The sequence below is a fragment of the Mobula birostris genome, chromosome 5 (genome assembly GCF_030028105.1).
Source record: "Mobula birostris isolate sMobBir1 chromosome 5, sMobBir1.hap1, whole genome shotgun sequence".
Lineage (NCBI taxonomy): Eukaryota > Metazoa > Chordata > Chondrichthyes > Myliobatiformes > Myliobatidae > Mobula > Mobula birostris.
Genome location: NC_092374.1, coordinates 153,785,534 through 153,929,712, shown reverse-complemented (window position 1 = coordinate 153,929,712; position 144,179 = coordinate 153,785,534). Strand labels below are relative to the sequence as shown.

The following is a 144,179-nucleotide window of genomic DNA, read 5'->3' as shown; positions in this document are numbered from 1 at the left end:
TTTCTAAATGTTTTTCAATTCTTGTGATCAATAGTAAATGACGTCACGTTCTACTCCACTTGAGTTTGAGGCTATATGGAAATCTGTGACCTATGTCCTAACCTATGTCATTCTATTCACTACTAATTTTGATTCCGAGATACATCCTGCGAATGTGCTGGGACACATATCAGTGATGTAACCTGGGGTCGTCGGGTGTTTCGGGTCTTTCAACATCAGACACCCTCGCCCAGGTGACCCAGCCGGGGATGATCAGACCCCAGCTTGTGTCCCAGCAGCACTGGCCCACGGATCTCCTCTCCTGATCCATAGCCATGTGGAGTCTCTCTCAGCAGCCTCTGTGATGGTCCTGATAGCTCTCCTCTTGCCAGCCCCCGTGATGCCAAGTAGGGTGTAGACTCTGCAGAGTGAGTGACCAGCAAAACCCCTGCACCTGAATTCGATGGGCTTGCAGCGAGCCCTCCAGCCTTGCCTCCAGCATTGCTCCACCAGCTCCTGGTACTTGGCCCGCTTCCACTCATTTGCCTCCTCAATGCGGTCCTCCCAGGGAACTGTCAACTCGACGAGGACAACCTGCTTCGAGGACACTGAAGAAAGGACCACATCCGGCCTCAGTGAAGTTGTTGCTATTTGATCGGGAAACTTCTGCTGCCTCCCCAGGTCAACTTGAAGCAGCCAATCTGCTGCGGTGCTAAGCAGGCCCGATGATGATGCTGGTCTGGGCTGACGTAGGGGCTGTGCTCCGGCTCTGACAAAGGAGATGTTCTTCCTCTGACCACTCTGTTTGCTGGTGGTCATGGCCATCGCAGTGCTCTCTGCCACTGCCTTCAGCACCTGGTCATGACGCCACTGGTAGTGAACTTCCCCCAAGGCTTTAGGGCAACTGCTAAGGATGTGCTCCAGTGATCCTCTTCCTGGACAGAGAGGACATGCTGGTGTATCGCTCTTGCTCCAGACATGAAGGTTTACAGGGCTTGGCAAGACATCATAGACAGCCTGGATCATAAACTTTTTGCAATGGGGTTCAGACCAGGAGATTTTCTGCTCCAGCGCACCTTCCCACCTTGTCCATGCTCTCTGCTGCCGCATGCCCACCATCCTGCTATTCCTCTCCTCTTCATCGCCAGACCGCACTTCCTCCAGGACTAGTTGGCATCTGTCCTTGCCTTTGGCCTTGTCACAGCGAGGTTGTGAAACAGAGCCCAGCCCCGCTTGCCCAGTTGACACTGTCCCCACCAGAGCCCTGTGACTCATCCAGGACTCTGCTATCACCAACCCTTCCTGTGCCTTCCACTTCCTGCCCATATGGCCTGCTGACATGGGATACAAACTCCAGTCCCTGAATGTAATTGCCCTGAGCCTGAGAAGCGTGTGTTCAACTACATCAATGCTGAGCTCTGAGCCCAACGTTGTTTGTCATTTACTGTATATAAACAATTTTGACAAGAACATACAAGGCATAGTTAGTAAATTACACACACAAAATGCTGGGGGATCTCAGCAGGCCAGGCAGCATCGATGGAAAAGAGTAAACAGTTGACGAATCAGTCCATTTAAACACCTAGTTCTATTGACCTGCACTGGGACCATAGTCCTCCATGCCCCTACATCTATGTACCTATCCAAACTTCTCTTAAACTGTGAAATCGAGCTCACCTGCGCTGGCAGCTCCTTCCACAATCTGGTGATCCTCTGAGCGAAGAAGTTTCTCCTCATGTTTCCCTTAAACTTTTCACTTTTCAACCAAAACCCATGACCTCCAGTTGCAGTCCCACCCAACCTCAGTGGAAAAGATTGCTTGTATTTATCCTTTCTATGCCCCTCAATATTATAGGGACAGTGCCTTCTCCTCTGCCATCAGATTTCTGAACGGTCCATGAGCACGACCTCAGTATTTTGTTCGCTTTTTGCACTGTCTATTTATTTGTTTTTCTTTATTTATTTTATATTTCTTATTGTAACTTATAGTAATTTTATATGCATTGCACTGCACTGCTGCCATAAAATATCAAATTTCATATCATATGTCAGTGATTCTGATTCTGCTCTTGGTTTGACTTCCCAAAATGGAACTCTTTGCATTTATCTTAATTGAAAGCCATTTGCCATTCCTCAGCCTGCTTACATTACTGATCAAAGTTCCCCTGTAATTTTTGATAAGTTTCTTCACTGTCAACAAAACCATCTACTTTAGGAAGATCTACAAAATTACTAACCATTCACAAACAAGAGAAAATCTGCAGATTCTGGAAATCCAAGCAACACGCACAAAATGCTGGAGGAACTCAGCAGACAAAGCAGCATCCATGAAAAAGAGTAAACAATCGATGTTTTGGGCCGAGACCCTTCTTCAGGACCTTGGCATTCATCATTCAAGGCATTAAATGTAGGAGTTGGACATCATATTGCAATTATACAAGATATTGGTAAGACTGCACCTTGAGTACTGTGCAGTTTTTGTTACCGTGTTTGAGGAAATATGTCATTAGGCCGGGAAGAGTGCAATGAAGACCTACAAGCATGTTGTCAGGATTTGAGGGCCTGTATTACAGGCAGAGGTTGGACAACCTCGGACTTTATTCCTTAGAACATAGGAAACTGAGGGGTGACCTTATAGAAGTGTATAAAATCACGTCAAGGTCAAAGATAGAGTGAGAGAACAGAGTCTTTTTCATAGTGTTGTGTAATCGAAAACTACCAGGTGTAGGGTTAAGATGAAAGGGAAAATATTTAAAAGGGACCTGAGTGGCAATGCTTTCATGCAGAGGATGGAATAAACTACCAGAGAAGGTGGTTACAGCAAGTATAATAACATAATTTAAAAGACATTTGGACAAGCACATGGATAAGAACTGTTTAGAAGGACATGGGCCAAATGCAGCCGTACAATATTAGCTTAGATGGATATCTTTGTCGTCATGAACAGGTAAGGCTTCATGACTCTAAGATATTCTTCCTGTTGTGGGTTAATTAGAATAGTGCACAATATCTGCTGGAGTTTCGAAGAGTGAGAAGGGATTTGATTGTACGATCTTCTCAGGATGAGTGTGATGAAGATGTCTGTGGTCAGTGCAGACACGTTGGTCCAAAAGGGCTATTTCAGTCTTGTTCAGTTTGACATTCTACTTATTTATTTATTGAGATACGGCACTGAGTGGGCCCTTCTGGCCTTTTGAGCCATGTGCCCAGCAATCCCCCGATTTAATCCTCGCCTAATCGTGGAGCAATTTACAATGACCAATTAACTTATCAACCGGTACGTCTTTGGACTGTGGGAGGAAACTGAAGCACCCGGAGGAAATCCACGCAGTCACAGGGAGTATGTCCAAACTCTTTACAGGCAATGACAGGAATTGAGCCTGGTCCGCCTGTACTGTAAAGTGAAGTGCTGACCATTACACTACCTATGTTTCTATGTTTCCTAGAATTCTCTATCTTACCCTTTATGTCTTACTATCTTAATTTCCTTCTTTATGATGTTCCTTAAAAGTCTCTCTTAGACCATAGTTTTATTCCACTCTCATAATATCCCCTGTTGTGGATTGGTGTAAGTTATCTTCGGTGATGTTCCTGTAAAAATACAAATGGATAATATAGTTGACAACGACAAAACAACTTGATGTTAGGTGACACCAACAATCCTGTCAAAGCACAGGATATTATCAGGAAAATGGAAATATGTGTTTGCAAATTTGTTTCATGTGTGTTTTAGATGAAATAATGGAAGAACAAATTTCACAATTATTGACCTGTATATTAAATATTATTAATTTTCAACCCTAGAATTTCAGCAGCAAATAACAGTTGTACATTTTCTTACTGATGTACAGAAGATTACAACCCTGTGTTTAGCAATCAGGGACTGCTACAGTGTTTAATTTTACCATTATTTCTGAAATTTATTGCCTGGCTCTATTAAGAAGCAGTCAGGTTAAATGGTCATGGAAGGGAGACTAGCCTGTGTGTAAACTCTGTCCATACAGTAGTTCATATGGAATTTTATTTATGCATTTGTTTGTATATCAAAAATGCAGAACAATCTTGTGCAGTTTGTAAGAACTTAGATTAATACATTTAGGCAATTATCTCCTATGAAGTCCTGTTCAGCCATGACCCTTGCTATTCACTGATATATGCTTATAACCAGTTGAGAACGGTTTGACTATTAAGTTGTCATGATTTTTACATCTTGTTGTTTTGCCTGTCCCTATCTCTGTAATCTCCTCCTGCCCTTCAACTCTCCAGGACATCTGTTCTTTTCCTCCTCTGGTATTTTGATGTCCCTAAATGTAAACGCTTCAAAACTGGGTATATGACATAAAATGTGGATATCTTACTGAAGAGCAAGATGCTACTGGAACACACAGACAATAAGGAAATTTACAATTCAAAGTTCAAAGTACATTTATTATCAAATTATATACACATTATACTACCTTGAGATTCATCTCTTGCACAGGCAGCCATAAAACAGAGAAATCACAAAAGAACCCATTTAAGAAACAAACATCAAGCCCCCAGTGTACAGAGAGAGAAAAAAAGATGCAAATAAAAAGTAAGCAAATAGCATTCAAAAAGGAGATTTTACAAAAGGCATAAAGACAGGCATCACTGCAGCTGGAGTAGGGCACAACCTCAGTTCATCAGTTGTATATAGAAACTAGCCAAAACAAACTAGCAATTTTTGATTCTTGAGACCCAGCATGGACGTTGCATCTGAATATTTAGACATGCTAATCTAGGACCCACGTAACAACTATATTCCTGATTAACTTCTTTGTTTTAACAATGACTATGGTTTACTCGTTCTTACTTTTCATTACGTCAAGGGGTATGAGTTGGTTCACCAGAACATCTCTCATGGAGCCTGATCTGTTTCATACCAACACACATAAAAGTTGCTGGTGACCCAGCAGGCCAGGCAGCACCTCTAGGAAGAGGTACAGTCGACGTTTCGGGCCGAGACCCTTCGTCAGTCCTTCGTTGACTGTACCTCTTCCTAGAGATGCTGCCTGGCCTGCTGCGTTCACCAGCAACTTTTATGTGTGTTGCTTGAAATTCCGGCATCTACAGATTTCCTCGTGTTTCTGTTTCATACCCCTTAGTTGGTGAAACATTATGGTCAGGATTGAAACCTATTGGTTATCAGTAACTGTGCTGGGAGCTTAAAAAAATTAAACAATTGACACAAAACTCATGGCAATCTGGGCACGTGAAAATGGTTAGGGAATTGTAGTCTAAAAAAAAGGTTAGAAATGGTTGTTCTTTAACTGGCTCTTCAAACTTTCCTTTATTCACATTCATATGTGCTAATGTGTTGGTTGGAGGGCAGTAACAGCAGTAAGTTCAATGCCAGTGTATGTTTTCACCATTTTCAAATGTTTTAATGATTCTCTTGCTGCTTTCTTCATTTTTTGACGTAAATTTGATTTTGGTCGTATGAAGCAATGAAATTACAATGCTGACATCCAATATAACAATGTTTTTTTTGATGAATCAGAATCAGATTTATTACCACTGACATATGATGCGAACTTTACTGTTTTGTGGCAGCAGTGCTTTCCAAAGTCCACATCAATTCCTTGATCTTGTTTACATTGAGTGTAAGGCGTTGTTATGATACAATTCAACCAGCCAATCTTTCTCACTCCTAAAATCATCCTCATTGCCAACTGAGGTTCTGTCAACAACAGTGGTATGATTGGCAAATTTATAGACACTGTTTGAGTTGTGCCTCGTCATGAGTGTTGGGAGAGTAGAGCAGTGAGCTAAGCATATATGCTTAAAGTGAACTTGTGTGGATTACCAGCGAGGAGGAGATGTTATTACCCATCAACATTGGCTGTGGTCTCCCATTAAGGAAGTCGACAATTCAGTTGCAGAAGGATGTAGAGAAACCCAGGTTTTGAAGCGCGTTGTTTAGTACTGGGAGGACCATGCTGTGAATGCTGAGCTGTTATTGTGCATTGGAGGTCTGATGATTTTCTTTCAATGGGTTCCATGGAGTTTCTTTGTTTCATGGGTGTCTACGGTAAGACAAATCTCGGTGCTGTATACTGCATACATGCCTTGATAATAAATATACTTTGAAAAAAAATGCAAGGGGATTAACTAGGCTATATTTAGTTTTGCTACAAATATACTGGAAATATGATGATGATCCTGCTTGTACAGAATCTAACACTTTGCGTTTGTCATAGTAACATTGCTCCTCCTTTCCTTCTACCTACATAGGGTATCATGTCCTTTTACAGAGGAGTCGATGGTCTGTGGGTTACAGTGTCATAGTGGTTAAGGTTATGGACTATTAGCAGCAGATTTAGACTATTGATTCAGAAATGTAAGTTAAGTGTAAATCGGGTGACAATGGGTAATATGTGTCAATAATATGTTGTAGCTAGTTCCATACATCTCTACTGCTTTTTCCTATGTACTCAAATGCAATGTTTCTTTAAACATTCCTATAAATGCAAATTTCCTTTGTTCACTTATTGATTCTCACAAAGATCAACAAGAATTTATGGTTTGGTCATAATAGAAGTGCTGATTATGAAGCAATGCTAAATAATAATCAATTTATTTTCATTCATCAATAAAATGTGTTCTCACGGGGCACCCTTAACTTCAGACACACCTCTTTTTAAAATGTTCTTATGTGTGCACAAAAGAAACAGGCGATATAATTTTTATTATGCAGTACTACATTACAGAGTGAACTCGGCCAATAAATGTAAGGTATGCCAAACGTCTTTGTCTGGTGACAATAGCCTTCTAATGCTTGAAGTATTTTTCTTTAATAATTACAGTTGTGGAAAGGACACATCGAATTAAAGACGAATGGCAAAAATGTTGTGCGTCATGCTGTTTATGTGTTGACGTTTTATCATCTGAGAACAGTAATTTACTGTCAAAATACAAGTTTGCTGAGATTTTTTAGAACCTGTGATATGATAAAATTGTGAAATAATTTTGAGCATTGAGGTATAGATGTTACTTTTACAAGTTTTCATCACAATGAAAAATATTGTATATGTTCAAAGGGTGGAGACCTCTTGAGGCTATTTTACCTCTTCACTCCATTTTAGAGTCACCTTGACTGCCTTCCCATTAAACATCTTAAAGATCAAAGTTCAAAGTAAATTTATTATCAAAGTACATAAATATTACATTATCGTATACTAACTTGGGAGTCATTTTCTTGCAGGCATTTACGGGAAAAAGGAAATACAATAGAATTTTTTGAAAAACTATGCATTAGCAAAGACTGATAAACAGCCAATGTGCAATAGAAGACAAACTGTGCAGACAAAAAGAATACTGAGAACTTGAATTGTGAAGAGTCCTTGAAAGTGACTCTGTAGGTGATACTCAATGCCCTACCTAAAATGGACTTTCATTCTCTCAGGAGAAGTAACTCCTAGCATCTGTCATAAATTTGTTTAGATTCCTGGAGCCTATTAATGGATTTTTCTCTACCACTTTAGCATATCCAAAAGTATTTTCACATATTTGTTTCTTTTCAAATGAATTATTCTTTAACTCCTCTTGATACATTGAAAGAGGGCACAACTGGCAAGCCCAACCCTCTCTTGTTAGCCTTGGGGAAGTGGTGGTGAGCTGTCTGTGAGATGCTCTACTGTTGTGCACTAAATGGCTACTTGGTAGAATTCCAGGATTTAAACTCAGTGACATTGAAGATACCTTGATGCGCTTCCACTTCAGGGTGACATCACTTGGATGGAAACTTGAAGCAGGTGATCTTGGTTTATTATTGTCACATGTACCAAGATGCAGTGAAAAGCTTTTCTTGCCTACTGTTTATACAGGTAAAAGCATTACATGGTGCACCGAGCTAGAATGAGAGAAAACAATAACGATGTAGAATAAAGTTATCAAAAAAGTGTCATGCAGGTAAGCGTTAAAGTGCAAGATCATAACAAGGTAGATAAGGAGGTCAAGATCCGTCCCATTGTACAAGAGGTCCATTCAAGGGTCTGACAACGATCAGTTAGAAGTTGTCTTTGAGCCCCCTGGTATGTGCTTTCAGGCTTTTATATCTTCTGCCTGATAGTAGTGGGCAGATGTGAGAATGTCTGGCATGGGTGGGATCTTTAATTATGCTAGCTGCTTTACTGAGGTAGCGGGAAGTATATACAGAGTCCATTCAGGGAAGGCTGGCTTCTGTAATGTGCTGAGCTGTGTCAACAACTCTCTGCCGTTTCTTGTGGTCCGAAGCGTTTGCTCTTTTAAATGATTCGGTCTGTATAGTGTAATAGGTTTTAGCAAGTTTTCTGCAATGCATTACATAGCTGTCACACGTTCTGTTTTATACCTACTATGGTATTTCCACTTGATATACAAAGTCTTAATTTGTATTTCATAGATTATTCCTGTTGCCAGATTGTCACATTTCCAATATCACCTCTGGGAACTGCATCAATTGTATGATATGGCTACCTGAGCCGTTTGGATTAACCCAATCCATATTTGGATTGAGATCTCTAAGCATCAGAGTAGCATTTACATTTTACAACAGCACACATCCACGTAACACCTTTAATATTGCAATATGTTCTAGGATTATAACCAAATAAAATGGTACCAGGTAAAGAGATACAAAGACAGATAGCAAAGGACTCTCCAAAGAGGTAGATTTCAGTAGGAATCCTAACAGTTTCCAGTCAAGATGGCATCAAGTTGTGGTCTCACTAAAGGTCACGGATTAGATTGTTTTTATACTTTTTTAATACTTTTTTTTTAGGTTTGTAGGGATGATTTTAGGGTAAGAGATGGGAGTTGGGGTCAGGTTAGAGTTTAGAGATGGGTGTGGAGGCATTAGAGAACAGATCGAATTCTAGTCTCCGCTTCATGTTGAAAGGCCAATGATGAGGATGTGGTCAGATGTTGAGACAAACAAGTGAGGACATGGACAGGTGCCCCCTCAGGTCAACGTGTCATTGGCCATTTCCAAGATCGGGTTCCATGCAGCAGGAGACATGAGTGATGGTGACCCCCTAGGCATGTAAATTGGCAAGAATAGAGTTTGAGGTCCAGTGTTCAGATCTCATCATTAGAGAGACTTCTGTTCAAACCCTAGAGTTCAGGTCCTCATTCATTGTCATCAGTGAGACGTGGGTCGATATTGATGATCAAAACCTGAAGGGTAATCAGAAGTCCAGCTCAAAGCCCAAGCGTTAATTGGAAGTTCAGAGGTGGAGACCAGTGTCTGGAGCCTCGTGACAGGGAATCTCTGTGAGTCTACTGGGAAAGTCAAAGGCTCAATCTCAAAGCCACAAGTCTGCTGGAGGCTGGAGGCCAAAGACAGCCTGTCCTGGAGTTAGAGGACAGTGCATGTGCATGGGAGAGAGGGCTTTTGGGATTGAAGAATGGGGTCTGCTTTTTGCTTGGTATGCTCTGTTCTGTTGTTTTTAGGCTGTCCTGCAGAGTATTGTGGGCATGCTATGTTACTGCTGAAATGTGTGGCAACACCTGCAGGCTGTGCCCAGAGCATCCTTGGCTGTGTTGGTGTTAAGGCAAATGACGCATTTCACTGTAAGTTTCAATATACATGTGATAATTAAATCTGAATCTGAATCTGAAAGACAAAGGTAGGGTGGACTAAAGATCTAGGGAGAGAATTGTTTTAATAGTTTAATATGTTTACTGGTATACTTCTGTATGAACATGATTGTACAACGTCAAGAATGCTTTTAGAACTCCTTCACTTTCCTCCTTGATAAATCAACGCCTTTCCTCCTGGACTTCTAAAACACAATACATGAAACTTAATGTGCACTTGGCAGCCTGACTGTGAATACACTGAGATTGAATATCGTATGATCTTCTTTGCTTCTTCTGTATTTACAGCGGTACCCAGTTAAGTCAGCCAGGTGTTATATTTTACTGTGGTATTTCCCTCCAGTTCCATGAATGCTGCCTACCATCATGAGTGCAATGAATAGATATTCTTCTGTGCTTTGCTGCTTTAACCTAGAGTTGCTGTCACACTGATGAATGATAATGTTTTGATTTATGGTCAGAAAAGTTTTCTTGATTTGATATTCAAAAATGTGTCGGCAAACAAGCCATTGACATTTCTTGACAAAAAAACCTGACAATTGTCTGCTTCAAATCTCAGTGATTTGTTATCACTAGTTATTCAAAACAGGTGGTTTTATATTCATAGAGAGATTTTAACATTGTGAATTCCAGAATTAGTAAATACTTCAAAGACTATCAAATACAATTTTCAGCTAATAAGCTTATTGATTTTAAATTTAGCATTAGTTAATAAATATAATTTGAAAATCAATGTAAAAAAAGCTGTGGAAGCTTGAAACCTGAAATGTAAACAGGAAAATGTTAATAGCATCCAGCACATATGGCAACATCTATGAAAAGAATAAAACAGTCAGCACTCCTGGTTGAAAAAGCTTCAGCCAAACTAAATTCAATTCAATTTAGTTTGTAAAGTTCTGACACAATCTAGGATCTGGCAAAAGTGATATCAATGAGCCTCAATGGGAAGACACTACAATGGCTGGAGTTATAACTTGTGTAGAGAAGATGGTTGTGGTTCTTGGAAGTCAATCATCCCAGCCCTATGAAATCATTGTGGTGGTTCATCAGGAACGTGTCCTTGTCGCAATCATCTTCAGCTGCTTCATCAATGCGCTTTCTTCCACCATAAGGTCCACAGTGTGGACATTCATTGATGGTTGCATAATGTTCAATTCCGCTCGCTATTCCTCAACCAACAAAGTAGTCTTGGCCTGCATAAAATAAGACCTAGACAAGCAGAAGTTGATAGGCAGCAAGTAATATTTTTGCCACAGAAGTGCTAAGCAGTAACTATCACCAATGAGAGTGAGTCATTCTTCTAACCCATGATATTTAATAGCATTCTCATTACTGAGACTCCACCATCAATCTATTCTGTATCAGCATTCACCAGTAACTTAACCGAAACTTTCATTAAAAGAGCATGACTACAAATGCAGGTCAGAGACTGGGTATTTGGCTGTGAGAAACCGATGTCCTGACACCCTAAAGGCTTTTCACTATTTTCACGGCCCAAGTCAGGAATGTGATGAACACTCACAAGTGCATGGCATTTACCGGTCAAAGCTCCTACAAACCTGTCACCTCTACAAGACAGCAGATGTGAAGGGACACCCACTTGTTGCTCCCCCCTCGAACTCACACATCACCACAGTCTGGAACCATGATGGAGATCGGCAGCATCTAAATTCCGGAAGGCCTTACATAGCCACAATGAAACAGATCTTCTTCTGATGGACTTTGAAGTTTAAAAATATGGCTCTCCGTGACCTACACAAGAGCAATGTGGGATGGGTGATAACTGATGGCCTTGCCAGCAACACCCCAACTCTGAAAGGTGAATAAGTAAAATGAATAAAACTTAGGAAATAGAAGGTATGGGCTAAACGCTGGCAAATGGAAATAGCTTAGATGGGCATTTGGTCAGTATGCAACACACACAAAATTCCGGAGGAACTCAGCAGGTCAGTCACCTATGGAAATGAATGGATAGTCAACGTTTCCAGCTGAGACCCTTCTTCAGGACTGAAAAGGAAGGAGACAGATGCCAGAATAAAAAAGTGGGGGAGGGGAAGGAGGCTAGCTAGAAGGTGATAGATGAAGCCAGGTGGGTGGCAAAAGTCATGACCTGGAGAAGGTGGAATCTGATAGGAGAAGAAAGTGGGCCATAGGAGAAAGGGAAAGAGGAGGAGACCCAGGGGGAAGCAGTAGACAGGTGAGACGACGTAAAAGGTCAATGTACGGAATGGGGTGAGGAATTTGTTTACTAGAAGGAGAAATCAATATTCATGCCATCAGGTTGGAGGCTATCCAGATGTAATATAAGATGTTGGTCATCCACCCTGAGGCTAGCCTCCTCTTGGCACAAGAGGAAGCCATGGACTGACACATTGTAATGGGAATGGGAATCAGAATTAAAATGTTTGGCCACTGGGACGTCCCACTTGTGGCAGATGGTGCGGAGGTGCTCGATGAAGCCATCCCCCAACTTATGATGGGTTTCACTATTGAAGTGGAGGCTGCACAGGGAGCACTGGACACAATAGTCAAAACCAGCAGATTCACAGGCGAAGTGTTGCCTCACCTGGGAGGACCACTTAGGGCCCTGAATGGAGGCAAAGGAGAAGGTGTATTGGTAGGTGTAGTACATACTGGTCAGTATGTTCCAGTTGAGCCAAAGGACCTGCTTCTTTGCAGTAGGTTTCTCTACAAACTCTAAAAGCTAATCTGTGACTTGATTCTCAATTCACTTTATACTTCGCTGTTATTTAAATCATCGGTTTTCCGATACATTGGTTGAACTGTTCCTTCTATAGCTGCCAGCTCGTCTACATTCACAAAAAGAGTGTATACACTTGTGCTCTTAAATCCATACATCGACTCTTAAAATCAAATTATGAACACCATCAAAGGGTTCCAATCAGCAGCTCTCTCAGATGACTACTGGCTTTGAAGCTTTTAATTTTTGGAGTGCTTTGTTCTGTTACCAGTTACAAAATAAACAGAACATATGGCATGGCTTGCCCTGTTCAAAATAAGGAAATGACAGGCAGAAGGATGAATCTTCTGCTTATATTTATTCATTTCTAAATGCTCTGCACAAATACACTTGGCTATAATGAACATTCAACCAAATTCTCTGTGGCAATAGGGAAGCAAAGAGTGGTTAAAGTACTCTGCTGGAATTCATGTTTAAATTGGCCCTTTCTCCACAGTTCCTGCATAAAACATGCTGAGATGTTCATTATTTGTAGATAGGACAAAAGCAAACAGAAGCGGTTTAAGAACTGCAGCCAGACTGTTTTTGCTCCACTAGAGTGTGGACTCCCTTGGCACAACTTCAATCACACTTACACCTTCAGATGTGCTTGTTTGATAACTGAAACAATAATTAAGGTTGAAATTTCTGACTAGGTTACACCCAATTGTTTGGCCTTCAGTAGAGGTAGCCAATCAAGAACTTTGGTGACGGACTTGCCTTTTTAATTTTTTGGTCCCCCTTTTGGTGCCCCGTTATTTTTATAATTATATGTTGTGCTGGTAGCTTCCAGTCAGTTTCTGTGTTCTGTAGTAACTATATTCAAGTGTGCAGTGGTGAGGTCAATAAGCCTGGAACAGCTTAGGTACCAAAAGCTCTGCTGGCATTCCACCCGTGATCTACCCCTCTTGTGATCAGGTGAGAGGGGCAGTCAACAATGGAACCAGAAGAGGCATCAAAATTTGCAAAGGCACCTTACAACCTAGGTGGAGCTGAAAAGGAATATGAATCTTATTGCAGTAATACTCTTGAAATTAGAAGGTAATTTTCCACAGATCAGCTGAACACCCTTGGTTGTCTATTCAAAAGCACTATCTTTCCCATCTCATACCGTACAGTCAGAAGTTTAGATTAGATTATTAGATTATGAGGACACGCAGTCCTCTTTTATTGTCATTTAGTAATGCATGCATTACGAAATGATACAATGTTTCTCCAGAATGATATCACAGAAACACAAGACAAACCGACTAAAAAACTGACAAAAACCACATAATTATAACATATAGTTACAACAGTGCAAAGCAATACCGTAATTTGATGAAGAACAGACCATGGGCATGGTAAAAAGTCTCAAAGTCTCTCGAAAGTCCCATCATTTCATGCAGACGGTGAAACTCCAGCGCCGCAAACTTGCCGATGCAGCATCCTGGAAGCATTCGACCACAGTCCGACTCCGAGTCCGTCCAAAGACTCAGAGCCTCCGACCAGTTCTCCAACGCCGAGTACCGAGCACCATCTCTGCTGAGCACTTCAACCCCGATCCCGGCAACAGGCAATAAGCAAAGCTAAGGATTTGGGGCCTTCTCCTCCGGAGATTCTCGATCGCACAATAGCAGTGGCAGCGAAGCGGGCATTTCAGAAGTTTCTCCAGCTGTTCCTCTGTGCTTCTCACAGCTGTCTCCATCAAATCAGGATTGATGAAACACTATCAGAAAGAATTTCCTTGTTGCTCAATGATGTACTGTAACTTTAGCCAAAGAACAATGGAAACTCTGGCATTGACACAATAAATATATGTGGCTCCTCTAGTGTTTCTATTGCTATTTCAGCAACAAAGCAATCCCTCTCCCCAACCTCCTCATAGTGGAAGCCCACCATTATGACAATACCCCATTTCAGCTAAATATTGTCAAGCATTTAAATACATTGGGTGGAGGCCCAAGTAGAAACTGAAGCAAACAGTCTGATCCATTTGTCTATTTTAAGCATCTGGGATAAAAAGCAGTCAATGGTTGCATATGTTACAGGCACAGTTAACTAGTTCCGACTTGTTGTATCCCACTTTCAAAATCTGGATCTGTCGAATTCAGTGGAACTGAATTTCAGAAACATTCAGCTCCCACTGTATTGCACATAGAGTATAACATGTGTAAGTGAATATGAGTCTCACCTGTCTATCTTTCCACTTACTTGAGGCATCACTGCAATATATCTTCATCTATAATTCACCCTTTCGTTCCCTCGTCTCTCGCACCGATGTGCTTTCTATCGCCAAAATCTTCTACCTTCTTTCTTTCTTTTTCATCAGTATGTCCCAGACTCAGCTCCCCCAGGCTTCTCTTCATCATGCCAACAGGACTACTTCATGCCACAACACCTCTACGTCCAATGCACCCTGAGTATCAACGTTAAATATTTCTACCAAACAATCTAGTATTCCAGACTCATTGTACAGGATAAATAGAGCTCACAACTGCTTTTTGCCATTGTTAGCCATTTTGAATTCTTCCCTACCCTCATTCCTTGCAAGGGAAGTGAGCAGTTCGTGGGTTTCATTGTTGCCAAGACTGAGATATTTTGTTTCTGTTCTTCTACTCCTAACCTATCCCATTGCCTTCCCTGCAAACCTTCTCCTTGAATTCAAATAAATCTGCAGTTGCTGGAAATCTGAAATAAAATCAGAACGTACTGGAAAAACTCAGCAGATAGAACAACATCTATAGAAAGAGCAAAATGTCTTTCACGAGTAAGATTAAGGAGAATCCTTACGGAACACATACTGGAGAAAGTTTAGGTAGAATGGTTTATTTCTTAGATTTATCCATGTGGCTACATTGTTGTGGCACTGGGTGCAGTGCAGGAAATTATAATTAGGCTGGGAGGTCATGATATGGGATACACTTGAGAAAAGTTTTAGTGGATACCAAAATGTCAAAGCAATTATCCAAAATAGGTTTTGGGCGGCAAAAACCTGGCTTGGAAATGAGCAATATTCCAAAGGGAAACCCAGTGAGAAATAGTGATGGCTGATCTCTTGACACAGCACTCGATGTAATGGAAAGCAAAGATGGGTAGAGGAGGAAGGAGGTCCCACTGGCTGGATTGGCCACTGGGGGGGAGGGAGGGAGAGGAAGAGGAAGAGGATTGCCCCACCCCTCAACACTATTCACTGAACTACCCCTATCTGAATGTACTTTTAAATCTCTCAGTAATTTAATCTTCCAACAGTACAGTTCAATAATGAACAGGTATGACTCAAAGGATGGATCTTTATTCAAAACACATAAAATTGAGTATCATTACATAATATGAATGTAAACAAATTTAAATGTTTCATATCCCAAATTTCAATGACTTGGGTGACATGAAATGTGTTGTTTTGCAGTAGCAGTACAGTGCAAATACAAATAAGCACTACAAATTACAAAATATATAAATAGTATGAAAGAAAAGAATAATGAGGTAGTGTTCATGGATTATTCAGAAATCTGATGGAAAAGGAGAAGACGCTGTTCTTAAATCATTAAGTGTGAATCTTCAGTCTTCTGTTTCTCCTCGCTGATGATAGTAATGAGAAGAGTGTATGTCCTGGATGGTGAGGTTCCTTAGTGATGGATGCCACCTTCTTAAAGCACTACCTCTTGATGATGTCATCAGTGCAGAGGATGATTGAGCTTGTAATGGAGCTGGCCGTCTGCAGCCTTCCAAAGCCTCCTGTCATCCTGTGCTTTGAAGCCTCTATGCCAGGTTGTAATGCAATCAGCCAGAATGCTGTCCAACATATAGCTACAGAAACTTCGAAGAGTATTTGGTGACATACCTAATCTCCTCAACCTCCCAACAAAGTAGAACCATTTGTAATACATACAAAATGCCGGAGGAACTCAGCAGGCCTGGCAGCATCTAGGGAAAAGAATAAACAGTCACTGTTTAGGATCAAACCCCTTCATCAGGACAGGAAAGAGAGATGAGAAGTCAGTGTTAGAGGGTGGGAAGAAGTACAAGGTGGTAGATGATAGATGAAACTGGGGGGGGGGGTGAAGTAGAGAGCTGGGAAGTCAATTGGTGAAAGAGGTAAAGGGCTGGAAAAGGTGGAATCTGACAGAAGAGGACAGAAGGCCATGGAAGAAAGGGAAGGGGGAGGAGCACCAGAGCGAAGTGATGAGCAGGTATGGAGATAGTGTGAGAGAGGGAAATGGGAATGGGGAATGGTGAAGGAGAGGGTGGGAAGGGCAATTACCGGATGTTCGAGAAATTGATGTTCATGTCATCAGGTTGGAGGTGACCCAGATGGAATACAAGGTTTTGCTCCTCCAACCTGAGTGTGGCCTCATTGTGGCAGTAGAAGAGGTCATGGACTAACATGTCGGAATGGCAGTGGGAAGCAGCATTGAAATGAGTGGCCTCCAGTAGATCACAACTTTCCTAGGTGCTCGGCAAAGCGGTTTCCCAATCTGCGTCAGGTCACATTGATATGCAGAAGGTCACACTGGGATACAGTAGATGGGCCCAATTGACTCACAGGTGAAATATCATCTCACCTGGAAGGACTGTTTAGGGCCCTGAACGGTAGGGAGATTGAAGATGTAAGGGTAGGTGTGGCAGTTGTTCCGTTTGCAAGGATAAGTGCCAGGAGGGAGATATGTGGGGAGGGATGAATCGACATTGGAGTCGCGTAGGGAGTGATCTCTGCGGAAAGCAGAAAGTGAGGGGAGGGAAAGATGTGCTAGGTGGTGGGATCCCATTGGAAATGGTGGAAGTTTTGGTGAATTATGTGCTGGACGTGGAGGCTGGTGGGGTGGGAGGTGAGGGCAAGATGAACTCTATCCATAGTGGTGTGACGGGTGGATGGAGTGAGGGCAGACGTGCATGAAATGGAAGAGATGCGGGTGAGGCAGCATTGCTGGTGGCGCAAGTAAAGCCCCTTTCTTTGAAGAAGGAGGACATCTCATTAGATCTGCAATGAAAGGTCTCATCCTGAGCAGATGCGGTGGAGACAGAGGAAATGAGAGAAGAGGATGGATTTTTTTACAAGGGACAGGGTGGGAAGAGGTACAGTCCAGGTAGCTGTGAGAGTCAGTGGGTTATAAAAAATATCTAGTCTAGTCAAGTCAAGTCAGGTCAAATATATTGTCATTTAACTATATACAAGTATATTGTATATAACCATATAATGTATATAGAAACGAGATGTTTCTCTGAACCAAGGTGTTAGGCACAGTAGTACACCTCCATTCCCCATCAGAGCCATTAGTGTGCCTTTATTGTGACTGTATCAATGTGTTGGCCCAGGATAGATCCTTCAACATTTTGAAGTACAAGAACTTGGGGCTGCTCACCCTTTCTACTGCTAAGTTTCAATGAAGATATGTATACTCCCGACTTATCCCTCCTGAATTTCACAATCAATTTTCTGGTCTTGATAATGTTGAAGGTGACATTGTTGTTGGGACACCACTTAACCAGCTGATCTTTCTCACTCCTGTAACCTCCTAGTCACCATCTGAAATTCTGCGAACAACAGTGATGTCTCTGGCAAATCTATGGACAGTGTTTGAGCAATGCTTAGCCAGACAGTCATGAATGTAGGGAGAGTAGAGCAGTGGGTGAAGCAGACGTCCTTAAATGACAAAAGTGGCAATGGTGCAATGTGAACAAAAATATTAAATGTAAAAATAACTAACATAGTTCTACAGAACCTGTAAGTAGCAGCAGACAAATAATTGCAAGCCATTAATAGGAAGAACATAAAATAAAATTATGAAAACTGGTAATGTTGAGAACTGCAGATTACCTAAAACTTCTGGACTCAGGGTTGAGTGCACAATACTTCAATTTGCTTGGTTGGAATACAAGTTAATGTTCTTTGAGCTTGCATAAGGTTTTTTTTCAGGAATTGTAGAGGCATGAAGACTAAACAGTCAGAGTGGGATTGTGTTGAAGAATTGAAATGTCCTTTTTTTTATTGTGTTCTCCCCACTTCTTCTGCACCTCAGGTTGTTTGACCTTTTACTTATCCCAGCTGTGATGAAATTTCACTGACCTGCAACATTTTCCCTGCCGAACACTTCCAGCATTTTGTCTGTTTATTTCAGATTTCCAGCATCTACGGAGTTTTGCTTCAGTTTGCATTGGCCAAGTATTTGAACCATGGAACCAAATGTTAGAAATGGAAAACAGAGCTTAGGTAATTCTTCATCTTTTTGAGTGCCTACCTCTTTGATTCTTAGCTTTGTTATAACTCTGCAGGCTGATAAATGCTTCTTAAATCCTTACCTGAATGGCATTTATTAGACGCTTAACTCGACAGAATTAACAGGCTTTTTCAACACTGGAGCTTCTGAAGTCAAAATGTGATCCTGCACTGAAGAGTAGCTCATAATTATTTGGATGGCAAATGAAATACAAACATAATAGCATCTTCAAAGCACATTATGACATGGTAAAATAATATCTGTTGATTCAGCTTCTAAAAGAAGAGTAATTAATTATTCCCGACTTCTGGTTAATTACCATTTAATGACATTTAATTTTATAAATACTGGTACATCATGATCAGACTTGAAAATATATCAAAAATACTTCCTTCCTTTAGCAATTATTCTTTTATATATTCTTTGCAAATTACTCTCATAAAATAAAACCAGGAGTCTATAAAATAATAGTGTTACTGTATTTCCAACAAGTATTATTACACCCAGCTGAAGTCCTTTAAAATATGAGGAAAGGAATGTTTTTATGTGTGCAGCGATTAGAGGCAGCTTGTGATATGCATCATGTTGGCAGCCATTTTCAGACCCCCTGGACATCTGAGGAAGTACAAGCTCAGATCCAAATCCTTTCGGAAATTGCAAGTCTGATAAAATAGCTGCACAGGAAATCACTCTGATTTTATATTTTGTTGTTTAATGTTTGGCCAGTTAGTTGACAGAACAGTAAGGGGATGCTGATGTAGGTTGGCCTGCCAGACATTCCTTCCAACAAATTGTTTTTACGCTACTTAAAGAACTAGAAAAAGCATTTGAGTTGCATTTTGTTCAGAGGGGGCAGGAAACATTAACTCCCATCTGAAACCACTCATTCATCCAGACTGACTTAAAAAGCTGGGTTTACTACTCTTAGAAGATACATAAGCTGTGGAGAGACAAAAAAGGAGCTTAAAATAATTAAAATTGATTTTAATCGAATAAGTGACTGTTCAACATGCAAATGCCTGTATTAACTTCAATGCAATAGGATTATATTCACAGTAAGTTTTGCAAGAATTCTGCTTGCATACTTCATCCAGAGAAGTCTCTAGAGTTTTCTTTGATATTACATCTTATGGCAGTAGAATATGTTTCTTGCTTCCTATTCCCTCTACTGAAGCCTCCAGGGGTTTATTGCAGGATCTGTGTACTCTCAATAACTGGTATTTCTTTGTTTTCCACTGCAACAGCAGATTAACAATGAACACCACCTCTCACCTACAAAAGCTACAGGGCCACCTCACAAAGCTGGATGGAATCAAAGTTCAAATTTCAAAGTAAATTTATTATCGAAGCATAAATATGTCACCATTTACAACCCTCAGATTTCTTTTCTTGCTGATGATCATGGTAAATACAGGAATCTATAAAATCAATGAAAGATTGCACCCGATAGGGAGCACGAAAACTAATGTGCAAGAAAGTCAAACTCTACAAATACAAAAGGAAAGAAAAAAAATAAATAATAATAAATGAACAAGCAATAAATATTAAGAACATGAGGTGAAGAGTCCTTGAAAGTGAGTCGAGTTCAGTGGGAACAGTTTAGTGATGGGGCAAGTAAAGTTGAGTGAAGTTATCTCCTCTGGTTCAAGAGCCTGATGGTTGAGGGGTAATAACTGTTCCTGGACCTGGGAGTGCAGATTCTGAGGCTCCTGTACCTCCTTCCTGATGGCAGCAGTGAGAAGGGAGCATGGCCTTGATGATGGCTGCTGCTTTCCTTTGACAGTGCTCCATGTAGACATATTCAGTGGTGGGAGGACTTCACCCATGAAAGACTGGGCCGTATCCACTAATTTTTGTAGGCTTTTCAGACAAGGGCATTGGTGTTTTCATACCAGCCCATGATGCAAGATAGGCCTGTAATCATTGTTCCCTGTGGGAAAGGCATCCCCAGCTTACACATCAAACCTGAATAGGAATACATGCATCACTTCAACATATGACCAAGTGATGGGACAATTTCCCCCACTTCTACTCTGCTGCAGGCATTTCTCCCCAAAACACTCCCCATTATAATGATAAAGGAAGAATGACAGGGGGCCATGTTGAGTCAGAAATGGGTTAGATAAGCAAAGTACATTTTGTGATACAAGATAACATCAGAATCAGATTTATTATTACTAACATATGTTGTGACATCTGTTGTTTTATGGCAGCAGTTCAGCACAAGACATAAACAACTTATAAGCTACAATAATTAAATAGATAGTTAGTTAGATATATAGGTGGATAAATAGATAGTGTTAGGGAGTATTGTGGAGTTATGTGAAAATAGCCGATATTAATTCAAGCAAGAACTAGTCTTCAGTTTTTACTGTAAATTGCAAGTAGCAAATTGAAGTTAAACTGGCCCACAGTCAAAAATGTGCTCTTTCTTCAAAGAAAATGGTTTCCATCCTCCACCATTGATACTACCCTTTGTGCATCTCCTCCATTTTCTAGACATCCGCTCTCACAACATCTTCCTGCTGCCTAAACAAGGATGAGACTCCTTTTGTCCTCACTTACCATCCCGTAAGCCCATTTTCTGCAGCTTCTGCCATCTTCACCAGTACCTTACCAACAAGAACATCTTTACCTCCCCCTACATTCCTCATTTGCCACAGGGTCGCTCCTTCCAGGGTCTGTTCATCCCTCCCCACTAATCTCCCTCCTGGGACGTATTCCTGCGAGTGGTAGAAGTGCTGCACATACTCAATCTCCTCCTCCCTTACCTCCGTTCAGGGCCTCCAACAGTCCTTCCAAGTGAGGCAGCACTTTACTGTGAATCTGTTGAGGTCATCCACTGTATCCGGTGCTCCTGATGTGGTCTCCTCTACATTTGTGAGGCCCAACATAGATTGGGGGACCATTTTGTCGAGCAACTCCGCTCCATCCACAAGAGGCAGAATTTCCTAGTGGCCAAATATTTCAATTCCTATCCCCATTCCCATTTTGACGTGTGGCCTCCTGTTCTGCTATGTTGAGGTGACTCTATCTAGGTAGCTGCCACGTTAATGGTATGAATTTCGATTTCTTCAACTTGTGGTAATTTTTCCCCTCTTCCCTTCCCTCTTCATTTCCCTACTCTGGCCTCTTCTCCTGAACTGCCTATCACTTCCCACTGGTGCTTCTCTTCCTTTCCTTTCTCCCATAATCCACTCTTTTCCATTTTCTGCAGCCCTTTGCCTTTTCCGCTTATCATCTCCCACATTCTTACTTTATTCCCCCCAGCCCCATTCCCACCTATCAACTTCTAGCTTGTCCTCCTTCCCTTCCCCTGCCCGCCTTCTTTTTACGAACTCTTCCCCTGTCCTTCCCTGTCCTGATGAAGACCTAGCCAAAACATGAGTGTTTATTCATTTCCATAGATGTTGCCCGACCTGCTGAGTTTCTCCAGCATTTTGTGTGTGTTACCACAGACTAAGAGACGTGGTTGGCAAAATGGTAACCTTGACATACTTGCATAAGCAGCAGCCAAATGTTAAGAAAATGGTGTCATGTTAATTGGCCTGCAACAATCCAGGAAAAAATGGGTTTAAGTAATTTGCACCATTGTACATAAATTCAGTGAAATGTGCAATTAGCAAAGGTATTTGAACCTTCAGAAGTGTCTTATCAATCACCATGTGCTTCCACTGTAAATATGTACCTCAAAGGAATCATTTGTCAACCCAATGTATTGGAGAATCACCTACTGTTGCCTTTGATTTTAAGGATACAAACATGTGAAGTACCTTTGGGTTTGTAAGCCTCCCTACCAAGAGTGTTCCCATGAGAACACCTGCTGTTGTGCTGAATAAAGACTTCAATATCACCGGCTTCAGTGTCTCTCAATGACTTTGAGCAGAGTTACAACATTTGGGGGCTCTTTCAGGATACATTTGAAACCAACTGTGTGGCCAGTGATTTCTGCATTTTAAGGAGTGAATATTCTTTTTAAGAAAAGCACTCCTACTTAGATCTGTTTAGGTCAAAGACCATAGGATCGTGGAATACCAAAGGACATGGCGGAGAACTGGTAGATATAAAAGTGTGGTGTGTGCGTGTGTGTGTGTGTGTGTGTGTGTGTGTGTGTGTGTGTGTGTGTGTGTGTGTGTGTATATGTGAGAGAGAGAGAGAGAGAGAGAGAGATCAGCCAGACAGCACTGGGTAATTTGTTGAGACAGGGCCTTCAGATGTCAAGGTGGTTGCTGACTATTCAGGATGCCAGAAGAAGCATGTATACTGATTTGGTGGGCAACAGGTTAAGTGTTACGTGGCTACTGAGAACACTTGGATGGGAGATACCATTTTGGGTGCCAGAGGGTGTATGTCTATACCCATTTGGGGAATTGATTGTATGTGTCTGACTGGGTGTGGGAAACCAGAGAATGAAATCCTAAGATGGACGAAAGTGAAGAAATTTAACTTTCTACATAAAAGAGGTACAGCAAAATTGTGGGCTTAATGATGAAGAGGGCAGAACTCACAGAGTATATCTATATAATACTAAAACTCTCATGCTCTGTCTGTCTGTTTGTGACCTCCAGTTAGCGCAAATGGTGCATTACAGCGGCACTTTTTTTGGCTAAATCAAATTAAAATGTGCTAACTTACAGAATGCAGGCAAAGTTCAGGGTTATATATTCATATAAAATTGCTCATTCCCCAAAAATCAACAGGCTAGCTTTCACCCGAGACCCAATCCACCATCATGGAAATCGGGACGCGACAGCAGGACCCAAGCGCACGGCCAGCCTCAGCAGCGGCACCTACCAGAGCAAAAGGGCAGGGCAGCTCTATTTCCAAGGGCCACATTCTGCTAATCACCATCAGCATGTGCAGGATTGGGACAGATCTAACTGCCACCCATCAATAAGAGATAATTAAATCTTATTGTAATGATGTACTTCGAGACACCCATAAAACCCTTTGCCGCAGTCAAAGGACAGCGGTGGCTATATCACATCCAATTAGGAGAGCGTCAACCACACCATCAAGAATAATCAGCATCCTTTGGTGTTAGTGCTTCATATCTTCTATCCAGCATTAGGGTAAAAAAAAATGGTCAACCTAATTATGCCGCGTGGAAAGGGAAGGGGGACATTATGGTCAAGAGATGACGTCAAACGTCGTCGGGAAGCAGCAAGGAGAGGAAGAGAATAAGAATCGGATGAGGCCAGGGCCGCACGACTCCAGGATCAAAGAGTTAGGACAAAAAAAGATGAGAGAAGAAGAGACAGAGGAGGAGGGGCATGCATGTCTCCAGGATCAGAGACAAACAACAAACAGCAGAAGAGATGAAGTGATGGGGGATGAAAGGGCTGCACGTCTCCAGAATGACAACGAGAGGCACAAGGGAGGCAGATAAACCAGAAATGATGCCATCAGAAGTGTCCTTCGTTAAATGAGGAGCAGCTATATTTGCTTTGCAACACGTCATTCTTCTTTAATAAACTGAGGTTTTCTACTTCAGTTTCCAAAGCGAAGCGATACCAATAACATTCAGGAAAATTTAATGTTCAGTCTGGTCACATCAGACTGTACTACCCTTCTCTCACAGGGTGCCCAACTTGACAAGACTGAATAGGGAATGGACAAAGCTGAGTGGGTTAAAACCTGGAGTCTGGGGGAACATTGGCAGTGGTGGAAAGCCAGTCAAAGAGGAAGGGAGATAAAGCAGCAGGTATTCTGTATCATGTATACTTGCAAGAGAGAACGAAGTGTCTGGAATCACATATTGTATAAATAGTAGAGCTACAGAAGGGATGGATTCAGGGAACAGTGATGTCATGTACAAGTAAAGCTGGACAGATTGAAAGAACAGATAGAACATTCACAGAGAGGGACATGCAAGTGACAAACAGGCAGAACAATTACAACAATACAAGAATGAATTAGTCGGGGATCAGGGCAGCCTGAGAAGTAGGTGAGATGAGACCCAGTAGGTGGGTGCTCACTGGGCAGCAGCCATGAGAATAACTGCTGAGGAAGGAGATGAGGTAAATTGGGAAGTGCTGGACTAGGGATTTGACAAGTGGGAAAGTACTCACACGCAGGAGAGATTATACCCAGTGCTGCCTGTTGGAAATGGCACCCATAGGGACCAGGCAACAACAGGCCCAGAACCTTGATGATCCCAGCCCGCCACTCACACTCAACACCACCATTCACAAGCCCTTCACCCCATGGGAAAAGCAGAGCACCTCATTCAAACTGCCCTTGCTTAGAGTTGCATGGGGCAATGCAGAATTTTAGCATAAGTTAGAAGAAATCATCAAATCCATCAGATGCATCTAAAGAGATATGCATTTTGATTAAAGCCAAATGCCTAAGAAATACATAGGACAGTATGAACCCAGGGGTGCAGGATGGAACAGGGGTAATGCCGGCATGAAGAAAGATATTAGAACATTAAGGAAGAAATGAAGCAGTGACTTGCAGGAGAAGAGATTAACTGGGATTGATAACATCAGATGTTCAGTTGGCCAATGCACCTGTGATGAGAATGAAAATACAGGGCCTATGAGGAATATTCAGGGTTGGACAATCCAGTGAGGGATGATCCAGTGTTCTGGAAAATGCTCAAGAAAGGGCTGAGCTCAGCCCACCAGGAAGTTTTAGACTTGGGGATAGCGGTGGGATCCACCTACTCCGCAATAGTTTCAGGGTCCGGGGAAATAGATCAGAAGAGGGGTCTTAAGATGGTGCTAGGAGATGTAGCTGTTATGAAGATGCAGGGATCTTGCGTTGTTTGCCACCGTCCAGGACACTTAGTGAAGGACTGCCACGCCGGACATAAAGGGACAAAGATGTATTTAAACTGAAATGGGCCGGCAGGGAAGGAGGCCACAAATATGCGAAGGACTGTTAAAATAGAGAAGACGAAACTATCCAAGAAGAGAATGTGATCAAATTTCTGGAATGTTTTATTGCCATCTCTGCTTAGTCTTACAGATAGCCAATCGGGATGATAGTGTAGATGTAGCTACCTAATGGCAAGATAGGTTAGGTATTGGGGAAGGCATCTGAAGTACTGCCCTAGTTAGTTAGATCCTCCTTTAAGATTGACCTCTCTGGGACAGACTTCTGTCCAGGGGACAATAGGAGGGTCACGTTAGGGAGCATCCTGGAGTTACAGTATGTGAGTATAGCCAATGTTAATTCAAGTAAGAGACAGGCTTCAGTTGTTATTGTAAATTACAAGCATTATATTGAAATTAAACAGGCAAGTCTTATGAGAATAGGCTGAGGGAACTAGTGCAACTAGGAAAGGAAAATCCTGCCGGACTAACCTACTGTAATTTTTTGAGGAAATTACAAGCAGGGTAGACAAAGGAGATGCAGGAGATGTGGTGTACTTGAATTTTCAGAAGGCCTTTGACACACAGGAGGCTGCTTAGCAAGTTAAGAGCCTATAGAATTACAGGGAAGTTACTAGCATGGGTGGAGCATTGGCTGATCAGCAGAAAGCAGAGAGTGGGAATAAAGGGATCATATTCTGGCTGGCTGCGGTTACCAGTGGAGTTCCACAGGGGTCAGTGTCAGGACCACTGCTTTTTACGATGTATGTCAATGATTTAGACTATGGGATTAATGGATTGGTGGCTAAATTTGTCGATGATACAAGGATAGGTGGGGGAGCGGGTACTGTTGAGGAAACAGAGAGCCTGCAGAGAGACTTAGATAGTTTAGAGGAATGGGCAAAGAAGTGGCAAATGAAATACAATGTTGGAAAGAGTATGGTCATGCACTTTGGTGGAAGAAATGAATGGGCAGATTATTATTTAGATGGAGAGAGAATTCAAAACGCAGAGATGCAAAGGGACTTGGGAGTCCTTGTGCAGGACACCCTAAGGTTAACCTCCAGGTTGAGTCAGTGGTGAAGAAGGCGAATGCAATGTTGGCATTCCTTTCTAGAGGTATAGAATATAAGAGCAGGGATGTGATGTTGAGGCTCTATAAGACACTCATGAAATCACACCTGGGAGTATTGAGTGCAGTTTTGGGCTCATTATTTTAGAAAGGATATACTGACATTGGAGAGGGTTCAGAGAAGATTCAGGAGAATGATTCCAGGAATGAAAGGGATCGATATGGATAAGAAGGGTTAGATTGATTTTAGTGTAGGTTTCAAAAGGTCAACACAATATAGTAGTCCAAACTGTACTGTTCTATGTTCTATAGACCTTTCAGAAATCTGATCTGATGGCAGATCGGAAGAAACTATTCCTAAAGCATTGAATATGGGCCTTTAGGTTCCTGTACCTCATCCTCGATGGTAGTAATGAGAAGAGGGCATGCCCTGGGTCTCAAGGATCTTTAATGAGTTAATTCTGAAGGATGAAATTTCCCAGCTAATGCGATTAGTGCTGATTTACTTCATACATGTGGTCCTTGCTTGAGATACCAGTTATATTACTTGATACTGCAAAGTGAAGTGAGTCATTGATAAACAGATCTTTTCCTCGGACCATGTCCAGGTGGAGGAGATGGATAAGAGACTGGATAGGGGTATGGCAGAGACCTGAACATCAAACGGCAGTGAAGGGCGCTAAGCACGATCAAAGGTAAGTCAGAGCTCAAAGCAATGATTGAGCTGCTGAGTGCTGTCACCTAGTAACACTGCACGAGGTAAGTAATGATGTAACAGGATTTAGTCAAAGGTAAGTGAATATTGGATGACTAATCCTTTGCAGCATAATAATGAAATTCTAATGAATGGTACATTGATAAGTGAGAAAATTGTATATGGTTGAGTTCCTGGATTTATTTTGAGTAAAAATTGACACGTTTTTCATAACAATGTGCTCAAGAATCTTACTAATAATAAACTTTGTCCATTACACTTCCTTCACCTACTAGCAGTGGGTATTTCACTAAAATCTTAGTCCCTTCAATAAAACTGATTCTAATCATTTTTTTTACACTCACTGTTAGTTTGGATAGAAAGGTATTCTTTCCAAACATTACCTCTCGGAAGGTGATCCTGTTAGAGAGACAAATATTGATTAATGAAGTCTTGCTGGACTTCGCTCATAAGTTACTGACTGGAGATATACAGCTGAATTTTTGAAAGATAGACAAATCAAGGCTTCTGAAGTACAAGCACAGAAGTGGAGTTGTGGCCAGCATAGACCAGCCATGTTCCTATTGAAAAGTGAAGCAGGCTAGAGGGATCCATAGTCTACTCCTGACTCTTTTTATTTCTGTTATGTCTCTCAATTTCACCAGCTATATTAGGTACTATTCCACAATGAAATGTAAAATTTTATTTCTTCCTGTTCTGTCACCTCCATTTCAGTCTTCCCCTAATTATTTCTATATATCAACTGGATTCATTTACTTCTCGTTGTTCATTCTATGTGCTATATTGGACTATTATCTAGAGTAAATTTCACATAACGTAGTCTTTCTTACAGATAAGTTTGTCTAGGTTCCCTAAATGATTAATTATGATCTACAGACCTCTTTATAGGTATTATTGTTAAGGCTGTCCAAGTTCCATTGTGCTTTGTGGGAAAAGATTCAGTGTTATCTGTTATCCTATCTCTTCATTCTCATGTTACTGCATGGACTAGCTTTGACTTCTTATCATTTCAGCTAATGCATTTCTAGAGTCTATCAGCAATACTCTCATATTTTTAATATACTTTTATGAGTATCCTCATGATAAGATTTTCCTAAATCAATTATAGTAATCCATTGTATAATAAGAATTATCTACTGCTCACTTCTATACAGCACTTGTAATTCATTTGTATATTTGTACTGTAATATGAACAAAGTCACTGGAGAGGCGCAGCTGGTAAATATAAAATCATTTTTATTTCGACAAAATGAGACATTCTCTGAAGAACGAGGTCTGTTCAACCCAATATTACATGACATTTTATATGCTAAAGATCAAAGTACAATTCCACAGTTACAGTGTATCTACAATGCTTCCTTTGAATTACATATAATTTTCACACCTCTGTCACACCCATACTCCATACTCCAGATACTCAAAATGAATGCAAATCAACATTGTCTGATTTTTCAATTAACTGACGTCCATAGCTCTAGAAACTATTGTCCAGGTCTGCTTTTAAAGTTCAATCTACAATCCGCGTTCAGGTTTAAAGATTAGTTGCTGAAGTTAGTTGCTGAAATTAATATTTTGCTAAATAACCTAAATTAAGAACAGTCAGTAGCAGCTTGGTCTATAGCAAACACTCCACCATGCTTTGGATTACACAGACAACTGTAAAACATACATTAAGCTTCTGTTTATTGACTACAGCTCAGAATTCAATACTATCATCTCCTTATTACTTATCACTAAGCTTCAACATCTGTTCCTCTGTACTTTCTTCTGCAACTGGATCCTTAGCTCCCTTACACAGAGACCCTAGTCAGTTGGATGTTGATAACATTTCCTCCTCACTAAACTATCAACATAGGCCCACCCTCAAGGATGTGTGCTTGGTCCACTGCTCTACACTCTCTAACACCATGACCATGTCACTAGACACAGCTCAAATACCATCTATAAATTTGCTTGTAACATGGCTAGTGTTGGCACAATTTCAGATGACAATGAGGAGATGTACAAGAGTGAGATAAATTGATTGGTTGAGTGGAGTCACAACAGCCTTGCACCAAAGAACTGACTTGAGCTTCAGTAATGGTAAATTGGAAGAACACACATCAGTCCTCACTGAGGGGTCAGCATTAGAAAAGTTGAGCAGCTTCAAGTTCCTGGCAGTCATCTCAGAAGATCTACCCTGGACAAAAATCACTGATGCAATCATAAAGAAGGCATGTCAGTAGCTCCACTTCATTATGAGTTGGAGGATATTTGACATGTTATCAATGACTGTTACATATTTTTATAGATACAGTATGCGGTAGAAAGCATTTTGACTGGTTGCATCATAGCCTGATATGGAGGCTCTTATGCACAGGACTATTAAAGGCTGCAAGATGTTGTAGTCTCAGTCAGCTCCATCACAGGCACAACCCTCCCCATCATTGAGTATGTCTTCAAAAGGCAGTGCTGCAAGAAGTTGGCATCCATCACTGAGGACCCCTTTCTGTTTACTATCATTGGGTAGGAGGTACAGGAGCCCGAAAACCAAATGCTCAATGATTTAGAAACAGAATTTTCCCCTCCATCATTAGATTTTTGAAGTGTCAATGCACCCATAATCACTACATTGTTAGTTCTTTTTAGCACAATTTATTTACATTTGTAATTTACTGTAATTTTTCTGTCTTTGCATTGTGCTGCTACTGCAAAACAAAATTTCACATTATATAAGTCAGTGATAATAAATCTTCTGATATCATACCCTTAATAAACTGTCAGAAATTAGTTTATACCTTTGAATATAAGTGTTGACAGTGTTTTACCAGTTTATTTTTACAGAGGAAGCCTCCAGACTCTTCCTGATGCCTGTCCATTATTTTGCTATTAACATTACCCTCAGGTGCTAGAGGGCAGCATGGCATAATTTTAATTTTCTCTGCCTATATTAGAACACCAGTACTATAAAAATAAATCAATAAACTCCTACATCTTCTGGCTCAGTTATACCTCCAAAAAGTAAATAAAGCAATATTTTTCATTTCCAAATCTCTAAAAATTTCTGTTGAACCAATTCCTTTGCAATTTCTAAGCTCATGATTTAACTTCTGTGATTATATTCAATGAAGGCGCCTGCCTGCCGTATCAACCTCTCATATGCCTTCCCAAAAATGGAGAGGTGTGGTACATCTCTCAACCAAAGAAAACTTGATTCAGAACTCTATGGCCATAATCCAGTTACTGCAGGGTCCCAGCATAAAGATTAAAAACTGATTAAATAATGATGCAATATGCTTAATCATATTTGGATCATGTTAGGCTAACTTGTTACAAATTAACATATTATAATGATTTATTTTAAAGTTCATTTTGATTGAATTCAGGGTTCCATATCATGCCATTTTTCCTGCACAATTTTTCTGGGGCAGGTACTGTTGAGGGGCAGGTAGTGTTGAGGAAACAGGTAGGATGCGAAAGGACTTAGACAAATTAGGAGAATAGGCAAGAATGTGGTAAATGAATTATATGTTGGAAAATGCATGGTCATGCACTTTGGTAGTAGAAATAAATGTGCAGACTGTATTCTAAATTGGGAGAAAATCCAAAAATCTGTGATGCAATGGGGCTTGGGAGTCCTTGTGCAGAACAACCTAAAGGTTTATTTGCAGGTAGAGTCAGTGGTGAGGAAGGCAAATGCAACGTTAGCATTCATTTCAAGAGGTTTAAAATACAAGAGCAGGGACGTGATACTGAGGCTTTATAAGACACTTGTGAGGCCTCACCTTGAGTATTGTAAACAGTTTTGGGCTTCTCATTTAAGAAAAGACGTGCTGGCATTGGAGAGGGTTCAGAGGAGATACACAAGAATGATTCCGGGAATGTAATGCTTATCATACAAGGAATATTTGTGAGTTGTGGGTCTGTACTCACTGGAATTCCGAAGGATGAAGGGGGATCTCATTGAAACCTTTCCAATGTTGAAAGGCTTAGACATAGTAGATGTGGAAAGGTTGTTTCCCATGATGGGGGAGTCTAGGATAAGGGAGCACAGCCTCAGGATAGAGAGGCATCCACTTAAAACAGAAATGCAGAGAAATTCCTTTCGCTAGAGGGTGGTGAATTTGTAGAATTGATTACCACATGCGGCTGTGGAGGGCAGTTCATTGGGTATACTTAAGGCAGAGCTTGATAGGTTCTTGATTGGACCTGGCATCAAAGGTTATGGGAAGAAGGTCGGGGTGTGGGGCTGAGGAGGAGAGAAAAAGGATCAGCCATGATGAAATGGTGGAGCAGACTTGATGGGCCAAATGGCTTAATTCTGCAATTGTAATTGGACAAGTAGAAGGAGATATAATTTGAGCTAGAATTATGAATTTTCAGTTTGGTTTGAAGAGTCCAATGGCAGCTGGGAAGAAGCTGTTGTTGAACCTTAAGGTGTGGGTCATCATACTCCAATACGTCCTGCCAGATGGCAGCAATGAGAAGAGGGCATGGCCTGGAAGGTGAGGCTCCTTAATGATGGATGTCACTTGTCTGAAACATTGCCTCTTGTAGATGTCCTCAGTGGTGTGGAGAGGTGTAACCATGTTGGACCTGGCTGACTTCACCACTCTCTGTCGTCTCTTGAATTATTATGCATTAGAATTCCAGTACTAGGCTATGATTCAACCTATCATTATGCTTTCCATTGAACATTGACAGAAGTTTGTTAGAGTCTTTGAAGAAGTACTAAATCTTCTTAAACTTCTAAGAAAGTAGAAATGCTTGCATGCCTACTTCATTTAGCAAAGCAAGTCTCACTGAAAACTATTACGAGTTCTTAATTCCATCATTAAGAATGTGTTGGCACGTGGCCAAGTGGTTAAGGCGTTCATCTAGTGATCTGAAGGTCCTTAGTTCTAGCCTTGGCTGAGGCAGCGTGTGTGTCCTTGAACAAGGCACTTAACCACCCATTGCTCTGTGATGACACTGGCGCCAAGCTGTATGAGTCCTAATGCCCTTCCCTTGAATAACATCGGTGGCGGGGAGAGGGGAGACTTGCAGCATGGGCAACTGCTGGTCTTCCATACAACCTTGTCCAGGCCTGCGCCCTGGAAACCTTCCAAGGCGCAAATCCATGGTCTCATGAGACTAACGGATGCCTATAATTCCATCATAACGAAGACACTTGCAATTTCCAAACATTTACAGTAACCCCAGTTTTAAAGCATTCTGTTCATTTTAGAATGAGTTAAAATCCACCAAAAACACAAGCACTTAGTATTTGACCATAATAAAGTTTCTAAAGGACGGATAAGAAAGCAAGAACACCAGAGGACCACTATCAGCGTATCTTATCTCTGCCAGTCCACGAAGAGCTACCAGGCCTTAATTCTTCCTTACAGCAGTAGTTCTATAACCATGTGGGGAAAAGCTCAAGTACACATCTAAGTATTTCCTGAATGTGACAAGGATTTCTTCCACTTTCACCCTTTCAGGCATATTCTGAATGAGAAACATCTATCGTTTAATCCAACCTGAGGTTCACAGACTCCTTGCTTAATGGTATTGGTCCACAGCATAAAAAGGTTGGAAACACCTGTTTTAATTGTTTAACCAATTACTTTAAATCTTTGTCCCTGGTATTTCACCCCTCTGCTATAAAAGAATGGAGTCCTTTCTATTTACTCCATCTAATCAGCTTATACATCTTGATTAAATCCCCATCAACCACTACTGTTCCTGGCAATAAAAAACTCCAGTGTATCCAATCATTCCTCACAGCTACAATTTTCCAGTCCTGGCGATATCCTCATAAATCTCCTCTGTACCCTCTCCAGAGCAAATAATAAATTTGCCAAAAATAGTGAATTATTAGTAGGCAGCAGAGTCTGGTTGAGAGAAACTTGAAGTGGATCACTTGTGCTTTTGGTGGCCTTGTGATAATCCCCAGACCTTAAATGTCAGTTTTACACTTATAGCAAGCATTAAGTCAAAGAACTTTCCCAGACCTGGGAGCTGCATTGCAAAGGACACAATTATTTTTAACTTCAGCCATTATCTTAAGTGAAAGTTTCCTTCAAATCACAAAACAGATCATTGAAGCAAATTTATTTTTCAACTAGTAAAGGTTATATTCCCATTTTGGATTTTTTTTTCCAGGATAACCAGTATTAAATTGTCCAGCACGGTCAGAAATAAATGAAACTGAATGGGAAAAGAGGAATAAAGGAAAACAGATGCTTGGAGTGTATGATTAATGATAAAACAAGTGGAAACTAATAGAAACTAGTTATAAGATTAATCTTCAGTAAAGGCCTGCTGATAACAAGATATTAAGTAATGAAACATCATGTTTCTATCTTTGCACTTTGATACGTCAAGTCAACATGGACTGTGCATAAACTATATATTAGTTTATTCAAAATCCCCTGCAGAGTAAGGACAAATTAGTCATTTTTGCCCTTAACTCTTTTTTCACTCCATGTCAAATTTAAGTGAAATAATTGTGTGCAAGTTCTCTGACCAAGAACATAAAGAGATCTTTTGTTTATTTCTCTGTCCCTGAATAAAATGCGATTGATTTTCTTTTTCTCAGTAATTTTGGTCTCTTTAGAAATGCTGAAACATTAGGTCAGTGAAAACTGGGTGGACGGGAGGTTAGAGAGATTAGGGAAGTGTTTTAAAACAGTTGCTAGACTGGATGTCATAAATGCTTCATAGTTTATCCACTGCAGTTACCCTGAAATAATGCAAGAGGAAGCCATCAACAATTCCTATCAATTCTTGCTGGCTCTGGTCTTTCAGTTATGACTGACTAACTTTGTTACCGTTACAGACGCTACTGGAGGGACAATGTATCTTTGAATGTTCGTTGGCACTTGTATGATTTGCTATAATTCTAAGGTGACAGGAATATTTATGTTTACTGAATAATATATTAGGAAATTATTTGAATTCTCAGACACGGATCTTTCCAAACCTGACTGAGTTCCGATTGTTCAATTTGAAGTGAAATATTTACAGGTATTTGATGTGGCTGACTACCTTTCATCATTAGTTTACTCCAGTGTGGGTTAACCCATCCCTTAATTACCCGCATTATCAATGTTTTGGGAAGTTGTAGAATGGAATTATCTTTCTCTAGCAGATAGATTTTAAAAGGAACTTTTAGGAATGATTGTTACGAGGCAATAGATTTTCCTTTGTGAGTTCCTCAACACATTAAGTACTTCGGCACTGCCTGCAGGCAGGAGACTAGGTCTTGTAAATTTTCAAAGTCGAAGACTGAACTCATTATGCTCTCTTTGCTTCATATTGCAGAGAATCCTGTCTGAGCAGGGTGCAATTAGAAAGCCAAATTGCCCCTCTATTTCCTCACCATGTGAACAGCAGTAGTTTAGTCCTGTGTCAGTTTATTCTTTAACAGGGTCTGATGTATTTATAACTGCACTTAGCTGAGACCTCCTCCGGTGACAGCGCCGGAATGCCAGACGCTGGCGGAGAGCCCATGTGTGTTGATGGCAATTGTTATCACATCTCAAGGCCCCCAACTTTGATGGCTGTTGATTTCCTGATAAACCCGGAGCTTTTCAGAGGCAGACACTGAAGAAAGAGAGGAAGTAGGAAACTGATTGTGCAGGGCATTGGGAAAAATTGGATTTTATGACTGCTTTTAGCCTTAATGGACAGTGATTTTAATCAGGAGTTAAATTAACTATTTAACAACTGCTGCATTTTACAAACTAGAAATAGAAAATATTTGTGTCTCAGGAAAATTACAAAAAGCAAACCCTCTTGTAAAACTTCTGATGCTTGTCTTTCCTCTAAGGCCTATATATATGTTACATGTGGAGTTCGTCGGGTCCTGATGAAGGGTCTCGGCCCAAAACATCTGCTCTTTATTCCTCTGCATAGAAGCTTCCTTTGCGTCTGCTGAGTTCCTCCAGCATGTTGTGTTTGTTTCTCTGGAATTCCAGCTTCTGCAGAATCTTTGGTGTGTAGAATATGCCTTTTATTTAGTTTTTCTCCGATATTGTGATAGCTTTCTATTACTTCCTTTTAGCTCACTAAGCCTTTTTTCAAACTGATAGCAATTAAGACAATTTAAGTGTCAATTAGAATAATTTCTTACAATTGACAAAGGGAATAGCATAACTTTGAGGAGGATGACTCTCTGTGTTGGATACATTTCAGACTATCTATCCCACGGAAAGCTGGCTTGATCCACATTCATCAAGATGTTTCAAATGGAATATGTTAAATTGAGGTGGCTGTAGATGTGTCGCCACAAGTAGTAAAGTGGCCACTCTTTGAGAAACAAGTCAACCTTGTTTCTCACAGATACAATGAGGTGAACCTTGTGGAAAGCATAGCATTTGAGGATATTTAAGTATCCCACTAAGTTCCTCATGGCTTTTTCAGAGGTCATTGTGTTCATTAGAAATAACTGTAGCTTTGATTTTTATATTGAAAGATGGTCCTGAAAGCATATTGAGTGCATGGTGCTGTGGCTGTTATCTGATTAAATTCCAGCAGCTTAGACTAGCAATCCAGAGAACTGAGCTCAGATCCCATTATAACAAGGCAGACTTAGTATTTAAACTCATTTAATGATTTGGGATTTGGAACAACAAATAGTCTTTGCAAAATGACCACAAAAACTACTGGATTGCTGTTGATAGTGAACTGGGTTCACCATTGCCCCCTTCAAGCCTGCCAATCTGTATTAAATGTGACTCTATATCAACTCTATGTGACTGACTGTTAAGATGGTCGAGTGCTTATCCTCACTACCTTTTCAAATAAATAATGATTGTCAATATACACTCACCTTAACCAGAGTTTTTTTAAAATGATTAATGTCAGGTAGTTAGAGCTTCCTCTGTGTGATGTCCAACGTGTTTCTCATTCACTCCAGTGGCCTAATTGTTTCTGCTCAAAGGAACTGCTGCAGGCAGCTGAAGAATCAGCATCAGAATCAAGTTTATTATAGCTGACATGTCATGCAATCTGTTGTTTTGTGGCAGCACAGTGTAATATGTAAAAAAAGTTACTAAAGGTAATAAGAAATAAAAAAACATGGTGCAAAAAGAGAGTGAAATACTGAGGTAGTGTTTCATGGGTAAATTAACCTTTCAGAAATCTTACGGAAGAGGGGAAGATCTGTTCCTGAAATGTTTAGTGTGTCTCTTCACACTCCTGTGCCTCCTCCCTGATGGAAGTAATGAGAAGAGGTGGTGAGGGTCCTTAATGCCGGGTGTCACCTTCATGAGGCACCGTCTTTTGAAGATGTCCTCGGTGGTGGGGTGGGTAGCGCCCATGATGGCGCTACAACCCCTTGCAGATTTTTTGAAAATGTGCTTTGGAGCCTCCATGCCAGGTGGTCGTGCAACCAGTCAGAACCCTGTCCATGGGACATCGGTAGAAATTTGCTCGAGGACTTAAGTGACCACCAGAATCTCCTCAAACTCCTAATGAAGTATAGTTTCTTCATGATTGCATCAGTAGGTTCGGCCCAGGTTAGATCCTCTAAGACATTGTCACCCTGGAACTTTATGACACCCTTTCCACTGCAATTGGCAAGAAAGTTTACCAAATGTAATGTGGGACATGATTTCACAGCAATGCCTCCACATCACTGATTCTTGCACCATCCCCCCCAGTTTAGTTCCTCCAGCCACGGACTTACGTCACAGCCAAATGAGGGTTTAATCTGAAAAGCTGATTAGTACATTTGTTTGGCAACCTCAGCTCAGCAAGATTTATTCCAGTGAGGACAAGGGATTTGCAGCAGGTCACACAGCACACTAAAGGAACAGTGTTCTGTGCACTGGAAGGGGAGCATCTCCACGAAAAGCAGAATGAATCAGTCACCTTGCTCGTCATGTAGCCACTTCTCATGCCTTCAGTGGCATTGGTTCGTGTCCTCACCCCTGCACGTTTCCTTAAGTACAAATTATCCTGTCAAGCATCTCCGCTCCATCTGCTGAAAGCAGGACTTCCCGGCAGCCAAGCATTTTAATTCCAATTCCCATTCCTGTTCCGACATGTTGGTCCATGTTCCAAGACCAGCCCACCGTCAGGGTGGAGGAGCAACACCTTATATTCCATCTGGGTAGATTCCAACCTGATGACATGAACATCGATTTCTCTAACTTCAGTAATGTCTCCCCTTCTCCATTCCCTATTCTCATTTCCTTCTCTCACCTTACTCTTTACTTCCTCTGGTGTTTCTCCCCCTTTTCTTTCTTCCATAGTCTTCTGTCCTCTCCTAGCAATGACCCCCTTTCCCAGCCCTGTACCACTTTCACCAACCAACTTCCCAGCTCTTTACTTCACCCTGCCCCCGCCTTCTGGTTTCACCTATCACCTTGTGGTTCACCTATCGCCCTCTGGTTTCACCTAGCACCTCCCAGTTTCACCTGTCACCTTGTGGTTCACCTATCACCTCCCGGTTTCACCTATCACCTTGTGGTTCTTCCTCCCCTCCCCCCACCTTCTTATCCTGACTCCTTATCTTTTTTTCCAGTGCTGATGAAGGGTCTCGGCCCGAAACATCAGCTCTACTCTTTTCCATAGGTGCTGCCTGGCCTGCTGAGTTCCTCCAGCATGTTGTGTGTGTTGCTTAACCACTCACCTATTGCCCTTGTCTGTGTACATATTAGGGATCATGGGCTGGAGAGGTCCAGTCAGTGGAGCTTCGTTGCTTTGCTGCAGTGAGTTATATACAATGCATAAGGCTCATTGGAGGTCTAGGAAGGTGGTTGCAATGGTGTTTTAAATTTCATTTTTATTTGGAGATACAGCATGGTAACAGACCACTCTGACCAAGTACACCCATGTGATCAATTAGCCTGCTAACCCATATGGCTTTGGAGTGTGGGAGGAAACCAGAGGACCAGGAGGAAACATTTGCAGTCACAGATAGAAAGTACAAACTCCTTACAGATATCCTGTTTTCCCATCACTTTAATTTCATGTCTCAGTCCCATTCAAACCTTTACAACCCTAGAGTTTCACAACAGCTTTCCTTAAACATGAGAACAGTGTTTCACATTTCAACTAGGTCCATTACAAAGTTCAGAAATTTTGAAGATGATTCTGCATTTCTTTTTTTTTCCACATTTCTTCAGTACTTACTTTTTGTTTGCTACTTGTACCAATATATCCGCTTTGGTTCGGTACTATAAGCTTCTTTGTTATTTAACCTCCACAGTCTGAGCTGTCTTGGGGCCATACCCAGTCAAATACTGCCAAATCAAGAGTTGAACCAAGAGCTCAACCCAGTTTTGGTCATTGATACACTGTGTACAGATGGCAATTTTTCATAAGTTTATGTTTTATTTTGTAACTACAGTGGATTCCAGATTATTGGGCATTGGTTAATTGGGACAGCCGCTTATGAGGACATCTCTGTATTTAAGATAGGTTCTTGATTATCCAGGGCATCAAAGGGTATGGGGTGAAAGTAGGAGAGTGGGGATGACTGGAAGAATTGGATCAGCCCATGATTGAGTGGCGAAGCAGACTCGATGGGCCGAATGACCTAATTCTGCTCCTATAGCTTATGGTCTTATGGTTTTATAATTGGTTACTCAGTTAAGTGGTAGTTTGTCTTTTTTTTATACCTTTTTAACTATTTCCATGAAACTTCAGCTAATTTTGCAAAAGTGTACTGATAATGATGCATCCTAACTCAGTGAAATCCAGTACTCTAACAGACCAATGTTCAGTATCCCAGACATCCATATAAATTGTTGACTTTAGTGGAACAATAAGCAGAAATATCCAGAGTCCATTTGCAGTGCAAGATTCATCAAAGCTAGATCAGTAATGCACCATCAGCAGTAGTTCATCCGGACCTCTGCCTCATCATTTGCCTTTTCACTTCACCCGGTGCTTACGCTTCTTCTGCCACTTGGCTTGTGTATTGACGGGGATTTGACAACCTGAGCCCTCGCAAATATGAGCACTTGGGAGGCTGATCTACCAGGGCATCATTGATTCCTTAACTGAAATAAGCAGGAAGCAGACTTTACATGAAGCAACTGAAAGGAAAAGTTCCCTTGTCAAGAAGTGAATCACCCTCAACTCAGAGAGACTGAGAAGCAGTCACTTATCAGAAGATCTTTGACATGAAATACCCACAGAAGCTATATCCTGTGAATAATTTAAACACATTATCTTTTGCCAAATTTAGTCTTTGGCCTTATAATTCTGACCATACAGTCACCCTACCTTAACTGAGTTTTATTGCATGTATCATATTTCAATGTAAGGAAACTGTTTAAGACTTTTCTTGTGTTCTAATCTGCATGAGTATCCACTATGACATCTACTCAAGTCATAAGAACGCAACAGATTATAACTTTGGCAAGGTTATGACCAAATCTCTCTCTCTCCAGGCTGTAGGCACACACATCTTACTATATTTGATCTACAATTTGCCTTTTGCTATAGCATCATTAGCAACTATTGTATTGCAACTATGATAGAGTAAAACATCATAAGACATTTCAAAGGAGCACCACTGAATGACATAAAGGAGGTTTAGAAATGAACAGTTTGGTCAAAAGTTAAATTTCAAGGAACATCAAAAAAGGAGGGTATGGGTGGAGAGGGCATGAAAATGAACTTAATGAAAAAGAGAATAAAGTAGAAAATCTCGAGGAGACTCTATGGTAAATGCATTGGAAAAATCATATTGAGTATTGTGCATGGACTTGACTCCATAATTACAGAGATGTTCGCTCTATAAATCCTGATTACTTCTACATGCAGCACAGTTGTATATATATATGCTGTAATTGTTTGTAATCTCAGATAGGTAACTGAATATAAAATGTACTATGAGGAATCTTGCATCCATTTGGATGGTAAATTTCACATTAGCTATCCCTTCCAGGAGTTTGCAAGGAAGAAGAAAACAAGCAGGTCAGTACTAATGTTCCATCCTTTTATTATTAACATTCTTAGAATGCCATAAAGGATTGGTTTTGTGGGAGGTTCAGATGAATGGAGAGGCTTAAGCCTGTTAGTGGGAAAAGATTAACTCACTTAGCTGAAGGTTTCAGCTAAATGGTAAATGATTGGCTGCACTGTACACTTTATGTAGGTTGTGTCTTTGCGGAGCCAGCTCTGTCACTGGCTCATCCCCGGAGTCAGGAGCTATAAAAGCCAAGATCAGAAGTTATAAGTTTGAGTTCAATTATATAAACATTCAGGGGCAAACATCAAAAATGGCTTGGTTTAAAGTTTACTAAATTTCTTTTGAGAATTAAATCTGCTACGCTTCCCTTGTCTGGGTTACAAGTAGTGGATAACTTCAAATATTATTGATATAATTTTGAAAGCTACTCAACTGTTGAAGCATTGTCAAAGGGGTTTCCAAACATAGTCTTACCAGTGTTGCAGGCATCAGGACAAGATTTGGCTCTCAAAATTTAACCCTATTCTGCTCATCCTTCAGAAACCACAGGCACAGAATGGAATTCAAAATGGTGGATATGAGTCACCATATTGGTCAGGATAGGGGCTGACGCATTGAGACTGCTAGCCAGCACCAGTAGCCCCTTGGTTCCTGCTTATCTCCCTCTAGCAACTGTGATCCCAACACTCACTTTCCCCCATCTGACCTCATCTGCTTCTCCGTACTTCTGCTCTCTCTGTTAGCCTCCACCTATCATTCACCTGCCACTGTCTCCCATCTCCACCTCCATTCCTCCTTACCTGGCACAACCTGCTTCTCCCTCCTCAGTCCACCAAAACATCAGACTCCTTTCTCACCACTCCCCTTCACTCTATCTCTTTCCCCTTCCCCCACTCCCTCCATCTGCCCATCACCCACATCCTCCTCTCATTGATCCACCCCCCCACCTCCTTCCATTTATTCCATGGTCCACTGTTATCCCCCATCAAATTCCAACTTCTTCAGTCCTTTGTCATTTCCACTAATCACCTTCCACATTCTTACATCATTCCCACTCTCCACAACCCTGGCCCCCTCACCTCTTTTTGATTTACCAGTCTCCTGACAGCAATTCTGTTCAGGGGGATTAGGAATGGGTAGCAAATGACAGTCTGGAAAGTCACACTACATTCTATGAAAATAAATTCAAGAAAAAAAAGAGAATAAAACAGAAAATCACAAATAAAAGTTGCTGGTGAACACAGCAGGCCAGGCAGCATCTATAGGAAGAGGTACAGTCGACGTTTCGAGCCGAGACCCTTCGTCAGGACTAACTGAAAGAAGAACTAGTAAGAGATTTGAAAGTGGGAGGGGGAGGGGGAGATCCAAAATGATAGGAGAAGACAGGAGGGGGAGGGATGGAGCCAAGAGCTGGACAGTTGATTGGCAAAAGGGGATACGAGAGGATCATGGGCCAGGAGACCTAAGAAGAAAGAAAGGGGGGGAGGAAAGCGCAGAGGATGGGCAAGGGGTATAGTGAGAGGGACAGAGGGAGAAAAAGAATGTGTGTATATAAATAAATAAATACTGGATGTGGTACGAGGGGGAGGTGGGGCATTAACGGAAGTTTGAGAGGTCAATGTTCATGCCATCAGGTTAGAGGCTACCCAGACAGATTATGAGGTGCATGCCCATCCTCTGGGCTTCCCCCCCCCCCACCTTTTCTTTCTTCCTAGGCCTCCTATCCCATGGTCCTCTCATATCTCTTTTGCCAATCAACTGTTCAGCTCTTGGCTCCATCCTACCCCCTCCTGTCTTCTCCTATCAGTTTGGTTCTCCCCCTCCCCCTCACACTTTCAAATCTCTTACTAGCTCTTCTTTCAGTTAGTCCTGACGAAGGGTCTCGGCCTGAAACGTCGACTGTACCTCTTCCTATAGATGCTGCCTGGCCTGCTGTGTTCACCAGCAACTTTTATGTGTGTTGCTTGAAATTCCAGCATCTGCAGATTTCCTCGTGTTTGCAGAAAATCTCAGAGAGAGTTTGTGGTAAATGCACTGGAAAAAAAACATACTGAGTGTTGTAAATGAGCTTGACTCCATAATTACATTCTGTGCTTGCAGGCTAATTTTCAGTAATGTGGACACTGAGGTCCCACTGTACTGCAGTACTGTGAGTGATTAGGGAGGCAAGTGGAATGTTGGCCTTTGGTTTCATGAAGATGGAGTTTAGATGTAGGGTGGTCTTACCACACTTGTACAAACTGTTAATAGAAACATAGAAACATAGAAAATAGGTGCAGGAGTTGGCCATTCGGCCCTTCGAGCCTGCACCGCCATTTATTATGATCATGGCTGATCATCCAACTCAGAACCCCGCCCCAGCCTTCCCTCCATACCCCCTGACCCCTGTAGCCACAAGGGCCATATCTAACTCCCTCTTAAATATAGCCAATGAACTGGCCTACACTTGAAGTATTGTGGACAGCTTTGATCTCATTTAAGCAAATTTAAACAAAGTTCTGCTTTTCCTTTCATCCAATCAAAGTGGATATTCCCATATTATGTGCAAATCACATGATTTGCAGCAACACACAAAGGAGGTGGAGGAACGTCACAGATCAGGCAGCAGGCAGCATCTGTGGAGGGAAATGGACAGTTGATGTTTCCAACCGAGACACTTCATCGGGACTGGAAAAAACGAAGGGAAATAGCCAATATATAAAAGAAAGTTGGGAGAAGAAGTGGAGATAGATACAGTGTTTGTTACTCATTCTTAATCTCCCTGAATAGAATGGCTTCTTAGGCTACTTCAGAGGCAACCACTTTGCAGTGAACTTGAAATCACACACAGGCCAGACCTGATGACGATAATTTTTCCTTTAAAAGACATTAGTGAGGTGGATGCATTTTTAATAACACTTCTAAAACTTTCTGGTCATCTTTGCTAACATTGCCTGTTCCTTCTTCATTTTCAAACTATTCCAGTGAAACCTCCACAGTTGCAGTGGTGGGAGATGAACTGAAGGTCATCAGATTGTTAGTCCAGACCCCCAAGTTATTAGTCCAGTAATTTAACTACTGCAGCAGTACTGTACCCAGTGTCTAAGTATTTGACCTGTGCTCTCCCAAGGTCAGAATTGAATAAAATAAGAAGCACAGATGTAACTTATCAACTTAAATCCAAAATTCCCTGTCAACAGCATGGCTGCTGTAGTCTGTGTACAAATGTCCCATGTTTATCCATTGAGCTGCTGAATGATTTTCTTCAGGAAGGCGTCAAATTTGAACCTTATTTTCATCTTGTTATAATTTTAGAAATTGCCTTAGGGTTGGGGCAGTCATTCATTTAATTTTTCTCAAGAACCTCTGTTGGAAGTGTGGGTCTTTGACTAAGGACAAAATTGACAGGGTCCTGTATGGTTGGAAAACATGCTGAAGAATCTCCTTGCAAGATTTTCATGTTAAATATGGTTTTTTTTTTACATACTTGTGGCTGTTGTATAATGTCCACAAAATGAATGATGTCTTCACAAAACAGAAAGGCAGCAGTTAAGTGGGCCTTTTATTGCGTCCTAATTTAACAAATGATCAACAACCGATCATAGTGGGCAGCACGGTAGCATCGTGGTTAGCACAATGTTTTACAGTACAAGCATCCTGCGTTTAATTCCCACCACTCCCTGTAAGGAGTTCGTACGTTTTCCCCGTGACCACGTGGGTTTACTCCAGGTGCTCTGGTTTCCTCCCAAAGTCCAAAGAGGTACCAGTTGGTAGGTTAATGGGTCATTGTAAATTGTCCAGAGACTAGGCTAAGGTTAAATTGGGGGATTGCTGGGCAGCATGGCTCAAAGGGCCAGAAGGGCCAGAAGGGCCAATTCCACACTTAGCTCAATAAATAAATAAATATATATATGATAGCATAGCAACACACATCAAAGTTGCTGGTGAACGCAGCAGGCCAGGCAGCATCTGTAGGAAGAGGTGCAGTCGACGTTTCAGGCCGAGACCCTTCCTCAGGACTAACCGAAGGAAGAATAAGTAAGGGATTAGTGAGTAAGTAACACATTCTTTCTCTCACTCTCCTTTTTCTCCCTCTGTCCCTCTGAATATACCTCTTGCCCATCCTCTGGGTCCCCCCCCACCTTGTCTTTCTTCCCGGACCTCCTGTCCCATGATCCTCTCATATCCCCTTTTGTCAATCACCTGTCCAGCTCTTGGCTCCATCCCTCCCCCTCCTGTCTTCTCCTATCATTTTGGATCTTCCCCTCCCCCTCCAACTTTCAAATCCCTTACTCACTCTTCCTTCAGTTAGTCCTGACGAAGGGTCTCGTCCTGAAACGTCGACTGCACCTCTTCCTACAGATGCTGCCTGGCCTGCTGCGTTCACCAGCAACTTTGATGTGTGTTGCTTGAATTTCCAGCATCTGCAGAATTCCTGTTATATGATAGCATATCCCATATTAAATGAATAGAACTTATCACAATTGCAATCAAACTTTAATGTATAGACATTTTTGGATGTTTATATTGCATTGCATCATCACTTAGTAGTAATACATTCTACATGAGTTAAAAGAACATGGATTCAAGACCCCTCCAACCTCTTAGCTTTAAGAATCAGATTTGTACCCAATGAAGCACTGAGAGCATGCTGCTGTGTTGGAGGCACCGGTGCTCAGGTGTTTAATTTTAATGGTGGTCTTGCTTGAGATGGGCATATCCCATAGGATTCTTTTAATTGAGAAATTCTCCCTGGTGAGAAGGTTTAACCATCAACCACTATAAACAGATCATTTTGTCATTACCTTAATGCTGTTCTTGGAAATTTGTAGTATGCAAAAACTTAATGCAGAGTTTTCATTGGGTGTAAGACACTTTCATAATTGTACAATGAGCTTTCTTTATTAGCAATAGGGTAGCCGGCAGCATCATACCCTGGTGAGTTAGGAACATGCATGTCCTAGCATGCAAAGTTAGCTCTGGCGGACTGGACAGATGAGATCTACGGTGAGATACAACAGTACTCCAACACTCCATGGAGAGCGAAGGGCATGACAGGGCACAGAAAACGTCACGGTCATCCAGTGCAACCAAGGAAAACCCCAGTTTGTGACATTTGTTTGACTTGGACTTCTAAGGTCAAGCGAATGGAACTGCCCCATTGCAATCGCTTATCCACTTTGAAAAACTTGCCCATACAGGTATCCTGTCATCATTGGACACGGTGGACAACCAGCACACCAGCAATACCCATAACTGTAAAACATGCCTCTGTTTTATTTTATAAAGTCCTCTTTTTTATCAGTTTATCACATGTACCAAAGATTGAATCTTTCAATTTACATTTATGGATCAGTTTTAACTATCCTTTGATGTAATTAGGTATTTCTAGTTATTTAAATAAACTGTCAAGAGACGCATAAACATTTTGATTCATTAAGCACAGACAAATTGAAATTAACAATAATAACACATGCACATTCAATGTCATTTAATTTACTAAAACTTAGATCAAAAGACCATAAGACATAGGAACAGAATTAGGCCATTCAGCCCATCGAGTCTGCTCCGCCATTCCATCATGGCTGACCCTGGATCCCACTCAATCCCATACACCTGCCTTCTCACCATATCCTTTTCAAAATGGCAGGCAGTGACTAGTGGGGTACCACAAGGCTCAGTGCTGGGACCCCAGTTGTTTACAATATATATTAATGACTTGGATGAGGGAATTAAATGCAGCCTCTTAAAGTTGGCGGATGACACGAAGCTGGGCGGCAGTGTTAGCTGTGAGGAGGATGCTAAGAGGATGCAGGGTGACTTGGATAGGTTAGGTGAGTGGGCAAATTCATGGCAGATGCAATTTAATGTGGATAAATGTGAAGTTATCCATTTTGGTGGCAAAAACAGGAAAACAGATTATTATCTGAATGGTGGCCGATTAGGAAAAGGGGAGGTGCAACGAGACCTGGGTGTCATTATACACCAGTCATTGAAAGTGGGCATGCAGGTACAGCAGGCGGTGAAAAAGGCGAACGATATGCTGGCATTTATAGCAAGAGGATTTCAGGACAGGAGCAGGGAGGTACTACTGCAGTTGTACAAGGCCTTGGTGAGACCACACCTGGAGTATTGTGTGCAGTTTTGGTCCCCTAATCTGAGGAAAGACATCCTTGCCATAGAGGGAGTACAAAGAAGGTTCACCAGATTGATTCCTGGGATGGCAGGACTTTCATATGATGAAAGACTGGATGAACTAGGCTTATATTTGTTGGAATTCAGAAGATTGAGGGGGAATCTGATTGAAATGTATAAAATCCTAAAGGGATTGGACAGGCTAGATGCAGGAAGATTGTTCGATGTTGGGGAAGTTCAGAACGAGGGGGTCACAGTTTGAGGATAAAGGGGAAGCCTTTTAGGACCAAGATTAGGAAAAGCTTCCACACAGAGAGTGGTGAATCTGTGAATTCTCTGCCACAGGAAACAGTTGAGGCCAGTTCATTGCCTATATTTAAGAGGGAGTTAGATATAGCCCTTGTGGCTAAAGGGATCAGGGGGTATAGAGGGAAGGCTGGTACAGGGTTCTGAGTTGGATGATCAGCCATGATCATACTGAATGGCGGTGCAGGCTTGAAGGGCCGAATGGCCTACTCCTGCACCTATTTTCTATGTTTCTATTTCTATGTTTGATGCCCTGACTGATCAGGAAACGATCAATTTCCACCTTAAATGTACGCACAGACTCAGCCTCCACTGAAGACTGTGGCACAGCATTCCACAGATTTACTACACTCTGGCTAAAAAAACAAATTTCTTACCTCTGTTCTAAAGGGTCACCCCTCAATTGTGAGGCTGTGTCCTCTAGTTCTTGATACCCCCACAGTAGGAAACATCCTCTCCACATCCACCCTATCTAATCCTTTCAACATTTGGTAGGTTTCAATGAAATTCCTTCGCATTCTTCTAAATTCCAGTGAGTACAGTCCCAAAGCTGCCAAATGCTCCTCATATGTTAACTCTTCATTCCTAGAATCATCCTTGTGAACCTCTTCTGCACTCTCTCCAATGACAACACATCATTTCTGAGGTATGGGGCCCCAACTATTGACAATACTCTAAATATTGCCTGACTAGTATCTTATAAAGGCTCAACATTATCTCATTGCTTTTATGTTCTATTCCCCTTGAAATAAGTACCAACATTGCTTTTGCCTTTACCACAGACTCAACCCGTAAATTAACCTCTTGGAATCTTGTATGAGGACTCCTAATTCCCTCTGCCCCACTGACGTTTGAACCTTCTCCCCATTTTGACAATAGTCTGCACTATTGTTCCTTTTACCAAAAAACATTATCATACATTTCCCAACACTGTATTACATCTGCCACTTTTTTGCCCATTCTTCCAATTTGTCTAAGTCTTGCGCAAATTGCATTGCTTCCTTAGCACTATCCCTCCACCTATCTTCGTATCGTCCACAAAATTTGCCATAAAGCCATCAATTCCATTATCTAAATCATTGACAATCAATGTGAAAAGCAGTGGTCCCAATACTGACCCTTGAAGAACATCACGAGTCACCGGCAGCCAACAAGGAAAGGCCCCCTTGTATTTCTACTCACTGCCTCCTGCCTGTCAGCCATTTCGCTATCCCTGCCAGTATCCTTCCTGTAACACCATTGGAATTTATCTTGTTAAGCAGCCTCATGTGTGGCATCTTATCAAACTTCTGAAAATCCAAGTAAATGACATCCACTGCCTCTTCTTTGTCCCTGTTTGTTACTTCCTTGAAGAACTCTAACGGATTTGTCAAGCAAGACTTCCCTTTGCAGAAACCATGCTGACTTTGACTTTTTACCAGGACACCACTATCGTCGCTGTCGTCATGGCTATCCCTTGAGGTCGAGGATGATGGTTTTCATTCAGAAGAAGTGGCCCACAGAGCGAAGATGCCTGTGCGTGTATTTGTTTAACGTGTACTTGATGTTGCACTCCAAGAAGCACACGATACTTCACAAATCAACCATCTGATTCCAATGACATGGAAGCCACGGCGTTTGGAGCTGATGGATTTGTTGCAGCCTTCATCTGCCTTCACAGCCGTTGAGTTCGAAGTAACTTCATCCACCTGTTCCACGGTTGAGGGTTGGATTGTTCTTTGTCAGGGACCTCACCCTCGACCTTACCGCCATGGGTGACCCTACCAGGAGCATAGCTCCAGAAGGCATTGCTCTTGGGATCACAGGACCACACAAGCTTCTCCACCACGACAAGGTGACAGTCCATGGAGAAGTAATAACACCACTATCACAGCACAGCTGGAATAAGAAGTGACATACATTCTTATAAAGGCCTTACCTTAAGAGCTGATTGCTTTCTCCAAAGTATAGCAAATGATACTATTTTCAGAATCATGCTCCTGACACAATTTTAAAGAAAAGCTAAAACGAAAAGAGAAAGACATGAATCAGCATGAAAGACGCAATTTGATGCCATTCAGGAAAATGGGCTCGGACTGCTTGCAGAAAGTGTGCTATACACTCCAACTTTACCTGGTTACTATTGTTGTCATTGGGCGTGGAATTCAAAAACAATATGCAAGCTGGCACAAATAGTAGCTGATTAATGAACATAGCTGGACTACAGACAGATCTGACACTCAGCAGAAGATAAACTTCAGGCACAATGAACCCCATACTTACTTAATAAGAGTTCTTACAAAAGCTACATGCAGATTACTCAGATTCAGTTATTTCTGGGGTGGATGGACATCCCTTTTGAATTCAACAGACGTTTTAGATGTGATCACCAGGAAACAAGAGAAAAGCCAAGATTAAGAAAAGGCCCTTTGAGGTTTGCTCTCTCTGATTCTGCAAATTATTTTAATCTCATATCCAACTGTACTTCAAACTCCCTCAATGTTTTACATTCTGTAGCTAGCTGAACCAATTATTCTGACATAGTTTTGTTGTGAAAACACTGTTGAAAAGAATGGGATTTGTGGTGTGATTTGGTGTTTAAAGAATCATCCCTCATTCCTTTAAGAGTAGATAATTTTCTTGCTTTTCAGCATTAAACATGGGGGAGAACTGATCTCTGTGTCAGCTGTCTCTTTCCGACAGTGGATGCCCACTTGGTAAAAGGAGCTGTGTGTCTGCTTAACAGTGTTGTACAGAGGGATCTCAGGGACTTAAGTCCATATCTTCCTGAAAGTACCGCACAGGTTTACTGAGTGGTAAAGGAGACATATGGCATGCTTTGCTTTATTAGCTGAGGCACTAAGTTCAAGAGAAAGGATGTAATGTTGCAGCTTTAAACCCTGGTTTGGTTACACCTGAAATACTGCATTCACCTCTGCTCACCCCATTATCGAAAGGATGTGGAGGCTTAGAAGAGGATACAGAAGAGGTTTACTAAGATGCTGCTATTCAAGGACAGGTGCTATAAAGGACATTCAAGGGCAGATGCTATAAAGGCTATTAGAGGACAGGTGCTATAGAAAGAACTTGGACAAACTTGTGTTCTTATTTTTCTGGTGCTGCAGAGACTGAGGGGAAACTGATATGTGGTTTATAAAATTATGAGAAGCATGGATAGGGTAGACAATTGGTATATTTTTCTCAGGGTTGCAATGTCTAATATTAGAAGGCCTGCGTTTAAGGTGAGAGGGGCTATCTTCAAAGGGATGTGTTGGGCAAGAGTTTTTTTTTAAACACAGAGATCGGTGGTGCCTGGAATGTGCTACCGTGGGTGATGGTGAAGGCAGGTATGACAAAATGCTTGCTTTTATTGTTTGCACGATTTGCTTCTGCACGTTGGGTGTTTGATGGTTTCTTTTTTTTTTAATGGGTTCTATTGGGTTTCTTTGCTTTGTGGCTGCCTGTAAGGAGATGAAACTCGGGGCTGTATATTGTAGACATACTAATAAGCTGGCCGGTCGTGTAATGGCATCCACAACAGACTATGAGACGAGTGGTCTCAGCTTTCAATCCGGCCAGCTCCTTGCACGCTTTCCATCTGTGCTGGGAGGAGTGTCGAGCTAGCAACTCGGCCTCGTAGAAAAACAGAAGAAAGTGCTAAAGAAAGGCCAAGTTTGCCACCTGATGCATCACAAGGCACGGAGAGGAACAACAGCTTTGCTGGTAAGTGTAGTTTGAACTTTGAAGTGTTTGAGAAGATCTTAGACAGACTTATGGATGTGCAGAAAATAGATAGATGTGCAGCCAGAAAGGATTAGGTGTCATTAGCTAATTAATTCAACACAAGATGGTGGGCTGAGGGGCTTGTTCCTGTGCTGTAATATGTTCTATGTTAACCTGTCCTGAACCAATCACCATGCAGTGTCAGCACCTTGTGGGTTATCTACACAGATATAAAACTTGCCTTACTTTTGAAACTTCTCAGAAAACCTTTGACCAACTCAGTCCTCAGTATACAAAATATATTAACAATAAAACACAATCATGATATGATTTTAAAATACAAATTAACATAATATAAATCACAAAACATTTTAAACAAATAAAGCAACACACATAAAAGTTGCTGGTAAACGCAGCAGGTCAGGCAGCATCTCTAAGAAGAGGCACAGTTGACGTTTCAGGCCGAGACCCTTCGTCAGGACTAACTGAAGGAAGAGCTAGTAAGAGATTTGAAAGTGGGAGGGGGAGGGGGAGATCCAAATTGATAGGAGAAGACAGGAGGGGGAGGGATGGAGCCAAGAGCTGGACAGGTGATTGGCAAAGGGGATATGACAGGATCATGGGACAGGAGGTCCAGGGAGAAAGGCAAGCGGGGGGGAGGGGACCTAGAGGATGGGCAAGGGGTATAGTGAGAGGGACAGAGGGAGAAAAAGGGGAGTGAGAGAAAGAATGTGTGTATAAAAATAAATAACAGATGGGGTACGAGGGGGAGGTGGGGCATTAGCGGAAGTTAGAGAAGTCGATGTTCATGCCATCAGGTTGGAGGTTACCCAGACGGAATATAAGGTGTTGTTCCTCCAACCTGAGTGTGGCTTCATCTTTACAGTAGAGGAGGCCGTGGATAGACATGTCAGAATGGGAATGGGATGTGGAATTAAAATGTGTGGCCACTGGGAGATCCTGCTTTCTCTGGCAGACAGAACGTAGGTGTTCAGCAAAGCGGTCTCCCAGTCTGCGTCGGGTCTTGCCAATATATAGAAGGCCACATCGGGAGCACCAGACGCAGTATATCACCCCAGCCGACTCACAGGTGAAGTGTTGCCTCACCTGGAAGGACTGTTTGGGGCGCTGAATGGTGGTAAGGGAGGAAGTGTAAGGGCATGTGTAGCACTTGTTCTGCTTACACGGATAAGTGCCAGGAGGGAGATCAGTGGGGAGGGATGGGGGGGGACGAATGGACAAGGGAGTCGCGTAGGGAGCGATCCCTGCGGAAAGCAGAGAGGTGGGGGGAGGGAAAGATGTGCTTAGTGGTGGGATCCCGTTGGAGGTGGCGGAAGTTACGGAGAATAATATGTTGGACCCGGAAGCTGGTGGGGTGGTAGGTGAGGACCAGGGGAAACCTATTCCTAGTGGGGTGGCCAGAGGATGGAGTGAGAGCAGATGTACGTGAAATGGGGGAGATGCGTTTGAGAGCAGAGTTGATAGTGGAGGAAGGGAAGCCCCTTTCTTTAAAAAAGGAAGACATCTCCCTCGTCCAAGGATGAAAAGTCTCATCCTGAGAGCAGATACGGGATCCCACCACTAAGCACATCTTTCCCTCCCCGCCCCTCTGCTTTCCGCAGGGATCACTCCCTATGCGACTCCCTTGTCCATTCGTCCCCCCCATCCCTCCCCACTGATCTCCCTCCTGGCACTTATCCTTGTAAGCGGAAAAAGTCCTACACATGCCCTTACACTTCCTCCCTTACCACTATTCAGGGCCCCAGACAGTCCTTCCAGGTGAGGCGATAATTCACCTGTGAGTCAGCTGGGGTGATATACTGCGTCCGGTGCTCTCGATGTGGCCTTCTATATATTGGCGAGACCTGACACAGACTGGGAGACCGCTTTGCTGAACACCTACGCTCTGTCCGCCAGAGAAAGCAGGATCTCCCAGTGGTCACACATTTTAATTCCACATCCCATTCCCGTTCTAACATGTCTATCCACGGCCTCCTCTACTGTAAAGATGAAGCCACACTCAGGTTGGAGGAACAACACCTTATATTCTGTCTGGGTAGCCTCCAACCTGATGGCATGAACGTCGACTTCTCTAACTTCCGCTAATGCCCCACCTCCCCCTCGTACCCCATCCGTTATTTATTTTTATACACACATTCTTTTTCTCTCTCTCCTTTTTCTCCCTCTGTCCCTCTCACTACCCCTTGCCCATCCTCTGGGTTCTCCCCCCCCCGCCTTGTCTTTCTCCCTAGGCCTCCTGTCCCATGATCCTCTCATATCCCCTTTTGCCAATCACCTGTCCAGCTCTTGGCTCCATCCCTCCCCCTCCTGTCTTCTCCTATCATTTTGGATCTCCCCCGCTCCCTCCCACTTTCAAACCTCTTACTAGCTCTTCCTTCAGTTAGTCCTGACGAAGGGTCTCGGCTTGAAACGTTGACTGTACCTCTTCCTAGAGATGCTGCCTGGCCTGCTGCGTTCACCAGCAACTTTTATGTGTGTTGCTTGAATTTCCAGCATCTGCAGAATTCCTGTTGTTTGCGTTTTTTAAACAAATAAAGGGATGTTTGCAAATATTTTTACTAGTTCATTGTTCAAGTCTGTAAAATCACAGTTGGAATGTATGGGCTTACAGAAAGATAGATCAGTTCTGGAGCTTAGGTGGTTAGAGAGATGGTTGTTGACTTCAGGAGAACACGGAGCAACCACTCTCTGCTGAACATCGACGGCTCCTCCGTAGAGATCTTTAAGAGCACCAAATTTCTTTGTGTTCACCTGGCGGAGAATCTTACCTGGTCCCTCAACACCAGCTCCATAGCAAAGAAAGCCCAGCAGTGTCTCTACTTTCTGCGAAGGCTGAGAAAAGTCCATCTCCCACCCCCCATCCTCACCACACTCTACAAAGGTTGTATTGAGAGCATCCTGAGCAGCTGCATCACTGCCTGGTTCGGAAATTGCACCATCTCGGATCTCAAGACCCTGCAGCGGATAGTGAGGTCAGCTGAGAAGATCATTGGGGTCTCTCTTCCCGCCATCACAGACATTTACACCACACGCTGCATCCGCAAAGTGAACAGTATTATAAAGAACCTCACGCACCTCTCATATAAACTCTTCTCCCTCCTGCCATCTGGAAAAAGGCACCAAAGCATTCGGGCTCTCACAACCAGACTATGCAACAGTTTCTTCCCCCAAGCCATCAGACTCCTCAATACCCAGAGACTGGCGTGATACCAAACGACTGTACCCTCTACTGTGCCTACTGTCTTGTTTATTATTTATTACTATTTATTGTAGTGCCTGCACTGTTTTGTGCACTTTATGCAGTCCTGGGTAGGTCTGTAGTCTAGTGTAGTTTTTGTGTTTTTTTCTTACGTAGTTCAGTGTAGTTTTTGTATTGTTTCATGTAGCACTATGGTCCTGGAAATTGTTGTCTCATTTTTGTTATGTTCTGTAGCAGCAGTTATGGTTGAAATGACAATAAAAAGTTACTTGACTTGACTTGAGATCAGAGTGCTGGAGGTGAACATTTATGATTTGACACCTAGTATTCTGAATGGGAAATATTTCTGCTGAATGATAACTTGATATCTTGTCCCAGCCAGCAAAACTTATTGTTGAAAATGTGTATTTCTTAAAATATTACTTGCGCTTCTTGAAAATGCAATCCATCATTTTGTATGCATTTCCACATGTAACTCTGTATTGATGTTCAGTTGAAAATATTTTGAGTATTCAGTCAGAAAAATTGTGCATTCAATTCTCTCTCCAAGTCCTTGAGCGCCAAAGTTCAAACCAGATGTTCCATGACAGTACTGAAGGCAGAGCACTGTGGGAGATGCCAGTTCTTGAATGAGATGTTGAACTGCAGTATCTCTCTCTGGTGAACGTGAAAGATTGGCATAAAGTCAAATGAACGTGTACAAGTTGTACTTGGTGTCCTGGTAACAGTTATGCCTTGTTCAACCTGACTAGAAAATAGATCACATGGCTATTAACACATTGCAATTTGCAGTTTGGGAGAACGTGCCAAGCGTAAATAGTCTGCCACATTTTCTACACTTTTCAAAAGATACTTATCTGGCAAATAAAACAAATAGGAGCAGCCTGATGTCATGAAATGAGATACATAACTGCAAATATTTCTTTATTGTTTTTCATATTGGATGTCATAAAATATTCATTGAGCAGTAATACTGAACATTGTTTATTTGTAGAGCCCTCAGAAAGCTTCATATCTGCCATTTAATCCCAATCCATTTATTTCATTAACCCAATTTCTACGTCCACAGATGCTGACTGACTTGTTGAATATTTTCAGCATTTTCTGTTTTTATTTCAATATCTAAAGTTCAAAGTACATTTATTATCGAAGTTCATATATGTCACTGTATACAACCCTGAGAGTCATTTTCCTGTGGGCATACTCAATAAGTCTAAGAATAGTAACTAGAACAGGATCAGTGAACGATCAACCAGAGAGCAGAAGACAATGAACTATGCAAATGCAAATTTAAATAAATAGCTATAAATAAGGAGAACATGAGATAAAAATTTCTTGAAAGTAAGATCATTGGTTGTGGGTAACATCTCAATGATGCGGCAAGTGTATAGTTATTCCCTTTTATTGAAGAGTTCCTTGCCTTTTAATTAGGTTTATGCCATCTCTTTCATAAACTTTTTGCTTCAGAAATACTTATGAACTTAGTTTCTGTTGTATTAAAGGAAACCTAAGGCATCCAATCGACTGACATTTGGATCCCAAAAAGACCAATGACCAATGACCAGAAGCCAACCTGTTAGTGACTTTGACGGAGCAATGAATGCCCCTCAGATGACTGGAGAAGTCTTCCTCATGCCATGGGATCTTCTGCTACTCATCTGGAAACTGACACTTTGGATTTTCACCTGAGGTAAAATGTTCAATATTTGAGTGGCACTTAACCCCAAATTTTTTGATTAAAGGTTAAGAATAACACAAAACAATAGAGATGTCCATAATGGGTCAATTAGCTCAAAAACATACTTCTGTTACTCTTTATTAAACCATTAATTGTAGACACTTTCTGTAAACCACTTCTTAAAATAATTTGCATTTGCAAAGTCACAATTAATGTCTGGTATTGAGGTCAAATTTCTTCCCATCATAGGCAAATAGTATTTTAACGTATGTTTTCTAAATATATTTAATTCACTTTTTATAGATGGGATGGGAAATGTTTAACCTTGTTGAGCACTGAGTACACTGCTTTGGGTTCTGATATCACAGCTCAGTATATTCCCTAAGTACAAGTGCTGGATGTTTCCAAAAAAATATTGGCACTTGCACAAAAAAACGTGTTTTGAGTCTGGCTGCTGTCAGTTGAAATCGTTTTACCATATGTGCTACAGGGCACTGGAGTTCTGAGGTGTGTCTGGTCAACACACCCATCAGAGGCACTGCTCACACTCCAAGTAAAATCCAGCCTCATTTTGCCACACCCTGTACTGCATTACTTTGGGTCAAAGTTATAATCAGTAGAGGACTGTTATTACACACTCTATTATTTAGGAATAAACTCTCGGTAATGATGAACTTTCTTTCCCACTCCCAGAGGAAGTCCCTAGTATTTCAGTGAAATGAAGTCCTTAAAGGAAGAAGTACTTTGCTCAATCCATACGCACTCCCCCTCTTTATTACTTTTTGTATAACTTTCACTGTAGACATCATAAAGCACATGCTGATAATAACAAGTTTCAACTCCATTATTATTGTGGCTGGATTACTTCCTAAGGTCTAAGATAGGATGTGCATGGAATTTCATTTCAACATGCCTGACTCTGGGCCAGCTGCATTCTGCTGCATTTCCCCACATATGACACATCACAGCTAACATATCTAAGTGAGCATATTGTGCCCTTGTGACCTCAGCAGCATCTTGTTAAGAGCACCAACGTAATGCATTATTTAACACAAGTAACCCTGAAGACTACAGAATGTACATAATGTTCTATGTTCATATTTTCTATGTTTCTATGTTTCTATGTTCTTGCTATTAATAAAATCCGTTTTTTTTGCATTGGACAAAACCACACAGGAAAATCCTGTCATTTTGGGCCCATTGCCAAATCACAGTCAATAATTTCGTCCTATACTGCTTTAAAAAGTGTTTTGCTGAGGGGTGCCATAGCTCTGCAAATAAAGGCTCAATCCATGCAGCTCGAGATGGCTCATGGCTGTTCCAAATCCCTCGGATCTTTCTGTACTTTGTTTTAGCTAACAATTCTATGGCTTACATCGGTACTACTTGAATAATATGTGATAAATTACAGAAAATAATATTCATATTAGCAGCCGTACACATAAGCAACATTTTCTACTTAAAAGAAAATCATTGCTATAATTAAGTCTCACACTAATTGGGTAAGTATAATATTTTATCAGTTTTTGTTTTGATTTTAAAATGGCTAGTTAAAAAAGCAAGTTTCTCGGCCTGAAACATTGACTGTTTACTCTTTTCCATAGATGCTGTCTGACCTGCTGAGTTCCTCCAGCATTTTGTGTGTATTGCTTTGTAGCCTCCAACTTGATGGCATAAACATCAATTTCTTGAACTTCCAGTAATTCCTTCTGCTCCTCTCCTTCAACATTTCCCAATCCTGTTTTCTTCTCACACCTTGTCTTCCTACTGCTGGTCCTCTCCCTTCCTTTTCTTCCTTGGTCTTCGGTCCTCTCCTATCAGATTTCCTTTATCTCTTTCAGCAATCAACTTCCCAGCTCTTTACTTCACCTCCTCCCCCTCTCTCATTTTCACCTATCACCAGCCACCTTGTACTTCTTCCTCCCCTCCCCTACCTTCTTAGTCTGACTTCTTCCTTTCCAGTCTTGATGAAGGGTCACTCACAACACGCTGGAGGAACTCAGCAGGTCGGGCAGCATCCGTGGATCAGTCGACATTTCGGGCCGGAACCCTTCGCCAGGACTGTAGAGCCTTCTCCTTCCCATCCTTCTCCCACCTTCTTTATAGGGCCTCTGCCCCTTCCCTCTGCAGTTCTGATGAAGGGTTCCGGCTAGAAACGTCGACCGATCTTTTCCACGGATGCTGCCTGACCTACTGAGTTCCTCCAGCGTGTTGTGAGTGTTGCTTTGACTCCAGCATCTGCAGATTATTTTGTGTTGATGAAGGGTCTCAGCCTGAAACATCAACTGTTTAATCTTTTCTATAGTTGCTACCCGATCTGCTGAGTTCCTCCAGTATTTAGTGTGCATGCTAAAAAAGTAAGAGGTTTATATAAGGAGGACTGTTTTCTGTCCAACCTCCACCAAAAACATTGCAGAACTTTAAGCCTAATTTCTGTTTCATACTGATCAAGACTTTGCAAGGTTTTGCTCTAATAGAATAAAAGTTAACCACTCCCACAAAACTGACCACACCCTTATATTAAACTAATCAATGTAGTGAACGCCTGATAACCTATATTTGTGAACTGGAAGGTGGTTGAATTCCATTCAACACAGTAAACTTGTCACTGTGGAGTTAAGTGCACCATCAGAGATGTTGTTCCTCAGACGTGCTGTTCAGTGAAAGCTCTGACTCTCCCAAGTGCATGTAAAAGAAGCTACAGCACAATTCTGAAGAACAGAAGGGAATTTATTGCAGTCTCTTCAATTAACATCACTGAAAAAATACAGTGAATTCTGATTAATTGGGCAATCACTTATTTGAGCCAACTCTTAAAGAGCAAAAACTAATCAAGAAAATAGTTTTGCTAATTGGGACACTGTGCCGCTTAATTGGGGCAGGAGATTGTTGCCGAACAGTTTCTAACTAGCATCAGACAGGTGCACTTTTTTGGTCATTAGACACTACATCGTGCTTTGAGTGAACAGTTGTCCTCACAGTTTTTGAAATTTTAGTTTTTCATGCTTTACAATTTTCCCTGTTTTTTGGGCTCCACTGTGAAAAAAGTATGTGATTCTCAGTTAAATTGATCAAACTCCCTAGTTGTAATGCTCATTTATGTGATCAAAGAGTTGGGGTCTGAATACTTTTACAAGGTACTGTAGCTGTGTTTTAAAAGCATTTTATTGTTCTTTCGTAATCTTCACACTCAGACTAATCTAGCTCAATAATACAATCAAATTATTTGCATTTTTAAAAATTTAGTTTAGATAAATAAATTTTCAGGCTATTAAGAGATATGGAATTAATATACAAAAGAGGCATAAAGATATATAATATCAGCTGAGGTTTTGCTGAGGTTTTACTGAGGGGTTAAATGGCCTATCCCAAATTCTTTCTCAAAGGTGTTTATGGAAATCTGGTTCCTGGCATCAGGTGAACTAAATACTCCGATTTTTTTTTTGCGTCTCTCATGGGAACATATTGTTGCCACTTTTATAGTCAAGGCTACTTTTTAAGTGAGAATTGGATGTCAGTTTAAAGCTATTAGTTCCTTAAACATCAGCTAATTGTGTTGAATCTTGGCAGATTTTCCATGTGGCAATATGGTTGCTAGTCTGAGTGAAAATTTGGCACAGTTTGGGTTCAGAATGAAGATTGCAAGCAAAGTGCAAAATATGGGCAACAGTTGGGGTAGATGTTTGTGCTCTGACAGTAACAGAAAAATAACAGAATAGTGGTGACTGTGTATCTTCCTCCACTTTCTGAGTTCAGTTTCCTCTGAAGCAAATGGATCTGAAGCCCCCAGTATACTGTAGACTTCACACTGCTGTCGAGAGAAGTATCTGTGTGAAGATGATTTAAAAAATTCATCTTTTTTGTTTTAATTTTCACCACTCTAATTACTGCTACGTGGAGTTGAAACATCGCACTGACTCTTATTATAAAGTCATTGGTCAACTCAGTTCAAAAGGGCAGTGAATGAATGATTTTTACATTAATAGGATCTACATTTTGCAGGAGCTTTAATGCTTTGTTAGTGAATGAAAAAGCACTAAATTAAAAGCTGCGTTCTGCTTCCACATCACAATGCTCTTACTGCACACACCCACTCGCTTGTACATTTTTTTTACTCTCTGAGTGCCAAGCAGTGACATCCTCTGCAGTCACCAGTACAGCATGATCTCTTCTGCACACAGAAAGCACAAATCCTGTTATGTTCCTAAAGGGTGAGTCACTTCCTAGCAATAATCCAGAGATGCTATTTATTGCTGTTCCACCAATGTGAGGCTGGTGTCTTTCACAGCAGATATGAGACACCGCCTCCCCCTGGCTATCCATTAATCAAGAATTGTTGCGAAATGTACACAGTGTGGCAGTACGGTTTGTAACTGGGGTTTCAGCTGTCTCTAATTTATGGCAATTAAGAATTTTTCATGAGCGTTTGTTTTATTTGTTGCTCAACTACTTCCTCTCGTACTTGATAAGCATAAAGATTTGTAGAAAGCCAGCAACCGCCTTGTTAAAGCACGGCCAAGTTTTTTTTTTGTGTGTGTGTTCTTGTTCTTTTGCTTGATCACAACAAGTTTCCAGGAGAGAGTCCAAAACTGTGAACTCCTCTTACATGAAGCAAATTTAATATGACAATAAATAACAAAAGCTGATGGAAACCTGAATAAGTGTGAAGTGCTAGTGGCATAGTAGAGAGTCCTGCCCGGCAGTATCCTGACTGACTTGAAAGGTGCTTTAACAATGCAAAGATTTTGTTTAATCTTGTCTGTTTCAATGGCTTTCCATAGTATCTGCAATGTAAATTGGGGGCATGTGCATGACTGTGTGGGCAGGTCCCGTTAATAGTGTTAGTGGCATCTAGCTGATGACAGCCACAGATCCACTATCTCGTCTGAGATGGGGGGAAGTGGCACTGGAGCGCCACAGGGGACTGCCCTGTCTCTGTTTCTGTTCACACTGTACACCTCAGACATTCAGTATAAATCATTCTTAATCACTTGCAGTTCTCTGATAACTCTGCGGTGGTTGGGTGTATCAGAAACGAACTGGAGTCGGAGTACAGAGGACTGGTAGACAAGTTTGTGGAGAAGTGTGGGAGGAATCACCTGCTCCTGAATGTGGCCGGAATCAGGGAGATGGTGATTGATTTTAAGAGGAAGAGGACTGTGACAAATCCTGTATATATCCTGGGAAAAGAAGCTGTGGTGGTGGAGATGTACAAATACTTAGGTGTTCACCTTGACAACAGACTTGACTGGAAAACCAATACCAAGGCTGTTTACATGAAGGTGATGAGCAGACTATTTTCTAAGGAAGCTGAGATCCTTCAGTGTATGCGGCAGGATGTTGGAGATCTTTTACCAGTCTGTTGTAGTGAGTGCAGTCTTCTTTGTGGCTTTATGTTGGGGGAGCAGCATTGGTGCTGGTGATGCAAAGAGACTAAATAAACTCATCAAAAAGGCTGGATATGTGCTTGGCTAGAACCCGGAACTTTTGAGTTAATAGTGGAGAGGAGATCACTAAACAAACTGTTATCCATTATGGACAATCTGGCTCATCCGCTCCATGACCTACTGAATAAGCAGTGGAGCACCCTTTCAAACAGACTCATTCAGCTCCGCTGTCACAAGGATCGTTACACAAAATCTTTCCTACCAAATGCAATAAGCATATACAACAGTTCATCTCTGTGGGACAGGAGAGCACACATCATAGTACAATAGTCTCAGTTCTATTATTTTGTACATTAAAATTGCACATTGGTAAATTATTATTGTATATATTATTCTGTACTTTATTATTAGTTAAGTCTGCACACTGCTAAGTGTGTTTTAAAATGTTACTGCTGTAACGAAAGAATTTCCCACTCTGGATCAATGAAGTATTTTTTATTATTATTATTAATAATAATAATGATGGCAAAGTATTTGTGTTTCTGTAATAACAAAAGTGATTATAGATGTTTTATTCTTATTTATAGTGTTTTAATAAACTTTTCTTATTTTAAAACTCTCAGGTTTTACTTAATTCAACCTGTGTTGCATTTATTTCAATAATACATTTATTGTAAGAGGTTTATCAATCATACTTCTAGACTTCAGAAGACACAAAACCTGCTTACTTGGGCGCTGAGCTCCTAAGTGGAGCATACACCATCAATGGCCTCCTGGTTTCATTGTTCTCTGAAGTAAATGGTACAGAGGAAATGTCAGGGATAAGTTTTTTACGCAGAGAATGGCGAGTGCGTGGGATGGGCTGCTGGCAATGATGGTGGAGGCAGAAATTATAGGTAGTCCGTGAGCCAGGACTCCAAATGTGGGCCACCGGTACCATCTAAGGGGAATAATTCTTATAGTGATTTTAGGCAAGGTCTAGACCTCTAGTCTAGTGCTAGAAAATCTGTAATAGCAGTGCAGCAGTGGTAGTTTTCTGTGTGTTATAGATGTTGTGTTTGACACATACAAGGAGAACTCTATCAAGAATAGTGAAAGATCTCTACGGGGTGAAGAGACTGGTCATGAGTTGCAAGGTATCACAGGCACACAGATGGTGAGGCAGTGGAGGAGCTTCCTGACCAAAGTCAGTAACAAAAATAGTCTCATTACCTTCATAGTCCATGAATGGAGGAAGGCGGAGTACAGAGCAAAGCTACAGGAGAAGATTCTGTATGCAACTGTGAATGACGAATGTTACAGAATCACATGTCAAGACAGTGAGGAGGTGTCAGCTCTTCAGTGTTAACAAGAAGCAGATGGCTGCCTACTTCTCCATGCTGCCCATGCCACAAGAGAGTGATACCAATCTGTAATGATCTGCTCAGAAGACACAGATGCCTTTATCATGTCTTTAGCATTTTGTGACAAGATTGAGGCTCCATTATTCCAGAAGTGTGGCACTAGAACCCGTACAAGGCTTGTAGACATCAGGAAGGTTGCTGCCACTGTTGGCATAGAAGTTTGTAGGGCTCTCATTAGGTTGCACGCATATACAGGATGTGACACTGTAAGCGCTTTTGCAGGCCAAGGGAGGACGTGCCCTAGAACTTCTGACCAGCAACAGGAAAACTCAGGACACATTCTTAGAGTTGGGTCAGGAATGGTACCTCTCCCCAGAACTGATGGATAAACTGGAAGCATTTACATGTCTCCTTTATGCCCCAAAAGCATCGACCACCAAGGTCAGTGAGCTCAGGTATCACCTTTTCTGTGCCAAAAAAGGTGAAATCAAAAGCCATCAACTTCCACCATGCAAGGACTGCTTAACAAAACATGCACAGTGAGCCACCTACCAGGCTGGTATATGGAGAAGATGTTTGGAGAAGGACCCACAAGTGCCAAGCGCTGTTGGCAGAGGATGGAAGATGGAGAGAGAAGAGGAAGCTGAACAGTTGGTGGTGCACTGGATGGAAGACCAGCCAGCACCCAATGCCGTCCTGGATCTACTGGCCCGTAACTGTCCAAAAAAATGTTCACTCCCAAGATGTATGTGTGTTGCAAGTGGCCTCAGGTGTACTGACATGTATAGACTGGCAGACTGTGAGAACCAGGCATCTACCTCAGAGAGTGGAAAGTTCAGATGAAGATGTGGAAGACGTGGAAAACTGGGAAATTTATTATGATTGCTAATAGGTTATGAAAGTATGGAAAACAAAGTATGGAAAGCAGTCTTTGATTAAATATATTCATTATACAACCAAATGTAGGTTATGGCCGTGTGGAACCCCACATTTGAATTATTGTACAGTAATTCTATATGCTATGACAAAAGCTTAAGATTGTTTTGAGTTGATACAACAATATGAAAAATATCATGACATTGATAGATTTCCAGAAATCTCTCCAAATGAGGTTTTTATCCTTATGGGTGGTGGGGTAACATTTTCTGCTGTACTGATGCTAATATGGAAAATATACAAAAACTGATTACTTATTTGAGTTCCTGAATAAATTCTCTACAAATCCATGTGATTATGTGTCCCAAGGTTTTTATTGACTTTTCCAAAATAAATAGCGGACAAATATTTTTCTTAAGATGAAATGATTCACTCTACTGAAATTGGGCACAGTACTGTGAGTGCCACCAATGACATAGTTCTCAATGTAGAATTTTAAAGCAACATTTGATGAAAAGTGCTTGAAATCAGCTATTATTGTGACAAATTTCAATGCTGAGGGATCACTGATGACAAAATACCATTAGGTTGAATATATATGTTGTACTTTATATTGGCCACTTTTCAGAAATGCTTATTTTAGGGTAGTGTTATGAAATGCATGATTTAAAAAAAGCTACCACTGGTGCAATGCTATCACATACTTTCTAACTCTGGAGATGTATACCGTGCCAAAAATCACTATGAGCACTATTCCCCTCAAATGGTACCAACCAACCCTACTGGCTCACGGACTAAGGATCTTTTAAGAGACTCCTGGATGGCTACATGGAGCTTAGAAAAATAGAGGGCTATGGGTAAAGCCTAGGTAGTTCTAAGGTAGGAACATGTTCAGCACAGCTTTGTGGGCCAAAGGACCAGTATTTTGCTGTATCTTTTCTATGTTTCTATGAAAGTTGTTATAGTTGCTATAGCATCTGGTCATTGATGACCTCAAAATGGTAACAGTCAAGACTCAGTGAGAGTACTACCATTAAATGTCAAGAGAAGCTTGTTGAAAGCGTAGACAGCTTCAAGTTCCTTCCAGTGAAAATTACCAGCTGCCTCTCCTGGTCCAATCACATTGATGTCGTGGCCAAGAAAGCTCACCTACTTCCTCAGGGAGCTAAAGAAATTTGGCATGTTCCCATCACCCTTACCAATATTTATAATGCATCATAGAAAGCCTCCTGTCTGGATGTAATATGGCTTAATATAGAACCTGCTTTGCACATGACCACAAAAAAAAACTGCAGAGAGTTGTGGACACAGCTCAGCATATCTCGGAAACCATTCTCCCCTTTACGGTCTCTGTACTTCCCATAGGCTCAGTGAAGCACCAGCATAATCAAAGACCCTACCCATCCCTAACATTCTACTTTCTCACCTCTCTCATCAGACAGAAGATGCCAAAGCCTGAAAGCATATACCACCAGGCTCAAGGTTAGTTTCTATTTCGCTGTTATCAAACCCTTGAGCAGACCTATTGTCCGATAAGATGGACTTTTAAACTCACAATCAACTCTGCTTGTTAGCATCATGGAGTCATAGAAACATACAGACAAAAACATGCCTGTCAGCCCTTCTAGTCCATGCTGAACCATTTAAACTGCCTTCTCCCATTAACCTGCTCTGGCACCATACCCCTACCACACGTACCTCTACAAACATCTCTTAAATGTTGAAACTGAGCTCGTATGCACCACTTGCTCTGGTAGCTCGTTCCACATTCTCACGACCCTCTGAATGAAGAAGTTTCTCCTCATGTTGTCCTTAAACTTTTCACCTTTCACCCTTAACCCATAACCTCTAGTTGTAGATCTTCTTGTTTACCTGCGCTTCTCTTTCTGTGTAGCCTTTATACTTTGTCCTGCATTGTTCTACCTCAATGCACTGTGTAATTATTTAATCTATATGAACAATATGCAAGAAAAGCCTTCACTGTATCTTGGTACATGCGACAATAATAAACCAATACCAATAGACACTGATATATTGATATTTCTGTGGCATGGGTGTACACCCAAGCCTGGGTTTTGTCTGCTCCATTAGTTGTGTTTGAAACTGTACAAGTAACTTCCATTCTTCTGATGGCAGCAGGGTCATGGATGTAATGGCTGAGGTTAATGGGCCTAATCTGCTGCTCTGGGGAATTTTTCCAGAAATATCTAAAGTGGATGATTGCTGTTTATGAATTCCATAAATGTTCCATTGAGTAGATATGTCACCAATTGCTCTTAGGCTTTCCACATGATCACTTCTGGTTTTAGTTTCACTAGGATTCATTTGATCAATGGTGCCTTTATGTCAAGAGCAGCCACTTAAATCTCATAAAATTAGAATTTACTTTCTCAGTTCATGTTCATTGAATATGAATTCAATGAGTTCATGGGTTAAGGGTGAAAGATGAAAAGTCTGATGGCAACATGAGGGGAAACTTCTTCACTCAGAGGGTTGTGAGAGTGTGGAATGAGCTGCCAGCGCACATGGTGCATGCGAGATCGACTCCAACATTTAAGAGAAGTTTGTATAGGTACATGGATGGTAGGGGTATGGTGCTGGTGCAGGTCGATAGGAGTAGGCAGTTTAAATGGCAAGATGTGGACTAGATGGGCTGAAGGGCATGTTTCTGTCCTGTACTTTTCTATGTCTCTGTGATTCTAACAAACATGGTTGATTGTGATTAAGTATCAATGAACAGTGATCCAGGACATGAAATTGAAAGCTGACATACATAAAACTTAACTTAAAAACTATAACAGGTAGGTTTCAAAGAGATCTCATGTCATCTGCGATTTTGAACTTGGGAAATACAGGAAATAATACATTTCTCTTAAAAGCAAGAAGTTTGGAAGGAAAAAAGATGGACTGAATTATCAAGGTGGAAGAGGAGATTCACAAGAGTGTTGCCTGGGATGGAGAGATTTTAGAGATGAGAGAAGTTAGGTCTGTTTTCCCTGGAATGAACGAGGAAGTAAAGGGTACAAGGTCGATATCTCTAAAATTATTGGACATAGGATAGCTTACAGGAAACTTTCTCCCTCATCCAAAGTAAATAAATTTAGATTTAGGGTAATAGGCAATAGACTTAAAGGGAATCTATAGGGGATTTTTTTCTTCCAGAGTCTGGTGAGCACCTGGAATATACTGCCAGAGAGAGTGGTAAAAGTTGAATTACTGACAGCATTTAAAAAGTGTCTGGAAAAGCATTTAAATCACCTTGGTATAGAAAGCTTCAGGAAGATGGGATTAAAATGGAGAGGTGACCAGTGGTCACATGATGAGATGAATGGCCTTCTTCCATGCTGAACGACTCAGAATCAGAATCAGGTTTATTATCACTGGCATGTGACGTGAAATGTAATTTAGCAGCAGCAGTTCAATGCAGTACATAACCTAGCAGAGAATAAAAAGAGAAAAAAAATAAAGATAATAATAAATAAATAAATAAATCACCATGTGTGTGTGTGTGTGTGTGTGTGTGTGTATGTATATATATATAGAACATCTTTATAAAAGTGCAAAAAACAGAAATACTGTATATTTTAAAAAGTGAGGTAGTGTCCAAGGGTTCAATGTCCATTTAGGAATCTGATGGCAGAGGGGAAGAAGCTGTTCCTGAATCACTGAGTGTGTGCCTTCAGGCTTCTGTATCTCCTATTTGATGGTAACAGTGAGAAAAGAGCATGTCCTGGGTGCTGGAGGTCATTAATAATGAACGCTGCCTTTCTGATTCTATTCTGATCAGCTGAATGACCTTTTTCCATGCTGAATGACTCTCTCACTCTGCCACTGATCAAAGACACCGGAATGGAGTTGATAACCTAACCTTGGTAGAACCAACAGAATGGCCCATTTCTATAGTATACATTCCTGTAAACCTTACTTAAAGATTTCTACATCTCAGTCATTTGGGCAAGTTAATGCTCTCAGGAGAAAAACTGAGAGGGGCAAAGAAAAGCGAAGTAAAAAAAAAATCACACACAATGACCAATTTATTAGGTACACCTGCTCATTAATGCTAATATCTATCAGCTGATCGTGTGGCAGAAACTCAATGCATTGAAAACATGCAGACTTGGGCAAGAAGTTCAGCTGTTGTTCAGACCAAACATCAGAAGGGGAATTAATGGGATTTTGACTGTGGAATGATTGCTGGGGGGTATCTCGGGTATAGCTGGTCTCCTGGGATTTTCATGCACAACAGTCTCTGGAGTTTACAGAGAATGGTGCAAGGAACAAAAGAAAATATTCAGTCAGCAGCAGTTCTGTGGGTAAAAGTGCTTTGTTAATGAAAGAGGTAAGAGGTAAATTGGCAGATTGGTTCAAGCTGATAGGCAGGTGACAATAACTCAAGTAATGCAAACAACAGGAATTCTACATGCATTACAATAGTGTTGTGCTGAAGAACATTGCTGAATGCACAACACATCGAAGCTGGAAGTGAATGGGCTACAACAGCAGAAGACCACAGACGTAAACTCAGTGGCCACTTTATTGTGAACAGGAGGTACCTAATAAAATGGGCACTGAGTGAATAAGCCTTTAGAGGTTTGCTTTACCTTTCTTTAGAATCCAGTACAAAGATTGTTGAACATTCCTGCCAGCAACGCGCACACTGAGCATCTGCTTATTTTCAGTTTGTGTTGTGACTGAATCACAACACAATTGCATTCTTGAGAAAATATTGTGAAGCAAAGATATTATGCAGTCAATGAATAAATACAATAAGGCTTCATTAAGTGTCACCTAAATGGGAAAAACATTGCCATTCATGCTTTATGATACAGACTTATGATCTTCAAACTGATGAATAAGTTCAAGGGCATTTGAAAACTAACAAATGCACAATTAGGTTCATGTTTCAGTCCGCTGCTTAGCATGCAATAGAAGAATTTTTCAAAGTTCTTTCTAACACAATCATTGCACCAAAAAATGTCACTGATCGCAAGTAGGGGATTCTGTAAATTACGAAAGTGAACGCTGATTTACTTGATTTACTTCTGTGGGATTGAAAGATGTCATTCATGATGTTCATGCCATTATGTCATCTTTTGAGATGCTGATGATTCTGGAAGGAAATTCGGATTTCTGTTCTCAGCAGTGAATTGTGTCCTATGCTGGGTAGATTTCATGCCTTCCTTTCCAAGAAAAACAAATGTGAAAGGTAATACTCAGGGGGATGATTTTGAGTCAAAATTCAGCACTAAGGTTCAATTATGGTCATACATAATATGGGTACTTTATATTCCTTCAGGAACGTTAAAGATTATACTGTATGCCCTTTACTATGTTTTGTGATAATAAGTCAATAAGATCCTTCAATTCCAGGTCTGATGGGCCTGGTCTAGCTTAATCTTGTTAATCTCAATATGGTAACAGTGGAGGCATTTTGATTAACGATCTGAGGGTATCAGGGTAATGTGTTCACTTCCATCTGGTATCCACCAATCCCTGCTACAAGTTCATACATGGCTCTAGGGTGGAAATGGATGGAAAATGGCGACTTAGCAGAAACAGTAGGGGATTGACTGTGCTTGTGGAAAAATATCAGAGCCAGAACAGGTTCCTTGATAAGGGAGTGGGCTGAAATAATGAAAATAAAGCTTTTATTGAAATAGATCAAAATAAATGGACTTCCCTTGTGCAATCTTTTCCTTAACCCTTTGTGTGTCATTATAATTTTCAGTCAAGATTTACTAAACTCTAAACCAAAACACTCAAAGTAAGGGCTATGGCTTGTTCACAATCATCAATAGGAAAGGCCAGGTGATGCAAATTTCAAAGCTTTATAAATACCCTGACTCCTCAAACCTTGTTCCAACAATCAGTAGCCATGGGCTCCTCTAAGCAGCTGCCTAGCACTCTGAAAATTGAAATAAATGATGCCCACAAAGCAGGAGAAGGCTATAAGAAGACAGCAAAGCCAGTTCCTCAGTTTGTAATGTAATTAAGAAATTGCACTTAACAGGAACGGTGGAGGTCAAGTTAAAGTCTGGAAGATGAAGAAAACTTTCAGAGGGAACTGTTCATAGGATTGCCAGAAAGGCAAATCAAAACCCCCGTTTGACTGCAAAAGACCTTCAGGGAGATTTAGCAGACTCTGGAGTGGTTCCACCGTTCTACTGTGCAGCGACATCTGCACAAATATGACCTTTATGGAAGAGTCATCAGAAGAAAACCTTTCCTGCGTCCTCACTACAAAATTCAGCATCAGAGGTTTGCAAAGGAACATCTAAACAAGCCTGATGCATTTTGAAACAAGTCCTGTGGACTGATGAAGTTAAAATAGAACTTTTTGGCCGCAATGAGCAAAGGTATGTTTGGAGAAAAAAAGGTGGAGAATTTCATGAAAAGAACACCTCTCCAACTGTTAAGCATGGGGGTGGATCAATCATGCTTTGGATTTGTGTTGCAGCCAGTGGCATAGGGAACGTTTCACTGGTAGAGGGAAGAATATATTCAATTAAGTACCAGCAACTTCTGGAAGCAAACATCACACCGTCTGTAAAAAAGCTGAAGATGAAAAGAGGATGGCTTCTACAACAGGATAATGATCCTAAACACACCTCAAAATCCACAATGGACTACCTCAAGAGGTACAAGCTGAAGGTTTTGCCATGGCCCTCACAGTCCCCCGAACTAAACATCATCGAAAATCTGTGGATAGACCTCAAAAGAGCAGTGCATGCAAGATGGCCCAAGAATCTCACAGAACTAGAAGCCTTCTGAAAGGAAAAATGGGTGAAAATCCCCCAAACAGGAATTGGAAGACTCTTAGCTGGCTACAGAAAGTGGTTACAAGCTGTGATACTTGCCAAAGGGGGTGTTACTAAGTCCTGACCATGCAGGGTGCCCAAACTTTTGCTTCAGGCCCTTTCCCTTTTTTGCTATTTTGAAACCGTAAAAGATAGAAATAAAAAGTAATCTTGCTTAAAATATTAAAGAAATGTGTCATCTTTAACTTTATGCCTTTTGGAAATCAAGTCATCTTTTACTCGCTTAGCTATTCATAGTAACAGAAATTTTGGCCAGGGTTGCCCAAATTTTTGCATGCCACTGTCTGTTGTCCTTTAGGGGAACATTAGGAATTTTTCTTCTGCACTACAATGCACAAAATGTTGGAGGACCTCAGCAGGTCAGGCAGCATCTGTGGAAAAGATGGTTTGGGGTGAGACTCTTTTGCAGGACTGGAAAGGAAGGGGAAAAGTCAGAGTAAGAAGTTGGAGGGAGGGGAGGAAGAAATACAAGGTGGCAGGTGATAGATGAAATTGGAAGAGGGGAGGGGGTGAAGTAAAGAGCCGAAAAATTGATTGGCGAAGAGATAAAGGGCTGGAGAAGGAGGAATCTGTAGGAGAGGACAGAAGACCATGGAAGAAAGGGAAGAGGGACGAAAACCAAAGGGAGTTGTTGGGCAGATGGGAGATAAGGTGAAAGAGGGAAACAACAATGGGGAATGGTGAGGGGGGCATTAGCAGAAATTCAGGAAATTGATTGTTATTTCATTAGGTTGGAAGCAACCCAGACGGAATATAAGGTCTGGTTCCTCCAAACTGAGTGTGGCCTCTTTGCGGCAGTAGAGGAGGCCATGGAGTGACATATGGGAATGGGAATGGGAGGTAGAATTGGAATGGGTGGCCACCAGGAGATCTTGCTTTTCTGTTGGATAGAATGAAGGTGCTGGGCGAAACGGTCTCCCAATCTCTGTCGGGTCTCACCGATATACAAGAGGCCACAATGGGAGCAGCGGATACAGTAGAAGACCCCACGCAAATTGTTGGCTTACCTGAAAGGACTGTTTGGGGCCTTGAATGGTAGTGAGGGAGGAGCTGTTGGGGCAGGTGTGGCACTTGTTTCGCTGATACAGATAAGTACCAGAGGGAGATCAGTGAAGAGGGATGAGTGGACAAGGGAGTCACGTAGGGAGCCATCCCTATGAAAAGTGGAAAGTGTGGGGGAGGGAACGAGATGTGCTTGGTGGTGGGATCCCATTGGAGATATTGGAAGTTAAGGAGAATTATGTGCTGGATGCAGAGGCTAGTGGGCTTTTAGGAGAGGACAGGAAGACAGGAAGGACAGATTGGTGTGGTGGCAGAAGGATGGAATGAGGGCAGATATGCACGAAATGGAAGAGATGCAGGTGAGGGCAGCACTGATGGTGGAAGAAGGGAAGCCCCTTCCTTTGAAGAAGAAGGACATCTCAGTTGTTCTGGAATGAAAAGCTTCATTATGAGCAATGATGTGGTGGAGATGGAGGAACTGCGAGAAGGGGTGGCATTTTTACAAGTGACAGGGTGGGAAGAGGTGTAGTTCAGACAGCTGTGAGAGTCAGTGGGTTTATAAGAGATATCAGACTGACTCCAGAGATGGATACAGAGAGATTGAGAAAGGGGAGAGAAGTGTTGGAAATGGATCAATTAAATTTGAGGGCAGGGTAGAAGTTGGAGGCAAAGTTGATGAAATTGACAAGCTCAGCATGGGTGCAGGAAGCAGCACCAATACAGTCGTCGATGTACTGCAGGAAGGGTCGTGAGTGATACTGGTTAGGCTTGGAACATGGACTGTTTCACATAGCTGATAAAAACGCAGACATAACTGTGATCTATGCACATGCCCATGGCTACACCTTTGGTTTGAAGGAAGTGGGATGAGATAAAGGGGGAATTATTGAGGGTGAGGACCAGTTCCGCCAGACAGGGGAGATTGGTGGTGGAGGCGAACTGGTTGGGTCTGTTGACCATAAAGAAGTGGGAAGCTTTAAGGCCCTTCCGATGCAGAATGGAGGTGAATAGGGACTGGACATCCACAGTGAAAATGAAACAACTGGGGCCAGGAAAACTGAAGTCATTGAAAAGATCAAGAGCATGTGAAGTGTCACAGATGTAGGGAAGAAGGGATTGAACCAGAGGGAATAAAACAGTGTCAAGGTATCCAGACACAACTTCACCAGGGCAGGAGCGGGCAGAAACAATGGGTCTACCTGGACAGTCAGGCTTATGGACCTTGGGTAGAAGGTAGAAATGGGAGGTGCAAGGTAAGGGAACTATGAGGTTGGTGGCAGTGTAGGGGGGATTCCACAATGTTAATAAAGTCAGTGATAGGATGGGAGATAATGGCCTGGTGCTCTTTTGTGGGGTTCAATCCAAGAAGTAAGTGAGAGAAGGTGTCTGAGAGTTACCGTCTGGCTTCAGCAAGGTAGCGGTCAGTCCGCCAGACTACTACCACACCCAACAGCTGTGGGTTTGATGGTGAGGTTGGGATTAATGCAGAGAGTGTAGAAAACCACACATTCAAAGGGAGTGAGGTTAGAATTGGAGAGAGGAGTGTTAAAGTTGATATGGTTGATGTCTCATTGGCAGTTAATGATTAAAAGATCCAGAGCAGGCAGAAGACCAGAGCGGGGTGTCCATGAAGAGGAGGAGGGTTGATGACAAGAGAAGGGGATATTGGTGTTAGCTGGAATTAGGCACAGAGGTGGAGGCGCAGAAGAAGAGAGTGGCGTCATGACGGCCATGGAACTCACTGAATTGTGGGTGCAGGGGTCAAAGTTGAGGTCTCTACTAAGGACAGAACAGTCTGCCTCAGAGAGGGAATGGTTGGAGGGAATTGTGAAGACCCAGCACGGATGAGAACAAGGATCAGAGAGGAGAAGAAGATTGGTAGAATTTGAGGAAAAAGAAGCATTGGGGTATTCAGGGAAGGGGGGATGGGAGAAAGATGGAGGTTCCATGTACTCCAAAGTTGATGCTGGGCCTGAAAGACATGGGATTGCACAGTGGTGGTGGGGTCTTGATCTTTTCAATGACTTTAAGTTCCTGGGCCTTGATCATCTTATTTTCACTATGGATGCTCTTGATCTTTTCAATGACTTGAAATTTCCTGGCCTCGATTGTCTCATTTTCGCTATGGATATCCATCTCCATACATGTCCATCCCCCATCAGGAGGGCTTTAAAGCTGTCCTCTTCTTTCTGCACTGCAGATCCAACTAGTTCCCCTCCTCCACCTCTCAACACTGTCTGGCAGAACTGGTCCTCATCCTTAATAATTTCTTCTTTTGCTCCTCAAGCTAAAGGTGTAGCCATGGGCACACACACAGCTCTGAGCTATGCATGCCTTTTTGTCAGCTACATGGACAGTCCAGGTTCCAAGCCTACACCGGTATTGCACCCCAACTCTTCCTATGCTACACTGACAACTGCATTGGTCCTTCTTCCTGCACCACAGCTGAGCTTGTCATTTCACCAGCATTGCTTCCAACTTCCACCCTGCCCTCAAATTTACTTGATCCACTTCCAACACGTCTCTCCCTGTTCTCAATCTCTCCGTCTTCATCTCTGAAGACAATTTATCTACAGGTATCTTTTACCACCCCACTTACTCTCACTTCTATCTGGAGTGACACTTCTTCCCACTGCATCACTTCCTATACCTCTCTTGTAAAAATGCCACCCTCTTCTCTCAGTTCCTCGGCCGCTGCATCAGCTCTCAAGATGAGGTTTTTCATTCCAGAATAACTGAGGTGTCCTCCTTCTTCAAAGAAAGGGGCTTTTCCTCTTTCCAAGACACTTCACCTGTGTGCCTATTGGGATCATCTATTTTATCCGGTGCTTCCAGTGTAGCCTCCTGTATATTGATGAGACCTGATGTAGATTGGGAGACGTGCCTCCTCTATGGGCAGAATCAGGTCACATTCCGGTTGGAGGAGCAACACCTTGTATTCATTCTGAGTAGCTTCCAACCTGATGGCCTGAGCATTGACTTCTCAAACTTCCCGTAATGTCCTCCCCCCATCCTTCATCATTCATCATTCTGCATTCCCATTTCCTTCTCTCACCTTATCTCCTTACCTGCCCACCTCCTCCTTTTGATAATCCCTCCCCTTCCCTTTCTTCTATGATCTTCTGTTCTCTCCCAGCAGATTCTCCCTTCTGCACCTCCTTCACCAATTGACTTCCCAGCTTTTTAATTCACTCCTACACCTCTCCTAGTTTCCTCTATCATCTACCACCTTGTACTTCATCCTCGCCTCCCCCTACCTTCTTGCCCTGACTTCTCCCTTTTCTTTCCAGTCCTGACGAAGGGTCTCAGCTCAAAACGTCAACTATATACTCTTTTTCCATAGATACTGCCTGACCTGCTGAGTTCTTCCAGCATTTTGTGTGTATTGCTTCGGATTTCTAGCATCTGCAGATTATCTTGTGTCTGTTCTCCATTCTCTTCTTGAAAAAGTAGGATTTGTTAAAACTAATCACTGTTGCATTTGCCCATAAAACGTGGTATTTCAGAAACATCACCATTTATATACAAAGCCAGTTTTCATCATTCCATGGTGTTGTACCTATTTTCTGACTCCACTCTTGATGGTCTCAAGCCCAGGTGTGAAAGGAGAAGGATTGAGCATGTGGCTAGGAATTCCATCCCCTAAAAACCCAAAACACCAGAAACACCAACGGAATCTCCAAAAACCACATCACTGGGAGAGAAACAATCATTTCCTAGAAGACATTGGGTGGTGAAATCTGAAAGCCCATGGAAGCCACAGGGCCCCTCAACCAGGACTCACATGGAATGAAAAGACCGTGTATACTGGCCCAGGACAGAAGACTCTGGTGAGCTGCTGTCGGTGCCTCATCGGGGTGATGGGGCTAAGTAGTAGTAAGCAAGTACATGTCTTCTCTCCGTGTTTTCTTTCCTTATATTCTACATGTTCCTCACAGAAACTGAGCTGGTAATCTCCTTATTGGTCATTGATTGTGGTTCAATTCCTTCTGCTGTCTGTAAAGAGTTTGTACATTCTCCCCGTGACTGTGTCGGTTACCTCAGGGTGCTCTTCTTTCCTCACACATTCCAAAGATGTATGGATAGGTTTAGTGAGTTGTGGGTGTGCTATGTTGGCATGGAAAGCATGGTGACAATTGTGGTAGTCCCCAGCACAATCCTTGCTGATTTGATTTGATGCCAAATGACACATTTCACTATACAGTATGTTTCAAAGTTTCAGAACTCTACCCATCTAGGACTACATCAATGTTTGCAATTGGATTTTTTCTGGTCTTCACTAGAATATGTTGTGAAATTTGTTGTTTTTCAGCAGCAGTACAGTGCAATACATAACAATAAAAAATACAATAGGAGTAGAAATTATATAATTATATAAATCAGTGGTGCAAAAAGAGAAAAAAATATATCGTGAGGTAGTGTTCAGGGGTCAATGTCGATTCAGAAATCTGATGGTAGAGGGAAGAAGCTGTTCCTAAAATGCTGAGTGTGTGTTTCAGGCTCCTGTACCTCCTCCTTAATGGCAGCAATGAGAAGAAAGCACGTCCTGGGTGACGGGAGTCCTTAACGTTGAATGCAGACTTTTTAAAGACATTGCCTTTTGAAGACGTCCTCAGTGCTGGTGAGGTTATTGCCCATGCTGGAGCTGGCTGAGTATGCAACTTTTTATAGCTTTTTCCAATACTGTGCAGTGGCCCCTTCATAGCAGACAGTGATGCAACCAATTAGAATGCTCTCCACAGTACATCTGTAGAAATCTGCTAGAGTCTTTGGTGACATGCCAAGTCTCAAACTTCTAATGAAATATAACTGCTGTCATGCCTTCTTTGTAATTGCATCAATGTGTTCGGCCCCGGCTTGAGAAATACGGGATATGTTTGGTATGTTTTTCAGTTTATCAGAGAATGAGGACACATTAATACGGTTGCATTGCACTATCAATTTTTCTGTCCCTCATAAAGGACACATCATTGATTTGTCCCATAAAATCCGAGTACTCATGGGTTGTGCTGCTTACAGAAGTGGACTTAATTCTAGTATAAATATCAGTTAAGATCTTTTACATCCCTCCTGGCACTTTTCAGTTTTGCTGTCTTTCCTGATGATGTAAAGTCTAATTTCATGTGGATCTCTTGTCCATAGACTTTGTCATACTTGAACCATTGTGGCAAATTGGGGGCAAAACAACGTACAGCCATTTTTTTCCATTCTGTTATTGGGTTTTCTTGAGTGTTCACTGTTGCCTTCTCCCTGAAGAAGAACACAAGAAGCTGGCCATGTCAGGATTCATAAACAATGATTACAATTATCATGCTAATAAGGTAAAGGAGCAAAGAATTAAAGTGTGCTAGCATGCATTAACAGAAATGAAATATTTGACAAAAGGCTGTTAATTACTCAAAAAAAAACTCAATTCCTCAAACATGAAGCATGTGACATCTTAAACGCCCATATTTGACATTTATTCAAATATGGTCCTTAGATACAGAATCGCCATATTTTTAAAGCAATTTTATTATCTAACCATGTAACTTAGGTAGAAATATAATTTTCTCTGTGGTTCCCAATGAGATCACCAAACTTATTTCACTACTGCTGGGATATCCTGAAGATTATTAAGGTCTTACACACTGACCAGTTGCATATGATGGTACTCAGATCAGCACATTCCCTGTTTCTCTTCTTTTGATTGGCAGAACTTTCACATCAGCTCCAGAGAGAGTGGCCTTTTGTGTCCTTCTGTAATGAGTTTCAGCCACTTCCATCCTTTTCCATAAATTTGGTTATGTCTATGTAACCCATTAGGCTGAGATAGATCATAGATTCATAGAGCACTACAGCAGGAAAACAGGTCCTTTGAGCTATCTAGCCCTGGTCTGCTAGTCTCATTTACCTGAACCCAAGCTATTGCTCTCCATTCTTCTCTCATCCACGTACCTATGCAAACTTCACTTAAATATTACAACCAAACTCACATCTACCCACATCTGCTTGGCAACTCGTTCCAAACTCGTGTGATAGATATTCACTATCCAGGGCCAAAGAGCCTTTTTGTCAAGCTCAGCTTTCTAACATAGCATCTAATCCTTGTAGAGATCAAAGAGTTGTTTCTGAGTAAGTTAAACTTCTAGAAAATATTCTTTGTTCAGCTTCTTATCATAAATATGAACCTATCTTCAGTTCTTAATGTAAATGGCAAGCAAGAATCAGTCTGAAGTTAAAAGTACAGCTTTTCAAACAAACAGCACTGTCTATAGAGCACAGGACATTACCCCACAGCAGAGGGCTGGTTATAGTGTAAAACAATGGGGTTATGTTAATTGGCCTGCTTCAAACCAGACAATGCTGGCTAAGGTATTTAGTTCAAGGAAGCTTGCAAACCAAATTGATACTCTCACTTCACTTAGCACATCAGAAAGCTGATCCATTAATAGTGGGATGATTTGTGTAGTCAAAGAGTAGGCTTCGCAATATTAATTGTGGATATCTGGGAACTCTGTCCACGGAGATTTTAGAGCACCAGAGTGAAAAAACATCAGAAAAAAACTACATGTATGTGAAGTCACCGATTTGCAAAAAAAAGAGTATAAATATTAGAGAGCAATCAGGCTTGTTCAGAATGGTCAAGGAACAGCAAGAAGAATGCCAGGAAGACAGGGAGATTGGAATCCATTCCTCTGCCTTCAATTTCTGTAATTTGTTGGATTGTAGTTTTAGTTTTTAGGAATTGTACCTGTGTTTTGGAAATTCTTCACGTTTTAGAAACCATTTGTAACTTGAAAATGTTTAATAAGTACATGACCTTGAAAGGTGTTTTAAGAATTTTATCTGTATTTAAACATGTATCACTAAAAATAAATGAACTGTGTTTAAACTACTTTGTCAGCCGGAAGTATCTTCTCCTTGGTCAGGAATGGGGGTGGGGGGAGCCCACTGCTCAAATAATGGGGATTAACAGCTAAACCCATCATAGAGAATTGACAGGGATGTGATCTAACCTTTGAAGAGTAAGTGGCTATATTACAACCTTACATTAAAGAGGGTAACCATAGCTATCTATATCTGATTGGACTTAAAATCTTAGTGGTCAGCAAACCCAATACCGTCATACTCACACCATCCTCTGAGTAAAGGGGTTTCCCCTCAGATTCCCCTTTAAGTATTTCACTTTTCACCCTAAACCCATGTCCTCTAATTCTTGTCTCATCCAACCTGAGGGGAAAGGTATGCAAACATCCATGCTATCTATACCCTTCATGATTTTGTATATCTTGATAAGATCTCTCTTCATCTTCTTGTGCCTCCATGACACAACAGTAGCAAACAAGAGAAGTCAAAGCCAACATAAAAGCCAAAGAGAGGGCATAGAATAGAACAAAAATTAGTGGGAGGTTTTGGGATTGGGAAGCTTTTAAAAACCACCAGAAGGTAACTAAAATGTCATTAAGAAGGTAAAGATGGAATATGAATGTAAGCTAGCCAATACTATTAAAGAGGATACCAAAGATTCTTCAGATAGATAAAGTATAAAAGAGAGGCAAGAGTGGATATCATACTACTGGAAACTGATGCTGGAGTTGTAGTAATGGGGGACAGAGAAGTGGTGGATGAACTTCATAGTGGAAGACACTAGCAGTATGGTGGAAGTTTCAGGTGTCAGGAGTCATGAAGAGTATGAAGTTACCATTACTAGAGGGAAGGTTCTTGGGAAACTGAAAGATCTGAAGGTAGATAAGTCACCTGGACCAGATGGTCTACACTCCAGGGTTCTGAAATAGATGGCTGAAGAGATGGTGGAGGCATTAGTAATGATCTTTCAAGAATCGCTAGAATCTGGAATAATTCATGAAGACTGGAAATTTGCAAATGTCACTCTAGGGAGAGAGGCAGAAGAAAGGAAACTATAGGCCTGTAGTATGACTTCAGTGATTTGGAAGATGTTAGAGTCAATTATTAAGGATGAGGTCCTAGGGTACTTGGAGGTACATGATCAAATAGGCCATTATCAGCATGGTTTCCTCAAGGGAAAATCTTGCCTGTTAGAATTTTTTGAAGAAATAACAACAGGATAGACAAAGGAGAGTCAGTTGATGTTGTGTACTTGAATTTTCAGAAGGCCTTTGACTAGGTGCCGCACATGAGGCCGCTTAACAGGTAATAAGCCCATGGTATTACAGGAAAGATTTTAGCATGGATAAAGCAGTGGCTAATTGGCAGGAGGCAAAGAATGGGAATAAATGGAGTCTTCTCTAGTTGGCTGTTGGTGACTAGTGGTGTTCAACAGGGGTCTGTGTTAGGACCAATTCTTTTATGTTATATGTCAATGATATAGATGTTGGAATAATGGCTTTATTGCAAAGTTTGCAGACATATGAAGGTAGGTGGAGAGGCAGGTAGTTTTGAAGAAGGAGGGAGGTTACAGGACAGACAGATTAGGAGAATGGGCAAATAAGTGACAGATGAAATATAGTGTTGGGAAGTATTGTCATGCACTTTGGAAGAAGAAATGAAAGGGTTGACTATTTTACAAATGGAGGGAAAATACAAAAAAAAAACTGAGGGGCAAAGTGACTTGGGAGTCCTTGTGCAGGGTTCCCTAAAAGGTTAATTTGCAGACTGAGTCTGTGGTGAGGAAGGCAAATGCAATGATAGCATTCATTTCAAGGGGACTAGAATATAAAAGTAAGGATGTAATGTTGAGACTTTATAAAGCACTGCTGAGGCCTCACTTGGAGTATTGTGAGCAATTTTGTGCCCTTCATCTTAAAAATGATGTACTGAACTGGAGAGGGTTCAAAGGAGGTTCATGAAAATGATTCAGGATTGAATGGCTTGTCATATGAAGAGCTTTTGATCCCTCTGGCCTTGTATTCACTGGAATTCAGAAGAATGAGGGGTGACCTCATTGAAAACTATCGAATGGTGAAAGGTCTTAATAGAGTGGATATGGAGAGGATGTTTCTTATGATGGGAGAGTCTCAGACCAGAGGACGCAGCCTCAGAATAGATGGGTGTCCTTTTAGAATAGAGATGAGGAGGAATTTCTTTAGCCAGAGAGTGGTGGATCTGTGGAATCCTTTGCCACAGGCAGCCAGACAGCTGTGGGGGCCAAGTCTTCATGTATAATTAAGGCAAAGTTTGATAGATTCTTGATTGGTCAGGGTAAGAAGGGATATAGGGAGAAGGCCCGGGGACTGGGGCTGAGGAAAATTAGTTTGGCCGTAATGAAATGGCAGAGCAGACTCAATGAGCCAAATGGCCATTTTCTGCTCCTATCTCTTATGGTTTTATGGTCTTATAAGGTAAAATCAATGACATAGGCAATAACAGGGCTTTGCTTACAGATGAACTCAATGCCTTCTATGCTCACTTTACCATCAAAACATGGAGCAAACATCACAAACTCCCACAGCCCCTGATGAATCTGCAGTCTCTGAGATCGATGTGTGAGCATCCTTCATGAGGTTGAACCCTTGGAAAGCATCTGCCTCAAATTGGGTACCTGATCAAGGTCTAAAGACCTGTGCTGGGCAACTGGCTGGAGCGTTCACTGAGATCTTCGGCACTCTGAGGTACCACCTGCTTCAAGTAGGCTTCAAGTATATTGGTGCTGAAGAAGAATGTGGTAACCTGCCTTATTGACTATCATCCAGTCGCATTTACATCCACAGAGATGAAGTATTTGAGAATTGGTGATGACACATATCAACTCCTGCCTGAGAAGCAACTTGGGTCCACTCCAATTTGCCTACTCATTGACTCTTCACTCAACCTGGAACATCTGGAGAGAAAATCTGCACAAATCAGTATGCTTTTTCTTGAGTACAGCTTGGCATACAATGCTATCATCCCCTCAAAACTAATCAATAAGCTTCAAAACCTTGGCCTCAATATCTCCTTGTGCGATTGGATCCTCGATTTCCTTACCTGCAGACCCCAGTTCATTCAGATTGCAAATAAAATTTCCTCAACAATCTCTATCATCACGATTCACCACAAGGCTGTGCGTTTAGCTCTCTGCTCTACTCGCTTTATACTAATGACTGTGTGGCTAAGCACAGCTCCAAAGCCTTGTTCAAGTTTGCTGATGAGACCACTATTGTAGGCTAAATCTAAGGTGGTGACATATCAGCATGTAAGAGGGACATTAAAAACACTGGCTGAGTGGTCGAGTGGTCCCACAAGAACAACCTCTTTCTCAATGTCATCAAGACCAACGAGTTGATTATTGACTACAGGAGGAGGAAACCAGAGGTCAATAAACTAGTCTTCTTCAGGGGATCAGAGGTGGAGAGGGTCATCAGTTTTAAATTCCTTGATGTTATCATCTCCTTGGACCTGTTCTGGGTCCAGCACATAAGTGCATTTATAAAGAAAAGGTGGAAGTGCCTCTACCCTGAGGAGGTTGCGAAGATTTGGCATGATATCTAATATTTTGACAAACTTCTATAGATATGCGGTGGAGAGTATATTGACTGGCTGCATCACAGCTGGTATGGAAACACCAATGCCCTTGAATGGAAAATCCTACAAAAAGTAATGTATATGGCCCAGTCCATCACGGGTAAACCCCTCCCCACCATTGACCACACTTACACAGACAGATATTGCAGAAAAGCAGCATCGATCATCAAGGACCCCCACCACGCAGGTCATGCTGTTTTTTTGCTAATGCCATCAGGAAGAAGGTACAGGTGCCTCAGGACTCACACCACCAGTTGATGAATAGTTATTAACTCTCAGCCATCAGGATTTTGAACTAAAGGGGATAACTTCACTCAACTTCACTTTCCCCATCACTGAAATGTTCCCAAAACCTATGGACTCACTTTCAAGGACTCTTCATCTCATGTTCTCAATATTTATTACTTATTTATTATTGTTATTATTATTTCTTTCTTTTTGTATTTGCACAGTTGTTGTCTTTTGCACACTGATTGACGTCCAGTTGGTGCAGTCTTTCATTGCTTCTATTATGGTTATTGGATTTATTGAGTATGCCCACAGAAAATCAATCTCAGGGCCATGTATGGTGACATGTATGTACTTTGATAATAAATTTACTTTGAACTTTGAACTTTTGACACCCTACTAATCAAGAACCTATCAACCTCTGGTTTAAGTATATTCAATGACTTGGCCTCCACAGTCATCTGTGGCAATGAATTCCACAGATTCCCTACCCTCTGGCTAAAGAAATTCCTCCTCATCAACTTCCTTGAGAAAGGGAAAAAAAGACTACTTTCCCTTATATCTTTTGGTCTTTACACATGAGCCTCCCTGAGCTGTGCAGCAGTGCATTAGTAATCACAAATGACACTGAGTGCTTATTTTCACAGTGGATTTGCCAGCTACAAGAGTGTAACTAGCTGGTAAGCAATTTATCATTTCAAGGTTACTGGAAAACAACAGCCCTAATCAAATGATTATGAACAGCCCACATAAACTTAGTGTTTAAGCTTTTGTGTGTAGATTACTAATATTTGAAACAGCTTTCTCGCCTTCTCCATTTCATAGCCAAGAAGCTTCAATTACTACAGTGGCAGAAAGACTAATCTCAATTTGCCACGAAAAGTTCCTGAATATACTCACAGCCGTTGGCAAACTTTAGAAGCACCACAATTTTATGGATGGATGCTGACACTATTAGATTTCCAATTGCAATGGCTGCCCTGTAGTTCCAATGAAAACTGTGGACTTCCTTATGGGCACCTACCAACATTGCTAGGAGCTCAACAACGCTTAATAAAATAAATATTGGCAACTTTAAATGCTGTAAATTGTGCCAGCAATAACCTGGATTGAAATAAATGTACCATTATCAACTAATACAATCAGAGTACTTTGCTTTCATGTTGCAGCCAAGGGAAATTTTTGCAGAAGCTACAGAAGGTATTTTAAAAATCAATTGTTTTGGAGTCTTGATTCATATTGTACTTGATGTCTGAGAGTTCTGAGGTCCACAGAGAAAAGCAGGAAAGCTCTACCCACTGCTAAAAGTGCTGATAAGATACTGAAGATATACAGTACACACTTGACCACATCAGCCTCTGGGATTAGACGCTCCAGTTCTCCGGAGTATAGCTAGCTGATGCAATCCTTTTCATGATTCTGGCCACTACGCTAACTGGCGGCCATGTTTTGATGCCAAAATTTGGATATTTAAAGAGTAGGTTTGGTGCTTAATCGTCAATGATTTGGCTCTGCTTGCGATTTCATCTAGGATTTCTGTCTCATTTGGAATCTCATCTAGTCTCATCAAGTTCTCGTCTCGCATGTAGTCAAGAATCCTGTTCTTGAAATCATATCTCGATCCTAGTCTCAGATACTCCAGTACTTGGGTCCCATCATCCTCACTAGGCCTCTCCTCACAAAAGAAGGGTTTTCTCATATGTACATTTTCATTATAGGGAGCTTTGGGAAGAGAAAAGCATAGTAACTACTACCCAAAAAATCATGATAAGGCAAGATATTATTGTCCATTAAAAATATGTTCTGTGATAACTTTTGTACAAGATAAGGAAAAGATGAGTCGCATTTACTGAATGAGGAACAGAAGAACTTATTTCTCCGAAGTCTACATGGTTATCTACTGGGACAGTTCTGCCTGTGACTATTAAACTTTAGCTTTTATGGCAGAGATCCATCCCTAGCAGCTGTTGGGGTTCTGTGTTATGTTATCCATAGAGACTGATCTGACATGTTTTTATTTGAATGAACTGGAAAGTTTTTTTCAAAGAACTGAAGCAATATACATGACAATGTAACAGCCATGTGATAAGACCATCCAATTCTGTCATTTTGTCATTTATTCTGATAGTCATTGACTTGAACCATTAATTATGTCTTTGCCTACAGATGCTGAATGTTTCCAACATTTCCTGTTCAGATTTCAGATTCCAGAATCTGCACATTTTTACATTTCTTTTGCAGTACTGTCGCCAAATTTGATTTTTTTTTCCAAGCGGTAAGCTGCTGTTGGTAATGGAACAGACTGAGTATACATCTGTACAAATTTTCCTCCTGGAAGACTCTGGCACGAATAATCACTAGCATGACTTATTTATTTATTTATTTATTTATTTATTACTGAGATACAGCGTGGAGTGGGTCCTTCTGGTCCTTCGAGCCACGTCGTCCAGCAATCCCCTGATTTAATCCTAGCTAATCACAGGACAATTTACAATGAACAATTAACCTACCGATCGGTACACCTTTAGGGAGGAAACTGGAGCACCCGGAGGAAACCCATGAAGTCACGGGGAGAACGTACAAACTCCTTACAGGAAATGGTGGGAAATGAACCCTAGGCTGCTGGTACTTTAAAGAGCGGTGTTAACCACTACACCACCATGCTGCGCCCTACTAGAGCTGCACTCTGATTTGTTCTACAAATGTAATAAATAGATCAATTTAATACTTATGCATCACATCATTTCACATCAGAAAGATCCTTTTACATTTGAATGAACACATTTACAAAGTAGTAGGCTCTTTAATGTAGAACTAAAATCTCTATTAATTATGGCAAAAAAAATAACAAAATCACCTTTTATTCTATTAAAGCAAAATCACATTAAAACCATCCTACTATTTGCGAAATGTGCTCTTCTTTGTCTTTTTCTGAAGTGTCTCCCATGTGCAGCTTGAAGTTCACCATCAGAGGAGGGAGTTATCATAAACAGGAGAAACTCTGCAGATGCTGGAAATCCAAACAAACACATACAAAATGTTGGAGGAACTCAGCAGACCAGGCAGCGTCTATGGAAAAAAGTACAGTCACTGTTTTGGGGTCAAGACCCTTCTTCAGGACTGGAAAGAAGGGGAAGACGCCGGAATAAAAAGGTAGGGGGAGGGGAAGGAGGCTGGCTGAGAGGTGATAGGTGAAGCCAGGTTTGTTGGAAAGATGAAGGGCTGGAGAAACGAGAAGAAGAAATCTGATAGGCGAGGAGTGTGGACCATAGGAGAAAGAGAAGCAAGAGGGGACCCAGGGGGTGTTGATAGGCAGGTAAGAAGAGGTAAGAGGTCAGAGTGCGACATAGAAGTGGTGGTGGGGGGTGTGAGGGAAAAATTTTACTTGCTTCTGCATTACAAAACATTGCTGGCTCTTTCCCTGAGGCAGCTGTTTTGTGTAGAGGCAATGCTGATGCATATGTGAATCTTGATTCTAGGAAACCCAATGACGTACCCGATGTATCACTTGAGTACTGGCAGAAGCTGTTGTGCTGTGAAATAGGGGCTCCATGCAAGTTGGCTCTAGGTGTCAGAATCCTTCTCAGCTCCCAGTCCCTTCCACTCAGCATCAATAATTGTTTAATGGTCTAGACCTTAGCAAACTCTGAAAGTATGAAAGTCAATACCACCCAGTCCTCTGGTGATTGATCTCCCACAGACATCTGCATTCAAAACTCTGCTAGCACTACCAAACCCTTGATCACTCCTTTGCCTCAAAACCAGTTAGTTGCCTGTTCTAGCTTTAATATTCTTTACCTCATACGGTCACCAACTTTAGGGTTTACCCCTCCCAATCTTTCTAACATTTAGCAACCATTTGCTCTGTGAACTGACACACTTCACCCTACTGAACTACCTGGGTCAATAGCTATTGATTTTGCTTTAGATATCAAGGACATAAGCGTTCGGAACCTCACCAACCCTCTGAAACACAAAGAGATTTTGTAGCTGCTGGAAATCTTGAGCACCACACACACTAGATGTAGGAGGAGCTCAGCATCTATGGAGGAAATGAACAGCTGACATTTTGGGTCCTGATGAAAGGTCTCAGCCTGAAACATTGATTACTTATTTCCCTCCATAGATGCTGTCTGACGTGCTGATCTCCTCCAGCATTTTGTTTGAATTGCTCATCATCTCTCTGACTTCCTTGCCTCAGAGGAGTTGCTTCTTAAGGCCTCCTGTCATTAATTGTCAATAGAGTAGGTGGTGCAAATTGCTCTTTGGTCCACTCAGCTCCTCCTTCCTGTAATGCCTGTAATGTGTTGTAGATTTCTATGTTCCTGCCCTACCCAGCTACAATAATCCTGCATTAAGTCCATAGCTTTCTATGCCTTGGCAATTTATGATCCTGTCTAGATTTGTCTTGTCCTCAAATGTTTCTCCCAATATTGTGACTTGATTTATTTGGCCATACAGCATGGTCTAGGCCTTTCTGGCTCTTCCAGAACCCCCAGCAACAGTCTTATCAACCCTGACAGCTCTGATTTAACTCTCGTCTAATCACGGGACAAATTACAATGGCCAATTAACCTACCAAGTATGTCTTTGGACTGTGGACGGAAACCGGAGCCCCCAGGGAAAACCCATGCATTCCACAGAGAGGACGTACAGACTCCTTACAGATGACACCAGAATTTTGTTTGAGCCTATCGCTGAAATATGCCTTGTCACTTTTGGTTGTGTTGGGATGCTATGTAAGTGCAAAGTATAATTGTTCGCTGAAAGCTGATGCTGAAGTTGACCCTCACTTTCATTTGAGGTTCAGGGAATACCTATGTGAGAGAAGAGGGTGTTTGTTTCCGGATCACTCTACAGATGAAAGCCTGTCCCAGACTAAAGCTGACAGTTCCTGTACCGCTAACTGCAGTGACATAGAAGCTTCTGTAATGTCGCTGCTAACAAGGACTATCATCCTTGATTTTGTTGGAGGTATTGATATTTATTATGGATTCAGTATGCTGTCATGGTGCTATATCTTGCCCTAGCTAAAATGCAGAATTCTTGAAAGAGATCGGTGTTTCCTTATCAACAATCTGTTTGCCATCAGCTGGCTTGCTCAGTCTCCCACCTCCCTACCAGGGATAGGGTTCCCCTTGGCCTCATCTGCCACCCCACCAGCCTCCGCGTCCAGCGCATAAGTCTCCGAAACTTCTGCCACCTCCAATGGTATCCCACCACCAAGCACATCTTTCCCTCCACTCCCACATTCTGCTTTCCACAGGGATCGCTCCCTATGCAACTCCCTTTCCCATTCATCCCAGTGGAAACCAATTTTAATTCCACTTTACATTCCCATTCCAACATGTCCATCCATGGCCTCCTCCAACCTGAAGGCATGAACATCAATTTCTCAAACTTCCAGTAATGCACCCCAACACCCCACCCCCTCTCCATTTCCTATGCCCTTTTCCCTCTCTCACCTCATCTCCTTGCCTGCCCATCGCTTCTTTCGGGTTCTCCTTCCCTCTTTTTCTTTCTTCCATGGCCTTCAATCTCTTTCACCAATCAAGTTCCCAGCTCTTTACTTCAGCCCTCCCACTCCAGGTTTCACCTGTCACCTGGTGGTTCTCTCTCCCCTCCCCCCACCTTTTAAATCTACTCCTCAGCCTTTTCTTTTGCAGTCCTGCCAAAGGGTTTTCGGCCCAAAATGTCAATTGTATTCTTTTCCATTGATGCTGCCTGGCCTGCTGAGTTCCTCCAGCATTTTGTGTGTGTTGCTCAAGCAATAGTTTCATAAAATTTGTGGCAATGCAGTTACCTGATCAGATAAAGGCAATTCAATAAACTAAGTGGATTCAATAAACTAGGAAAGAGTACACCCAGAACAGGCCCAAAATAATAGAATGCTGATTCTTGAAGACATAAAAAAAACATTTTTTTGTTCTTGAAGACACCAGCTCCAAGTAAATCCTTGTTATGTCATCCAGAGCTTCTTACCCAGCATTCACACCTGTTCAGATGTTTGCCATGCATGAATCCCTCACGCTCTCAGATTCAGATTTATTTATCACAAGTACTTCGAAGCATGCAGTGAACTCTGTTGATTATGTTAACAACCAACACACCCAAGGATATACTGGGGGATGCCTGCAAGTGTCGCCACACATTCTGGTGCCAAAATATCATGCTCGGCAGAACAACACAGAACACACTGAGTCACAAAGCAACGACAGCAGAACAAACCCCAGGACAGGCCCTCTCCCTCTCCTCTTCTCTGTCCCTTTCCCTCTCTCTCCCTCTCCTCCCATTCACTTCCTTTCCTTCTCCCTCTCCTTTTTCCTCTCACTCTCCCCTCCCACTTTCTCTCACTCCTCCTTTCCCTCTCTCTTTTCCTCTCCCTCTCTCTCTCCCCCTCCAACTCTCTCTCTCTTTCCATCTACACCTTTTCCTTTCCTTTTCCTCTGCCTCTCCCTTTCCGTCTCCCTCTTCCTCTCCCTCTCCCTCCCCCACTCCCTCCCCCTCTCCCTCTCCCTCTCCCTGTTTCTGGGGAGGCATAAAAATTTACAGAGCTTAAGTGCATTTGTCAGTTAGTTATCAAACACTAATTTTTTGAAAAATGTTTGAAGAATGTAGGTTAAGTCAAAAGAGCACAAAACAAATGACTGAAGAGGTAAGTAATGTTGCTAATTAAGTATTTTGCAAAATACTGAACTGCTTGATAAAGGAATCCCTTTGCATACATTTGCCACTGATTAAGGTGCTATTACTGGTGTTTTCTTGTGCACTCAAAGAGAAATTCTGTTATCCTTTTCCCCCTCCCACTTTCCTGTGCTATGGAATTCATTTTGACATACCACTATAAATTAGCATGGGCTGTGAATACCCGGCTTCTACACTATGCAGGGGGGCTTTAAACTTTGGGAATTTGGCAGTAGTTCAAGATCAAAGTGTCACTTTGAACCACTCCGTTGTGTTAAATAACCACAATCCACCTCACTTTGAAGACTGACTAACTTAAAGTAGAAAGGAAGGAAGTTCTTTCACCAATCCTTTACATCAAACTACATAATCCCTGGTGCATCTGGATTAGAACACAAACTCTGGGCAGCATTCCCTGAAAACCACCAACTCCATCCCCATCCCCCCAGCACTTCACCCCACCCCCAACAAAAAGGAGGCCTTTATTTATTTTGAATTTTTTTTAGAACCATGAAGATCTGTATCACTTTCATGATAACAATTGCCCGAGGCAATAAAGCACAGAACGCGCCGTAATGTCGCCGTAAAATGTTCACTGGTTAATTACTTGCCAGTACAACTGTTCACTTCCTGTGCTGGATTTAGTTTAAATCCTGTTATTAGTCTTGCACTGCTTTTGCCATTGTCTGTAGTCAGGAGCTGGCTGAAAGCGTACAGTTGGCCTTTTTATTATGCAACATGAGAGTGAAGAGGGAGCCTAATTTCAACTGCTTTTCAGCTTGCTGAAAGCATAGCCTGGAAAGAAGCTACTTCTGAAAGAAGGCTGTGTTTGTTGGCTTTGACTTTGACTGTTTTTCGCCTGCTGGGACTTGGAATAAAATAATAAGTGATCAAGGGGAGAATGAACAGTTTCAGGACACTTTGCTGAAGCGAATCCTGTTACTGATATGAAGCAATTGTGATGGAAGCAACAAGAAGGCCTAGAAGCATTTTCTCTAACTAATATAATTCTATTCAGTTATTTAATTTGCCATTCATTATTTCTTTCCAAATGAACACAAAAATGTTCACTTAATCTTATAAGATTATTTACTGCCAAGTACAAATTCTCTAGCATCTGAATTGCTGTACCCCCAACATTAAATTTATTGAATAAATACAAGCCATTCTTTGAATGAATATACTAACATGTGGAAGTTTAACTTTTCTGATTAGATAGTTGTGATAAGTATGATCAAGATTCACGATTCAAGATTGTTTAATGTCATTTCCAGTACACAAGTGGAAAGGAGAATAAAATGATTGTTACTCTGGATCTGATGCAGCACAGAAAAAGCACAATAAGATAAAGAACATAATAATAATAATAATAATAATAATAACATAATATATACATAACAACACTCACAAAATACTGGAGGAACTCAGCAGGACAGGTAGCATCGATGGAAATGAACAAGCTATGGACGCTTTGGGCTGAGACCCTTCCTCAGGACTCGCCTCGCAATGTCAACTCTTTATTTCCATAGATGCTGATTGACCTGCTGATTTTCTCCAGTATCTTGTGTGTGTTGCTTTGAATTTTCAGCACCTGCAGACTTTCTTGCGTTTAAAATACATACATAGGATAGCTTATCTCCATAAAGTGACGCCAGGCACAGGAGTGTCTGTACATAAGGTGACTGAGAGGAAATGATAAAGCAGTGGTGATAAAGGTGTGTGGAGGTGTGGGTTAGTAGGTGGAGGTGTTATTCAGCCTTACTGCTTGGAAAAAGTATCTGTTTTTGGGTCTGGTGGTGCTGGATGAATGCTGAATAGCCTGGAGTGGGAAAAAGAGTCCCTGAGCAGGGTGGGTAGGATCCTTCATCATGCTATTGACCCCCTTCCGGCACCTATTTTGTTGGCGGGTAGGCTGGTGCCGGTTTTGACTGCCCTTTGTAGAGACTTCCTGCTCAATGCTCTGAATGCTTTGGAGTAATTCAAAAACAAGATGGTCTTGAGCATGGGAATTTGCTACAAGAAAGAGAATGATACAAGAGAATAATAAATTTGATTATAAATTATGAGTGACCAAATAAAATCCAGCATTAAGCAGGATTATAACTTGCTTCACATTTTTAGGGTGTATTCTGGATTACACGGTAATCCAGTACATAGCAAATATTAACTTCAGCAATTAACCTCAGCACCAGTCTTTAGACCTGAATGCGGATTTTAGATTAAATTTAAAATGTAGCCCTGGACAATAGTTTCCTGCAGCTGCAGACAGCAAGTAATTGAAAAAAAATAGATAACGCTGAGTAACATTCATTTTGGGTGTCTGGTGTGTGGGTGTGAAGGAGGTGTGAAAATTACATGTAATTCAAAGGAAGCATTGTAGATACATTGTAAATATAGAATTGTCCTTTGACCTTTAGCATATAGAATGTCATGTAATATTGGATCGAACAGGCCTCTTCTTGCAGAAAGTGTCTCATTTTGTCGAATTGAAGACTGTTGTTATATCTACCAGCCGCATCTCTCTGAGGACTTTCTTCACATTACAACATGCACAACTTTCCCTCTTCAGTCATGGGTGAAGTTAATACAAATTGAACTGGAAAGTAGTTGCAAAAACTATGGATAAAGGGAGAATATTCAGCTTATCATGCTATAAACTTATAAGTACAAGAGATTCTGCAGATGCTGGAAATCCAGAATAACACACATAAAATGTTGGAGGAACTTAACAGGTCAGGCAGCATCAGTGAAAAAGGAATAAAGAGTCCAATGTTTTGAGCAAAGGCCCTGCATTAGAAAAGAAGGGGGAAGAAGCCAGAATAAGAAGGTGGGCTTGGGAGTTACAGAACAACAAGCTAGAAATTGATAGGTAAGGCCAGGTGAGGGGGAAGGCAGGTGGATGGAGGTGGGAGGATTATGTAAGTAGTTGGGAGGTGAGAGGTAGAAAAGATAAAGGGCCGAAAAAGAAGGAGAGTAAAGTAGACCATGGAGAAAAGGGAAGAAGGTGGGGCACCAGAGGGATGTGGTTGGCAGGTAAGGAGAAGAGGTAAGAGGGGGCCCAGAATGGGAAATAGGAGAAGAGAGAATGGGGAGGGGGGAAGATAGAGAAATCGATGTTCATGCCATCTGGTTGGAGGCTACCGAGATGGGATATGAGGTGTTACTCCTCTTACCTGATAGTGGCCTCATCACGATGCAAGAAGAGGTCATGCACTAACAGTCAGTATGGGATTGGGGACTGGAATTAGAATGGTTGGCCACCGGGAAATCCCGCATCTTGCGGGCAGAGCGAAGCTGTTTCACAAGGCGGTCCCCTAATCTATGCTGAGGCTCACCAATATCGAGGAGGCCATGCTGGGAGCACAGGATAAAGTAGGGAACCCCAACAGACTTGCAAGTGAAGGGTTGCCTCATCCGGAAGGATGGTTTGAAGCCCTGAATGGAGTTGAAGGCGGAGGTGAATGGGCAGGTGTAGCACTTCTTCCACTTGCAGGGATAGGTGCCTAGAGGAAGATGGGTGAGGAGGGACAAATAGACAAGAGAATCATAGAGAGAGCAATCCCTGCAGAAAGCGGAGAGTGGGGGAGGTAAGGATATGTTTGTATGTTTGATGGTAGGATCCCATTGGAGATGGTGGAAGTTGAAGAGAAGGGTGAGCTGGAAATGGAGTTTCATGGGGTGGTGGGTAAGGACCCTATCCTGTTAAGGCAGCAGGAAGATGGGGTGAGCACAGATGTAAAAGTAGGAGATGTGGGTGAGGGATGTTTTAATGGTGGAGGAAGGGAAACACGGAGAAAGGAAAACAACTCTGATGTTCTGGAAAGGAAAGCCTCATTCTTGGAACAGATGCAGCAAAGATAGAGGAACTAAGAAAAGGGAATGGGATATTTATCAATGACAGAAAGGGAAGAAGTCTAATCAAGATAACTCTGAGAGTCAGTAAATTTATAAAAGATATCAGTAGACAGTCTGTCTCCAGAGATGGAGGCAGAGAGAATGAGAAAGGAGAGTAAGGTGTCAGAAATAGACCGAGTGAATTTGAGGGCAGGATGAAGGTTGAAGGCAAATTTGATGATGTTGATAAGCTCAGCATGGAAGCATGAAGCAACACCAATGCAGTCATCAATGTAGCACAAAAGAGTCGGGGAGTGTTACCACTGAAGGCTTGGAACATGGGCTCTTCCATGTAGCCAACAAAATGCAGGCATAGCTAGGGCCCATGCAGGTGCTCATGGCTGCACTTTGGGTTTGGAGAAAGTATGAGGAGCTGAAAGAGAAATTGTTGAGTGTGAGAACCTGTTTCATCAGATGGAGGAGGGTGGTGGTGGAGGTGGTTAGATCTGTTGTCTATAACAAAGTGGAGAGCTATGAGGCCTTTTTTGATGGTGGATAAAATGAATAGGGACTGGAGTTTGAGGTTTAAATGGAAAAATAAGCCCAAAATCAAGTAGCCATGGAAATCCAGACATTGATGGCTACCATAGCTCTATTAGGGGTAACAAAAGAAGGAATAATCTGAGCTAACAACACAGCAAAATAGGTGGCTATCTTTATGAGCAAGGGTTTGCTGATTAAGATAGATGGCGGGAGGAGAAGATGGCGGCGGGACGCAGCGCGCGCGGCCTCTCCGGTGAATGATATCTGTAATATGTCAAGTAGGATGCCGTGCACAATTCTGATTTGATGGAGGCAGACATGAGAGCATGGAGGAACATCTGGTGAAACTTCTGAAATGCCTGTTTCGCTGCCATCGCTACTGTATGATCCGAAATCTCCAGAGGGGAAGGCCTCGAATCCTTGGCTTTGCCTGTTGCGTGGCAGCTGGGGCTGAGGTCAAAGCGCTCGGCAGAGATGGTGCTCGGTGTCGGAGAGCTGGTCGGAGGCTCGAAGTTTTCGGATGGACTCAGAGTCAGACTGTGGTTGGGTGCTTCCAGGATGCTGCATCGACAAGTTTGCCGGAAGCTCATGGCAGGGAGAGTTTTCTCCCTTCTACCGTCTGCGTGAGATGTTGGGCTATCGGGACTTTGAGACTTTTTTTTACTGTGCCCATGGTCTGCTCTTATCAAATTATGGTATTGCTTTGCACTGTTGTAACTATATGTTATAATTATGTAGTTTTTGTCAGTTTTAGTCTTGGTCTGTCTTGTGTTTCTGTGATATCATACTGGAGGAACATTGTATCATTTTTTAATGCATGCATTTCTAAATGACAATAAAACGAGGACTGAGTGTCTTCATAATCGAATCTAATCTAATCTAATGTGGGGCACAAATCCAAGCTATCAATATCAACAAAGAATTCACCACTCATCACCTAGAGCAGAGTGGAAAACCTATGTCATGCGCAAAACCGCTTGGAGACCGCTTTGCTGAACACCTACGCTCTGTCCGCCAGAGAAAGCAGGATCTCCCAGTGGCCACACATTTTAATTCCACATCCCATTTCCATTCTGACATGTCTATCCACGGCCTCCTCTACTGTAAAGATGAAGCCACACTCAGGTTGGAGGAACAACACCTTATATTCCGTCTGGGTAGCCTCCAACCTGATGGCATGAACGTCGACTTCTCTAACTTCCGCTAATGCCCCACCTCCCCCTCGTACCACATCCGTTATTTATTTTTATACACACATTCTTTCTCTCACTCTCCTTTTTCTCCCTCTGTCCCTCTGAATATACCCCTTGCCCATCCTCTGGGTTCCCCCCCACCGTCTTTCTTCCCGGACCTCCTGTCCCATGATCCTCTCATATCCCTTTTGCCAATCACCTGTCCAGCTCTTGGCTCCATCCTTCCCCCTCCTGTCTTCTCCTATCATTTTGGATCTCCCCTTCCCCCTCCCACTTTCAAATCTCTTACTCACTCTTCCTTCAGTTAGTCCTGACGAAGGGTCTCGGCCTGAAACGTCGACTGTACCTCTTCCTAGAGATGCTGCCTGGCCTGCTGCGTTCACCAGCAACTTTGATGTGTCATGCACAAAAGTTTTGTTAGAAAGCTGCATGCAGTGTTCTCCGTCGATCTTTTAAAATCTACCCATAATAAAAAGGTACATAATGATTGTCTCTACTGCCAAATGAAGTAGTGAATATTTTTTTACAATCCAAGAGCAGTGAGATGATATCACAGGAAGTGTTTTCACTGCTTGGTGACAGCTAGACAGTTGTGAGAACAAATGACGTTGGATAATACATTTTGAAATCCTCACAGACCTGCTGTACACATCAGTATTTGGACAGTCAATGGTTACAATGACAATGCTATTTTGAAATGATGTAATTTTTCAATTGTCTTTTTAAAAGATTTGTTATAGCATATTCTGGACTTAGGTTGTATAGCAAAACATTAACTTCAGCAATTAACTTCAACCACCAATCTTCAGATATGAATATGGACTGTGAGGTAAGTTTAAATGCGACTCTGGACAATGGGTTCCTAAAAGCTATGAACCACAGTTAAATTCTGATTTAAAATTCATTTTGGTGTCTGTAGTGGGGGTGCGAAGAAGGAGGTGTGAAAGTTATATGCAATTCAAAGGCAAGCATTGTAGGTTCATTGTTAATTCAGAATTGTCATTTGATCTTTAGCATATAAAATGTCATGTAATGTTGGGTCGAGCAGGCCTTTTCCTCCGAAAAGGTCTCAATATGATGCCAGCAGTTTCTCATTTTGTCCAATAAAGAGACTACTTCATATCTACTGGCCACGTCTCTCTGGTGACCTTGTTCACACAACAACAACATTAATATTAATACTTTTCAACAGGTTTTCTAATTTATTTATTTCAATCGTCTGCTATCAGTTATTAATAGTAAACAATGAATGCATGTAAATAAAACAGGATGCATCCTTTTCCGTTAAAAAGTCCATAATTATTGTTAGTTATCCATTAATCAAAGCTAATCTCTGTTTAGAATTACCATGGCCTGTTAGAGAACATTTTAGAGGTTTATTGACTATTTGGGAACTTGCTCTCAAAAAGGTTCGCCTAGGGAACTTCATATTTCCGTATCACATAGATAGAAACCATTTCAGTCCATCAAGTGTGTGTCAGCACACATAGCAATCCTATTTCTCCACATATTTTTCTTTCATCCTATTCTCCCCACCGTCCCAACAACTCCTCCCAGAATTCAACACATGGACAACTTATAGTGGCCTATTATCAGAATCAGAATCCGGTCTATTATCACTGAAATATGTCATGACATTTGTTTGTTTTGCAGCACCAGTACAGTGCAATGCATAAAATACTGCTATAAATTACAATAAGTAAAGCAAAACTAAGAGCAAAATAGAGAAGTACTGTTCATGGAGTCATGGACCATTCAGATATCTGATCGAGGAGGGAAGAAGCTGCTCCTTAAATGTTCAGTGTGTATCTTCAGGCTCCTGTATCTCCTCCCTGATGGCAGTAATGAGAAGAGAACTTGTACTGGACAGTGAGGGTCCCATTGATGGATGCTGCTTTATTGAGGGGTATCCTTTTAAAGATGTCCTTGATAGTAGTGAGACTAGTGCCTATGATGAATCTGGCTAATTCTCCAAACCTCTGCAGCTTTCCTCAATCCTGTGCAGAGGAGCCTCCATACCAGAGGAAGATGCAACGACTCAGAATGCTTTCCATGGTACACCACAAGAAATTTGCTAGAGTCTTTGGTGACATAACAAATCTCCTCAAACTCCTAACAAAGCAGAGCTGATGGTGTCCCTTCTTGGTCAAGGCAAATTTGGTGTTGTGACTCCACTCAATCAGCCAGTCTATCTCAGTCCTGTACACCATCTCATTGCGCCATCTGATATTCTGCCAACAACAGCTGTGTCATCTGTGAATTGATCAAATACAATCTATTGGTGAATTTATGGATGGTATTTGAGATGTGCCTTGCCACACAGTCATGAGTGTAGAGAGAATAGAACATTGGGCTAAGCAAGCATCCTTTAGGTGCGCTGAATTGATTGCCATGGAAGAGGAGATGTTACTTCTAATCCGCACTGACTGTAGGAGGTTGCATCTTCACGGATGAAGGCCCCACCAGCAGGAATGAGTTTGAGCTGTTGGCTCTCCTCGATGCTGGTAGAGGATGCTTTGGAAATTCCGAGACAAATGTGATACATGTGGACTGTAGTTTATATTGATCCTCATTTTTTCTGTGTTTTCTTTCTTGTTGCCGATTGGTGGGTGGACAATATATTACATTTTTGGATGAGGGAAGAGTTGGGTGTTTGATGTCATTGTGTTGTATTTTGGCCTGGGAGGAGCTTAGGGGTTAGGAGTTTTTATGTTTTAGCTGGCATATCCGGGTGGGCAATCTGGTCAGTTTTTGTGCGAGGGAGCGATTGGGGGTTTGGGGTTCGCAAGTTTTGTTTCGTTTTCTTTTTCATGTGGGAGGGGGCCCTCAATGACTTTCATCATTTTTCTATATTTTATAGCTATCTGGAGAAGATGAATCTCAGAGCTGTATTCTGCATACATACTTTGGTAATAAAATAAACCATTGAACCTTCAATGAAGTCAAAGATCCAGTTGCAGAAGGAAGTACAGAAGCCCAGATTTTGAAACCTTTTAACCAAACAAAATGGCTTTACAAAGTGGGAGGAAACTGGAGCACCCAGAGGAATACAGTGTGTTCACAGGGAGAATCTGAAAACACTATGCTGACAATATCAGAGGTCAGTAACACTCATGTCAGCCGATCTCTGAGGCAACAGCTCAGCTACCAGCACTATTATTTTGTCCAGGTTAGGAGAATTCTTTGAAACAATGTTCCAGCGGCCATCTGCTGAAATGGGTGGGAACATGATGATTTCTCTATGGGGCAACAGGAGAAGCTTTGCATTATCTTGGCTGTGGTCTCCATGAGTGAATTATCTGTGGAGGCCCCACATGGTTATGGAACAAACCTGCATTAGGTTGGGCTAGTAGGCTGACATTTTGACAGTGATTTAGTGTTTTCGGAGCAATAGAAATATTTGCAGTCATTGATAGCAAGCAGTCCACAGGAAAAGCCCATGATCTGCTTGAACTGTGTGAGACTGTGGTTCACGACAGTTTAAGGATATCGACTGTGCCATTATAGGAACCCACAGGCAATTTCAATGCATTTGGTACAAATGATACTCCTGCAGAAGATGAAACAGTGGAAGAGCTCAGTGTCTACTAAGTTTTTATTGTTTTCATTTACTGATCAGCTGAATATAGCAGAGACAGAGCTAGATGCTTTAATGGAGGGAGGTGCCTGGAAGAGGTTACCAGGGGTAGTAGTGGAAGCAGGCAGTTTGGTGGAGCTTAAGGAACCTTTAGATAGACATACAGATATGAAGGGAATAGAGGATATAATTTAGATTTAGATTATGAGAACACTCAGTCCTCTTTCATTGTCATTTAGAAATGCATACATACATTAAGAAATGATACAATGTTTCTCCGGAGTGATATCACAGAAAACAGGACGGACCAAAGATTAGCACTGACAGAACCACATAATTATAACATATAGTTACAGCAGTGCAAAGCAATACCATAATTTGATGAAGAACAGACCATGGGCACAGTAAAAAAAAGTCTCGAAGTCCCGAGCCGATCGACTCCCGAGTCCCTGATAGCGGCAGCAAAAGGGAGAAACTCCCTGCCATAAACCTTCAGGCACCATCAACTTGCCGTTACCTTGGAAGCAGCCAACCACAGTCGACACTGAGTCCATCCGTCCGAAAACTTCGAGCTTCGAGCTTCCGACCAGCCTCTCCGATACAGCCTCCTGAGCGCCTGATCTGCCGAGCATTGTGCGTATGCTCTGTTGGCACTGGAATGTATGGCGACTCTTGCGGGCTGCCTCCGGCACACCCTTAGGTCTGTTGAAGGAAGCAATGTGTCAAACTGATGTAAGGTGGTAAACAAACATGAAAATGAATCGTAGGACCATCCTGATGGTCACAGTGGGGAGTGCTGCCTCCCTGTGTGGTCATCAGAAGCTCCTGTGTGTCTCAGCTGATGTGTGGGCACAGGGAGAATATGTGGGAGCCCTCATCTGCAGACAGTGGTCAGACACATCCCTTTGTAGTGCTGAGGTAATCAAGGATTAGTTTCATTTGTCACATATACATTGAAACAGCCTTCGACCTCTCCCCAGCTGCTGAAACACACAGTAGCCGCGGCAGCGAAGCGGGCATTTCAGAAGTTTTCCAGATGTTCCTCTGTGCACTCATGTCTGTCTCCATCAAATCAGAATTGTGCACGGTCCCCGACTTGACAGATAACAGATATTCATCACCGAAGTGGCCGCACGCGCTGCCATCGCGCCGCCACCTTCTACCCCCCCCCCGAGGTTTTGCTACAAAGGGGGAGGACATTTACTATAAATTGGCATCAAGATCAGCACAACATCATGGTCTGAGTGGCCTGTCCAGTACTGTAGTGTTCTGTGTTTTGTCTTCTCTGTTCTATGACTCTGTTGCAAAATGGAGCAGGTTCAAAGTTTGCAAGATCCTGCGAGAGATGTCGCAGCTGACGTATACTTACCCATTACAATGAATTCAGAGTTTGACAAGGGAGGCTGTAAACAATCACAGCGGAGAAAGGACAGAGAATAAAATCAGAGGCACAAAGATGAAGAGAAGTTGCTATAATTGACTTTGTTATCTCATAATGCGCCAAATACCCTTCATAGTTTTGAAAACCTGTAGTGAATTGTTACTTAATTATCTCTGTGCCAAGAAGATTAATTCTATCTTCTTCAGATTATCTACATAACTGAAGTCAGACTTCCTTGGTACTGTTTCAATAAATCTCCTCTTCACCCTGCCTTAAGCACTCATTTCCTTCCGAGAATATGGCACCCATTTTGTTCAAAGCATATTTAATAAACTATACAACATTGAAATTTGTCTGCTTACAGGCAGCCACAAAGCAAGAAACCTGAAAGAACCCAATTTTAAAAAATATACACCAACACCCAATGTGCAGAGGAAAAAAACACAAATCATGCAAATAATAGCATTCGGAACCAAATTGAAACCTTAGATCCGAATTCCTGGAGCAGCCTGGAGTAGGCCCAAACCCCCGGTCTCAGTTCATCATATTAGCAGGGCCAATCGCTGCAAAGCTCACAGACACAAAGCCCAGGAGCCAGGGTAGTCTCATAGCCTCTGTGCAAAATTGGCCTGACCCTTGCCTTTCTGCTCTATCTGGGCCGGTGTTTAAATTGTCTGAACAGCATCTCACATTAGTGCCTCGCATTAGGACCCAGGCGCTCTGCAGCAAAACACTCTGGGCCTAGACCTTGCCACTCAGCTTGAAGCCATTCTCGACCTCTCCAAATCGGCTCATCATTTGAACGATCCAGCTTCACACCCGGATTAGTTGGACAAGCATTGAAACTCCTCTGCCTCAACTCCTCCTCTCCAAATCATTCACTCCACCTCCATCTCCGTTGATTTTACAACGCACCAGTACAGCTCATCCCTTGAATTCACTCACCTTTTCATTGTTTGCGGTGATAGTTTACCACAATTTACTTCAGTAACAGTGTTATTAATAATGTTTTCAGTCAAATTTCTTTCCTTTCAAACTACTAGTAAGCTGTTGTTCACCTTCAGCAGCACCATCTTAAAATAAACTAAAAAAATTCATCTTTATGAAGTTCAGCATGTTCCTTAATTTCCTACTCTGTCTTGATTTATGAAATAAAATGCCACGTAATATGCCATATTCAAAGACTGTCAAAGCAGTCCTTAAACCTGTCTATTCCCACACCCTGTTTAAAACAGTACCAGCTAATATTGCTGCTCTTCATTTTTCCCTTCCAACAGGTATCCTCTTACACTTTCTTTCACTAAATCTTAATCACCATGTCTTCCCATCTTTGCTGTTTGTAATAATTTTCCAGGCATCTACTATTCTCCTCCTTTGTGATTCAATGCTTCTCCAGGTGTTTCATTAAGAAATTTGCATCTTTTTATCTGTCAACAAAAAATAATTGCCATAAATGTCTTTACAAAGCTGGTGCCTATTTGAATTATTTAAATTCCCACAGTAACTCTTTAAGCAAAACTTCCTTCATCAGCCATGTGAGAGCAGACTGTCTCTTTCCAGGCGCCTGTCAATGTCTCTCTTAAACCACTTTTATATTGAGTTAAAGTTGTTGACCCTTGACCTCATGCTTATTTGTCCAATCTGCCCTCTCATCAAACAAGGCTTGGTGCCAGGAGCACTCGTTAAATGCACCCCATGGTGCTCTGAGGAGACATATAACACCAGCTTCCTAGTGATACATGTCGGAGAGGAGCTCTAAACTGCAAAAATACTCAGGCAGGCTCCACAGCCTGCTGGAAGGTAATGAAACTTGTTTAGAATGTCAAGCCTAATTTCCCAGATCTTCCTGTAAAGAATGCAATGGCACACATCCCCGTGGTTTAGGCAGCATTATTCATTGTATGTGCTGGAAAGTCATTTAACAAACGAGATTGGATACAAAAAGTGATTATTTCTTTGATGTCAATGACACCGCATAGAGCAATTGGAGCTTGCTAGCAAATAAATGCAGAGCAGAGCAGAGAGCAAACAACATGTGTTAGATTTTGTGCTGGGAATGTCAAGTCAATTTATTGCCCATCTCTAATTGCCTCTTGAACTGAATGGTTCGCATGGCTATTTCAGAACGCAGTTAAGAAGCAATGTGGGTCTGAGTTATTCAGGCCAGTCTGGGTACGAATAACCTTCAGGCATTAGTGAACCAAATGAGTTCTTAGAGTAAACCAGCAGTTAAATTCAGCATTTAACTACTGGTTGAAATTCTCTATCCGCCACTATGGGATCTGAACTTGTGCTTTTGGCCGGTGACATTTACTCAGACCTGTAATTTAATACATCCCACTAAGAAGCATTGCTTAATTTATTTTTCAGATATAGAGAGTACTGAAAGAGAGCACAAACTCCACAAAATTCTCATTGGTCCTTACCCTGCATGTTTATGGAAAATATTTAATGAGCCCTGCACCAATTATCATCTCTTGAACACAGAGCAATGAATTTAATACTTACAGTTAACCAGGAAATGGATGTTAATGGGGAGTGCAGTTCAGCCTATGGCTCTTAAAATAACCATCGGTCATGTGTATGCATGTGCCTCCTTTCAAACTGTCTCAAGGAATTCGACAGGAATTGGGTATTTCAAATATAAACAGAAAACGCTGACAACACTCAGCAGTTCAAGCAGCATCTATGGAAAGAGAAACAAAATTAACCTTTCAGATTGAAGACCTCTTGCAATTGGTAATTTTATTAATGTCACGTGTACTGAGGTACAGTGAAAAATTTAGTTTCGTATGCCATCCATACAGATAGCTTCATCACAGCGGTGAGCTGAGGGGAAAACAATCATAGAATGCAGAATATGGTGTTACAGTTACAGAGAAAGTGCAGTGTAGGAAGACGATAAGGGGTAAGGCACAAGGAAGATTGTGAGGTCAGAAGTCCAGCTGAGTGTACAAGGGGACCATTAAAGAGACTTATAACAGTGGAATAAAAGCTGTCCTTCAGCGTGGTGCTACGTGCTTTCAAAGTTCAAAGCATATCTATTCTCAAAGTATGTATCAATTATACAATTTGAGATATGCCAGCCTACAGGCAGCCACAAAACAACAAACCTGAAAGAAGCCAATTATGAAAGAAAGAACCAACGCCCAATACACAGAGAGGGAGAAAAAAACAAATCATGCAAACAAGAAAGCAAGCATCAGCATTCAGAATGAAATTGACTCCATAAACACGAAGCCTGGAGCAGCCAGAGTGGGCCCATAGCCTCAGTCTCAGTTCATCACACAGGGAGGAAAGTTGCTGTGAAACTCGCAGACACTAAGCCCGGAGCAACCTCAGTGCCGAGGAGAGCAGAGTAAGACATCATGGAGCAGACCTAGCTTGACCCTCGACATCCTGCCTTTTCAATCTATCTAGCTTGCCACTTAGATCATCCAAGTAGCCGGTGGTCCCCTGCACTTGGACTCGGGCTCTGCCGCAGCGGTGTGTTCTGGGCCGCTTCTGGCCCTCACTCGACCTTTCCAAATCGGCTCGGCACTTCGATGGATCCAACCTTGCTCTTGGTTTAGGTGACGGGCTCCGAGTTTGCTTCAAATTTTCCCCACTCCTCTCTCTCCAACTGCATCACAAACTCCGTTTTTTGTGTCTTCGGCCCAATGGGAAGGGGAAGAAGAGAGAACATCCAGGGTGGGAGGGGTGCATTTGTATTTATTTATTTAGAGATACGCGGTGGTTATAGTACGCCAATGCTATGACAGACGTTGAAGGAACTTCACATTTATTGGATATAGTTTATATATATTAAGATCTTCTATTAATTATAAGTGTGGGACAGAACAAATGATTATTAGTCATCAACATAACAAGATGAAAGATTTCTGCTTTTCCGCTGAGCTTGATTTAGAATTACAGAATCTATTATCAGTTGTTCTTTACATCCTTTCATACCCGTGCTGCATCCGTTTTGCTCTTCTGTAAGTATATTGTGGTTATCTAGGTGAGTGGTGATTAGTTGTGAAATGCATTATGCTACAATTTTATATATAGTTTGTAAACAAGTAATAGGATAACATTTTAATGGGTCATTTGTGATTTCTCCTTTAAGTACGAGATACAGTATGTTTCATCTTTTGTCAAAAAGCAGGACGCTGTTACAGCATTTTTAAGAAAACTGCTGATATGTATTAATAAGTACTGATGAAGGCAAGTATATCTTTATCCCAGTAATGATGAATATTATCATTGCTGGTACTTTCCAGCTGTGGGTATTTTTTATAACCGTTTTTAGCATATTCATTGTAACTTCAGTGTTTGCATGTCCTCAATTGTGTGAGTATGTTCTTTTTTCCTCCCTAATGTAGCTTGCTTCTTAATTGTACGTTGCCCTGTTTGACCAGATATCAGACTAAAAGTTTATTACCTCTGTGTTTGTTGGTAATTCTGTGCTAGGATTGGTGACATTTTGGTGTGTCAAATTTAGTTTCGATGTCCTGTATAAACCTTCTTCATTGTTCCTGAACTGAGAACTCTGTTTTCTTCATCTGGTGCATTTCAAGTATCTACTTAGTTTGGCTTTGTATGCACCAAGCCTTTGTTTTAGTGGATCTATCAGTTCTACAAAGCTTTTGTTAGGATGATTACATCTTGTTTCTTAGTATTTCCTTAGTTTTTCTCTTAATTATCTTGCTTGGGTTATCCATTTTATACTCCATTAGGTGGGTTATTTCTGCTCTTAATTTGTTTCTTAATATCTTCTGCCATTTTAGTGTTCTCAGTTCATTGCTCAGTTTTGGGCTTCTATTAATGATCGCCTCTATTTTGGAGGCATTGTACTGCATTGTCATTAATGCTGTGCAGTATGTTATTAGCAATTTTTTGCAAATTTTAATGACGTGTTTTGTTTTGATATGTAGGGTCTCTGCTGGATCAGTGCCCATATGTTCTATTAGTATGGTGTTAGATGTTAAGATAATTTTGTCTGTAAGCTTAGCTTTGTCATCAGCATTCTGCGATGGCTCTATATCTGTGTTGTTGTTATTTACGTCAGGTTGTGGAGCAGTTGTTAAAGTAATTCTATTCTCATCAGCACTTCGGGAGGTGGCATCTTCATTATTTTCTTGTTGTGGTCTTTAGTTGGTTTCTTTCGAGCTCTTGTGCAACCAAGATTTATTTGGTTTAACATGTCTATAGGGATAAATGTATTCTTCATTATCACTCCTTGTTGATCTATTCATTGTGCATTTACTTGCATGAAGGGATATTTTGCTAGAAATGGTTGATGAAGTTTATCCCTGAGTCCTGTCATGTCAGCCTCAAGTTCTGTTATTCCATAATATACACACATTACGGTTCATTTATTTATTATCAACCTATACAACTCTGAAATTCTTCTTCTCAAGGTAGTCCTGAAACCAAGAAAGAAAAGAAAGACAGCATTATCATCAACCCCCAAGACCCTCCTCCCACACAAAAAAACAAGCAAAACGGAACAGGCACATTGACCTCCAAATCTTTCTCCCTGCACAAAAGGAACAAGAAAGATCCAGCAAAAAACACAGAATATATAAAAAAAAACTATAAGAATGAAAAAAAGGTCTATAGCCCATGTCCACACCCAAAACGCAGAAAAATTAGACAACACTCTGCCGGTACAGTGGCAGGCTCTTCCCTCTCTGTCACAGAGTGTTCAAAAGGCAGGCAGCCAGCGCTCACCCTCTGCACTCGCCTCGGTGCTCCAATCTCCCACACACTGCCTCTGTCTCTGTCTCCCAGAAACCTCTCGGAGACTGCAGAGTGCTGAAGCATCCAAACGATCTCCAAACTTCCTCATTCGCCCCATCATTGCTTTAATCAGCGAAATGGAGTCAAACATCAGCTCCCACAGCCTGCCCACCATGAAGGTGGCTCACTCTGCCTTTGCCTCTCAGAATCCTTTTGGGGACTGTAGAGCACTGGAACACCCAAACGATCTCCAAACAGCAAATCACAGGCTCCAATGGTTCCAGAATCATATTCAAAATGAAAAGCACGAGTAAAAGAAGTGAAATATATGGTTTCATGATCTTTCTAGAAGAAGTCGCCTGAAGGAGTGTTGAACGCAGGCGCCATCTTGACCAGGAACGTTTTATAAATGTGTTTACTTCTAATGACGATTTCATGCATGCCTTTCTTCTCTTAACTGCTTGAGAGGTCACTGTCATAAGTGGACTGCCCCCCTGAGAAACACTTGCAGCGGTTACACCCTGTGGCGCCGGTGGGCGACTTTGAATGCTGGCTGTATCTTTTTCAGGTTTCCCAGTGCCTGCCCATCTATTCAGCCAAGAATCACTAGTGGATTGCTTACTATCACATCCTGTGCCAGCTCCAAACATGCCCCGGCAATCCCCAGGCAGTGGCTGTATTACTCTATTCTGTGGACGTTTCTTCTTTTCTAAAGTAAAAGGGTATTGCTTTTTATACCTACAGCCGGGTTTAAGTTTCAGCCGCCCCTAACATGGAGAACGGACGCTGACCAGAGGCACCAAAAAATCTGGATACAGATGTGCCTGCATTTGATTCAGTTTAGCTCTGCATATCTGCAGAGCTTTTCCCGATCTGTCACCTGGGGAGCACCTGATGGGGGACAAAAAAACCCTCACATGTTATTATTATTATTGTTAGATTTTTATTTTTTTCTTGGCTCAAACTGGTAAAACCTGAGTTATGGGCATAGTCAAGCACACTCATTTCTCAAATGCTGGGAACTTTTGGACTATTCTAGTGGTGTTTAGTATCGTGGCTTTCTGGATATTTACATAAATATTGCTGTGTAGGCCTAATCGTTTAATGCAGTTGTGTAGTGCTTTTGGGAAGATACCAGTTGTAGATATTTGCATTGGGACAATGTATATACCCTATTATGTTCCCTGGTCTTTCAGTTTCCTCTTTTAATTCAGCGTTACTATTATTATTATCATTATTATATCAGACCGCTGGAAAATGATGCTGGAGTGTTAGTAATGAGGGACAAGGAAATAGTGGATGTACTGAAAAAGTATTTTGCATCAATCTTCATTGTGAAAGACACTAGCAGTACGCTGGAAGTTCAAGAGGGCCAGGGGCAGAAGTGAATACAGTTGTTATTTCAACAGAGAAGGTGCTTAGGTAGCTGAAAGGTGGGAAGGCAGCTAATATATCTGGACCAGATGGAATATACTCCAGGGTTCCGAAAGAGGTCACTGAAGTGATTGTGGAGGCATTAGTAATGATCTTTTGAGAATCATTAGATTCTAGCATGCTTCTAGAGGACTGGAAACTTGCAAATGTCACTCCCCTCTTCAAGAAGGGAGGGAGCTAGAAGAAAGGAAATTATAGGCCAATTAGCCTGACCTCAGTGGTTGTGAAGATGTTGGAGTAATTGTTAAGGATGAGGTTTCGGTGTTGCTGGAGGCACAAGATAAAATAGGCTAAAGTCAGCATGGTTTCCATAAGAGAAACTCTTGCCTGACACAATCAGTTGGAACTCTTTGAGGAAATAATAAGGTGGATGCTGTGTATTGGACTTTAAGTAGGCCTTTGACAAAGTGCTGCACATGAGGCTGCTTATCAAGACAAAGCACACAATATTACAGGAAATATATTAGCATCGGTAGAGCATTGGCTGATTGGCAAGGGGGCAAATAATGAGAATAAATGGGCCCTTTTCTGATTGGCTGCAGAGTGGTATTGGAGTCACTTCTTTTTACATTATATGTCAATGATTCGGATGATGGAATTGGTGCTTTCGTGGCCATGTCAGCAGGTAACATGAGGATAGGTAGAGGGACAAGTAGTTTTGAGGAAGCCAAGAAGCTGTAGAAGGACGTGGCAGATGGAATATACTGTCAGGAAGTGTATGGTCTTTCATAGAAGGAATAAAAGTATAGATTACAGTATCTTTCAAATAAATAAAAATATTTTCCAGACAAAGAGAAAATTCAAAAATCTGAGGTGCAAAGAGACTTGAAGGTCATCGTGCAGGATCCCTAAAGGTTAACTTGCAGGCTGAGTTGGTAGTGAGAAAGTCAAGTGCAATGTTAGCATTAACTTTGAGATGACTAGAATATAAAAACAAGGATGTAATGCTGAGCCTTTATAAGGCACTGGTGAGGCCTCACATGGAGTATAGAGAGCAGTTCCTGGTCCCTTATCTAAGAAACAATGCACTGATATTGGAAAGGGTTCAAAGGATTGACTGTTGGAATGAAGGGGTATCATATGAGGAGCATTTAATGGTTCTGGGCATATATTCTCTGGAATTTGGAAGAATGAGGGAGATCTCATTGAAACATATTAAATGTTGAAAGGCCTGGATGTGGAGAGGATGTTTCCTATAGTAGGGGAGTCTAGGTCTAGAAGGAACAGCCTCAGAATAGAAGGATGTTCATTTAGGCTGCAGATGAGCAGGAATTTCTTTAGCTAGCGGGTGGTGAATATGTGGAATTCATTGCCACAGGTTGCTATGGAGGCCAGGTCATTGGGTGTATTTAAGGTGGAGATTGAAAAGTTCTTGTTGAGTCAGGGCATGAAAGGTTACAGGAAGAAGGCGGAAGAATGGAGTTGAGAGGAAAAGGAATCAGCCATAATGAAATTACAGGGCAGACCCGATGGACCAAATGGCCTAATTCTGCTCCTATGGGGTCTTATGGTCTTATTATTATTTTTGTTTATTATTATTTGCAGTTTGTTGTCTTTTGTATATGGGTAGTGCGTGTTTTTTTTATTGGTTATATAGTGTTTCTTTGATCTACTGTGAGTACCTGCAAGAAAATGACATACATGTACTTTGATAATAAATTTACTTTGAACTTTGAACTTTGAACCACTCAATAAGCCGATCATCTGAAATTCTGCCAAGAATAGTTGAGTCATTGACAAATTTGTTGATGATGTTTAATCTGTGCCTAGCCATACCATCATGGGTGTAAAGAGTTAAGAGCAGTGGGATAAGCATCCTTGCAGTGCACGGTGTTAATTGTCAGCAAGGAGGAGATGTTATTTCTGATCCATACAGACTGTGATCACCCGCTGAGGAAGTCAAGGATCCAGTTACAGAAGGAGGTACCGAGGCTGAGGTGTTGGAGCTTGTGCATTCGTACTAAATTGTTGAACACTGTGGAGATTCAAACAAGAGGACATGAGTTGAGAGTTAAGGGGCAAAAGTTTAGGGGTAACATGAGGGGGAATTTCTTTGCTCAGAGAGTGGTAGCTGTGTGAAACGAGTTTCCAGTAGAAGTGGTAGAGGCAGGTTCGATTTTGTCATTTAAAAAAAAAATTGGATAGGTATATGGACAGAAAAGGAATGGAGGGTTATGGACTGAGTTCAGGTAGGTGGGACGAGGTGAGAGTAAGCGTTCGGCACGGACTAGAAGGGCCGAGATGGCCTGTTTCTGTGCTGTAATTGTTATACGATTATACTGTGTAGCAATCAGTAAACAGTAGCTTGACATACTGCAGGTATTACTATTGACTAGGTGATCAGAGGCCAAAACGAGAGCCAGGAAGGTTGCATCCGCTGTAGAACTATTGTGGTGATAGGCAAACTGTAGCGGTTCTGGGTTCTTGCTAAGGCAGGAGTTAATTCCGACCATGACCAACCACTCAAAGCACTCCACCACAGTAGATGTCAATGCACCTGGGCAATAGCCATTGAGGCAGCTCACCCTGCTCTGCTTGAGCACTGGTATGATTGTTGCCCTTTTGAAGCAGATGGGAACCTTGGCGTTCAGCAGTGAGACACTGAAGGTGTCCTTGAACATTTCCACCAGTTAGTTGGCACAGGTTTTCAGAGTCCTGTGAGGTACACCACCAGGGCTTGATGCCTTGCAAGTGTTCACTCTCTCAAAAGATGTTCTGACGTCTGCCTCCAAGACAAAGATCAGAGGGTCACCAGATGCTGCAGGGATTTGCACAAGTGTTATTCTTCATTTGAAAACATACATAAAAGGCTTTGAGCACATTTGGGAGTGAAATAACATAGCCATTCATGATGTTAGGTTTTGCCTTGTAGGAAGTAATGACCTGCAAACTCTAAAAGAGCTGATGTGCATCTGACTTCGTCTCTAACGTCAACCAGAATTGTTTTCCTGCTCTTAAGGTAGCCTTCTGTAGGTCGTATCAGGACTTCTTCTACATTTCTGGATCACTGGTCTTGAATGTTACACACCTATCCCTCAGCAGACAATGAATCTCCTGCTTCATCCACAGCTTTTGGTTTGGGTATCTCCAGTATGTTCTCAAAGGCAACTGGCATTCACACGGATCTTGATGAAGCCACAGACAACTGTGGTAGATTAGAAGATGAATCCCTAAATCTTGTCCAGTCCACTAACTCAAAGCAGTCCCAAAAGTGCTCTTCCGCTTCCCTTGACCATACCTTCTTGGTCCTCTCCACTGGTGCTGTGTTTTTTAGTCTCTGCCTGTATGTTGGGAGTAGAAGTGCACCCAGATGATCAGACTTCCAAAGTATTGGTGTTGGATGGCACAGTAAGCATTCTTGATGATGGTATAATGGTGGTCAAGTGTGTTGGCTCCCCTGTTTCCCCAAGGTGATATGTTGGTCATAGTTGTTGAGAGACTTCTTCAAGCTGGCCTGGTTGAAATCTCCTGCAATGATAGGGAAGGCATTAGGGTGCTCTACTTCATGTCTGCTGATCACGGTGCTCAGTCCTCCAGTGCCTGCTTGACGTAGGCCAGGAGTGGAGTGAACACCACTACCAGGGTGATGGCAGAGAACTCCCTTGACAGATAAAATGGATGACACTTGGTCGCTAGATGATCCAAGTCAAGAGAGCAGGATTGAGACAGAGCTACCAAATTTGTGCACCGTGATGATTTCATCATAAACATACTTCACCTCCTTTACCTTCAAAAGACTCAGATGTCCTTTCTTTCCAGTTGATGATGAAGCCCTCAGTTTGCAGCACTGCATCCAAAATGGTGGGGGTTAGCTATGTTTCTGTGAAGCAAAGTACACAACAGTCCCTGATGTCTCTCTGATAATGCAGTCTTGCTCTGAGGTCTTCAATTACACTTTTCAGGGATCGTACATTCACCAGTAGGATAGTCAGGAATGGAGTTTAAGGCCTCTTGCATTTTAATTATACCTGAGGCCTAGCACACCTGCCCTGTTTCCATTTCCTTAAAGGGGAACTGCACTCACAACCTGAGTAGCAAGTTACTGTCACCTTCCTGTCAGCTTGAACCAGTCTGGCCTTTCCCCTCTGACCTCCATCATTAACAAATTGTTTTTGCCCATGCAACTGCTGCTCACTGGATGTTTCTTGTTTCATGCACCATTCCTTGTAAACTCCAGACTGTTGCGCATGAAAGTTTTGGGGGATCAACAGTTTCTCAGGTACTCAAAACCAACAATCTGGTACCAACAATCATTTCACAGCCAAATTCACATTTCTTCCCCGTTCTGATGTTTGGTGTGAACAACAACTGAACCTCTTGACCATGTCAGCATGCTTCTGTGCAGAGTTGTTTCCACATGATTGACTGGTTAGATATTTGCATTAATGTGCAGGTGTACAGGAGTACCTAATAAAATGGCCACAGAGTATAGATCCCATCTTTAGGGGTAAATAATATAATGCTGAGGATTGGCCAAGGGTCAGAAAACGGAGAGTGGAAATGAACAGGCCATTTTTGAATTGAGAACTGTCACCAGTGGAACATTGCAGGGATCCAGATTTAGTGAACGCATAGAACTACATGGCTTTGCAAGTTGTGAGGAAAGCATGAACAAGTTAAAACCTGAGCTGGAGCAAGATATTAGGTAGGATCTGGCTGGGGTCAACCAGGTGACTCTATTTAAAGTCAAAGAAACACTTGGCAAGTGGGAGGTTTTTGAAAGGGACATATCAAAACTCCTGGGGCTGCATGGTCCAATTAAGGTGGAAGGTAGACCTATAAAGTTCAGGGAAACCTGGTTGGTGAGTGTGACTTCAGTTGTAGGGAAACTACTGCAGGGAATTTGGAAACTTTCTTAGATTCACAAGATCTACCATCATTTGGATCATTAAGGCAAGGTCAAGAATAGTCAGCATAGTATTGTGTGTGTCATCCATAGAGTTAGTGCATTGAGATAGTTCAAGGGAAAACAATAACAATTCTTACAGTTACAGAAGTGAAGTACAGGCAGACAATAAAGTGTAAGGTCATAATGGGGTATATTGTGAGGTCAGGAGTCTATTGTATTATAGCAGGCGATCATTCAATAGTCTTAGTGGGATAGAAGCTGCCCTTGTGCCTGGCATTACATGCTTTCAGGTTTTTATATCTTCTGCCCAAGGGATGAAGGAAGAACAGAAAAATGTCCAGGGTGGGTAGGGTCTTTGATGATTTTGGCTGCTTCATTGAGACAGTGAGAAGAATGGAGAGAATCCATGGAGGGGAGCTGTATTTTGTGATGTGCTGAGCTGTATGACAGTGGAAAGAGATGGAGGGGGAGGGAGGCAATCTAAAATTGTTAAATTCAGTAATATGTCCTGAGGGTTGCAGGTGGCAGATGACTTGGTGTTCTTTGAGCTTATATTGAACATCACTGGAGGCTAAAGATAGAGACGTCAGAGTGGGCGTAGGACCAAGAGTTAAAAGTGACAGGAGGCTGGAAGTTAATAGAAACCTTTGTGCATTGAACCAAAATGCTTTGCTAAGTGCTCAGACAATTGTCCTTTCATTTCTTAAAAATAAAAAAAATGTAAATTTCATTCTCATTTACTAGTAACCTGTAGCAAAGAGCAGGGAAGAGCAGGGGGAGCTGCCTCAGCGACTATCACCCAGTTGCACTCACATCTACTGTGATGAAGTGCTTTGAGATGTTGGTCGTGACCAGTTTTCATATTGAGACCCAGTGAGGACAGTTTCTCCACCAGTTTCTGGTGTTGAATGCTGAACTGAATACTATAAACAGCAGTCAGGCATTTGAGACCCCATTTTTCAGGTGGGACAGGACAGGGTGGAAGGCAGAGGCTATTGCATTGTTAGTGGATCGATTTGAGCGATAAGTGAACTAGCAAGAGTCCAATGTAGATGAGAGAAAGGCTTTAATGTGCTCCATGAACAGCCACTCAAAGCTTTTCATAATGGTTGATATTAATGCCACCGGACGATAGTCATTTAGGCAGGTTACTGTTGCCTTCTTTGGTACAGGAATGATGGTTACTGCCTTGAAAACCAAGGGGACAATGGATTGTTCCAGAAGACATTGAATATATTCATCAGCACCTCCGTCAACTGGGCTGCGCAGTCTTTCAGAACCCGACCTGGTATATTATCAGGACCTGCAGCACTGGACATTAAACCTGATTTTGATTACCTTCCACATCTACAACCAATGGGCCTGTAAAACATATCATGCATCACTGTAAAACAGTGCCCTGGCTGCAGTTATGTCAACGGCAGTCTCCTGTGCTTGCTGTATTTCAACACAATTAACAAGGTGATCTGAGTTACATGATAACAACATCTCTCTCAGCAGCAAAGAAAAACCTGTGCACTTGTGGTCAGTATGCATCTGACAGAAAACCAGGCTGCTATGTGAGATCTGACAGAAGAGAAATGTCTAGTAATGGAGGACATTTATTCAAAGGAGATGTGTGGAGCAAGTATTTTTACACAAAAAGTGGTGGGTGCCTGTGTAGATTGCACTACTAGGGGCGGTATGGAGGATGCTCACAGATAGACAGATGAATGTCCTGAGAATACAAAGATATCAACATTGCGTAGGTAGAAAGGATTAGTTAGGTGTTTAACTACTAGCTTAATTAGTTCAGCACAACTCTCTGGATCAAAGAACCCATTTATATCCATAAATGTTCTATGAAATGAATCTCAGGGTAGAATGTGGTGAAATAAGACCATAAGACCATAAGATATAGGGGCACAAGTAGGCCATTCAGCCCATCAAGTCTGCTCTGCCATTCAATCATGGGCTCATCCAATTCTTCCAGTCATCCCCACTCCCCTGCCTTCTCCCTATATGCTTTGATGTTTTGGCTAATCAAGAATCTTTCTATCTCGACCTTAAATGCACCCAATAACTTGGCCTCCACAGCTGCTTGTGGCAACAAATTCCACAGATCTATCACCGTATGACTAAGATAATTTCTCCACATCTCTGTTCTAAATGGATGTCCTTCAATCCTGAAGTTGTGCCCTCTTGTCCTAGACTTCTCTACCATGGGAAATAACTTTGCCATATCTAATCTGTTCATGCCTTTTAACAGTCGTGTCAGTACCTCTAGCTGAACTTGGTCTTTTTGTGTGTTTTCCCCCAGCCGTCGTTCTGTGTTTTTGTATTGTCATGTGTTTTTGTTTGTTTTCGTGCCCCATGTGCTCCTGTCCCCGCTCCTGTTCTACTCTGGCCCCTGTATTACTGTGTGCTCCACCTCTCACCTGTTTCTCATTATTACCTGTTTTGCTTCCACTTCTGTCTCATTGTGTTCCACCTATCATCTGCCTCGCTGTTTATTGCTCCGTGTATTTCAGTCCTGTGTTTTCACCCCTTTGTTGCCAGATTGTGCCAGTGAATTTTCCTGAGCCTGTCCAGCATCTGCTTTCTGTCCGTCTGAATATTGACTCTGCCTGTTTCCCTGATTCTGGCTTTTGGATTTCTCTAGATGTTTTGATCTCTGCCTGAGCTTTGACGCTGACTTTGTTTGCACCTTGGGATTTATTACTCAATTAATATCACTGTGTGCACAGTACTGGGTCTGTGATTGGATCCCTGCTCCAGTGCTCTGACAATTCAGAATGTTTCTATGAGATCCCCCCTCATTTTCCTGGACTCTAGGGAATCCAGGCCAAGAGCTGCCAGATGTTCCTCATATGGTAACCCTTTCATTCCTGGAATCATTCTCGAAAATCTTCTCTGAACCCTCTCCAATGCCAGTGTATCCTTTCTAAAATAAGGAGCCCAAAACTGCACACAATACTCCAAGTGTAGTCTCATGAGTGTCTTATAGAGCCTCAACATCACATTCCTGCTCTTATATTTGATATTTCTAGAAATGAATGCCAACATTGCATTTGCCTTCTTCACCACTGACTCAATTTTAGGGTATCCTGCACAATAACTCCCAAGTCCCTTTGTATCTCTGCATTTTGAATTCTCTCCTCATCTTAATAATAGTCTACTCATTTATTTCTTCCACCAAAGTGCATAACCATACACTTTCCAATAATGTATTCATTTGCCACTTCTTTGCCTATTCCCCTAAACTATCTAAGTCTCTCTGCAGGCTCTCTGTTTCCTCAACACTACCTGCTCCTTTACCTAACTTTGTATCATCGGCAAATACTACACTGAGATTCATTTTCTGCAGTCATAAGTATAAAGTAAGTAGAGCAGGGGGCTAAGCTTGCAGCCTTGTGTGCACCTGTGCTGATTCTGATTGTGGAGGAAATGTTCTTGCCAATCCGAACTGGCTAGGGCCTGCAAGTGAAGATCAAGAAGTTCTCTATGACTCCAAAAGCTCACAAATACTGTCTTCAGAGAAAGGGATTCCAGCAGGATTCTAACCACTTAACTAGTAATCTTGGAGAACTGAGTCATCCATTCTGGAAAAGGATCCTGACATTCATTCACACTGTGTAATTTGGAATAGGGTGATCTTTCTGCTCCGCATGGGGACTTCATCTTTAGCGAACAGAGGCATGACAGGTAAAGCATATATTTCATCATGAAACCTACCATGTTTTCTGTCAGAAGTCCTATTAAATTATTTTAAAGGACAAAAATAGATGCAATGGTATCAAGTAGTACTTAGTTCACTTTATCCGTTTAGGATAAAACGTCAACAAGAGAAGTAAATTTCAAGGAATTTGAGTCTTACTTTATTCTGCAAAGTTACCAGCCAATCTGTTCCATTTGACTTTATTCAAGAGTATCACATATGTTGTGCACAACCTGGACTGTTATTTCCACTTATATTCGTAAATGCATTTTAATTATTTTCCAGGAATCTTGAAAGATCCTTGTGGCAGCCATTCCATTCAAATCCAACTGCATAAATTAGTTGAAAGCAAACTGTGTTTAATTAATTTGTTCATGTTTTTGACAGTTAGAGAGAGGGTCATTGAGGAAAATACTGTTGTTACAGTGTGAATGACACTTCCTGGAAGTTTTACTTAATGGGGTTGTTATGAACAATGAAGACTATGGAGTGAGAAATATTGCAGAGAACTGGCCATGCCAAACAATTGTTTCTCAAACTGAAGAGTACATTAGAATTCCATGGCGGTTGGTACTGGGATGGTTGCTTCAAGTACTAACATGGATTTGGGCGTACCTGGCCAAATTTCCAAATCTGCAGATGACAATACACTTGGGGATGTACTGACCTGTAAGTGCTATAGTAATAGACTTCAAATAGGTTCAGACAAGCTGCTCAAATGGCCTGGCGGGTGACACGTAATTTACTGCTGAGAAATATAAAATGATACTTCCTGATCCAAATAAAGACAAGAAGCAGTACAAACTGAAGGCATGGCTGTAAAAATTGCACAGCAAAGAGATCTATGCAACTATGTACTTAGTTCATTGAAAGTTGAAGTCAAAGACAAAGTAATTTTTTTATATCAGTGTACATACATGCCACCATATACAACCCTGAGATTCATTTTCATGTGGGTATACTCTGCCACTCTATGTAATAGTCACTATAATAGGATCTATGAAAGATCAGCCAAAGTACAGAAGATAACAAATTGTTCAAATGAAAATATAAATAAATAGCAATAAATAATAAGAACATGAGATAGTGAGATAAAGGGTCTGTAAAGTGAGATCATTGGCTGTGGGAACATTTCAAAGATGGGGCAAGTGAGTGTGGTTATCTCCTTTTATTCAAGATCCTGATGGCTGAGAGGTAACAACTGTTCTTGAATCTGGTGGTGTGAGTACCTTCTACCTGATGGCAGCAGGGAGAAGAATGTATGACTTGGGTGTTGGGATCTCTGATGATGGATGCAGCTTTCCCATGAAAGCATTTCATATAGATGTGCTCAGTGGTTGGGAGGGTTCTACCTATGATGTACTGGGCCGATTCCATTATCATTTTAAGGATTTTCTATTCAAATGTAGTGGTGTTTCTATACCAAAGAGGCAATATACTCTCCATTTCACATCTATAGAAGTTTATCAAAGTTTTATATGCTGAGTCTCTATAGACTCCTAAGGAAGTAATGGCACTGTTTTCTTCACAATTACATTTAAGTGCCAGGTCCAGGACAAGTACTTTGAAATTGTAACACCCAGGAATTTAAATTTGCTTACGGGTTCATGGACCTCTGGTTTCCCTCTCCTGGTCTATAATCAGATCTTGCTGACATTGAGTGAGAGGTTGCTGTTATGACACCACACCGCCAAAATTTCAATCTCCCTCCCCAATGCTGATTCTTCATCTCCTTTGATTTGCTCCACAACAGTAATGTCATCAGCAAACTTGAACATGATATTGGAGCTGTGCTAGGCCACACAGTCATAAGTATAAAGTGAGTAGAACAGGGGGCTAAGCACACAGCTTTGTGGTGCACTTGTGTTTATGGAATTGTGCAGAAGATGTTGCCAATCTGAACTGATTGAACTGAATGTAAGCAGACCAGTTGAGAAAGTGGTTAAAGCACATAGGATCATGGACTTTATACAAAGAACTGAATACCAGAGCATGGAATTTGAGGTGTACTATTATAAAATACTTGTTTGGCTGAATTTAGAATATTGTGTCCAGTTCTGTGCACAACACTTTAGGAAGGAATGCAAAATAGGGCATAGGTTTAAGGAGAGAAGGGGACGATTTGGATAGGACCTGAAGGGCAACTTTTACACACAGAGTGTGGTGGGTAAATAAAATGAGCTGTCAAAAGAGGTAGAGGTGGGTAAAAACACAAGTCTTATAAGACTTGTAACTTCACCCACCTCTACCTCTTCTGTTGACCGCTCACTGTATTTAAAGATTAGAACAATATGGGTAAAACAAGAGCAAATGGAATAAGATGCTTGGTTGGCACGGATCAGTTGGGTCGGACAGCCTGTTTCTATGTTGTATAACTCTCATATTTATTTAGTTTTTATTTATTGAGATACAGTGCAGGACAGGTCCTTCCAGCCCTTTGAGCCATGCTGTCCAACAAATGCTGATTTAATCCTAGCCTAATCATGGGACAATTGACCTGTCAACTGGTACATCTTTGGACTGTGGGAGGAAATCCAAGCACCCAGAGGAAACCCATGCGGTCTCAGGGAGAATGTACAAACTCCTTATTCCAAGGGTCAGACATTTTAGTTCTCTGAACAAGCAGAAGAAACTGGATTTGGTCTCCTTGGAACTGAGGAAGCTACAAGCAGATCTGGTGGAGGAAAACAAATTAGAAATGGTAGACTAGGCGAAAAGCACAAAAGTACAAATGGTTCTGATTGGAAGAGATCAAGAACCATGGGGCCCAGAATAAAGGTAGTTGGCAAAAGTATCAAAAGTAATACTGTAAATGGGAGAATTTTTTCACCCAGTGAGGTAGGTAATGTCTGGAATGCATTATTGGGATAAGAATTGGTTGAACAAACTAGTAATCTCAGGATTACTGCCTGTGCCACGTGACAGTGAGTATAGGAATAGAATGAGTGGAGGATAAATGCATGGCTAAGGATTGGAGCAGGGGGTAGGGATTCAGATTTCTGGATTATTGGGACCTCATTTGGGGCAGGTATGACCTGTACAAAAAGGACAGGTTGCACTTGAATCCCAGGGCACCAATATGCCGAAAAGGAGGTTTGCAAAGGCTATTGGGGAAAGTTTAAACTAGAATTGCTGGGGGATGGGAACCGAACTGAAGAGATGGAGGAAGGGGCTGTTGGCTCAAAAAATGGAAAAAGCTTGGAGACAGTGTGAGACGGAGGATAGGCAGATGAAAGAGAAGGGATGCGATCAGACTGATGGTTTGAGATGTGTCTATTTTAATGCAAGGAGTATTATGAACAAAGCGGATGAGCTTAGAGTGTAGATCAGTTCTTGGAGCTATGATGTTGTGGTCATTACAGAGACTTGGATGGCTCAGGGGCAGGAATGGTTACTTCGAGTGCCAAGCTTTAGATGTTTCAGAAAGGACAGGGAGGGAGGTCATAGAGGTGGAGGCATGGCACTGTTGTTCAGAGAAAGTGTCACGGCTGCAGAAAAGAACAAAGTCATGGAGGGATTGTCTACTAAGTCTTTGTCAGTGGAAGTTCGGAAAAGGAAGGAGTCAATAACTCTACTGGGTGTTTTTTATAGACCACCCAATAGTAACAAGGACATCGAGGAGCAGATAGGGAGACTGATTCTATAAAGGTGTAATAATAACAGGGTTGTTGTGGTGGGAGATTTACTTTCCCAAATATCAATTGACATGACCCTAGAGCAAGGGGTTTAGATGGGGTGGAGTTTGTTCAGTGTGTTCAGGAAGGTTTCTTGACACAATATGTAGATAAGCCTGCAAGAGGAGAGGCTGTACTTGATTTGGTATTGGGAAATGAACCTGGTCAGGTGTCAGATTTCTCAAAGAGAGAGCATTTTGGAGATAGTGATCACAATTCTATCTCCTTTACCATAGCTTTGGAGAGGGATAGGAACAGACAAGTTAGGAATGCATTTAATTGGAGTAAGGAGAAATATCAGGCAGGAACTTAGAAGCATAAAACCTGGTCAGCTCACTATAGGGAGGATGTGGAAGCATTGGAAAGGGTACAGAGGAGATTTACCAGGATGCTGCCTGGTTTAGAGAGTATGCATTATGATCAGAGATTAAGGCTACGTCCACACTATACCGGGTAATTTTGAAAACGAAGCTTTTTCTCTTCGTTTTGACCCTCTGTCCGCACTAAAATGGGGTTTTCATCCCCCGAAAATGGAGATTTTCAGAAACAGTCTCCAGAGTGAATAAATCTGAAAACGCCTAATATCCATTGCAGTGTGTACGGGGTAACCGGAGCTTTTTAAAACCGCTGTCATGACGTGCCGGAACAGATGGCGGCAGCATGGCATTTCATTCTTTTCTTCTTCCTCTTATTATTATTCTTCTTATTATTATTATTACTACCTTATTGTCGCCAAACAATTGATACTAGAGCGCACAATCATCACAGCGATACTTGATTCTGCACTTCGCAGAATCTAACAATTTCAGAGCAAACGGCAACGAGACTGAAGCCAGAAGAGTTAGAAATGTACTCACCAAATATTTTGACCCATAGTTTACTGAATAAATAAGTATACTCACTTTGCCCTGTTTTCTGTGCTTGCTTGTATGAAGGTGGTTTACCTACTTATGCACATACTTCTCTGACAATAGATGTGTAACAGCCTAATGTAACATTGTATGGAAATACAAGATAACACTGATGCAGACATGTTTATACATTTAACAAGGTGCTTTATTAATGCAACAGAGTTAGTCAGTTTTTCAAAGTTCGTCGTCAGCCAGGTCATACTGTCCGTGATCTCCCTGTCGGTTGCCTCCATACGCTCCAGTATTTGTTTTTTTTTTAGTTTTAAGTCCTCCTGCGCGAGAGCCAAGAGCAATTCCTTTTAAATTTTTCTAGTCTGTAACTGGACAAATGCGCACCAAGTATACCGTTTCCTCTCTGCTTGTTTTCTGTGTGTCCTGCGCGAGCCCAGTAGAGGAGATTCGACCAAATATCCGTGTTAATATGGACAGATATTTTGAAAAATGCTTAGTGTGTATGCCTGTCGTTTTTACTTGAAACTGGCGTTTTCAAAATTATCTGGCGTAGTGTGGACATAGCCTAAGGGAACTAGGGCTTTACTCTTTGGAGAGAAGGAGGATGAGAGGAGACATGATAGAGGTATACAAGATAATAAGAGGAATAGATAGAGTGGACAGCCAGCGCCTCTTCCCCAGGGCACCACTGCTCAGTACAAGAGGACATGGCTTTAATGTAAGGGGTGGGAAGTTCAAGGGGGATATTAGAGGAAGGGTTTTTACTCAGAGAGTGGTTGGTGCGTGGAATGCACTGCATGAGTCAGTGGTGGAGGCAGATACACTAGTGAAATTTAAGAGACTGCTAGACAGGTATATGGAGGAATTTAAGGTGGGGGGCTATATTGCAGATAGGGTTTAAGGGTCGGCACAACATTGTGGGCCGAAGGGCCTGTACTGTGCTGTTCTAAATTAGAAACAGATGTTCTCAGGGAAATGTATGGAAGAGATGTGGCAAATGTTCAGGGGATATTTGCATGGAGTTCTGCATAGGTATTTTCCAAAGAGACAGGAAAAGTATAGTAGGGTACAGGAACCGTGGTGTACAAAGGCTGTTGTAAATCCAGTCAAGAAGAAATGAAGAGCTTATGAAAGGTTCAAAAAACTAGGTAATGATGGAGATCTAGAAGATTATAAAGCTAGCGGGAAGGAGCTTAAAAATGAAATTAGTAGAGCCAGGAGGGGCCATGAGAAGGCCTTGGCAGACAGGATTAAGGAGAACCCAAAGGCATTCTACAAGTATGTGAAGAGTAAGAGGATAAGACATGAGAGAATAGGATGAATCAAGTGTGACAGTGGAAAAGTGTGTTTAGAACCAGAGGAGATAGCAGAGGTACTTAATGAATACTTTGCTTCAGTATTCATTACAGAAAAGGATCTTGGCAATTGTAGGGATGGCTTGCAGTGGACTGAAAAGCTTGAGCATGTAGATATTAAGGAAGAGGATGTGCTGGAACCTTTGGAAAGCATTAAGTTAGATAAGCCACTGGGACCAGACGAGATGTACCTCAGGCTACTGTGGGAGGCGAGGGAGGAGATTGCTGAGCCTCTGGCGATGATCTTTGCATCATCAATGGGGATGGGAGAGATTCAGGAGGATTGGAAGGTTGTGGATGTCGTTCTGTTATTCAAAAAAGGGAGTAGAGATAACCCAGGAAATTATAGACCATTTAGTCTTACTTCAGTGGTTCGTAAGTTGATGGAGATGATCCTGAAAGGCAGGACTTATGAACATTTGGAGAGGTATAATATGATTAGGAATAGTCAGCATGGCTTTGTCAAGGGCAGGTTGTATCTTACGAGCCTGATTGAATTTTTTAAGGATGTGACTAAACACATTGAAGGTAAAGCAGTAGATGTAGTGTATATGGATTTCAGCAAAGCATTTGATAAGGTACCCCATGCAAGGCTTATTGAGAAAGTAAGGAGGCATGAGATCCAAGGGGACGTTGCTTCGTGGATCCAGAATTGGTTAGTAAATTTGCTGGTAACACAAAGGTTGGGAGTGTTGTGGATAGTGTGGAGGGTTGTCAGAGGTTACAGCGGGACATTGATAGGATGAAAAACTGGGCTGAGAACTGGTAGATGGAGTTCAACCCAGGTAAGTGTGAGGTGGTTCATTTTGGTAGATCAAATATAATGGCAGAATATAGTATTAATGGTAAGACTCATGGCAGCAGGAGGATCAGTGGGATCTTGGGGTCTGAGTCCGTAGGACACTCAGAGCTGCTGTGCAGGTTGACTCTGTGGTTAAGAAGGCGTACAGTGCATTGGCCTTCATCAATCGTGGGACTGAGTTTAGGAGCCGAGAGGTAATGTTACAGCTATATAGGATCCTGGTCAGACCCCACTTGGAATACTGTGCTCAGTTCTGGTTGCCTCATTACAGAAAGGATGTGGAAACCATAGAAAGGGTGCAGAGGAGATTTACAAGGATGTTGCCTGGATTGGGGAGCATGCCTTGTGAGAATAGGTTGAGTGAACTTGACCTTTTCTCCTTGGAGCGAAGGAGGATAAGAGGTGACCAGATAGAGGTATATAAGACGATGAGAGGCATTGATCGTGTGGATAGTCAGAGGCTTTTTCCCAGGGCTGAAATGACTAGCACAAAAGGGCAAAATTTTAAGGTGCTTGGAAGTAGGTACAGAGGAGATGTTAGGGGTAAGTTTTTTACGCAGAGAGTTATGAGTGCGTGGAATGGGCTGCTGGCGATGGTGGTGGATGTGGATATGATAGGGTCTTTTAAGAGATTCCTGGACAGGTACATGAAGCTTAGAAAAATAGAGGGCAATGGGTACCTCTAGGTAATTTCTAAGGTAAGGATATGTTCGGCACAACTTTGTGGGCCAAAGGGCCTGTACTGTGCTGTAGGTTTTCCGTTTTTAATTACCTCTAGAGCAGTGGAGGCTGAGAGGAACCCTGATAGATTTCTGTAAAATTATAAGAAGCATAGATAGACAGCATTTTTTTTCCTAACTTTGAGATGTCTAATACTGGACGGCATGCTATTAAACTGGGGTGGCCTGGGTGGGGTGGGGGGCAGAGGGGAGTGAATATTCAAAGGAGATGTGCAGGGCTTGGATTTTTACACAGACAGTTGTCGGAATCTGGAATATGTGGTCAGGAGTGGTGGAGGTAGATATGATCAGATCTGCTCTTAAATGCCTCTGATAGGAAATGAATATGCAGAAAATGGAGGGGCCTGGACTTTGTGAAGATAGAAGCGATTAGGGATCATTTGCTTACTTGGTTCAGCAATATTATGGGCTAAAGGTATGTTCCTGTACCTTACTATTCTATGTTTTTTCTACAGTCCGTATTTGGAGGCACGATACAAGTGGTCTGTGGATCCATGCAGCATTATGGATTCTTACTTTCAGGGCCTTCTTCTCACAGTGAGACAATCTGACGCCTTGTCGTATCTGTGCCATTATCCGGTCGCCAATCCCATGCAGAGTGCCATCAGTCTTCCTATACCAGGACAACCACCGCAATGTTTTTTTCTCAATCTGGAGATTCTTTGTTGGTATAAAACAACAGAAGGAAATGGGGTGATGAAGACGTTATTTAGCATTCTTGCCTTCATCAGTCAGAGGGTTGAGTACTGAAATTGGTAGTGGTTTTTGTTCATTATTGTCAAATGTCCCAAGATACAGTGAAAAGCTTGTCTTGCATACTGTTCATACAGATCAAATCATTACACAGTGCATTGAGGTACAACATGGTAAAACAGTAACAATGCAGAATAAGGTGTAAAGGCTACTCAGAAAGTGCAGTACAGATAAATAATAAAGTGCAAGATCACAATGAGGTAGATTGTGAGGTCAATCGTCCATCTTACTGTACAAGAGGTTCATTTAAGAATCTGGTAGTAGTGGAATAGGTGCTGTCCTTGAGCCTGGTGGTGTGTGTTTTCAGGCTTTTGTATCTTCCACCCAATGGGAGGGGGGAGAAGAGAGAACGTCTGGGGTGGGTGGGGGTTTTTGATTATGCTGGCTGCTCCACTGAGGCAGTGAGAAGTATTGACAGCGCCTATTGAGGGGAGGCTAGCTTCCCAGATATGCTGAGCTGTGTCTACAACTGTCCGTGGTCATGGGCAATGCAGTTCCACATCAAGCTGTTATGCATCCAGATATAATTATAATGCTTTTTATGATGCATTGATAAAAGTTGGTAATCCTTGATAGGGACATACCAAATTTCTTTTGCTTCCTGAGGACGTAGAGGTTTTGGTGAGCTTTCTTAGCTGTGACATCAACATGGCTGGATCAGGACAGGCCATAGGTTTTATTCACTGTTGGGACGACAGTTGGCAATTTTACAAAACACCCACCTTTGTCCCTGTACCTAAAGAGACCAAGGTAACATGTCTGAACGACTGCCGTCCTGTCCTCAATAACAAACAAATGCTTTGAGAGGCTGGTTAAGGACTACATCTGCAGCATGCTACAACCCACACTGGACTCCCTACAGTTCACCTACTGACACAACCGATCAACAGATGACACAATAGCCACAGCTCTACACATCATCCTTACACACCTGGAGAAGAAGGATGCTTTTGTGAGAATGCTGCTCTTGGACTACAGTTTAGCATTCAGTACCATAATTCCCTCCAGGCTCAACAAGAAGCTCAGAGACCTTGGCCATGACCCTGCCTTGTGTAGCTGGATCCTGGACTTCCTGTCAGATCACCAGCAGGTGGTCAGGTGGTCACCAGCAGGGCTCCCTCACCCCACACCTCTGATTCTCAACACCGGAGCCCCTCAGGTCTGTGTACTAAGTCCGCTCCTTTACTCTCTGTATACCCATGACTGTGTCGCCACCCACAGCTCTAATCTGCTAATCTAATCTAATTAAATTTGCTGATAACACTACACTGATTGGCCTAATCTCAAATAATGATAAACCTACAGAGAAGAATTCACCACACTGACACAGTGGTGTCAACAAAACAGCCTCTCCTTCAATGTCGCAAAAACAAAGCAGTTGATTGTGGACTACAGGAGGAACGGAGAGAGGCAAGCCCCTATTGATATCAGTGGATCTGGGGTTGAGAGGGAGAACAGCTTCAAATTCCTTGGCATAAATTTCACCGAGGGTTTCACGTGGTCTTTACATACTGGCTATGTGGTGAAAAAGGCACAACAGTGTCTCTTTCACCTCGTCTGGTTGAAGGAGTTTGGTATAGGCCCCAAAATCCCAAGAACTTTCTATAGGGGCACAATTGAGAGCATCCTGACTGGTTGCATCATTGCCTGGTATGGGAACCGTACTTCCCTCAATTGCAATACTCTGCAGAAAGTGGTGCAGACAGCGGTAGATATAAAGTTCCCACTATTCAGGACATTTACAAAGACAGGTGTTTAAAAAGGGCTCAAAGGATCACTGGAGATCCAAGTCACCCCAACCACAAACTGTTCCAGTTGCTACCATCCAGGAAATGGTACTGCAGCATAAAAGCCAGGACCAACAGTCTCCAGGACAGCTGCTTCCACCAGGCCATCAGACTGCTTAATTCATGCTGACACCGTGTATTTCTATGTTATATTGACTATTCTGTTGTACATACTATTTATTATGAATTACTATAAATTGCACATTGCATATTTAGACGGAGACGTACTGTAGAGATCTTTACTCCTCATGTATATAGAGGATGTAAGTAATAATGTCAATTCAAATTCAATTCTCTGGTGAGTTTGTGCACCATTGTGTTCACCCAACTAAAGAAAGGATGTCATTAATCTGAAAGGGGTGCAGAAGACAACCTCAAGGATTTTACCATGACAGTGAGGCTTGAGTAATAAGGAGAAGCTGGAGAATCTGAGACTATGAGTGACCTTCTAGAGGCACGTAAAGTCATGAGGGCCATAGATAAGGTGGGTGGCTATAGCCACCCTCACTAGATTCCACCTGGAGATGTACCACAACTGGAGGGTTCTTGTTTAAGCTGAGTGCCAGGAGAGACCACCCCACCTTCTTTCCGCTGACACATTCCTTACCCTTAATTCCCAACTCAAATCTCATTTGCAGTTTGAGAAGATGGCAAGCAACTGTCTGTGCTGAATACAGAGTGAAAGAAAGCCCCCATTATTTTTAATGTGGATTCTACCAAACTATCATCAGAGTTGGATGGTGGGCTCAACTGAATTTGAACTATGAGCCCAGCCCTCTGTGGCCCTGGGGTTCTCTCTGAACTGGAAGATTAATCCTTTGTACACTGCTAAAAGCAAAACAGGGAAATAAACTATCAAGTAATCATGAATGACATTTTTTTTCTCATTGTCTATTGCAGACTAGGTGAAAAGGGCTAGTTGACTGGGTGGGGATTTTGGAGATCGTGTGATAAAACCCCCAGGAATACGTCCAATTAGAGTTGGCAAATATGATTTGCATAGAATTACAAGGTTAATCTGTGCATGAACTTGGACTCTTGGCAAAGGACTTGTGCTCCCATACATTAAGACAAAGCAGCCTGGGTGCTGGAGGCCAAAATCAAATATTTGACAACTGTGCTCAAGAGCACTGGGTGCATCAGACTAGTGAAGTACTAAATCACAGCAGCTGGAGTTGCTTAGATACCAGACAGTGTGGAGACAGCACTAATTTCTGTTTCTTTTCAATGTCATATATTGGCCATTCCCATTAAATCTACTAGTCCTCATAACTTTGGCCTTTATTGAGACCATGACCAGAAGTTAGGATTTATCTGTGGTCTGCCAAACAGAGATAATAATGCCACAGCACTGACTTTACCATAGCATGGTACATCAGTGAATAGGTCATTAATAACAGGAACGAGCTTTCTTCATGATTACTGTACAGACTTCCTTGTTTTTGTCCAAATAATCAATTCAAGTTTATTTATCAGATTTATTTTTCTCTGTCACCAATTGATTCCCAGCTCTTTACTTCACCCCCACCCCAGTTTCACCTATCACCTTGTACTTCTTCCTCCCCTCCCTCCACCTTCTCACTCTGACTCCTCACCTTTTCTCTCCAGTCCTGATGAAGGCTCTTGGCCTGAAATGTCGACTGTTTACTCTTTTCCATGGATGCTGCCTGGCTTGCTGAGTTCCTCCACCAGCATTTTGTGTCTGTTGCCTATTCATCAAAACATCAAAACACACAGTGAAATGTCATCACACATTCTGCCGTCTACATAGCGTGCTCGTGATGCTTGGCAAAACAACACAACAACAAAACAACAACAGCAAAACAAACCCCATTCTTTCCTTCTCACACACATATACCATCCACTAACCTCAAGACAGCAATACTGCGCAAGATATAATAATTGCTGTAAATTACAATAAGAAATAAAATAAATAAAAGGTCAGAACAGAGAGAAATATAGTGAGGCGGTGTTCATGGGCTGTTCAGAAAGCTAATGGTGGAGATTTGAAAGCTGTTCTTTAAATGTTGGGTGTAAGCCTTCATCCTCCCTGATGGTAGTAATGAGAAGAGGGAGCGTCCCGGACTGTGATGGTGTTTAATGATGGATGCTGAAGTAGGAATCATTCTAGGAAAGGTTAGCATGGGCCAACAACAAATGTTCCTGGATGCATGAAACTACTTCTATCATCTATTAAACAAATACTGTTTCTCCAAAGTCCTTTGGGACAGGGACACACCATTTCTGCAAGATTTACTCAAAGCATGACTCCAACTCATATTCATACAATTCTCTCACTGCCTTCAGGGCGCATGGATTTGCCAAATGAAAGAAACACTAAAGAATTATAAAATTTAAATTTTATGTTGAAATGACTGAGGCTATTATTCCCAACACCCAGTCCAATCATATACTGTACTCCAATTTACAGCCACTAATTCCATTCCTTTCAGGCGAAATCAGACTATTTGCAATTGCATTGCCAAATGCTTCTGGACTTGTGTCCCCTCCTTCACAAATCCCACTCATTTGCAACATGGTGCACCTTCATCTTTATGTGAACTTATCAGTTGATGAAACCCTCAGTTATGCCATTGTCTTCTCCATAACTGACGATTTCAAGATCCAGATTTGTGTATCTCCTGCCCACACAGAAGTTTACTTATCTTGCCCGGTACAGCTTCTGTTAATCCACTAACCTGATGTTCACCAGACTACATTGGGACCTGGACCTCCAAGGTCTTAAAATATCATCTTAATATGTAAATCATTTTGTAACCTTTCCCTATCTCATATAACCCTATCACCAAACAGCCTTCAAGGCATCGTCACTGCCTTTCTCCCTTGGCTGATAGCCATGCATTCAACACATAGAGCACAACGCTTTACAGTACAGGTGACCCAGGTTCAATTCCTGCTACAGCCTGAAAGGAGCCTGTGCGTTCTTCTCGCGACGGCATGGGTTTCCTCTGGGTGCTCCGGTTTCCTCACACTGTCCAAAGATGTACCAGTGGGTAAACTAATTGGTCATTGTAAATTATCCCCTGAGTTGACTAGGATTAAATCGGGGGATTAAATCTTGCATGTCTAGACAGGTGGGACGCAATATCCATGGTCAACTCTGACCAATGAAGCTCCTTACATAAAATTGGGGGAACGCTGGACAGCATAGAATGAAGGGCTGGAGGAACCTATTGCACGCTGTATCTCAATAAATAAATAAATACGCCAATTATTGAATTCCATGCCTGAACCCCTTTACATAACTCGCCTTTAAAATTTCGCTTGACCAAAGCAATTTTTAATAGCTTTCATCTGTTGTCCAATTTTCTGATCATATCTCCTTGGCGACCCTTTTTTATATGTTAGTGGTGATCTATACAAGCATGTTTCTATTACTGTTCGTCCAAAAGTCTGTTATCTTATCTTCAAAAGGACCAGCCGGTGAATTAAAAGATCCAGACTTTTAGATCACAAATAGAGAAGATATTGCAAGCCAAAATTTACAATTGGAATTCAATTCAGAGAATATGAGGTAATGACCTAGATTTTTAAAGGAACTATTGGCAGATCCCTGCACTTCTACTGAAATTTCTTCCTGTAACTGTTGACAAATTTAGGATTTCTATGGAAGTCTAGAGGTTGGGTTCAGCTTTTCGTGTCATCATTCATTTCGGTGGAAGAGAAGTCAATGAGGGGGATCTAGATAAATATTCATTTAGATTTACCTTCAATAATTTTATTTAAATATAAAGTTCAAAAAATGCTGTGTGCCCCTTAATCCTTTTCTTATATAGTATACTTAAGGGTTGCATTTTATCTAGATTTTTTAAAAAATTGAATATTTCTGAATATTTGAAACATCCAAAGCAAATTGGCTGGCCAGTTAAACCATGGGAATGAGCTTATTCATCAACCATCATGCTATGGAGACCCCGGCACTGTAAAACCTGACTGCAACAGGCAGGACTGGTTACTCTATATAGTTTCACCAGATAGAGCTATACAAGAGAAAGTGCAATTCTTATTCAGAGGGTATTAGCAACTGTGGATGTCTCAGTATTAAGCTTAAATTCTGACCCAATGCCACATGGGACTGCAAAGTAGGCAGAGGAAGTAAGGAACCTTCAAGTGCACATCTACAGACAAGCCAGAAGGAAAAGATGGCTGGGAAGGCAGATAGGATGCTTCCCTTTATTGGCTGAATCACAGTGTTTAATGGTACAAAGGCCATGCTGGAATTGTATAAAATACTAGTTAAATCATAGCTACAGTACTGTTTTCTGCTTAACACATGACAGGAAGGCTGTAGAAGTGTACACTGGAGATATGTGAGAAAGGTTCCCGGGTAATAGATGTATATTATGTGAAAAACCTGACTAGGCTGTTAATGTTTTCCTTGGGAATGAGCGGGTGAATACAAAATTAAGCAGATATGCAGAAATATGAAGAATGGGTAAACAGAATGGACCCATTATCCTCAGCAGAGAGGACAGGTCATGGAATTAAAGATATAGGAAAGGAAAGGTACGTCGCATCCGGAGTTTCCCCGGTTAGCGGACGATTTCCCTCCACGCTTCTCTGACGTAGTGAGGAATCACGTACCAGGCAAGTTACAGCAGTGGTTTGCCATTGCCTTCAGCCGGGTGAGTTTCCAAAGAGATCACCAGCTCGTAACCCAGCACGGACAGAAAGCGTGCAGGGGAGCCGGCTGGCTGGATTCGAACTCGGGACCTTTTGTCCCGAATTCCGACACTGATGCCACTACACCAGCCGGGTCTAAAGATATAGGCAGAAGAATAAACAGGGAATTATGGAATTATCTTACTCAGAGCAGAGTGGGATTCTTGAACTTGGTGCCTTAAATCATTGTAGGGGAAGGAGCCTTTTTTGCCAGAATGAATATTTGAAATGCAGTAACCTAGCAGACTTGACTTAGAGTGGGGAAGCTTTGGGGTCTGGAACACACATTAATGCTGGTGAATCAGAGCACAGTGTAATCAGAGGTGCCTTCATCCTGATAAAGAGCCCTTTTAGAAAAAATAGTAACATTTTCTGTCATGTCGTTATTTTCCCATGGTTTAGTGTTTGCGACATGATTCCTCCCCGAGTCAATAGCTTCTGATGTCACAAACAATCTGATGAAGGAAATAATTGGGTTAAAGTTGTTGGAGGGTGGGGTTGCTAGGGGGAAAGATTATCCATCCAAATCCAGTTTTTTGTCAAAATCCTGCATCAGGACTAACAGTAGCTTTTGAATGCCACAATCCCAACCTCTGGACTGTGACCCTTCCAGTAAGCACCAGCCTAAAGACTCATATGCCATCACAGAACTCATCACATCAGGAGATCTCTCCCCACAGCTCCCAACTTGACAGTGCCCAAAACCCATACTGCCCAGTCCCATCTGTTAACCAAGATCCACAAACAGGAATGACCCAGTAGACCCACCATTTCCACCTGCTCTTGACCCACTGAACTTATCTCCTCACTTCTTAACTTGACCCTTTCCTGTTCCTTACCATGTATGCAGGCCCTGCACTATTTTGACAATTTCTAATTCCCCAGCCTCCACTACCTGTTTTTCACTCTGGAGGTCCAGTTTCTATCTACCTCCATCCCCAATCAGGAATGCATTAAGAGCCCCCTACTTTTTACTGCTACAAAGATTCAAACAATTCCCTTCCACCAACTGTCTAATCTTCCTGGGTAAACTTGTTCTTTCCTGAACAACTTCAATTTGATTCACTTCATTTGTCACAAAGCAAAAGTGTAGCATTAGCAGCACGCAGAAAATGCTGGAGGAATTCAGCAGGTTGGGCAGCAGCAACGGAAATGAATAGATGGCCAACGTTTCAGGCCGAGACCCTTCTTCAAGACTGAGAAGGAAGGAGGAAGATGCCAGAATAAAAAGGTGGGTAGAGGGGAAGGAGGATAGCTGGAAAGTGTTTGGTGAAGCCAGGTGGGCGTGATAGGTCAAGGGCCTGAGATGAAGGATTCCATGTAGCATTAGCCTAGGCCCCAGCTACACTTGTCTTCTTGTTGGCTACATGAATCAGTCTCTTTTCAAACTGTCTTTGGTACCACTTCCCACTCTTTCTCCGTTACGTCAGTCTTGATGCATGGTTTTGACCTGAAACAAAGACAATTACTCAGCCCCCCCCATAGATCCCATTCTACTTACTGAGTTCCTCCAGTAGAGTGTTTGTTGATCCAGATACCAGCATCAGCAGTCTCTTCTGTGTCCGAAGCTTCTGTTTTTTCTGTTTATTTATTGAATTTTCTATAATTTAATTTAAAAATTGATAATTAATTTAAAAATAAATATTAATTTATTTCAAGCAACACATATAAAAGTTGCTGGTGAACGCAGCAGGCCAGGCAGCATCTCTAGGAAGAGGTACAGTCGACGTTTCGGGCCGAGACCCTTCATCAGGACTAACTGAAAGAAGAGCTAGTAAGAGATTTGAAAGTGAGAGGGGGAGGGGGAGATCCAAAATGATAGGAGAAGACAGGAGGGGGAGGGATGAAGCCAAGAGCTGGACAGTTGATTGGCAAAAGGGATCTGAGAGGATCATGGGTCAGGAGGCCCAGGGAGAAGGAAAAGGGGGAGAGGGTAAAAGCCCAGAGGATGGGCAAGGGGTATAGTGACGGGGACAGAGGGAGAAAAAGGAGAGAGAGAAAAAGAGTGTATATAAATAAATAACGGATGGGGTACGAGGGGAATGAGGGGTACACAGGTGAAGTGTCGCCTCACCTGGAAGGATTGTCTTGGGCCCTGAATGGTGGTGAGGGAGGAAGTGTAAGGGCATGTGTAGCACTTGTTCCGCTTACAAGGGTAAGTGCCAAGAGGGAGATCGGTGGGGAGGGATGGGGAGGACGAATGCACAAGGGAGTCGCGTAGGGAGCGATCCCTGCAGAAAGCAGAGAGAGAGGAGGAGGGAACCCAGAGCTTGCTGGCCCCGACGCTTGCAGGCATGAACTTCAGATTGCGGCTCCTGCCATTGATCTCAGCCGCTCCAGCACCCCACGACATATTCAAAACCTGGACTCCAGCAACGACCATGGACACATTCAAAATGATTGTGCAACCACCAACTGCGACTCCAGCCTTGAACTCCAGGCCGGGTCTTCACATGCTGCTATTGTGACTCCCGTCCCCCCTTCCCCCACCACCAATCTGCAACCCCGTCTCCCTCAGATCCCACTGTCTGCTCCTGGGCCCTCAGAGGCTCCATTTTCCTCACACCCCAACCCTCCCCTCTCCTCTGACACCACCAACCTCCCTCCCCCCCACACCTGTGATCCCACTTCTCATCCGTGCCGGGTCTTTACCATCCCCTCTGACCTTCAACTCTCTGAGGCAGACTGCTCTGTCCTCAGTAAGGGGCTTACCTTTGTCCCCCTTCATCACACCTCAGCGAGTTCCGCGTTCACCATGACGCTGAACTCTTCTTCCGCCGGCTCCGTCATCGAGCCTACTTCTTCGGCATGGACTCTCCCACCCCCACCGATGACACTTTTTCTCGTCTTCAACCCTCCTCCTCTTCATGGACACCCCGCTCTGGTCTTCTACCTGCTCTGGATCTCTTTATTGCTAACTGCCGACGGGACATCAACCATCTCGAATTCACCGCACCTTGATCCCATTCCAACCTCACTCTTTCCGAATGCTCTGCTCTCCATTCCTTCCGCACTAATCCTAACCTTACTAAAAAACCCACCAATAAGGAGGATGCTGTTGTAGTTTCGCATACTGACCTCTACCTTGCCGAGGCACAGCGACAACTCGCGGATACCTCCTCTTATTTACCCCTCGATCATGACCCCACTAAGGAGCACCAGGCCGTTGTCTCCCACACCATCACCAACTTTATCCACTCAGGGGATCTCCCATCCGCTGCTACCAACCTTATACAAACGTTTGTAGTTCCCACACCCAACACTTCCCATTTCTACCTCCTACCCAAGATCCACAAAACTGCCTGTCCAGGTAGACCCATTGTCTCAGCTTGCTCCTGCCCCACCGAACTCATTTCTGCATGCCTCAACACTGTTTTATCCCCCCTTGTTCAATCCCTTCCTACCTATGTTCGTGACACTTCTCACGCTTTGAAATTTTTTGATGATTTTAAGTTCCCTGGCCCCCACCGCTTTATTTTCACCATGGATGTCCAGTCCCTATATACTTCCATCCCCCACCAGGAAGGTCTCAAAGCTCTCCGCTTCCTTTTGGATTCTAGACCTAACCAGTTCCCCTCTACCACCACTCTGCTCCGTCTAGCGGAATTAGTCTTTACTCTTAATAATTTCTCCTTTGGCTCCTCCCACTTCCTCCAAACTAAAGGTGTAGCCATGGGCACCCGTATGGGTCCCAGCTATGCCTGCCTTTTTGTTGGCTTTGTGGAACAATCCATGTTCCAAACCTATACTGGTATCTGTCCCCGACTTTTCCTTCGCTACATTGACGACTGCATTGGCACTGCTTCCTGCATGCATGCTGGGCTCGTTGACTTCATTAACTTTGCCTCCAACTTTCACCCTGCCCTCAAGTTTACCTGGTCCATTTCTGACACCTCCCTCCCCTTTCTAGATCATTCTGTCTCTATCTCTGGAGACAGCTTACCTACTGATGTCTACTATAAGCCTACGGACTCTCACAGCTACCTGGACTATTCCTCTTCTCACCCTGTCTCTTGCAAAAATGTCATCCCCTTCTCGCAATTCCTCCGTCTCTGTTGAATCTGCTCTCAGGATGAGGCTTTTCATTCCAGGATGAAGGAGATGTCCTCCCTTTTTAAAGAAAGGGGCTTCTCTTCCTCCACCATCAACTCTGCTCACAAACGCATCTCTCCCATTTCACGCACGTCTGCTCTCACCCCATCGTCCCGCCACCCCACTAGTAATAGGGTTCCTCTGGTCCTCACCTACCACCACACCAGCCTCTGGATCCAACATATAATTCTCCGTAACTTCTGTCACCTCCAACGGGATCCCACCACTAAGCACATCTTTCCTGCCCCACCATCTCTCTGCTTTCTGCAGGAATCGCTAACTACGCGACTCCCTTGTCCATTCGTCCCCACCATCCCTCACCACCGATCTCCCTCCTGGCACTTATCCTTGCAAACGGAACAAGTGCTACACATGCCCTTACACTTCCTCCCTTACCACCATTCTGGGCCCCAGACAGTCCTTCCAGGTGAGGCGACACTTCACCTGTGAGTCAGCTGGGGTGATACACTGCTTCCGGTGCTCCCGATGTGGCCTTCTATATATTGGCGCGACCCGGTGCAGGCTGGGAGACCATTTCGCTGAACATCTACACTCTGTCCGCCAGTGGGAGGAGAAGATGGCGACGCACCTGCGCGTGCACAGCCCTCTAGTGAAAAGTAATATCGTATCTGTTAAATAGGGGCCGTGGACAATTCTGATTTGTTGGAGAATGGACGTGAAAGCACAGAGGAACATCTAGAGAAATTTCTGAAACGCTCATTCGCTGCTGTCGTTACTGCATGGTCAGGAATCCTTCGGAGGGTAGGCCTCAAAATCCCCGGCCTTGCCTGCTTTTGGCGACCGAGAAGGAGGTCGAATCATTCGGATAGAGATGGCGCTCAGTGCTCGGTGTTGGAGAGCTGATCAGAGTTCGAAGATTTTGGATGACTCAGAGTCGGATTGTGGTCGGCATGGCAGGGAGAGTTTTTCTTCCTTCTCCCATCTGCGTGAGATGTGGGACTTTTGAGAGACTTTGAACTTTACTGTGCTTATGGACTTCTTCATCAAATAATGGTATTGTTGCACTGTTGTAACTATATATTATAATTATGTGGTTTTGTCAGTTTTTTTCAGTCTTGGTCTGTCCTGTGATATCACACTGGAGGAAATATTGTGTCATTTCTTAATGCATGCATTACTAAATGACAATAAAAGAGGACTACATGTCTTCATAATCTAAAGCAGGATCTCCCAGTGGCCACACATTTTAATTCCACATCCCATTCCCATTCTGATATATTTATCCACGGCCTCCTCTACTGTCAAGATGAAGCCACACTCAGGTTGGAGGAAGAATACCTTATATTCCGCCTGGGTAGTCTCCAACCTGATGGCATGAACACTGACTTCTCTAACTTCTGTTAATGCCCCTCCTCCCCCTCGTACCCCTCATACCCCATTCGTTATTTATTTATTTATTATTATATATATATTCTTTTCCTCTCTCTCCTTTTTCTCCCTCTGTCCCCGTCACTATACCTCTTGCCCATCCTCTGGGCTTTTACCCTCTCCCCCTTTCTTTCTCCCTAGGCCTCCTGTCCCATGATCCTCTCATATCCCTTTTGCCAATCACCTGTCCAGCTCTTGGCTCCATCCCTCCCCCTCCTGTCTTCTCCTATCATTTTGGATCTCCCCCTCCCCCTTCCACTTTCAAATCTCTTACTAGCTCTTCTTTCAGTTAATCTTGACGAAGGGTCTCGGCCCGAAACGTCGACTGTACCTCTTCCTAGAGATGCTGCCTGGCCTGCTGCGTTCACCAGCAACTTTTATGTGTGTTGCTTCAAATTCCAGCATCTGCAGATTTCCTCGTGTTTGCGTTATTATTTGTTGTTTATAAAATGGTCACATGTCCACTTTAGAGACTAATGTTTGCCTACACAACAACAATACTTATTGTACATGTTGAATGCAATCCATTCTTTGTAAAATGCTTTGTTCCATTTTGAGGATTTGAAAAGTTGCTATGTATGTACAACTCCTTCCTGATATGGGAATAGTCCACACCAAAAACATTGGTCAATGCATTAAAAATATAGTCTGTGTTCTTTTAATTTTTCAAGGGTAAGCGCAAGAGAGCAAAATTATTTTTCCTCAAATACCAACGCAGTCCACATTTTTTATCTCATCTATGAAGACAATTTAACAGATACTTGTAATTTTTCAGAAAACCCTATAAATCATGAATAAAGTTACTTCTTCAGAACGAGTTGGCAAACGTTTTTACTTTGATACGTGATAGTCATGTGTGAAAGAATGGAACTACAATCATTGCCAACTTCTTCAATGAATTATACAAACCCGATTACTGACAAGAAACAGGATAACTTAACTATTTATGAAGTGAAAGATACTTTTTCAACCAGGAATTTAAAAATTAGGTGGAATTCTTCCAATGTATCAAGCAGCAACAACTCACATCATTTGGTGAATTTTAATATAGTTTTCACAACACAGCTAAACCTCTGAGAGAAACGAGAGACTGCAGATGCTGGAATCTGGAGCAATAAACAGTCTGCAGGAGGAACTCAGCAGGTCAAGCAGCATATGTTGGGAGAAAGGAATTGTTGAAACTCTGCATACCAAACAGACAAACCTCTGCAGTGTGCAAGAGTATCATTTACTTCAACTAGAACTCAAATTCTCCCAAAGTAATATTGAAAGTCACGCTGATATTTTGATAATATCTCCCTACAATATCCTTTATTTGACATAGAACCCATAAACAGTAAAATATAAACTAAATAACACAGAAAATGCAGGATAGACTTGTTAAGTACTACCAGCATTTTATTTATTTATTTATTTATTGAGATACAACGTGAAATGGGCCCTTCAAGCCATACTGCCCAGCAATCCCCGATTTAACCCTAGACTAATCACGGAACAATTTACAATGACCAATTAACCTACCAAGTGGTATGTCTTTGGACTGTGGCTGGAAACGAGAGCATCCAGAAGAAACCCACGCAGTCACGGGGAGAATATAAAAAATCCTTACAGACAACAGCAGGAATTGAACCCACATTGCTTGTACTGTAAGTCGTTGTGTGAGCCACTACACTACCTTGCCACCCCTGGAGATGCTAGCAATTTTGTTTCAAATAGCTAGCACCTGCAGTAGTATAAATCTGACATTGATCTGAATTTTTAATTCTGCGTCCCTCTCCACATTCATTGCTTAATTTGCAGATTTTTTTCCTTTATTTCATCTAGAATTGAATGCTCTTTAAATGTCCTTAAAAATGTAATGATTTCAAACTGAAGGTTATTATTTGAGGTACCAACTATGGTTCTATTTGTGTGATAGTTTTACACTTTTAATACTCCTTTTATTAATAAGTATTTTCTCGCCTGTTTTAAAGCATGCTATCATTTCCTTTTCCTCAACTACCTCACCAATTGAAAAAAGTCTAACTATCTGATCAATTCCTTTCAACCTTCCATCAAATCAACACTTACAAAGTTCAAAGTTCAAAGTCAATTTATTAACAAAGTACACATATGTCACCACACACAACCCTGAGATTCATTTTCTTGCAGAATACTCAATAAATCCATAAATGAATAATAATCATAATAGAATCAATGAAAGGCCACACCAACCTGGGCGTGCGACCGATGTGCAAAATACCACAAACTACAAATAGAAAAATAAACAAATAATAATAAATAAATAAACAATAAAAATCGAGGACGTGAGATGAAGAGTCCTTGAAAGTGGGTCCATAGGTTGTGGGAACATTACAATGATGGGGCAAGTGAAGTTATCCGCTTTGGTTCAAGAGCCTGATGGTTGAGGGATAATAACTGCTCCTGAACCTGGTGGTGTGACTCCTGAGGCACCGGTAATTTATTCCTGAGCGCAGCAGCGAGTTGAGAGTATGACCTGGGTGGCAAGGGTCCCTGATGATGGGTTGCTGCTTTCCTGTGACAACACTTTGTGTGATGTGCTCAGTGGTGGGGAGAGCTTACCCAGTGATCAACTGGGCCACATCCACTACTTTTTGTAAGATTTTCCATTCAAGAACATTGGTGTTTCCATACCAGGCTGTGATGCAGCCAGGCAATATACTTTCCACCACGCATCAATAGAAATTTGTCAAAGTTTTAGATGTCGTGACAAATCTTCGTAAACTCCTACGGAAGTTGAGGCACTGCTGTGCTTTCTTTGGAATTACACTTACAGGTCCTCCGAAATGGTACCACTGAGGAATTTAAAGTTGCTGATCGCCTGATGAAGATTTGTTCCTGGACCGCTGGTTTCCTCCTCCTGAAGTCAATAAACAGTTCTTTGGTCTTACTGACATTAAGTAAGAGGTTTCAGCCAGATTTTCAATCTCCCTCCTACATGCTGATTCATCACCGCCTTTGATTTGGCCTACGACAGTGGTGTCATCAGCAAACTTGAATATGGCTTCAATACACTCCAATAGTTCATGGGATTCTGAAGTAGTTTATATAACCTTTCCTTTAAACCTAACACTTGGAGTTTAGCTAATATTCTGGGTTATACATGCCGTATACCACTGAAGATGACTAAATCAATTCTAAGGATGCCCCTATATAGTTCTCTGTACGTGATCTCACCAAGGCCTTGTATAGGTGCAGCTAAACTTTCGTCACTTTAGGTCTATGCATACATTTTCTGGGGATGCGTGAGTCCTGGGCTGGATGTCTAATTCCCTTAAAGAAGGTGAAGTGTCTCCCAGAGCCTCTCCTTTCCAGATGTAGTGATTGGTGCAGGACCACTGTTTGGTTTGCCACACAGGAGGTCACTCACATATACACTACTGTGCCCATAGCAATGCCTTCATATGGCATCCCTGTTCTTACTGATCTTGCTATGTCATGGCACAACCGAGTGTCCAGTGGTATAATGGAGTGGGCAGGCTGAGTCCATCAGCCTTAGTTGGCAGCAAGCCTAGCAGAAGGACAACTCCGATTCCAAACCCGGGTGGATGGGACTCGTTAGCCTTGCCAGGCAGTCTGTCTCGGAGAAGGAAAACTCTGATACTCAACCTACAGCCTTGAGGTCATCGCAGCTCACTGTGCCATTGTGGAACGTCCCCTGGCCTAAGGGGAGGAATTGGTCCCCGCGTACCAATCCTCACTATAAACCTGCCCAGTGCAGGCAAGACAGAAAGTCCTACAGTGATGGATTTCCCTCTTGATCTTCACAAGCGAAGAACCAGCCATCATCATCATATTCTTTTAGATTTTATGTACATTCTGCATACATGGTACTCAAATTCTCTTAGGCCTCCACTGTCGTTATCATTTTCACCATTTAAATATCTTAGAACTAAGCTTTACTCATCCATTATTGATTACCTTATCTGCCTCTTCTGGTGTGTATTTGCTCAGATTGTCCACTCAGTTTATTAAGGTCTCATTGTAATATTATGACCCAGTCTTCACTAAGCTTTGTGTCATTCATAATTTGGATATATGACTTTTAAATGCATTAGGCTGAGACACCAGCACAGATCAAAATCAGAATCAGATTTAATATCACTGACATATATCGGGAAATTGGTTGTTTCGTGGCAGCAGTACAGGGCAATACATAAAATAAACTATAAATTACAATAAAAAACATAAAAAAATAAATATGTAGTGTACAGATTTAGTCATCTCCTCCTTTGGATTCCCATGCTCTGCACTCTCTGGCGCTAGCAATTCCACTGTGTACAACATGAATATGGTTTTAAATAAGAATCTGAGGCTGCCGGGCATATTTGTTTGATGCCAATTGATAGGCAGTTTAACATTGAAGTTACTTCATGATTTTTAACATGGTATTTGAATGCCTACATAAGTAACTTCTATAACTAACTGTTGTCCTCAACTGCGGGAGCTGCAGATGGTGAGTGCTTGTTCATGTTACTTAGAGTGCTAAAACCTATAGTACCTGAGCTGCTCCCAGGAAGTCCAGCAGTAAAACCAGTTAGCAGCATGTTTTATTCTTCCCAAGGTATATTACCATTCCTTCCCACCTGACCATACCACTCCACCCCTTCCTCTCTTCACCTGGGTCCCCTGTGTGCTTCGACCACAAGCTTCCCCGATCTGGAGTCCACCGTTAATGACATTTGAGAATCAGAATCAGAATCAGGTTTATTATCATTGGCATGTGTCATGAAATTTGTCAACATAGCAACAGCAGTTCAATGTAGTACATAATCTAGAAGAAGAAAATAATAATAATAATTAATAAATAAATAAAATTACAGTATATGTATAATGAATAGATTAAAAATTGTGCAAAAACAGAAATCATATATATTTTAAAAGTGTGGTAGTGTTCACGGGATCAACATCCATTTAGGAATCAGATGGCAGAGGGAAGAAGCTGTTCCTGAATCGCTGTGTGTGTGCCTTCAGGCTTCTGTACCTCCTACCTCATGGTACCAGCGAGAAAAGCGCATGACCTGGATGCTGGAGGTCCTTAATAATGGACGCTGCCTTTTGGAGGCACCACTCCTAGAAGATGTCCTGGATATTTTGTAGGCTAGTACCCAAGAGGGAGCCAACTAAATTAACAACCCTCTGCAGCTTCTTTCGGTCCTGTGCAGTAGACCCCCCATCCCCCATACCAGACCTGTCAGAATACTCTCCACGGTACAACTGTAGAAATTTTTGAGTGTTTATGTTAACATGCCAAATCTCTTCAAAATCCTAATAAAGTATAGCTGCTGTCTTGTCTTCTTTGTAGCTGTATGGGTATGTTGGGACCAGATTAGATCCCCAGAGATCTTGACACCGCCCACTCTCTCCACTTCTGATCCCTCTATGAGGATTGGTACGTGTTCCTTTGTCTTACCCTTCCTGAGGTCCACAATCAGCTCTTTCATCTTACTGGCATTGAGTGCCAGGTTGTTGCTGTGACACCATTCCACTAGTTGGCATATCTCACTCCTGTACACCCTCCTGTCGCCACCTGAGATTCTACCAACAATGTCGTATCATCAGCAAATTTATAGACGGTATTCGAGCTATGCCTAGCCACACAGTTATGTGTATAGAGAGAGTAGAGCAATGGGCTAAGCACACACCCCTGAGGTGCATCAGTGTTGATTGTCGGCTAGGAGGAGGATATGTTATCGCCAATCCGCACAGATTGTGGTCATCCAGTTAGGAAGCTGAGGATCCAATTGGAGAGGGAGGTACAGAGACCCAGGTTCTGTAACTTCTCAGTTAGGATTGTGGGAATGATGATGTTAAATGCTGAGCTATAGTCGATGAACAACATCTTGACATAGTTGTTTATATTGTCCAGGTGGTCTAAAGCTGTGCGAAGAGCCATTGAGATTGTGTCTGCTGTTGACCTATTATGGCGATAGTCAAACTGCAATGGGTCCAGGTTGTTGCTGAGGTAGGAATTCAGTCTAATCATACTTTATACTTTATTGTTGCCAAACAATTGATACTAGAACGTACAATCATCATAGCGATATTTGTTTCTGCGCTTCCCGCTCCCTGGATTACAAATCAATAGCAAATATTAAAAATAGAAAAATGGAAAGTAAGGTAGTGCAAAAAAACCGAGATGCAGGTCCAGCTATTTGGAGGGTACGGCCCATTTCTGGGTCAGGATCCGTTCAGTAGTCTTATCACAGTTGGAAAGAAGCTGTTCCCAAATCTGGCTGTATGAGTCTTCAAGCTCCTGAGCCTTCTCCCAGAGGGAAGAGGGACGAAAAGTGTATTGGCTGGATAGGTCGTGTCCTTGATTATCCTGGCAGCACTGCTCCGACAGCGTGCGGTGTAAAGTGAGTCCACGGACGGAAGATTGGTTTGTGTGATGTGCTGTGCCGTGTTCATGATCTTCTGCAGTTTCTTCCGGTCTTGGACAGGACAACTTCCATACCAGGTTGTGATGCACCCTAGAAGAATGCTTTCTACGGTGCACCTATAAAAATTAGTGAGTGTTTTAGGGGACAGGCCAAATTTCTTTAGTTTTCTCAGGAATTAAAGGTGCTGGCGGGCCTTCTTGGCAGTGAACTCTGCTTGGTTGGACCAAGTCAGGTCATTTGTGATATTGACCCCGAGGAACTTAAAGCTTTTGACCTGTTCCACTTGCGCACCACCAATGTAAATTGGGTCGTGCGGTCCGCTACCCCTTCTGAAGTCAACAACCAATTCCTTCGTCTTGCTGATGTTGAGGGATAGGTTATTGTCTTCGCACCATGCCACCAGGTTCTTAATTTCCTCTCTGTACTCAAACTCATCATTACCCAAGATTCGGCCTACAGTTGTTGTGTCATCAGCAAACTTATATATTGAGTTTGATGGAAACTTGGCTACACAATCATGGGTGTACAGTGAGTACAGTAGGGGGCTGAGTACACAGCCTTGTGGGGCACTGGTGCTCAGGGTGATTGTAGAGGAGAGCTTGTCCCCTATTTTTACAGCCTGGGTCCTGTCTGTGAGGACGTTGAAGATCCAGCTGCAGATCTGAGTGCTAAGGCCCGGGTTCTGGAGCTTAGGAATCAGTTTATTTGGAATGACCAACCTCTCAAAGTATTTCATCACCGTAGATGTGAGTGCTATTGGGCGATAGTCATTAAGGCAGCTCACATTATTCTTCTTAGGCACTAGTATAATTGTTGCCTTTTTGAAGCAAGTGGAAACTTCCACCCGTAGCAGTGAGAGGTTGACAATGTTGTTAAATACTCCTGCTAGTTGGTTGACACAAGTTTTCACAGCCTTACCAGGTACTCCATTGGGACCTTCCGCCTTGTGAGGGTGCACCCTCTTTAAAGACAGCCTAACGTCAGCCTCTGAGACAGAGATCACAGAGTCACTGGGTGTTCATTGGCTATTGGAAATAAAAGGTAACTGCCCTTACTCACTTTCCTTTCACTTGAGGAGGGACATGACTCAAGCAGCCTCCGAAATTTCTTCTGTGAACATTGCGCACATTAGGCATTTGCTGCAGTAGAGCCATGCAATGGATGGTGGTAGGCCCCCAGTGTCCTCGTCACTTCATGCCTTGATAAATTTTGGAGCATCTGTCTTCTACTGCTTAGCTACTCCCCAAGTCAGTTCAATAACTTGCTTTCAGCACAAATTGGAACCTTAATAAATATCTTCTGGAAGTTCTTGTAAACTGCCATCTGCAGACATTCCCTTCTGCATTTGATCAAACATAAGACATAGGAACAAAAATAGGCCTCTCGGCACATCGAGTCTGCTCTGCCATTCTATCATGGCTGATTTCTTATTCCTCTCAATGCCATTCTCCTGCTTTCTACTCATAACCTTTGACGCCCGAACTAAACAAGAAACTATCAACGTCTGTTTCAAATATACTTAATGACTTGGCTTCCACAGCCATCCATGTCAATGAATTCCAAAGATTCACCACCCTCTGGATAAAAAAAATCCCTTTCTGTTCTAACTGGACATCCCTCTGTTCTGAGGCTGTGTCCTCTGGTCCTATGTGGAAACATCCTCTCCACATTCAATGTTTCTAGGCCTTTCAATATTTGATGTTGCAATGACATCCCCCCACCTCATTCTTCTAAACTCCAGCGAGTATCACCCATAGCTGTCAAAAGCTCCTCATACTTTAACCCTTTCATTCCTGGAAACATTCTTCCGAATATCCTCAGAACCTTTTCCAATGTCACCTCATCTTCTCTTACATAAAGGGGCCAAAACCCCTCACAGTACTCCAAGTGTGGTCTGACCAGTGCCTTATAAAGCCTCAATATCACATCCCTGCACTTATCTTCTAGTCCTCTCGAAATGAATGTTAACATTGCATTTGCCTTCTTTACCACCGACTCAACATGCAAGTGAACGTTTAGGCAATCCTGCACAAAGACTACCAAGTCACTGTGCACCACTGATTTTTGAATTTTCTCCCCATTTATAAAATAGTCTGTGCCTTTATTCCTTCTGCTAAAGTGCATGACCATACACTATATTCTGTCTGTCTCTTTTTTGCCCATTCTTCCAACCCGTCCAAGTCTTTCTGCAGACTCCCCACTTCCTCAGCACTACCTGCCCCTCCTCCTATCTTTGTATCATCTGCGAACTTGGCCTCAAGCCATCCATTGCATCATCCAAGTCTTTGACATATGATGTGAAAAGAAGCAGTCCATGTGGACCACCACCAGGTAACAGCAGCCAACCAGGAAAGGCCCCCTTTATTACCACTCTTTGCCTCCTGCCAATCAGCCAACCTTTGATCCATGCTAGTATCTTTCTGGCAATACCATGGGCTCTTATCTTGTTCAGTAGCCTCATGTGTGACACCTTGAAAAAAGCCTTCTGAAACTCCAAAGAAAGAACATCCACTGACTTTCCTTTGTCTATCCTGCCTATTACTTCCTCAAAGAATTCCAGCAGATTATTCAGGCAAGATTTCTCCTTGAGGAAACCATGTCAACTTTGGCCTGTTTTATCATGCGTCTCGATATACACATGTGTTGGCGCGAGGCCAAGTGGTTAAGGCGTTGGTTTAGTGATCTGAAGGTCGCTAGTTCGAGCCTCAGCTGAGGCAGCATGTTGTGTCCTTGAGCAAGGCAATTAACCACACATTGCTCTGCGACGACACAGGTGCCAAGCTGTATCAGCCCTAGTGCCCTTCCCTTGGACAACATCTGTAGCGTGGAGAGGGGAGACTTGCAGCATGGGCAACTGCCGGTCTTCCATCCAACCTTGCCCAGGCCTGCGCCCTGGAAACCTTCCAAGGTGCAAATCCATGGTTTCACGAGACTAACGGATGCCTGTAAAATATATATACCAATAGCTCACCTTAATAATGGACTCCAACATTCTTCCCAAAAACTGAAGGCAGGCTAACTGGCCTATAAATTTCCTTTTTTCTACCTCCCTCCCTTCTTAAAAAGTGAAGTGACATTTGCAATTTTCCAGTCCTCCAGAACCATTCCAGAATCCAATGACTCTTGAAAGATCATTTCTAATATCTCCACAATCTCTTCGTAGTTCTTTCAGAACCCTGGGATTTAATCTACCTGGTCCAGGTGACTTATCCACCCGGTGTGCTTTCAACTTCCCAAACAGCTTTATGTCCTGGTCCGGATCTAAATTTAGCTTGTTTATGTTACGATCTGGACCGTTGATTCCCTGTTTTCCCGTGTCCCTCGACTTTGGTGATTAGAGGCAATTAACACTCAGCTGAACCAGTAGTTTATAGTCTCCAGCTTTCAGCCGTTCGGGGTGGGAGCGTCTGCAAAGTCACGGCGTGCCAATGTCATCTGGCCGGAGCAAGTGAACTTTTCCACAACTTATGGACTCACTGTCAAGGACTCATCATCTCATGTTCTCGATATTTACTGCTTATTTATTTATTATTATTATTATTATTATTTATTATTATTATTTATTTT

At 42.1% G+C, this 144,179-nt stretch overlaps 1 long non-coding RNA gene across 4 annotated transcripts; it reads left to right on the top strand.

The window, feature by feature from the left end:
- The first annotated feature begins 56,277 nt into the window (after nucleotides 1-56,277).
- On the top strand, nucleotides 56,278-134,995 carry LOC140197993 (uncharacterized). 4 transcript variants are annotated; one of them, XR_011886082.1, is made up of 4 exons: nucleotides 56,279-56,538; nucleotides 74,962-75,115; nucleotides 96,269-96,508; nucleotides 133,460-134,995. It is a non-coding gene; the product is annotated as an uncharacterized lncRNA (long non-coding RNA). The 4 variants fall into 4 exon arrangements; XR_011886080.1 differs by lacking the exon at nucleotides 133,460-134,995 and adding an exon at nucleotides 121,960-127,576; XR_011886081.1 differs by lacking the exons at nucleotides 96,269-96,508; nucleotides 133,460-134,995 and adding an exon at nucleotides 64,081-64,124 and having other exon boundaries at nucleotides 56,278-56,538; nucleotides 74,962-79,792.
- Nucleotides 134,996-144,179: the final 9,184 nt, after the last annotated feature.